The sequence below is a fragment of the Cupressus sempervirens genome, chromosome 3 (genome assembly GCF_028749045.1).
Source record: "Cupressus sempervirens isolate cs-2001-9-10 chromosome 3, ASM2874904v1, whole genome shotgun sequence".
NCBI classification, from domain to species: Eukaryota; Viridiplantae; Streptophyta; class Pinopsida; order Cupressales; family Cupressaceae; genus Cupressus; species Cupressus sempervirens.
The window spans coordinates 98,412,329-98,556,507 of record NC_143120.1 but is presented as its reverse complement, the minus strand read 5'-3'; the positions used below and the strand labels follow the sequence as shown (position 1 = coordinate 98,556,507).

The 144,179-nt window shown below is 35.9% G+C and overlaps 1 protein-coding gene across 5 annotated transcripts; it reads left to right on the top strand.

Annotated features, from left to right (window-relative positions):
- The first annotated feature begins 27,145 nt into the window (after window positions 1-27,145).
- LOC149564970 (putative E3 ubiquitin-protein ligase RING1b) lies at window positions 27,146-130,587 on the top strand. 5 transcript variants are annotated; one of them, XM_089818504.1, is made up of 11 exons: window positions 27,146-27,456; window positions 27,612-27,677; window positions 28,108-28,162; window positions 90,084-90,142; window positions 127,921-128,002; window positions 128,313-128,433; window positions 128,648-128,689; window positions 128,809-129,399; window positions 129,583-129,693; window positions 129,788-129,991; window positions 130,124-130,587. In XM_089818504.1, the coding sequence occupies exons 2-11, from the start codon at window positions 27,617-27,619 to the stop codon at window positions 130,148-130,150; spliced, it is 1,353 nt and encodes a 450-aa protein (XP_089674630.1). In that variant the 5' UTR covers window positions 27,146-27,456; window positions 27,612-27,616; the 3' UTR covers window positions 130,151-130,587. The 5 variants fall into 5 exon arrangements, with proteins under 5 accessions (XP_089674630.1, XP_089674632.1, XP_089674631.1 ...); XM_089818506.1 differs by having other exon boundaries at window positions 27,609-27,677; window positions 128,812-129,399; XM_089818505.1 differs by having other exon boundaries at window positions 27,576-27,677; window positions 128,812-129,399.
- The last annotated feature ends 13,592 nt before the right edge of the window (window positions 130,588-144,179 follow it).

Here is a 144,179-nt window from a genome sequence, read left to right as displayed (position 1 = left end):
TTTTGGGATACTCTTGCAAAAGTAAAGCATATAGATGTTTGAATTTGTCTACTCAAAAAGTCATAGAAAGTGCACATGTGAAAAGTTGATGAGTTTGCAGAAAGATCTGAAGAAGAAAGCAAAAGGGAACTTGAAGACTACAGGAGATTTGTTTACATTGAACCTGATACAATGCCAAATACACTTATTAATCAGGAATCTTCAACTCTAGAGTCTTCAGTAACCGAGTCAGAGGAAGTTCGAACTGAGCTAATACCTACTGAGTTGCAAGAACCCAAGTTGCAAATAGAAGCTACCGAATCAACATCTACCGAGCCTGAGCAACCAGAACCAAAACTAGAAGTTGAGACACAAAAGGATAACAATGCAAGTCATTCAAAAGGCAAGGAGCCTATGTTAACCAAGTATGTTAGGAAGCATCATGTACCAAATTAAATCATTGGAGATAAATTAGAAGGAACAATGACAAGAAGTAAGTTGAAAGGCACTTGTTTACTTGCTGATTTTGAACCTAGAAATGTCAAAGATGCATTAGAAAATGAAAGTTGGATTGAAGCTATGAATGAAGAGATAGAAAAAATAGAGAAAAACAAAACATGGACTCTTGTACCTTAACCTAAAGACAAAAATGTAATTGGAACTAAGTGGGTATTTAGAAACAAGTTAAATGAAGATGGTAAGGTGTCAAGGAACAAAGCTAGACTGATATGCAAAGGATACTCTCAAGAAGAAGGTGTAGACTATGGTGAGACTTTTGCTTCTATTGCAAGATTGGAAGGTGTCCGAACATTACTTGCATATGTTGCATAAAAAGGATTCAAAGTTTATCAAATGGATATCAAGAAAACTTTTCTCAATGGCATATTGGATGAAGAGGTTTACATTGAACATCCTGAAGGTTTTGTTGATCCAAACAAGAAGAACATGGTCTACAAACTGCATAAAGAATTATATGGTCTGAAACAAGCCCCTAGAGCATGCTATGAAAGATTGCATAACTATCTTATTCAGATTGGTTTTCAAAGAACTAATTATAACAATAGTTTGTACATAAAGGAAGGACCAGATAATAAGATTGTTTTAGCAGAGATATTTTTAGATGATACTTTGTTCATAGGATATGATGATCTTTGCAAAGAATTTTCAAAACAAATGAACAAGGAATTTGAAATGTCAATGTTTGGTGAAATCAAATTCTTTGTTGGTCTTCAAATTCAACAGAGTAAGAATGGCATCTACATCACTCAATCTAAATACATGAAGGAGATACTGAAAAAGTTTGGCATGGAAGACTGCAAACCAGTTGGAACTCCTATGTGTACTAGATTGAAACTTACCAAAGATGATGAATCAAAGGAAGTGGATCAGACAATTTATAGATCTATGATTGGAAAGTTGCAGTATGTAGTGCATACAAGACAAGACATTGCCCTTGTAGTAGGAATTGTGGCAAGATTCTCAGCAAAACTAAAAGAAAATCACATGATGGCAATCAAAAGGATCATGAGATATTTAAAAGGAACTAAAGATTATGGATTATGGTATAAACTTGGAGAAAATTTGGATTTAAAAGTGTTCACCGATGTAGATTGGGCAGGGAATGTTGATGACAGAAAGAGTACAAGTGGAGGAGCTTTCTTTCTTGGAAAAAGGTTGGTTTTTTGGACAAGTAAAAAGCAAAATTGTACATCCCAGTCCACAACAGAGGTTGAATATGTTGCAGTAGCAATAAACTCCTCAAACATTGTGTGGTTCAAACAATTATTGGAAGGTATGATGCAAGAAATCACAGAACCTGTTGTTATGTTTTGTGACAACACAAGTACAATCAACATATCCAAGAATTCAGTGATGCATTCAAAAACCAAGCATATTGCTATAAAGTATCACTTTGTCAGAGAATTGGTACAAGAAAAGGAAATCAGATTGGGATATGTCCATACAAAGGAACAAATTGCTAACATATTCACAAAACCTTTACCTAAGGATGCATTCTTGTATCTAAGAGGTAAGCTAGGGGTCACTCCCCCATCTGAAGCTCACTAAAATACAGTTTTAGTGATACATCAACAAGAATAGAATTGAAGATCTATCAATTGATGCAGCAAAGTAATGAAGACATTGCATATGAATCAGTACATCAGGTACAATTCTATTCATTTGATTTGTGTTGTCTTTAGCATGTGTTGTCAAAGAGGGAGAGTATATTGTCATATCTTTCTAAAATTTTCAAGAAAATGAGAACTTGTGTAAGAGGGAGTGATTATTATGAAAGAGGGAGATTTATGTAAAGTAAAGATCTTTTTAGACCCATTTTCAAATTTCATTCTACTATGACATGTTGTGTTGCCATCAATGCCAAAGAGGGAGATTGTTGGATACAATTATTCAATTGTGTGTTGTCTTTGATGTTACACAAATGTCATATCAGTTATCAGTCAGAGTCTACCAAGCTCAGATGGTTAGCAAGGCAAAAGACAAATTTTATTGAGTTCAAAAGGTTTACAGTGTCTATCGAGAATTCTCAGGCTTTACCTTACACAAGTAGTTGTAACCAAGCTTTCAAGGTTTAGTAAAGGAAATTTAGTTGCTACCGAGCTTCCAAGGTTTAGCAAAGGAAATTTAGTTGCTACCGAGCTTTCAAGGTTTAGCAAAGGAAATTTAGTTGCTACTAAGCTTTCAAGGTTTAGCAAAGGAAATTCAGTTGTTACCGAGCTCACTCGGCCATCAAGAGAAAATAGTGTAGGAAACAGTTCTAACCAAGCTTTCATGGACAATGAAGGAAACATAGGTCTTACCAAGTTCACTCGACAGCCAAAGGATTTTACAGAATTTGCAGTGTTAATTGAGTTGAGTCACTTAACTCAAGAAATTATTTCTGGATGCAGTATTTACCGAGCAAGGTTGACCAATGAAGGATTCCATTATCTTGTGAAATAAAGTTTATTTGTTTAATGTAATATTTGTAGCCAACTAATATATGGTTTATTGTTAAATGTAACTTGTGAATGAGTCGACCTGACAATCTGAATGGTATATATGTAAGGTCAAGCTATGAATTCTAAGAGTGTGATGGATGTGCATGAAAAGAAGGAATAAGAGCGAATTTTGAAGGATGATCAGAGATCATTGAGGAGAAGCAAAGTTATATTTGATCAAGAAGGGTCTAATAGTGCAGAATGGAGATATGTTATCAACAAATTTAGTTGCATCTTATTCAAGTCAAATCATTGTTACTTTCTAACCATTGTAGCAGTGATTTCAAATCTCCTTATAGAGTTGGTTTAACGACCATTTTTTAAATCCTCTAACAAGGTGATAGTTCAGTTGAATTTTTCTAAAGACCTCTAGTAAGGCCACTCCTAACAAGGTGATTAAATCCTCTAACAAGGTCACACCTAACAGTGTGTATTGTAACCTTTAACAGGGTTGGCTCCTTACAGGGCTCACTTCAAAAGAGTGAAAAATTGGTAGCTAGTTACTTGGTGGTTTTTCCCATATTGGGTTTCCATGTTAAATATGGTGTCTCTTGTGTTCATTTTATTTACTCTTGCATGCATATTAATAATTATAAATGCTAGATGATCAGTAACAAGTTAATCTACCGAGTTACAACATTCTTATAGTATTTACTGAGTATCAGTAGTAACTAGTTGTTTAAGACATCTAAGGGATCTGTGGATTTTTTTTTGTGGTAACTGATTCACCTACCCCCCCCCCCCCCACCCCGCCCCTCTCAGTTATTTCATCTATAATTCCAACACTATTTTCTTAGAACTTGTGTAAAGTTTCTCTAACTATTGTTTTGCTTGTGTCAACTCTACTTTCACAATGATGTTATATTTTTCCAACTCTACATGCTCTATCGTAATAGAATCTCATTTAGATGTCACTTAACTAGGACCTAAGGTCTACATTCTCATATTTTAGATCAGGTTCATTCTTATTGCCACTAATCTTAAGACTCAACTTTAGTTCAATAATTTTCAACTCATGTTTCAAGATCTTATTCTCTTTCTTGATATTTTATGTATCATCATTACCACTAACTTGTGTAAAAGGTTATTTTCTAGATTTAAGATTATCAACTTCATCTTTTAGTTCACTAATGTAAACTTTTGCATCTTTGTATCTATCTTTCAAGTTATCTCTCTCTTCAGTAAGAAGGTCAATCTGTTCAAGAGCTTCTTCAAGATTCTTCTTCAATTGTGCCATATTCACTGGGATCTTACTTAAGTTTGTAAGCCTCTTCAAAGTAACTATGCTCTGATACCAGTTGTTAGAAATAGATAATATTGGGGGGTTGGGGGTGAATCAGTATTTTACAAACTTTTTCCCACAACTAAATATTTATAACTTGCATATGAAAGTAAACCTACAATTTTGAATAGTAAATATAACCATGCACATAGAGATATCATAACACCATTATTTATTAACTAGGGAAACCCTAGCCAAGGGAAAACCCCGATGGGGATGATACCCACTAGATGATTCACTAAACAATAGGATCCTATTAAGGATATTGACCTTGTTAGGAGTCCATGAAGTACATATAGTGCCTCGAGTCCTTGTTAGAGGACTAGGCCTTGTTAGAATCCTCAACCCTATTAGGAGTTGGTAGAACAATTACAATGTGTGCAAGAAGAGCCCACTGCCCTAACATGCAATTATACAATTTAGTTCCTTCACGAGATAGGTATATATACAATACTTGTTCTGTTGTTATGACTCACACTTGCTCTAATATTACATTAGATTTCCCATAACATGAGGCTCACAAGTATTTCTCACAATAGTTCATATGTCACATCTAATCACGCAACTTCCCTATTATCTATGCAAGATAAGATCTTTACATATACCTTGCACAATCATAAAACTATGTACTATCAGCTTTCATGTCTTCACACACTTGACATAATATAAAATAACTTATGGAATAATTTCCACATAGTCGACTCAACATAACTTAGTAATTATTTTGTAACCAAAACAATTCCTAAAGTCATACAACTCTATTTACTATCATGCTCTATTATGCACTATTAAATGTTTGCATTGTTAATCTTAGTATAACTTGCATTGTACTATGTACACACATGTACAATAGTACATGTCATCATCACAATGTCACAAACCTTTCCTCAACTGCACATAAGCTAACTCTCTACTCATCATCTATACTCTTAAGATTTGTACTTTGTGTTGCTGCAAACTATCTAATACTTAGACAATTTTCTATCTCTAAATGGATAAATCAAATGTTGAATGTATGCTACCATAAATGAAAATCATCAAGACATCTAATTGACCATATTGCCAATAGCCCTGTGGTCCTATATGTCAAGTATGCATGCATGATCATAATATAACTGGGCCAAGATATTGTACCCCAAGTAGAAGATTTCTCCATCATCTTATAAGAGAGTGCTCAACAATCAAGTCCACCCGATGAGAAATCCATGATCGACATGATTTGATACCATCCTCCATATCAATGATGATAGATATAAGGTTTTTTGTGGCAACCCTTGGTCCATCACCTTCCTCCATGATAACCAAGTTTGTTGAATAGAAAGTTGATGTCTCTATCACCCAAAAGACTCTCACATATAGGGATATGCAAACTCCAACACATACTCTAGATATTTTCCCCTAGATCAAGACCTATAGTATCTTCTACACATCTATTAATGTCATAGTAGCCTCCCTCGTTGTTAGGTGGAAGCTAGAGGTTGGTGTGTGCCACCTCTCGATCAATTTTGATAATTGTGTTGAGTACACCCTCATTCTGACCACTCATGGACATGCTCAAGCCCATAAATCCAAACATTCCCCCACTCTTCCTCTATAAGATTCTTGGAAGGGCATGGGCATTGGATAGTGCTCCCACAATTGGAACATCACCATCATCTCCTGCAATACAGAAATGCAGTTGTCAGTCCATAATCAATTTGTAATGGTTCCCAAGTCTATGACATCTTTCTCCATCAACTCCTCCCATCCTAGCCCACATCAATAGTTGATGGGTCCACACCAATGGATACGTCTAAATTCTTGTGCCATGACCTTCCAAAGTTTGTGTGTGTTTTGAGTGTTCAATCACTTTTCTTTACTAGATTTATTTAATCTGAACTTTAGAAATTTAGTGTTTACCTTAATCTCTTATAAAATAGGAAATGTTTTTTTTATACTCTTGATCATAAGAAACGATTCATAACTAAATTTATATTTTGATTTTAAATTCAATGTCACAACAAGGTACAAAGGTAGAATCTATTGTGAGCTGGTTGATAGAATTTTATGGTAAGAAATTAGAAGTGACTATCTTGGAAAATGATTTTCTTTATATTAATTGTTGTAGCTCTAGTTTGAGAAAATAATCTTTATTTAAAAATATCCTAGTTTTATAGGAAAATCTTTTAGAGTCCTTGATTGGTAGCTTTTATTTAACCCAAATAACCTAGACTCCTTCATAATAGATCGTGTTGTTAGTTTTCCTAATCTCCCTATTGAACTAGTAAGAAGAGGGACTCTTAAATTGATAGGTAACAAGCTAGGGAAATATGTAGGTTTTGTAGAAACTAAATTGAGGCTCTCTAGTCCAATTATCAAAATCAATTTGGATGCCAACATCTATAAACCTAAGCCTTTAAATATTTTCATTAAGGTAAGGCCCATAATAGAACCGAGATTCATAGAAGGGTCTTTCATAGAGAAAACTGAATCAGCTACTTCAATCCTGAATTGGAGCCCTTTTTTTCCTTATCCTCCTCCGAATACACAAATTATCCTTAATAAGGAAAAATGATGCTTTGACATTGTGGAGTCTCTCGTAGGAGAAGATTTTAAAGAAGGGAAAATAATAGAAGTTATGTCATCTCTACCCTCGATTATCGTGGGAACCATTATCTCGACGGATCGAGGAGGGGAGTCTTCATGATTCATCATGAATGCCCCCTTTCAACCTAGCTAGAGTTAGAGATAGTTGGAGGCAAGAAAGGAGTGAGGGCAGTTCCAAGCAAGATCTTACCAAAAATGTGAGGCTAGAACCCACAAAGGTAGGGGGAGGTAATCCAAAATGGATAAGCCTTAGAAAGGCATAACAATAATAATTAATGAGGAAGAAGGAGACTTCAAAAGTGAAACAAGTTAAAGGAGAGACAAAAATGATTATAGAGGAGGGTATCGCCTCAACAATGACTTAGATATCCAAGAGTAAACATTATGTCCATCAAGCACTTCAAGTGAGGAATGCAATAGAAAGGTAGAGTGGAAGAAGAGGTTAGGATCATTTATGAGTATCTATGCAAGTTTATAGTTATTGAACTAATGAATGAATTTGTACATGAAATTTGTGATGAGGAAGAACTACTAAGATAGAAGGAATTGTTGATCAAGGAAATTCTGAAAGGTGATGATCAGATGGAGAAAGTGGAAGTAGAACAACTACTAACATAATTAGAAGAGCATGAACTAAATTATTAGGAATAGCTGAGGATAGCCATGACTTAGCCAAGTAAGAAAATTGTGATTGTGCCAAAAATAATAATAATAATAAAGAGGGAAATAAAATCCCTATAGGAACAAAGAATAAGGGATGCATGTGCTCATGGTCAATCCAAATTTACTAATATCTTTAATATAGGGAAGGGGAAGATCCTTCCTAAGTCACCATGAATGTCCAAACTTAGGATGTTAGGGGTTTAAATGCCCCTAACAAGCAATGGGTCTTAAAATGTTGCATATCAAAAATAAAATCAAAACTCACTTTATTACAATAAACAAAACTAGATAGAAATGATCTAGAGGATTCAAAAAAGAAGCTAGGATTTAAGGAGATATGAGGATCTAGCAAGGGGAGCCTTAAGATGTTCAACTTTCATATGGAACCTGAGGTTTCTGATTAGAACATCTCTAGAAGATCATGGTAATTTGAGTCATGACTTAGTAAGAAGATCCCAAATGAAGTTGAACTTTTTTATTTTTAATGTGTATGGGCCTATTCAAAATATGGATAAAATCAAAGTCTAGAATGAGATTGAAAAAAAAATTAATCATTTATAAGGGAGATATTTCAACCATATGAGGGGATTTCAATACTATAACTAAGGCATCAAAAATATGGGGCTAAACTCTGAAACTCCCTAAAGAAATAGTAGATTTTAATGAATGGATTAACATAAATGGACTAATAGATATTTCCACTTCCAGAGATAGCCACACTTGGAATAATAGGAGAGAAGGATTCAACTTTATTATAGAGAAACTAGACAAATTTTATTTAAATGAGGATATGACGGAACTACCCTTTACTCTGGAATCATAAGTGAAACCCATATCATGTTTAGGTCACTAACTAGTTTAATTATGGATCATAAAGGATAAAAAGATAGACAGTTATCCTTTCAAATTTGAACAAATGTGGTTTAAGTATGAGGGATATCTAAAGATGATAGAAAATTGGTGGAACAAAATTGTTTTATCTAGGTATAAACTTTACCAAGTGGTTAACAAACTAAAAAATATAAGTAAAGGCTTAAGGTATGAAATTCTAAATATTTTGCGAATATCTTTGAAAATAAGGAAGAATTAGAAGAAGAATTGGAGAATCTAAATAAGGAGGTTATAGTGAAAGGGGAAAATTTTGCCTTATATGAAAGAGAGAAGTGTCTAATGAAGGATTATGAAGACGTCTTAGCCAAAGAGGAACTATTTTGAAGACAAAAACCAAGATGAACATGACCAGTTACAAGGGATAGAAACACAAAATTCTTTCACAATAGTACAAAACAACATAGAATAGCTAATAGAATCACTTCCATTCAAAAGAAGGATGGGAAAAATTTGGAGGACCCAAATGATATCGCAAAAGAGGAAATAAAGTACTTTGAATAAATCTTCAATAATAATAGTAATCATAACATAAGGGCACAAGAAAGCATCATTAAGAACATCCCAAAGCTTATATACAAAGAAAAAAATACAACAATGTTTACAAAATTTACCTTTGAGGATGTAAGTACAGCCCTCAAGCAAATGAGTCTAGATAAATCTCTAGGGTCGAATGGGTTTCCAGTATGTTTCTTTCAAAAATGTTGGGAATTCATAAGGATGGAGGTAACTAAGGCTTTAAAAGGAGAAAAAATTTGGGAAAGCTCCTCAGGGAGGTGAATAATACCTTTATTGCCCTTATCCCAAAAAAGGAGAAATCAAAGACCTTTAATGATTATCGCCCAATATCTCTTTGCAATACTCTCTATAAACTATTTACTAATACTATGGAAATAAGAATCTAGAAACTTTTCCCAAACCCAATTAGCAAGGAACAAACAGGGTTTGTACATGGAAGATTTATCTACGATGGAGTAATTATTTCCATCATTCAAAACAATAGAGATCCTAGTATGTTAATTAAGATAGATATTAAAAAGACATATGATAAAATGGATTGGAGATTTTTGAGGAAATTCCTCAAAGCCTTTGGGTTCACAAAATAATGGGTAAGTTTTTTCTTTGAATGCATATCCTCCCCTAAGTTATCAATACTAGTAAATGGATCCCCAAAGGATTTTTTGGAGTAAGAAAGGGACTTAGAAAGGGGGATTTGATATCCTCTTTTCTTTTCATCTTAATGGAAGAAGCATTAGGAATATCAATAAACAAAGTTAGGTATGAGAATACTATTAAAGGAATAAGGATCACTATTGACCTAGATCTAACAACCCACCAATATTTTGTTGATGACATTATGCTTTATGGAAAAAGTACCATAAAGGAGGAAAAATCTATTAGAAGTAATGGTTCACCAATATAACTGAGAGGGTGGGGGGGTGTGAATAAATTATGTATCAATCTTAAACAATTCTTACTTTATCAACCAAAGTAAACAACAATCATAAAAGAAATGTGCATACACAAATACACTAGATATGTTGACTAGGGAAAACCTTGGTGGGAATGATGCCCACAGAATAATGTACTAATCTAAATAATCCTTGTTAGAGGATAGACCCTATTAGGATTTTGTTACAATACTTAGTACAGAGAGTCCCTGTTAGGAGACTTTGAATCCCTATTAGGAGATTCCAACCCTATTAGGAGTTGTAGAAGGCAGCTAAACCCACTGTCCAAACAACTTCGGGATTAGATCAATGAACCCACTATCCAAACAACTTCGGGATTAGATCAATGAACCCACTATCTAATTGATCTTGATACTATTCCTTTCAGAATAATAGATTTGGAACAATCTCTTTTCTCTTTCTCTATCTAGTAAGTCGGATTTCTTCACCTTCAAATCATGCAAACAGATCTAGAACTCATCAGTAACCCTTAAGGTCACTTATACGCATCAGTAGATTACTTTGCTCTTCTATTTCACAATTTGAAAGTCTTCTCTTCTTCTTGATCACAATGACGGTCTCTAGAACTTGAAAAACATCTTTCCTTATACCATACTCAATTATTAATCTTTTGAGTCGGCTCCATACACTTAACATTAATTTGAGTTGACTTCATATTTAATTAAATGAAATATACATTTAATTAATTTTTCAGCTCACAGTTGTTCCCAAACTTCCACACATGTGACTTCTGTACCTATGCACTTGTTGACATCATCAGTTGTCAGTGTACTTCCTCCAATTAACTACACAACCCTTCATTCCAAACATAATGCGTTATATTGATCATACAACAAAGACTATTTTCCCAATGCTCTATTTCCCTATGATTCTTCTATAAATCATTAATATCTTTTGTATGCTATCGAGTTCAAGTTCTGCACACTTGACCATATGTCAAATACATGCTATAGTATATGTTATTAACTATGCATGGGGAGATACACAATGTGATGTTCTCAATACATAAATCTCAGTCTGTTGCTCTATCAGTCTTACTATGTTGTCATCAATGACAAACAAAGTCATAACATTGTTCTGCAATGTTTTCTCATAGCATCAACATTCATGCTAACAATATCCCCCTTTGGCATTGATGGAAACATAGATGAAAACCATTTAGTTCCAAGAATACCAATAAGTTTTCTTCATCAATCGAATCCTGCTTCATGTAAGTCCTTCAACACTACTCCCCCAAAGTGCAAGTTCTCTCTAATTTTTTTCATATCACTCTCTCTCCCTTTCTAATGTAATGTTTTCTCATATAACTCTCTCCCATTCTAATGTTTTTCATGTTACTCTCTCTCTCCCATTGACATCAATGTTAAAGGTAGTACAAAAATTGAACATATAACAACCTATTAGCACAACCACAAGTTGATCTGTTGCTTAACAATCTTTGCATATAATTTTATAAATAACACAAGTATCTAAAAATACTATTATATACCAATTACCTATTACCAAGAGTCCTTAACTGACTCTGTTCATCATAGATACTTCCCCATTGAGGAAGCATCAGCATTGAGTCCAGTTTAACAATGGTGTTGTGTACCTTGGACTAATGCACTTTTGCATCTTCTACTCTGACCTAGGTAGGGGCATAACCCCAAGCATACCTCTCAGGTACTCAAATGTATCCTTTGGTAAGGCCTTTGTGAAAATGTCTACAATCTGTTCCTTAGTGTTGATGTATTCCAATTTGATTTCTTTCTCTGCAACTTTTTCTTTTAGCACATGATATTTTATAACAATGTGCTTAGTCTTAGAATGCAAAATAGGATTCTTAGACATGTTGATTGTACTTGTGTTATCATAGCAAATGATAACAGGTTTTATGAATGTGATTCCAATATCCTTCATCATCTGCTTCATCCATATGACTTGATTACAATTGTTAGCTGCTACAACATACTCTACCTCTGCAATACTTTGTGACGTACAATCTTGCTTCTTGTTAAGCCAAGAAACTAGTATTCCTCCAAGGAAAAATGCTCCTCCACTAGTGCTTTTTCTATCATCCCTATCTCCTGCCCAGTCAATAATTGTATAAGTGCAAAGAGTGAAATCATTTCTTTTGTCATACCAAATGCCATAATTTGATGTTTTTAGATATATGAATATTCTTTTTACTACTACATACTAACATTCTTTAGGATCAGCTTGAAATCTTGCTACAATTCCAACTGTGTTGGCTATATCTAGTCTGTTATGAGTTAGATATTGCAAACCACCAATCATAGATATGTACTTCTTTTGTTCAACAATATGTGTATCATCTTTGCTAGATAATTTATGACTAGTTACCATAGGAGTTCCAATAGTCTTACAACTTTCTAAACCAAATATTTTCAGTAAATCTTTTAAATACTTGGTTTGAGAAATAAAAATACCTTCTTTGTTCTGAACAATATGCAATCCCAAGAAAAATTTCATTTCACCTATCATGCTCATTTTGAACTCATTCTTCATGTCTTCTGAGAATTTGTTACTAGCTTCATCATTTCCACCAAAAATGATGTCATCAAAAAATACAATGATTATTACTAAACCATTTTCTATATTCCATCAAGTGCAAGTCACTATCTATTGTTCCTTAAGCTAATCCAAGCTTTGCTAAGTATTTGTCCAATCTTGCATACCAAGTTCTTGGTGCTTGTTTTAATCCATACGGTACTTTCTTTAGTGTGCAAACCATGTCCTTTTCTTCTGTTAAAGGAAAACCCTTTGGTTGTTCAATGTAAACTTCTTCTTCAAGTACTCCATTCAAGAATTTTGATTTGACATCCATCTAATATACCTTAAAAATTCTTGTCTGTTGCATATGCCAAGAACATTCTGATTGCTTCCATTGTTGCTACAGGTGTATATGTCTCTTCATAATCAATTCCTTCTTGCTGAGAATAACTTTTGATTACAAGTCTTTCTTTGTTTGTTATCACTTCTCCTTGTTCATTCATTTTATTTCTGAATACTCATTTCATGCCAATCACATTTTTGTCCTTTGGTCTAGGAACCAATTCCCATGTGTCATTCTTGATTATCTGTTGGAGTTCTTCCTCCATTGCTTTTATCCAGTGATCATCTTTGATTGCTTCATCTGCACTTCTTGGTTCTACTTGAGATATTAGACATAGTTCTTCATTAATTATGCTCCTTGTCATCACTCCTTTTTCTTTACTCCCTATTATCTAATCTGTAGGATGATTTCTTATCAAGTTCCTATTTGGAGTAGGAGTTGCTGCTTCAATTATTATTTTTGAGACTTCATTTTGTTCTTCTCTCACATCTTCAATTTGCACATTATTCTGCAAGTCATTGTTAGTCTTCAAAAATAACTTATTACTTTTGTTAGCCATTCCAGAGTAATCATCTTCATTAGAGTTATAGTCCATTATCTTTTCCTTGGTACCAATCTTTTCATCAATTTTAACATTTGCGCTCTCTACTATAGTTTTTGTTCTATAGTTGAAACATTTGTAGGCTTTACTTTTTAATGAATAGCCAAGAAACATACCTTCATCACTCCTTGGATCAAACTTACCAATATCATCATCTATTTTGATGTAACATTTGCTTCCAAATATCCTAAAGTACTTGACTAATGGTGAGTGACCGAACCATAATTCATAGGGTGTTTTGTCCATACATTTCCTAATCTGCACTTTGTTTAGTGTGTATACTGTTGTACTGACCACTTCTCTCCAAAAGGTCTTTGGTACATCATTCTCAAACAACATAGCTATTGCTGCTTCAGCAATTAATTTGTTTCTTCTTTCAGCAATCCCATTTTGCTCAGGTGTATGGGGTGAGGATAGTTGTCTCTTGATGCCATGTTCTTGACAATAGATATTGAATTCTCTAGAGGTGAATTCTCCTCCTCTGTTTGATCTTAAGCTTTTAATCTTAACTCTAGATTCATTCTCAACCTTGTTCTTGAATTTCCCAAATGCTTCTAATTTTTCTTTAAGAAAAGCTACCCACATCATTCTAGTGAAATCATCAACAAAAATCATAAAGTACCTTTCTCCATAGAATCCTCTCATTCTTGCAGGACCACTTAGATTTGTATGTACCAATTCCAACTTTTGTGTAGTACAAAATTGCTTGCTAGGAAATGAGACTCTTTTCTACTTAGCCAAAATGCATTCCTTACAAATAGTGTCAGTGGGCTTAGAGATCTTGGGCAAATCTCTCACAACAAGTGTATTACTGGCCTTCACAATGTTATCAAAGTTAAGTGACAAAATCTTTTGTGCCATAACCAGCTATTGTCAATCTTTGCTACTAAACATGTTATGTTTAGTTGAAATACATTACCTTTGGTTTTTGTGCCAATACCAAGTAGTTTCCCTTCCTTGTTCTTGATAATGCATGTATCATTACCAAATTGCAGTTGATAGCCTTTGTCCATAAGCTATCCAACACTCAACAAGTTATGCTTAAGTCCATCAACAAAATAAAAATCATCAGTATATGTTTTACCATCAAGTGTTATAGATCCAATTCCTATAATATGATAGGCTACATTATTCCCTGCTCTAACAATTCCTCCATCATAGCTTCTAAATTTGACAAACTTGCTCATATCACAAGTTGTGTGATGTGAATAACCACTATCAATGATCCAATCTTTCTTTTCAACTTGTGAAATCAGCACATGTTCTTCTCTTATTTCTCTACCAAGATCATCCTCTTTTATAGCTACAAAGCCTAATTCATCTTCACTTTTTCTTTGATTAGATTCTTCTTCATCTTCTTCTTCATTAGCATATAAACAATTTCTAAGCCTTCTAGATTTGAATCTACACTTAAACTTCCCTTCTCTTTTAGGACACTTAGATGCATAATTACCATATTCATTACAATTCCAACATTTAAAGATATTCTTACCATCTTTTCCTCTTTCCACAAGAAGAGCCACTCCTTCTTGGATCTTTTCTTCAATGGATTTGTTGCTGCTAGCAATGTCTCCCTATATTTTTGTGCTCCTTGCTAAACTTGGTTTGATGTTTAATGCACTAAATGCTATATTAACTTTTGCCAATTCTCTAGATTGTTTTAGATCAAATTCTACAGCTTCCAATCTACCGAGCAATGTCTCTTTGGTGAAATTGGTAGTGCAAGGTATCATCAGTTGAATCATTTGTGCTACTAACTTGAAAGATGGTGTTGGACTTTTCAAGATCTTCCATATCACTTCATCATCAAATTTCTTTCCATCATGAAATGTGATTCTTGCAAAAATTTCAGATATTCTCCCAACATAGCTTCTCACATATTCATCTTCCATCATTCTAGCATCTTGAAATGCGCAATACAAATTTTGTAATCTAACTCTTTTTGCACGTGTATCACCTTCATAATTAGCCTCTAAAGTTTTCCAAATTTCATGAGATGTTTTAAGTAGTTTTACTTGACAGTACTCACTTTCAGGTAATGTTGACAGTATTGCTTCTCTTGCCCTTATGTTGCACATAAACACTTATATGTTCTTCGGTGCAAGTTTCAAGATTGTCTTCTTTTGCAATGTTTTTGGATGTCTTGGTCACAAGCCAACATCCTAGACCCATGCACAAGAGATGAGTCTTCATTTTATCCTTCCAGCTATCATAGTTTATGTCATTGAATCTAGGGCTTTCCTTTCTGAACATATTCACCATGGATCTCCCATAGTTGTTAAACTTTCTTTCAAGGACCTGAGGCTCTGATACCAATTATTAGAAGTAATAGTTCACCAATATAACTAAGAGGGGGTGGTGAATTAGTTATGTATCAATCTTAAACAATTCTTACTTTATCAACCAAATTAAACATCAATCATAAAGAAATGCGCATACACAAATACACCAGATATGTTGACTAGGGAAACCCTAGTGGGAATGATGCCACCAGAATAATGTACTAATCTTAATATTCCTTGTTAGAGGATAGACCTTGTTAGGAGTCTATTACAATACTTAGTACAAAGAGTCCCTGTTAGGAGACTTTGAATCCCCGTTAGGAGATTCCAACCCTGTTAGGAATTGTGCCAACCCTGTTAGGAGTTGTAGAAGACAACTAAACCCACTATCCAAACAGCTTCAGGATCATATCAATGAACCCACTGTCCAATTGATCTCAGTACTATTCCTTTCAGAATAATAGATGTGGAACAATCTCTTTTCTCTTTCTCTATCTAGTATGTTGGATTTCTTCACCTTCAGATCATGCAAATAGATCTAGAACTCATTGGTAACCCTTAAGGTCACTTACATGCATCAATAGATTACTCTGCTCTTCTATTTCACAATTCACAAGTCTTCTCTGCTTCTTGATCACAATGATGGTCTCTATAACTCAAAAAACATCTTCCCTTTATACCATACTTAATTATTAATCTTTTGAGTCAGCTCCATACACTTAACAATAATTTGAGTCAGCTTCATATTTAATTAAATGAAATACACATTTAATTAATGTTGTCGGCTCACAGTTGTTCCCAAACTTCCACACGTGTGACCTTCATATCTGCGCACTTGCTAATGTCATCAATTGTCAGCGTACTTCCTCTAGTTAACTGCATAACCCTTCATTCCAAACTTAATGTGTTATATTGATCATACAACAGAGACTATTTTTCCAATACTTTGTTTCCCTATAGTTCTTCTGTAAATCATTAATATCTTTTGTACGTTGTCATTTTAAGTTTGGCACACTTGACCACATGTCAAATACATGTTGTAGTATATGTTGTTAACTACACATGGGCAGATACACAATGTGATGTCCTCAATACATAAATCTCGGTCTGTTACTCTGTCAATCTTACTATGTTGTCATCAATGACAAACAAAGTCATAACACTATTCTGTGATGTTTTCTCATAGCATCAAGATTCGTGCTAACAAAATCATATAAAAAGATATTAAGTCAATACACCAATGCATTAGGTCAAGAGTTAAACCCTAAGAAGTCAGGAATCTTCTTCTTTAATACCCATCCTAATTTGGAGCAACAAATTTCTCAAATTTTGGATTTCAAAAGAGGAAGTTTACCTTGTAAATACTAGAGTCTCCCTTTAGACAAATGGAAATGTTTGACAAAATTATGGGATCAAATAACATAAAAGATCAAAGAAAAAATGGATTCTTGGAAAAAAAATGGCTCTCTTCTATAGGTAGAGAAACAACGATACAATGTGTCCTTTTAGCACAACCTATTGATTAAAATCTTGTATTGATCTCCCCAAAACAATCAGGGACAAAATCTATAGATTCCTTAAGACTTTCTTTTGGTAGGGAATATAAGAAAAGAAAAAAGTTTTCCAGTTAGCTTGGGACATGGTATGTAGACCAAAAGATGAGGGAGGTATAGTGATTAGAGACATCCAAATCCAAGGTAAAGCTTTAGGAGCTAAACTACTATGGAGAATGTAAAAGAATTGACACCTCAAGTGGGAAAATATCTTACTAAAGAAATATATGAGAAATACTAATATGATCAACATATTTAGGGAGAAATCATCACCTAAAGGATCAAGAATTTGAAACTTCATGATGGATTGTAGATCCTCCATCTAGAATTGACTAACATGGAACTTGAGGAGAGCAGAAGAAGATCTCTTATGGAAAGACTCTTGGGGAGGATATGGTGCTTTGGAAAAGGATGGTAGACTAGCTCAATTAAGGTTGACACTTGAAACTTGATGGGGAAAAAGAGTTATATATTATGTGACCTTTGAGGATGAAAGAAAAGGCCAAAAATGGAAGAATTTAAGGAAATATATCTCCCACCTAAGGAATATGAAGATCTAAAAAGAACCTTATCAAATAGGAAATTAACTTTCACTTTTGGCAAGGAAAACATGATGTGGGATGGAAGCAAGAACAGAGGATACAACTCAAAGGAGGGGTATAAATTCCTTAGGTCTCCCAAGGTGAGCACGAAGGACTCCCTCCCTACAACATCATGTTGGAATAAAGCTTGTTTTCCCAAGGCAGACATCTAATGCATTTTAAATAGGAAGGTCATTACCTTAGAGAAATTTAAGAAAATGGGATATCAAGGACCAAGTAGATGTTGTCCTTTATGCAAAATTGAAGAAGAGTCCATTGAAAACCTTTATTGCAATGCCCTTATTCAAATCAATGTTGGAAATGGCTCTGCTCACAATTGGGGTAGGTATCAACATTTCAAAGAACTATAATGGATATGGTATGGGCTTGGCCCCTCCTTAGAAAATATAGTATTTATAGCTCTTATGGATATTTACACCTTCCACATTTTTTTATGAGAATTATGGAAGGAATACAACAAAATATTTTTTTAGGATAAGAAGATGAACATAGAACAAATCCTCAAAAAGATTTAATAAAATGGGATATCAAGGACCAAGTAGATGTCCTTTATGCAAACATGAGGAAGAATCCATTGACCACATTTTTTTTTTTCAATGCCCTTATTCAAATCAATGTTGGAAATGGTTCTTCTCATAACTGAGGTAGGCATCAACATCTCAAAGAACTATAACAGATCTATGGTATAAAGGCTTGGCCCCTCCTTGAAAAATATAATATTTATAGCTCTTTATGGATATCTACACCTTCCAGAGTCTTATGGGAATTATGGAAGGAATGCAACAAAAGAATTTTTTAGGATAAGAAGATATTGAATGTAGAACAAATACTAATTAAAATTGAAATGTCTATCATTGAAATTACTAACAATAAGGTTTTGAATAAACAAAAGGAGGCTAAATGTCTCATTGGGATAAGAAAATGACAGACAAATAGATAGGTCTAAAATTACCTACCTTTATAGGGGAGGGGGGTAACTCTATTGTGCCAATAGAAACCACTTAAGAAGGGATGGTTTAAATTCAATTTTACTGAACCTTCAAGAAGGAGTTTGGGAAGAGAAAAAACTGGTTGTAGTATCCATAACTCATAAGGCATATAAATAGCAAAGTTAAAAAGATATATAGGAATATAAACAAATAATTGGGTAGAATTGACAACTTTAGTTGAAGGACTATAAATGTGTAAAAATCTTGGTTGCAAGAATATAGAGAGTGAAGGAGATTAAATAATTGTAATAAATACTATAATGAAAGGATCCCTTATTAATTGGAGACTGGACTTAATTTATCTAAAGCACTATCACTATGTCAGACCTTTGACAAGATCATAATCAATCATACATACCAAGAGAGAAATAAAAGAATGAATGAATTAGCTAATATAGGTATAGAAGAAGGCCAAACATAAGAAGTCAATATTTCAATATAGGGACCCCATGTGAATTAAGGATGGTTTATATTTTTTAAGAATTTCAACCATAGTTTACATCTCATTATCTAGAGGAAGATTCAAGGGTCTTTCTTTAGCTTTTACCCATTGCCTACATCTTGCATCCCAAGATAATTTGGTTGGATAGAAAAATTTGTTGTGGAAGATGGTGTCAGAGCCTGGAAAAATGAGTTTGAGGTTCTAGAATCATCAAGTTTAAAGTTGATGGACATTTAGAACATAGATTTATTGCAGATGTATTTTTATGTAACTAAGCCAACAAAAAATCTTCGATGTAACAAACTGATAATTACAATACTTTAGATATGTTTTCTTCGCTAAATTTTATGATGATTCTAATGTATATTTTATTTTTGTTTAAGAAAACACTTGTATCACTTTACATTTCATTTCTATGCCATTTTGTATTCATGTTTTGTGACTTTTCAGAGCATTATCCTTAAAAAAAGTGCAAGTTGTAGTGCTTATTTTATATATAGATCTTGATTGGAGGCCGAAGAAGAAGGGAAGAATGAGGAATTCCCTACAAAGAAGGGAAAATGATGTAACTTGGGACTAAAAGTTAATTATTTGGATGTATCTAGGTACTCTATGATGCATCAAGGCTTAGGTTGTTTATCCATTAAAAAAAAACCTTTGAGAGTGAGAATAGGATTGTTGAAAATCATGGATTGAGCAACATTAACTTTATTAAGATCTTGCTTCTACATTGACTCATCAGTAGAAAGTAAAGCATTAAAGGGTTTTATGTGATCCATTTTTCCAAGGAGTCCTTAGAATAGGAATTTTCATCCCCTATTAAGGATACATCTCTACTAGGATAAATCAAATGAAGACAAAGTCATATTGATAAAAGAATTTATAATGCATTCCTCTTGCTTTAAAATATCCCTAAGATGATGGCATGTTTTACAAGATCAAGAAATATCAAGCTTGTCATGTTGAAAATAAATGGGAAAGGTATCAATCATTATGTTATCTTTTTCATGAGGAAGAGAATAGTGAACATTTTCATCTAAAGGTTCATCCCAAATAGTGAGATTATTATGAACTTTAGAAGAAGTACTAGTGTAATGCAACAAATCTTCATTCCTAAAAGGTAAGGTATCAAAAAGATAATGTTATAGTGTGGGCTCATTGGGAAGCACATATCAAGAGAAGAGTTAACATCAATCTTCAACACTTTTCTCAAAAGAGAGAGGTTAAAAGAAGAGTTAAAGACATCTTCTTGCATCAATATGACCTCATTAAGAGGGGGATATTTAGGGTAAGGATAAAGTGATAAAAGGAAAGATAAGCCACTACCACCTTGAAAAAATAGACGCACTACAAGATTAATCTAAAAGAAAAACATCTAATGAGATCTAACTATAATAATGCAAAAGAAGATCTAAATACCACTAATGCAAAAATAATATACAAAGTAGATCTTGATGCATACATAAGGAATAAAGCAATATAACTCCAAAAATAATAAGGGGCATAAGTTGGATTCACCAAAATGTTTAAGTGAAACCCTTACAAAATGTGATCTAACTCCAAAATCAATAGGAGAGATGTGTTGGGCTCACCAAAATGCGTAGGTTGAAAATGGAAGCACTCAATAAGATGTGTATGTCAAGTAAGATTTCCAATTCCCAAACATCCAAATATAAAGGGAAATAAAGGATTTCCAAGAATAACCCCCAATATGACTTGAGTTTGATTAGTGAGACCCAAAGATGAAAACCAATACAAAACTCAAATTAGCCTAAGGAAATATGGAAGCTAGTCTCTTTCACATAATGTAAATCAAACCTTAGATGTTTTATGTGAAAGTAAATTGAGTAAATTAAATTTAATGATAGATTGATTAACTTCCTTAGGGTTAATGGATTTAATTGCAAGAACACAAATAAAACCCTAATTATGCAATAAATTAGATTTGAAACATGAATGGATAAGAAAGAATGCAACTTACCTTGACAATATCATGAGGAAGACACTTTGAAGGTTTAAAAATAGTATTATAGAAACAAAAATGACATTAAAAAAACCAAATATAGAACCAAGAAATTGTGGGAAATAAAACCTAAAAAGTGATCTATCCCAAGAACATGCCACTTTGAGTCAATATATATGTCACAATAGTCAGCATCGGTCATTGTTTAGGTGATAATCACTTTTTGTCAATGATCTTATGACTAATTTTTTTGGAGATCTAGAAAATTCTACAAGAAGGATACTCAAATCTATATTTGAAACTTTGATCATGAACCTGCAAATAAAAGAAAAATGGTATTTTCTTGTTGGAGAATGACTTGCCTTGGTCAAATCCTAGGTGATGAATTGACCTTGAAATAAATTAAATGTATAGAAAATGAGGAAGAAATATAAACTATAAATAATTCACCTCGCTTGATGAAACCCTTGCTAGGAAGGATTTTGTAATGCTTGATGTTATTGATGTTGAATATTCAGTGTACATGTAGGAAATCTCTACAAATGCAAGGGATCTTGCCAATATCAACTCATGGAGCCACAAATGTAGATGTACTTGAAAAGGAGTGGATGAATGCAATGTAGTTCTCCTCATTTGATGGCCAACAATGGTTGCTAGAACTTGAAGGGGAAATACTCTCAATGAATCATTGAATGTGTTAAATGCTTGAAGATGCCAATGTGCTTGATTGTAGAAGTCTCATAAATTCCTTAGGCATCTTCTCATGCATGTATGAAAGTCTTAATGTCAAAATAAAATTCTCAATCTCTCTCATAAACTAGTGTTTAAGATTAAAAAAAGGGAGCTGACTGAGGCATTGGATAAACAAATTGAGGAACTCGAGAGGACACAAGATCCAAAATTCTTCTAGCCCCATGAATAGGTCCACCTAGTTTGACCTATACCAGGTATAGATTGACTTAAGTTAACCCATACCCAAGGAGATCTCAGTGTCCATATTTGTGGGGTCTCAAGGGTTGTACAAAAAGAATGAGAAATAAATACAATTAGAGTAGGAAAAAGAGCAAAAAATAGAGTTGTTCAAGTAAAAATAAATCCATGGACTATAACTTTACTAAATGGAGGGAGCTAAAGTCTTAAATGGTGGGTGCTTCCATTTCAAGATGGTACAATACATACATATTATGTTTGTGTGCATGTGTATTGCACTGTCACATTAATGTATATGCATTATATTTCATGAATAAAAAACTAGAGATTCTCAGTTATAATATATATTTAATATATTTCATGATGTAATTGCGATGGGGATAAAAAAATTGTAAGAATGTTATTTGTAAAATTGGACTACTATGATGTTTATTAATATCCGACTGAATAAATACATCAAACTCAAGCCCTCAATGACATATAGATAAATGATAGAAAAATACATCAAATTATAATGCAAACACATTTAATTTTATATTATATAGCCAAAAAATCAAATGATTCAAACCCTTGATGATATACAAAGAAATGATGAAAGAATACATCAAATCAAAATGATGAATAAATTGAAGTAAAGTTTACGACAAAAATGGAAAGGTTAAAATTTGGGTAGAGGCATTACCTAAATACATTTGTTCCTTACATGTTATGACAAATGAATATGTATCTATATACGTGTATATGATTAGAGGAGATAAATATGTAACTGTGATGAGATCAAACAAATGGTAATGACGCTCTTTCTAAAACTGGACTTTTTTGACGATTGTTACTATCTAACTAAAAATGCTACAATTTGTATTGATATAACTAATTCACATACATTAAATCATAACTAATCAGAGATCATGAGTGTTAACCAAGATCACCAGTTAATGAATGAAATGTTGGATGGAACTAGTGCTATCAAGCTCACTTGGTTACCAAAGGAATTTGTTAGTATGCAGTGTTGACCAAGCTTCACTTGGCTAACACAGGAAAATTGCTTTTGAGTTAGTGTCTATTGAGTTGGGCTAGCTACCAAAGGATTTTCTTATTTTGGCATATCGGGTTTAATTGATTTATCTATTGGTTCTAGCCGACTGAGGTAATGAATATTAATAATTCTAAATTGTATATGAGCTAACTTGACAATATGGATGATATAAGTATAAGGTCAAGTTGAGAATTTGATGTGTGAAAAAAGAGAGTGTGAATGAATGGAAGATTTTGAAGATCTAATAATACAGTAAGGAAGTGAATCAAAAGGATAAGAAAAATATCTTTGTGGAGATGAAAAGACACATTCGATTAAGAAGGATAAAGTATAAGCCAGAATAAAGATTTGTAATCAACAATTTAGTCGCATCCAAGTCATTTCAATGTTGCTCTTTAACCATTGTAGCAGTGATCTAAATCTCTTAACAGAGTTGGTTTAACAACCATTTGTAAATCCTCTAACAAGGTGACATTTCTATTGAATTGTCTAAAGACCTCTAACAAGGCCACTCCTAATAGCGTGATTAAATCCTCTATTAGGGTCAAACCTAATAGTGTGTTTTGTAACCTTTAACAGGGTTGACTCTTAACAAGGCTCACTTCAAAAGAGTGAAAATAGTAACTAGTTGCAATTGGTGGTTTTTCCCAAATTGGGTTTCCACGTTAAATCTTGGTGTCAAATGTGTTCACGCAATTTCTTTTCTATGCTTGCAATTAAGTTATAGTAATGATAATCATAGATGACATCTTTAGATCTACAAAGTTAATTCATTACTAAGTATATTCATTATTTACCGAGTTACAACATTTTATGTGTGTTTGCTAAGCATCAATAGCATTTAGTTTTCAGAGTTTATTTTGTATTGACATCTAAGGGATTTGGGATTTATTTTTGTAGTAATTGATTCACCCTCCCCTCTCAGTTACTCCTCTTGTATTTCCAACTGAATGTGTATATGATAATTAATATAAGTAGATTTTTTTTCCCATGGAAATGATGCCAGACATTGATGTCAAAATGAATGCATTGATTTGATTGAAGGGCCAGAGATTATTAACAACTAACCAAAAAATAGTATAAGTTGCTTGTTATAATTTACCACTATAGAGTTCAAAAGTGAATTTTGTCAAATCATTCAACATTTTTCAAATATTATTTAGCATCCCATTAGAATAATTTGAGACCCCATTCTAAATAATCTACATAATGAATCCATACGTATGTTCAGAGTAGTTTGATTTATGAAAACATGAATCAAATAGTATACTAAATCTACCCACCTAGACAAACACCTCAATCCCAAGAATGTGGAGACAATGCCTTAGCTCTAAAATATGCATAGGATTTTTAGTGTAAACAAAGGGTATTTCCAATGAAAATGATGTTGGAATGACCCTCTTATAAAAATATTTGGTGGAAATGAATGCATTGATTTGTGGTTATTCATTTTGAATTGGAAAATATAAAGGAAAATAATTGGTCATTTCATATTGCACTTGCTTGTGATTTATTCATCATTTCCATCAATTTCATTTTATATTTAATTTTTTACTCTGTTTATTTGTTTATTGGTGAGCCTTACATTATATACTATATTTGCAAGCATCACTAGTAGTTGGAGTAAATACATGAAGATGTCACAGGATGAGTGGAAGAATATGCTTATTAGAGCTCATACAATTTATCATTGTTCTAATTTGAACATATAATGCATCAAAAGGTGTAAGGATTTGTGGGATAATGTGCATATGAGAGAACATAAATTTTACCATTGTTTTTTATTGTGTCATACAATGCACCAATAGGTGTGCATATTTGCACCTAAATAGAATGTATTAACAGTTGTGTGCCATTGGTTTGTGGTGCTATTTGTAAACATTTAAGTTATTTTTGAAATTAAAAATTAACCCCTTTTTTTCCAAATCCATTTGTATTATAAACACAAATGTGCACATAGTTGTACACTTGCAGTGTTCAATTATAAATAATATAGTGAATGGTTATTGGTGTACAATGAAATCATGTGTTAGATTGTTTGTGTACGTAGTAACTATTAAATATCTATTGATTTTTGGGGGGTCAAGTGTACATTTATTAGAACATTATTAATTACCAATGCTCTTCCCCTAATGCTAATGAGTTTTATCAACAATAAGAATTTTTAATAAAGAACTTATCAACTACATTGCATTTCTTTTAGGCAAGAATTCTCCAAAAGGTTGATGGTTGGATTTTGCAATGTCCAAAAAGTATTAGAGACTACAAGTGCACTTCCAAAAAGTTGGAGGACCCTCGAGTTTAGTAATGTCAATTTATTATCTACTATATCTTATTTATTTGGCATCATGAAGTCCCTTATGTTGTATAGTAGGTTTGGAGAGCCTTGAATGCACTGTGATCCTTAAGCATATTCCATTATCTTTCCCCCCTCTCATTTAAGCTTTCCCATAGGGTGTTTATGTTGTAGTTGATTTTTTGTAGTTATAAATTGATTAAGATTCTTCAAGAAAGGCATCTCAACATTTTTTAAAGAGCTTTAAAATGCTCCAAAAGCTATGAAACCACAAAAATGAACCACCACATTAGTTTTAAGCAATAATGAACTTCTTGATAAAATAAATTCTCCTTATATGATACAACAAACTTTTAAGAAGTGACAACTAAAGCTTTTTAAACATTGTTTGTATCTTTTTTCTTTATAAATAACACATAATTATCTCCTCTAATTACTATTATGTGTCAATACATACATATTTTAAACTTTTTCAACTGGAATAACCCCCAAACAACAGGACTTTACAAACCTAGAAATAAACCCAATGACCTAAAACACTATAAAACCAAATGGAAAAATGATTCAACACAATATTGAGTGCCATGTGGATTTCATCCATACAAATTCACTTGATTATGAAAAATATTAAAATGATATATCTATACATTTTATAATGCCAAAGTAACCTTAAGTTCTTAGGATATTGAACTTAATAAGAATTGACACTTTCCAAAATAACAAACTTCTACAAGAAGTGTAGAGCGGTTCCAAAATATCCAAAATACATTCAAAAAGTATTTTTGAATCCATCTTTATTTTCTAAGGTCACCACCATTATGAGAATTTCATTTTCAATAAAGTTGGCATTCTCCAAGACTTTTAGAACTTTTCAAGAATGTTGTAATGAATAAAAAATAGAATATATTTTGAAGACACATAATGTGCTCGCATACTTGATATTGGAAGGCTCAAATGCTTGTATGATACACTAGATAAATGCCACATGACTTAACTTCAAATATGTCCTTTGAGTACTTATTGCAAAAGATTTTGTATATAAGACAATGGCCAAATATTTGTTTTGGTTGAAAGCTAGCTCACAAAATCTCATTTACAATTTTAATTAGGATAAAGTAACAAATAAATACAAACATAAGTTCATACAATAGTAACTACATTAAAACAATGCCGAAATAATAACTAGATTTTGAACTAAATCTATCCTTAAAAAAATCAAAGTAACACACCTCACAATAAAAATCATTTATCTTTAGAAATGTATACCATGTTCAAAGATAATAATAAATTTTATTTATTTATGTTGTTAATGAAGAAAATCAAAATGACAAGGACAAATGAGAGCCTTCAATAGACACTTTAAACCTTGTTAAAACATGAAGTAAATTGAAGATCCCAATCCTCCTCTTCCATAATGCTTGCTCTTAGTAAGAGAATTTTATTATTATAATAATATTCATTAGAATAATAACTTTGTTTGGAACTTAACAAAATTGACTATTTCTACCTAGTTTTATGTAAAATATATTTGTAAATAATAAACATATACCATTTATTACATAAATACTAATAAATTAAAAAAGTATTAAAAAAAAATGCCAGATCAATACTTAAGAAACGAGATCGCTAATATGCCCACCCTTTCTCATCTTCCATATTTTCGTTAATCTTCTAAATATATTAATAATAATAATAATAATGTGTTTGCAATCTATACTATCCTTTATTGTAAACCAACCCTTTATAGGAAAAAATTCAATTCCTTTGAACTTTTGAAACAAGACAGACACGATGAACAGCTGAGATAAAGAGATAGATTAGCAGAGAAGAAGAGAAGGAAGAGGAGCGAGCATGGGCAGAGGATTATCAGAGAAGAAGACATAGCTGTGAAGAAAGTAAACTATATTAATAAAGAAATGATTGTTATTTTTATCAATTTTTGTTGTTATTTTTGTCGTCATTGTACAGAGGAATAGTGTGAGAAGGGCCAGAGATCGTCACCAATTCCAACAACGTTCTCATCCCTCGCCATCATCATCAGCATCACACCTTTGGTTGGTTTCTCGATCCAGATTTCTGTATATTTCTCATGCATATTTTCACATGACGAATCTATTTCCATAAAGAGATGTAAAATATATACACACGTTTATCTGTATATTGTCATGACTAGTCAATTGACCGAACAAAATATATCGAGAAACAGCAGCTACAATGCCAACTCACGACCATTCAGAAACAGAGCCCTCTCCAACCCACAGCGAAAACGGCACAGGTAATTTCTCTCTGTTCTTCTAATTCCAAAAAGTATATACATTGTATATGTGTCCGAGTCTCAGTCTAACACAAGTGGGTAGAACTCCTCTGAATCCGAAACTTGCAATCCAAAACGTGCTGCCCTGGTCTGTAATTTGTCTTGAAAATCATCTTAATACTTACCTGTATGACTTGAACACATACCCAAGTCGTTTAAATGTCTCAGTCTCCCAGTCTAACACGAGCGGGTATGCCTTTGTCGAGTTTACAACGTTCTATTTTGCTCTGTATTTATCGGAGTACATTTCCTAACCATTTAAATACGCACCTGAATCAATGATGGACCTGTGGATTTTGTTCTCTTTGAACCCATGATGAGTTGGGTAGTATATTAATTTTGTGTATACTTGATCCGTAATTAATATGATGTTGTCCTTCTGACGTAGCAGACTCGAAAGGGGCGGTCCCATACGATGGCAGTGACAAGGAGGATGAAAATGACGAGTACGTTCCCTACCTTTTGCCTGGACTAAATTCAAATGGTGCTATTAGTATGCATACCCATGTAGATCTTAGCAATGCGTTTTATGGTATATATTTCACTTGAGTGAGAAAAAAGATGGTTAGCATTCAGATGTTTTTGGAGGTCTGGCTTGCATTGAACAAGTTTATAGATGGGTTAGCTGCCGTGGTTTTGGGATGTGTGGCCTCTGGTGACGTCCCCAAACATTAATGCTATTGGATAATTCAATAAGCCGCTTTCAATCCCGCCACTCCACCTCTGTGGACATAACCTGATGCAGTGAATATTAAGTGGGCCTTTTGAGCCTATGATTACATGGGTCATATTATGAGTGACTTGATTATTTAGTACAGATAATCATGATAATGGTATTAGATAATGTTCGTCTGTGAAAATCAGAATTGCTTAAATTTTAGAGATAGATAGAGTGCACTGAACACCGGCTATTTTTGTCAACAGTGTGAAGCATCCAGGAGGATATAGAAGCTAGCTGTAGTCGTTTCAGCAGAGCAGCTGAATCATAGTTGCTTGTTTAAAGAAATTACTTTCATTAAATTGAATCTTTTATTGGTAAAATTCTTGTTGTGGGTTAATTGTGAGCTTAGATGTCATGAGCAAGGGTATCTTCTCCATTGAAGTCTCCTTGAACTTGTACCTAGCCTAGTACTTTGGGGTACACAGCACCTATTGGTGGACGTGCAATTTTACCCAGTATTATCTCTTAACATGTTTTCTAGGGGTTTGGAACTCAGGCAATGCTAAGAAAGCCCCAATAATTTTACCATTTAATCTTGTTGCACCTCCTTTGGTTAGTTTATAGCATATTTTACCTTAGGTTCCCTTCTTCTTTTCCATCCTCACCAATTTTCAGAGTCCAAGACTCCAGTTTTGTCTTCGGGTTGCCTGTATCATAAGCTATCAGTCTCATATCCCTTGAATGATCTTTAACCTTTCAAGATCGTATTCCCCCAATTCTATACAACAATTCACTCGATGCCTGAGTAGGGTGAGTTTTTATGAGAACATTATATCATGCACAGTTAGCTTGAGCAGGGTAATGAAGTAGTTAACCCAGACTTCAAAATAGTCCACATCAATAGCATAAGTTTGATCCGTATCTGAAGACATGAAGGCCTTTATAGGCTGGCTAAGTTGCTTCCAGTCAGATATTCTTATCCATTCTCCCTGTCTGAGCTGGTTGTCACTTTGTGGGCACAATGTACTCAAAGAATTTGACATAGTTGCCTATAAGGCAGTTGTACCACTATAAATTTTATTCATTGTCTTTTGTTTTGTCCATTGTCATTTTCAATATTGGAAGATGCTTAACCTCCATTAGTAAACCCATCCCAGGGTTGTACTAGTGGATGGTACGAGAACAGTATTTCAATTCTTTCTTTTAACAAGTTTAACTCACTTAAATAGACCATCAGGGTAGAACATGACTCTTTGGAAGCATAATAGGAAGACAAGGGAGCTTCTAATTACCTTGAGCCTTTGTTTATTTCTACTACCTCACTTATTTCTTTCTTGGCATTATGATCTGTTTTTCCTTTGTCTATGGCAAGTTAGCAGATATGTTTACTCAATGGGGTTGTTATAAAATGTGTGTGGGTTTTGTGTTTGGGAGGGCAAATGAACCAGAAAACAAAGCCTTTATCTGCTTGTGGTGAATGGAGGTTTTGTGGTTAAATAATTTGTATATCTTTTTCAATCCTAATTTTCTTTCGTTCCTTGAATTTTTCTTCAGAATTCTGCATTTAAAGGGATTCTATTATTATTTTTTATCACAATGAGAGGTTGTGGTGAGAACTTGTAGAACTATAGTCAGTGCTAGCTAATCATGGATTTCTTCATGCTCATCATCCTTTTTGGTGTTAATAGAATTTTTGCGATTCCACTTTTATTTTTCTTTGAGTTGCAATGCTCAGTCATGTTTCAGTGGGATATTTCTAGCGTCTCTGCAAGATATCCATTATGTGATTGGTTTGCAATTAAGAATTTGGATGTATATCCTGCTGTTAATGTTTTGGATGTTAAGCCTATTTACCATTCATGCAACTATCCTATTTTTAATTCAAGCTCAAGATGAATCATTTATCTGGTTTGGCTTGAATTAGAGCTTCTTGTTCTTATGTTCTTTTGTCTTAAATTGTTCACCCTGAGAAGGATTTACTGGAGTTACAAGATATTCTATTAGAGGTTATAACTTATTTTACCGGGGTTGTCACTTCACCAACTTTTTTCTATTTACGGTATCTGACCTGTAGTGTGACCCATGTTACCAATAACTTGCCATGAAGATACAAATGAGTTGATCTTCAAAATTCAGTTTCCCTTTTCAACTTTATGGAAAATTAGTTCAGAAGAAGTTTTCAAGAAACATTATTCAATAAGGTTGAATGACATTAGGAAATCGGGAGCAAAATATCATATGGTAAGTAAGATGTTTCTGCCACAAATAAGGGGAAGAAAAACCAATGGACAAGCACAATTAGAGAATTCCAGTTGACAAACTACTTGTGCAAAGTGTAATAATATAATGGCAATAATGGAGATTCATGTTAGTATGACAAATTAATTTGCATACTCTTTACATATATTTCAATGCTTTTTTTGAAGACACAACAGATGATAAGCCTGAATGGCTGAATACTAAATAGCGAAGGCCAAATAAATATAAACCCTCTCTCCCAAGTTCATGTTTTTGTTATATACTTATTAATGTTACAGAAAATAAAGTTGTGATTATTATATTCACTGGCTCGAGAGCATGTAGGGGAAACTGATCCTTTTTGATATCATATAATAAATTATAGCAGCTGATATAACAATCTTAATTTACAGAATATGGCACATGATCAGTAAGCATCCGTCCACCCATCTAAACAGTAATACTGTCCGTTGCCAGACATACAATGTTTGGTTACATTTAAGTTTTATACCAACTGTAATGTAGATCAAGCCTTATCTGTCGGCTGAACAACACTAATTCTGTCATCATCCCTTAGCAACAAGTTTTGACATGTCAAAAATGTGTCTGCATGGTACCATGCAACAGCAACAGTTACAGATTCTTGTAACCAAAGAAAGGAGACTTAGTGAGGATCTGTGAGCACTTGCAGGCTTTCATGCCAAACAATGTTGATGAGTCAGGCTGCACTACATCAGAGGCTTGGATGAGCCTCCCTGTTAGGACCTGTGAGTCTTTTAGGCAGATTCATTGGTTTTTGCAAAAACAAATATTAAAAACACTTTAAAAAAGAATTGTTAATAAAACAGTATGAAAAATGATTAAATTAATTGCCAAGATTTGCAAAACCTTTTTCTTCTGGGTCCAAGACTGATACCAAAATCAGCTTATTGAGAATCTCACTCGTAAGCTTTAAGTGGTTTGAGTTGAGTTATTCCAACTCCTTGCATTGTATGTTATGTATCTTGTCTACCCATCTGGATGGCTAGTTTGAAATTCTCCTACGTTCAGATTTGCTATTCTTAGTTCATCTTATCTCTTTGCAGAACTTTCATTATACGTAGATATTATTTATAAGGATGAATGAATGTTGATAGATTTCTATGTTCTTTCTCATTATATTTCCCACTTATTATGCTCTTTTAGTTCTGTAGATCAGATTATTTCTCTTTTCTTGTATGATTACCTAAAAAATAATATGCTGATTTAGCAATCAGTATGTTTTGGATGCATCTTGGGATATGCATCAGAAGTGATAAGAGCGAAATATAAAAGATAGCAAGTATTTGGTTCATTTTCACAATCCCTTTGTTATTCCTTCCTACATGCACCTTTGATTGATTTATCTATATTCAAACACTCTTGATCCTGTTGTTCATTAGGTGATCAAAACCACATCACAGGGATAGAATTAAGAACTCCAATCATTTTGCACCAAATTCAAAGTGCCTAAGCCTCTTGTGAAATGAGATCAAACTCAAGAAAACTTGTGTTTGGTGGACATATGTCTCTAAAGTGGAGGTTAACCCCCTTGGCCTCTAGAACTTGTCCACAACATACATAGACCCATGCAAAAGCTCAAACTTCTAGGAGCCAGGTGCTTCTCATCTTCATTGATGAGCATTCTTGAACCGTTCAATCTATCAGATCACATGAAAGGATGAATCATGCCCCAATTTTAAAGAGCTTAAACTCTTGTGGAGAATCAGCTTGAGAGGAATATCAAGCAACTTCAGACAGATAGAGGAGGGATGGGGGAGTATGTTATTAGAGATTTTAAATGATTTCTTATCAACTAATGTATTACATGTCAGTGTATAGTTAATCATGCCATTATGGAAACAGCCAGATATATTGTTCATTCTAAGCGTATGGATAATAAGGATAAGTCCATCTTGGAGAATAATGATATTTTATGCTGAATCAAGGAACTTGAGAAAGAAAATACTAGACCTGTTGCATTGTCATATAAAACTTCCTTATTTTTACACCAAAGAAGAATGACACATGGATGTTTTTCGTGAATTTGATGATAAGTCCATCTTCGAAGGTTTACCATTTGCATACTTCGTGTGAAGGTTTACCATGGGGAAAACACACATTCCTAATCTTTGAATATTTAGATCTAATGCTTAGGCCCACATGCCAGATGAGATTTGTAACAAACTAGAACCCAAGAGTCATAAGCATTCTCCAGTTAGTTATGAGGAGTTCAATGCCTACTGCCTATATGGCCCATCAACGAAGAATTTAGTTGTGAAGAGAGATTTAATCTTCCACTAAAAACATCTCTCTTCTCCATCCACCTAGCTACCTCTAGATTTGCTTCACCCTCGAGGATTTTCATTCCCCCCCCCCAAATCCAGCTGTTGCTAATGAAGACGAGACATAGTGCTCTGCATATGATTGACTTGCTCTCTACTCCAGAATGTGTAGAGGATATCTCCACTTCTCTGAACACCCTTCTTGATACTGTTGAGTATAGAGGAGACCATGGCTTCTCATGTGTCAATAGGTTAAGTGATTTATGAATCTCTGACTATAGTTTTTGTCAGTAAACTTAAGTAGAACATTGCCACACTAAAGGACGCTGCCCTGATGCTATAGAAACTTGGAGATAATCATGGCAGGATACAATCATGGATGCATCAAGCTTGTGGAGTACAATATATCAATCCTACTACCTAAAAACAAGCCACGAGTTAACCCTACTAAGAAGATGCTGTCCAAGAAGAATATGACATCCTGATGCAAGATGACACTTGTGAGCATGTCCCTCAACCAAAGCATGCAAATACTGTAGGATTCAAGTGGGTCCACAAAACAAAATATAATGCTGATGGTGATTTTGACAAACATAATGCACGTCTTGTTGCTGGAGTCTTGTCAAGGGAGATTGTAGAGTGCAATGAAATCTCTGCATCCATTGCTCTACAACGTCTACATAGTACTTTCTCCCGTTGCCTCCTTCAATTGGGCGGTTTATTTGATGCGCGTGAAAATCAAAAGTATGTTTCTTCATGGTGATTTACATGAAGAGATCTAGGTGGATTAGCCTTCCAATTTTCAACAAGACAATGACACTCCTCTGGTTTGAAAATTGTGAAATCTCTTGATAGGCTCGAGTAAGCTTTGTGCAACATGGTAAAAAAAATTCACATTTCTTTTCTTTTCTTCTGGTTTTCTTCGTTGTGAGAGGGATTATGATCTTTATGTGTGCCACAAACATGGTCACATCATCATTATTGTAGTGTAAGTTTATGATCCAATCATTATTCAAAACTGTTCTTTCTCATTTCTGAGGTAAAGGTTAAACTCCATGGTTCATTTGAGATGACAATTATGGCCTTCTGCATTATTTGCTTTCTCAACCTCCAGCAGGCACCAGACTCCTATAGCCATAATATGCATGATATCTTTAGATATGCGGTCTTTTGGATTGCTATAAATTTTATGCCTCTTCCTATGTGGAGTTTTCTTTGTGGATCCTACTCTCATAGGTCTTTGATTGTTAGTCTTATCTATCTGACCTACACTTGACCTGATATATTAGTGTTGTATATAGATTCATTTAAATTCCCTGTGATTCTTTACATGGTAGGTAGCCACTTTACAATGCCGATAATTTAAATAGCTAGAAGAGTGCATCACATTGCATCTTTCTTGGATCAGGGTTTATTTATTGGAAGGCAAAGAAACAATAGTTAATTTCTCTTTCAATAGCAAATGTAGAATATTATAGTGCAAAAGAAGCAAAATAGTGAATTTCTCTCTCAATAGCAAATGTAGAATATTATAGTGCAAAAGAAGCATTCTCTCAATTCATGTTCTAGTGGACTATTTTTTCAGCGTGGGTTGGACTCTGATATCATTCACTATGAGAATATGAGTTTCATATAGATGATTCATAACCTTGTTCATCATGGGTGCATCAAACATGTTGAGATTCACATGCCTAATGTCAAGAGGCTCCTTTAAGAATAAAATGTTGACTTTTGGCATGTTCTATCACTGTCTTAACTAGCATATATTTTTATATCACTCTTCCCAAGGATGCATTCTTTAGTGTTTGAAATTCCATTGGTTGTTGGGAGTCACACTCAAGATGGGTTGGAAACAAATATTTATTACAAAATTTTGACATGTGTATTTGTCCTTTCCTTTTCATTGTTGTTGGCAACCTTAAGGTCAATTATAATGCTTTGTAATAGTATTTTCAATCAAGTGAGCTCCATCATCATGTCGTGTGGCAATGACTTCGATGTGTATATGTACTCATGCCAATCATATTGCTTTTCATTTTTTTTTTCATTCATGTTTTTGTGAGTTGTTTGCTTGAGGGGTCTTCCACATTTGGTGTATTCGTTGTGTATGCTTATCTTTGTGTTTGATTCAAGTTTATGTCATTTTGATTGTGTGGCAGTATTCAACTTCGACAATTAAGAGGTTCAACCATTGAGTTCATTAGGTTAAAAAATATAAATCACTCAAAATTAACTCTATCATGCAATCAATATTACGAAGAATGAAGTCAGAGTAACATTGTATGCCTTGATTTTTTTACTGTCATGTTGAAAACCATTTATGTTGGAGGGTTGTGACTTGTACAAGTTATGGTGAGGTGCCATGACATTCGTAAATCATCACAAAGACGAAGTTGCCTTCGGTTAGCAGTTCATACTTCTTATGATTTGATTGCTTGAGCAGCCCAAGACTATTTCTTTGATGCAAATATCTTTTTCCGTTTAATTAGACAACAACAAATTGATGCTTCTGTGGGCGAGTTTATGGGATTTTTGTAGTCATCCTCTAGATATTAACTTCATTATGTAATGAAGTCCTCTATTGATTCATTCCATAATCATCTCTTTGAAATGGTTTTCTCTATGAAAAGTCCATCTTGAAGAATATTGATATTTTATGCTGAATCGAGGAACTTGAGAAAGAAAATACTAGACTTTGTCATATAAAACTTCCTTATTTTTGCACCAAAGAAGGATGACACATGTATTTTTTTCATGAATTTGAATTTAATGAAAATCATTGATGTTTTTCTCTTTTGCACCAAAGAAGGATGAAAGATAAATGTGAACCAATAATCCATTTTCTTACACTAATGATCTTCTTGGCAACATTTTGGATGCCAAATGCTTCACAATATTAATGCAAAGTTTTCTTATCACCATATCCTTATCATATTTGGAAGGAGCATCTTAACTTAAAGGTCATGTTGTGACTTATGAAATTCAAGGTTCATACTTTCCTTGTTCTATTTGTCATCAAAATTTATCATCATTTTATGTTATCCAATTTATTTTGTGGCCTCTTTGGTCATTTATGAGGTTGTTATGTCTTACTCTTTGTTCCTTGCCCAATAATATTTGTAGAATGATAGAGGGTGAAATTGCTTAATATGGAATAATGATGACATTTTAGATGATGTTGACGACATCAACAGAAATAAGAAATGGAATGATGGCTACATTGTGTTTTCTATCTTAATAATGTTTGTAGAATGGTCGAGGTTGCAATTGCTTGATATGAAATAATGACAACATTTGAGATGATGTCAATGGCATTGACAAAATGAAGGAATGGAGTAATGGCTAAGTTGTTTTTCCATCTTTGAAAGTGTGTTTCAAATTTCTTCTTGGCAATGGTTGGAAAAGTGACATGATGGTTTTAAACTTCACCTTGGGCTAGATGAGAAAGACTTTTGCTTAGCAATCATAATGAAAAGTGTAGACATATCCTAGGCATGCACCTAGATTGTCCTAAGTTATTGACCACTCAAATTGTCTACCCAAAAGAGGAAAAGTGGTGTGAGTGACACACTTATGCTTTCAATGAATGAATTTCCACAAACATAGCTTGAATGTGTGCTTTTACTTAGCTCAACTTTTTAACCATGTTTGCAAAATTGTCAAAAATGGAGAAGAATTTAATTTGAACACAAAATTGTTATGGTAAATTGATGTTGGTGTAATTTTATCAAACAAAGGAGATGAAAGCTTCTTACATAGATTTACAAAGACGATGTTTGTAAAGGAAACAATCATGAACTAAAGGTGGAAATAAAAACTACCTAATAAACTAAAGAGTAAGTAAGATAACCATTAAAGAAACATTATAATACTCTAATACCCTCCCTTAATGGTGATTGTCTAAACTGCAACTGATGTCTTTTGGTCACAAATTCCTCAAAACATTTTCCTACTACTGAGACCCTCCCTGGATTTGGAAAATGTAAATGACCATGAAGCCAAAAACCGCTCAAAAAGGAATAGATAGGGGTGCCCCCTTCTTCAGAATGCTTTGCAACAAAATACAAGACCTTTCCACCGAGATAAGTCTGCTACTAATCCTCCCAGAATCAGCAAAACATCTGATTAGAATTCATCACAAAAACATCCAACCTGATGTTGGATAACGAAGCTACTCTTACCTGGAGACAGTGACAAACCCCAAGAACAACTAGCACGATTTTGAGGCAAAATTGTGAAACCTTCCAAATTTTGCAAGTGAGCATTACACTCCAAAACAGACTGCAAAAAGCCACGATTTTTTAGGAGAAAAATAGTGGATAACCAAACACAATTTTTTAGATGAAAAATTGATCATAACCCAACATTATATTTGGGGTGAAAAATCAATCAAAACCAAATAAAGTCCAAGACATGAATAATAGAATACAAAACTTCGTTTTTGAGGAAAAACAGTAAAACCCAAGAAATAATTTTTGAGAATTTTTTTATAAACTAACCAGATAATTTTTGAGCAAAAAATTATAAACCCACAAAGGAATCCCATGCAACTTTGCAAATTATAGAATTAATTAATTTTTTTTTTTGTGAGGGAATAAATTATGAAAGCCCATCAGAAAAATCTTCATGCCTTAAAACATGAGGCTTTGCGTGATAAAATAGCACATGCAACCCTAAAAAATTGGAGAATTTTGCTGCAACTAGGAAATCATGGGATCAAAACCTTCAACCAAGCTTGCGATTTCCAGCAAAAATCTTCAAAAATGAATCACGAAAGTTTCATAAAATACCTCTAACGATTTTTATTTCAAAAAATCGAAAAACAAATTTTTGGAAAAAATTACAGATCAAGAGAGGCTCGATTTTTTTAAAAAAATCGCCAAATTTAATGAAATCTCATCAACTTGCTTTGATACCATGTTGTCGTAAATCAATGTTGCTGTAGTTGTATTAAACAAAGGAAAAGAAAGCTTCTTATATAGATTTACAAAGGCGATGCTTCTAAAAGAACCAATTGTGAACTAAAGGCGGAAATAAAAAGTACCTTATAAACTAAAGACTAAGTAAGATGACCATTAAAGAAGATTGTAATATTCTAATAAAAATACACTCAAATGAATGATTTCTTCATCATGGATTGCTTAATGAAATGCTCCACTTAAGTGGCATATAAGTTCTGCTTGCATTGAAAAGTAGAAGAATGGAAAAATTCTCCATATGGGATGAAAAATAATCACATTTGAACATAGGTGCACTTTTGGAATGGTTGAGCCATTATACTTATCTATCCAACTTGAAATATGGTTGTAAGCGATCATACTTTTTTGCCAAACATTGAATAGGTGGCAAGAACATTGAAAAGTTCTGCTTAAGTCATATAAAAAAGTGGTTCATATGTATTTAGCATGTTTTTGGTCTAACCATCACAAACTTCCTCCCAAGTTTCAAAGTCATCAAAGACACTTAAAAACGCTGCCCAAATTATGATGGGTGGCATGCATTCTTGGAAGGTGTGGCTTGATCTATTGTGATAAGGTTTTTGGGGCCAATTTAGTCATGTTAAGCACTTACAACGTGTTATGCTTATAACATCCAGTTTTCTCGGGTCTTAATTAACAACAAACATATCAAAGAAATACAGTTATTACTTCATTTTCATAAGAAGACAGTTATATCAGTTATGTTCATGTGAATGAGATTAACAGTTACAATTACTTAAATGGAAAACTCATAATTAACATCTGAAAACACCATCAAAAAATTTACTATAGAAATTAAAATCTACATACCATGGAATTTGAACCGAAAATCAATGTAGGGATGCTTCTGCAATCACCTAGATTAGTCCACAAATATCACTTAGGATCAATTGAGGATTACCATCAAATACCACTATATCAAAAATCAAATGACGGTTTCCATCAAATACCACTATATTAATATCAAATGACAATTACCTTCAAATACCACTATATCATTTAGGGTATCACATACCACTGTATCAATTAGGGCATCAATTACCATTGGATCATTTAGGGCATCAGATACCGTTGTATCAGTTAGGACATCAATTACCATTGGATCATTTAGGGTCCATTTGGTTCATGGAATTTAAGAAACCTAGATTTCTATGAACCTTGGTTTAGCCAAATCAAGGTTTTGCATATCTTCATTCCGATTTTTGGGATTTTACTGAAACTGTTTGTTTCACTTGGAAGATGCGTGTGAAGTGCATAAGCTTGAAGTTGAAGGCAAATTTCAAAAAGTAGTCCAATCTATTGTTTTTGCACTCCTTAGAAAAACAAAACCAGGTTTTGATTTTCAATTTCTACTTGCTAGTAGGAAGTTGGAAAACCTGGTTTTGAGGCAAAATTCGAAGTCTTGTATGCTAATTCCATTTTGCAATTTTTGAAACAAATTCACAAATTTTCAAATCCGGGTTTTGAAAAAGCCAATTCCTATCATCTTCTAGGAACTAAACAGACCCTTAGGGCATCGGATACCACTGTATCATTTAGGGCGTTAGATACCACTGTATCACTTGGGGCATCAGATACCACTGTATCATTTCTTTTCTTCCCATTTATAATTGTAGCAATAACATAAGATTAGAAGATATGCTCATAATCATTAATCTTATAAATAAAAGATTGAAATAACAATCCATCAGATAAATCTATCTCTTGCAAATAAATATATTCCACGTTCAGTTAGAAGATCAACCGATCTAACTGATTGCGAATTATATTGATGATAAGAGTTGCTTTCATTAAAAGAAATAACTATAACGATGATACAACTCAATTAATCTTACCTTCTACTTGAACATACATCATAAAAGTAAAAATACTTGTTTCTGACAAACGTTTGAATGCATAGCTTATCTTTGTTTGATGCACGTTTGACATCTTGTGGAGAGAGGAAACATTGTCAGGGGCTTAACCACCCAACTTCGGACCATAACTTATCCCCACACAATCTCTAATGAGAAAGGCCCTCCCTACCTGAAATAGACATGGAACACCTTGTCAACCACTGAGCATCCTGGTATCTAATCACACCACTCGACTTGACAACAGTAGAATACAATAAACATGATCATGCATGAGTTGTTAAATGATTCCTTTTAAAAATAATAAACATTGTGATATCACATCTGATCCAATTTTTTGTTATTGCAAATTCATTTCTCTCACCTCATCACTCTTTTCCTTGGCTATACAACCGGATGAGTCCTAGGTGTTTGAATCTCAGAACAACCAGTTCTTTTTGTTGATTCTCAGCTGTTTCATGATTAATATATGTTCCAGCTTATCACAATCTGTGATTTGATGAAAGTGTTCTTTGAGACTTGCAAAAAATATCATTTGAATTTTAATCTCCAATGACATAATAAATCATGATTTCATAACATGGTTACTTGACATTTATTTGCCATAAACAACTCTAATTTATAGAAGGTCCAACCTATGCTATCAAGCTAGATATTTTGCATCATGATATAAGCTGTAGCTTACTGCTATGTAATTTGGATTTATTGTAACAAATGAAAGGAAAATCATATTTCAATGTTTGGATTTTGGATCTCCATATAACCTGGAATAATCTAAAAAGGAAAAGGGGTCTTGCTAAACACTCAGCAACCTGCCTCACTTTCAATTGTGAAGTTCTTGAATGCTAAACCCAGTATGAAAATAGCTCACGATTTCAGTAGAATAAAAGAAATCATGGAAATGAACAATGCAATGATTACAATTGATGACAACAAAGTTATTGGTGCCGTGAAATATGTGGTCCATAATATGAAAGAAGATGGGTGATGAATACAGAAGTCAGATGTTATATCAAGGAAGTATATTCCTAGCTGGCCGCTATGATTCAGCCTCCCATAAACATTCTTCAGGCGCTAATATCCAATTTATGAAATGTATCACGTATTTTGAAATCAAGATTATAAAATAAAACTTGGATTGCTATGGGCGGCAGTGATTTGAATGGTATGTGGAAGCTAGAAAGTGAGCACGAAAGAGTGGAAATAAGGAAGGAAGTCGGGAATGATATTAGGTCCTCTGTCTTTCTCGACTCATGATATATTAAGGATTAAAAGGACTCTTTGGCTTCCAAGAAGCTGTAACATAAGGAAATGTATTGGCTCTTGGATGCCAAATAAATGTGCCAAGTGTCAATCGGTTTCAAACAAGAAAAGAATAAAAAAATGGAAGAAGATTGAAGGTTATAATTCGGAAAATATTATGGTTTATATCTATCTTCATATACGTAGATATATTAATGAGGTGGCATCATTTTATTATAAAGAAAATAATTTTATAGTGTCACTTTATTTATATCTATGTGTACATACATAGGTATTTATTATAATAATAATATAGTGAAAGATCATTTAAACTCTTTAGAGGTACGTATTATATTTTAATTAAATTATTTTATGTTTTAAATTGTTTATTTAATAGCTCACATGGTTCCATCGATTGTATCTTGATGTTCATGTCGCTAGGTCCTCAACCATGGTGATTCACGATTCATACCCATTTTCCCAGTGATGGTGATGCTCCTGTGCCCAATTCTTTTGTGACAATACTTCCACCCCTTCGATGTGCTTCCTACAAGGAAATTCTTTGTAGTTAAATCATATTACCATAACAAGTTATTTAATCATAAATAATTATAACGGCTAACCGCTTTTTCAATTCCATGAATTCATGATAAATAATCAACTAACATGTTATCTTCATATGTAATTATAACGACTAACCATCTTACTATTTCACAGGATTATAACAAATTTAGCTGTCAACTAACTTCATGTGAACCTCAACGACTATAATGAACATTTTAAATTAGGTCAAAATTTGGGATGTAACAATGCTAAAATCAGGGTAAAGTATGTAAATGGTAATCATGTGAACCCTAAGTTTACATCAATACTTCCCCACAACATGAATAACTTTAAAATATGTAAAAACAGTCCTTAGGAATCCTAGACTATAAAAATGCTTACACAGATATCAAGACTCAAAATTAACCTTCATACTTCATTAGCCAGCTCTAAAAGAATAAAATCTAGTCTACTCTGTCCGACCTAAGCAAAAACAAAAGTTCCTTGCTTTAATTGCATAACCCGCAAAGGAAGGTAAATTGCATTGCATTTATGTTAAATAGTCTGGAATGTTTATAGAATGTTACTATTGGAGCTATAACAAGTTAAAATACACCCATTGCAAGAATAATAGCCCACAATTGCGCAACCACACAACAAACTTAAGGGTACAACCGTTACAAGAAATCTAGACTACTTATCTTAAAATGTTACAATATTTTGCTATAGTAGCTAAGGCATTGCTTACAATTGGGACAATTGAAAGTGTCATGCAAGCTTGATATCATTGATATATATTGCTATTAATGCTCAAATATGACATCTGTGTGAGACTACTTTCTAGTTGAAAGGCTTTTTATCCTTAATGTGATATATGTAGGGTTTTCATCCCTTGATCTCCACAAATCCGTGGGTTTTTGTCTTCAAATCTCGACTCTTGAATATGTGTGCTGATGACAATTTTTGGTTAGATTTTGTTTTGGGTTGGTCAAAGATACCCTTTTGCTAGTCCTAAATTGTTTTATGATTTTTTCTGTACTTTTCTAATTTTTTTTTGTGGTTTTGCAATATCCTGATTTGTTTTGGTATTTTGGAGGGTTTTCTTGTTTTTTTCTAATTTGATGTTTATGCAATGAACAAATGAAGGGAAATTGAAGCTACTACTGTTTTAATCACTAAATTACTAAAAACACTTGGTTTGGGCTAAACATGACATACCCATTTTGTTACATGACTTGTAAATGAAATATTACATTACTAATATGAATTCCACAAGTCTGATATGAGCAGTGTAACGAGACTCGGTGAGTCTGATTAGGACTCTGCGAGTCCGACCCAAAGTTGCCCTTTCCGAGGCAATTTGCCTCTGGACTCGGACTCGGCCAAGTCTTGGCAGAGTCCACGTGAACTCGCCGAGTCCAGGAACTACCGAGTCCTGAGCCTAGGACTCTCCAAAAAAAAAAAAAAACTTTTAAATTTTTTTTAAAAAATTAATTTAAAAAAAAAAAGAAAAGGTAGAGATATCTGAAAGGTGTTGTTTTTTTCAGTGTATTAATTTTGAAGATGATATTGTGGTATGCCACAAATTTATTAAGGATTGAATCTTAAATCTTAAATCTTCAACTTTGTATTATGTTATTCAATTTTTTTCCTTTAGAAATTCGCTGCTATACTTATGTGATCTATGAAAAATTGTGTATGAGTGTTAAGTAGCTTCTATTTATCTCAATTATTGTGTATATGATGTTAATTGACTAAATGATGCATGAAAAAATCGTCAAATCCTTAAAAATCTTTGAATTTCATGGGTTTTTCGATTTTTAGAGTCCGTGCCGAGTCCTGGCCGAATTCGGTCGCCAAGTTCAAGGCCAAGTTGGATTTTGACTTTTCGAGTCATAGGCGAGTCCGAGTCTCGTAACTATGAATATGACTACTGAGACTGCATAAGATAGCTGTTACATGTCCGATATGCAATTTCCAGCCACTGGGGTAACTTCCATGCTCTCTCCTTGCTATTCCAACCATCCCTAAACCTGGTATGGATCTGGTCTGAGAATTCAGACTTATTTATGACGGATCTGTGGTCTGATTATGGCTCCAAAACCTAATGCCCAGATGTAGCAGTTTGGTTTTTTACCGAATAGATGGTACAACAGCTCTGATTTGCTACTAAAGATGGATACATAGCCCAAAACAACCTGGATCTGAATTCTAATCCTTAAATCTGCTCTTCAAGATGACTTAACCACCAATTTCTGCTCAATAATGAATTCACGTTCCAAGAACTGTTGCATTTTCATCCAACCCTTCCAATCTCAAGGGGTTTTTTATCCCAGAAGTCCTGGTCTGCTGTAGAAACTCTTCCTCAGAGCTCACTCTAATTCGCTGCTGTAAAGATGACTGATTGTATCCTGAAATGAGGCCTCCAAACAGTCCTTTCTTGGCCTCCACCAAGCCACACACCCTATCCATCTTTTCTATTTACCCAAATTTTAATAAATAAATGTCTCCTCAAGGTGGGCATTGGAAATTGAGCTCAAAATGCATTTGATAATTCATTTTTTATTCATGTGTTAATACCCTTCAATGACCCCTTTTTAAAACAACATTACCTCACGAGGACATGGGTTCCATTTATTACTTTAATAATTTATTATAAAGCGACATTATTAATCACTTTATGTTGTTTTATTAAATATCAAACTCCATACTTTACTACTTAATTTTACTCGAACATCATTACCTAGCCATCCCAAATTGAAATGGTGATGCATGTGCCACCCCGGTGATATCTAAATATAGTAGGTGAACTGAGAGTTCCCTCCTAAAAATTAGGGATTTCTCCTTAAAAAATAAGAATCACAACCAAAGCCTCCAAAATGATCCTTGAGGTCTTGTGATGCATCTTGGTCAACTCCCAGTCAATCCCAAAAAATAGGAACCCCTTCTAAAAACTAGGTGTCCCAAACTGTCCAAAATGACATGTAAAGTTCCTTGCTAAGCTCCACAACTAATCAGTCTGCTGACCTACAGGAACCCTTGACTATAGGCGAACCTCTGCTCTAGTCTGAACTACCTAAGGAAGGGACATTACATCCCCTACTTGTTGATTTTTGTTTCCCTTCACATTGAGTTGAAATGGTGTCCTCTTGTGTGGAAACAATATTGGAAAATTTCATGTTCACTCTTTCTTAATTGTTTCCTTCCAAGTATTTTCATATTTAGCACTACTGGCTTCTTTGATGTGTTAATTGTCAATAATACTTGTTTATCCTCCAGGGGTAACAAAGACTAATTGCATACAGAAAGTAAAGTACTCAATACAGAATAGAAAGAGAGATAGTAATTATATTCATTCATTGACCATCATATACAAATGTACCTCCTACCAACGTGTCTTAATTAAAGGAAATGGTGCATACATATAGTGTCTAAGGGGTCGCGAGGCAAATGGTTGCAACTGTGTAACTCCCTTGGATGTGACAACTGTCTAACTACCCAATAACCTGACATCATCCCCCCCAAAAGAAAAGTCATCTCGTGGCGACTTACAACTGATAAAATAGAAGACAACTATCTAAATACATCAAGAAAAAAAAGACTAAGGGGAGGTTGCGTCCCTGGAGTGTTTAGCAACCGATTCAACTTGTATACTTGATTCGTGTAGATGCCCAAATCCTTCTGTGTCCTCGTGTTGACATCCACAACATCCTTCAATGAAAGTGCTGCCTCCATGGCCTGTGCTTCCTTCTGTACATAGGCTGCTTTAACCTCCTCTAGCCCCTTTTCAACCTTTTCCTTGTCCTTTTAGAGCGCGGCTCGCTTTGCCACCCAAGCTGCCTATTGGCTAGCTCCTCCCAAGCCTTCGCCTCCACCTCTCTGGACCTCTCAACTACAACTCTATCTTCCTCCGCACGCTGCTGAGCATAGTAGGCATCTTTATATGCCGCTACTATCTCATGTGCAAGCCTCTCCATGGTGTTGGTGATTGGTCCCAATTCCGGTATTGCAGCCTAGTGTGCCAGCATCTCTGGCGTCTCTACTGCTGGCCACCTTCTTGCTTTAAAGCGGGAGCAGAGCCATTCAAGGCATGTTCGTCGTATGTAGGCTAGGATCAACTGCAATTCCCTTGTTCTGGTCAAGGCATTATGTCCAAGTACTTGACCTCTTTCTAGCACATCCTCCAGAGTCCTAATGTATGCCATGGATCTCTCTTCATCCGACCTATGGGAGAACCTCTCCTTTTCCTCCTGCTCAACTTGCTGGTCTATATCTATCTCCATTCCTCCTGTGGCAGCTACTTCCACCTCCGGTGCGGCCCTCTCATCTCCTAGCGCATCCTCGAACATTGGAATCCCTATTTCCTGTGGTGTTGTTGGTACTCTAACCAAAACCTCCTCTCGTCTTGGGGATTGAATGGAGGGACTGACGTCTACAGGAGTGAGTCAGAACTAATGTCGTACAAACATACTCGCCCTGTCCATCATGTGGACCTCCTCAACCTCTGGTTGTGCTGACTGCACCATGCTCATTGGTTTAGCCAACAAGTTAGAAGCAATGGCGATGACAACCTCCATGCCAATTACCTCTAATCCGACTTGAGGCTCTGGTGCTCTGCTCTTGTCTGCCTTTGTCTTTTGGTGCATCTCCATCACACCTTCTGCTGGAACTACAACCATGACATTTGGACTAGTCTGATTTGGGGAAACTTCAGCTATTTGACTCTCAGCAGTCATATCTAGAAAGACTACTTTCCTCTCCCCTGTCACATGCTTATTTACCACTGCTGTGGTCTCAATCATTACCTGGGGTGGTGTTATAACAATAGGTGGTCTTCTTTGGACAAATGGTGGGATCGAAGGATTGGAAGTGGTGGGTATGTGCTCGGGATTATATTGTTCGCTGACCGCTTAGGGGCCGTGGTGTTGTCTTAAGCCTCCTCTTCGTCACCACGACCATTGCTTGAATGTTTTCGCACAAGATCTTGTTTTTTCGCGGCGAACCTGTCAAGAACGAATTGCTTTCACCACACTCACAGTCACAAACCACTAAATCTTGATGGTCATGGTTCGAACCCATAAACACCTCCAACACTTGAAACTTCAGATTTGGTTGTCAACCTACATCGCAGGATCCCTTAGCCCAATCACAATTGCCAAAAGTATTTGCAGATTCGAAAACAAAACCCTGTTCTTGGTCAAATTGCGATAGTGTTTTCTCCATCTATGACCCGTCATGTGACTGTGGCGTTGTATTCCGTGGGGGTGGCCTTATAGTTCTGCGGCACCAGGCCTGTGGGGCATGACATGTCTGCTATACCATGTCCGCGGGGCTAGTTTGATTTCTTAAAAAATCTTCTCCTAGCTCATTTACTTTGTGTCACTTTGTCCTTCCTACCGTTGGTGATAAATTTTGAGTTTTGAGCCATTCACGGAGTTTGCTATCTCCCATCCATCGAGAGTCCATAACTTAATGGCTCTGTTGTCCCCCACTTCCCATATTCTGTAGGGTCCCAACCATCTCACCTTAAAGTTTCTAGGCTTAATCTTGTTACACCCATTGTACTTTAACACCAATTGTCTAGGTTGGAACCTTGTCCTCTTTGGATGCTTATCGTGCCACGCTTTTTGAGTAGTTTGTGCTACCTCAGTTGCCCATTGCGCCATTAGCTGTCGTTCGTCTAGCTTGTTTAGCCTATACAATCTCTCCCTAAGACTTTCCATATCGCCGAGTCTATTGTCAATTGCTATTCAGAGGCTTGAGACCATAAATTATGCCGGCACAACCGCTTCTTGTCCGAACGTTAGTTGGAATGACGTTTGTCCTATTGTGACTTTGTATGTTGTGCGGTACGCCCAAAGTGTTGATGGTAGCTTCTCTTTTCAATCGGTTTGCTCCACCTTGCATAACTTATACATGACCGACACTAGAATTTTGTTCATCGCTTCTACTTGGTCGTTGGCTCTTGGATAGTACAGGCTTGATAGGGAGTGAAATGTTTTGAACTTGGTTGTGAGTAGTCGGATCACATGATTGACGAAGTGATCTCCCCTGTCGCTAGTCAATTGGGTATGGATGCCATAATGCATGATTATCTGCTCATAAATGAATTTCGTTGTACTTATTGCCAAGTTGTCAGGTAACGAGCATGCCTCCACCCACTTTGTGAGATACTCTGTTGCTACCATGATGTAGCGGCATCTACAAGCTTGACTTGGCTTTAGGGTTCCCATGAAATCTAAACCCTATCGTTCGAACAACTCTTGGGCATGTGACAGATTGAGCGACATGAAATCTTGATTCAAGGTTTACTCGCACTCTGACAAGTGTTGTAGCTAACCACCCACTCTCTAGCATCATTGTATAGCGTAGGCCCCCATAGCCTCACCAAAAGTACTTTCCTTGCCATCATGTCAAGTCCCATATGCCCTTCCTGTCAGGCCTTCGTGGGCTTTGCGAAGGATGCTTTGTACTTCCTCCTCCATGATGCATCTTCTCAATACTTGTTCTTGCCCTGTTTTATACAACAAACCATTGATTAGGGAAAAGGTCTTGCTCCTTAATGCCAACTTCTGTCGTTTGCCTGTGGCATCTCCCTTTGGAATTGTGAAGTGGTTAGATATTTGCCAATGCTTTTGTACCAATTCGGAAGGATAGCTATGCAAAATAAATGCGCATTTGGGAAGCCATCATTAACTCTTTCTGGCGGCTCCCCCGACCTGATCAGAGATAGTTGATCGGCTATAACGTGCCTCTTCCCCAGTTGCACCACAATGGTGAATGTAAACTCTTGGAGAAACAACCACCATTTGTTCACCTTCCCCTAAATGATGAGTTTGTTTACCAAGTACATTAACACTTGGTGGTCTACGTAGAGTGTGAAGGGCATTGTCAACAGATAGTATTTGAACTTTTGTACAACATACACCACTCCTAGAGCCTCCCACGCTGTCGTGTTGTAGTTCTTCTCCGCCTTTGACAACAATCTGCTAGCAAACTAGATAGGATGATCTAGGCCATAATCACCCATTTGTGCAAGTATTGCACCAATTGCAAAAATAGACGTGTCCACATGCACGTGAAACTCTTTATCCTAATTCAGGTATGCTAGAATTGCTGCCCCTAGAAATCTCCTCTTAAATTCCTTATAGGAGGTTTCTTGCTCCATACTCCAAACATAGGGTTCCCCTTTTCTTGTCAGCCTATCAAGGGGGCATGAAACTTGAGCAAAGTTCTTCATGAACCTGCTGTAATATCTAGTATGCCCTAATAATGATTTGACTCCACTGACATCAGTCGACGCTTCCATCTCCACAATCACACGTATCTTGTTGAGATCAGTTTTGAGTTCCATCTTACATACAATGTGCCCCACTAGCTTACCCCGGGGTACCATGAATTTGCATTTCTTTGGGCTTAGCGCCAGCCTGACTCGATGACACCTTTCCATGCTTTTCTCGAGTGCTGTCAAATGCGTGTCTTGTCCACTGAAGATAGACCCATCATCCAAGAATGCACAAAAGTTCCCTACGGACATTTTATCAAAGATATTGAGGATTATTCTCTGGAAGGTTGTTGGTGCATTGCACAACACGAAGAGCATCCGGTTATATAGATAGACGCCAAGTTCGACCACGAAAGTGGTCTTCAACTTATCGTCATCCGCTATCAATATTTGGTTATAACTGGAGAATCTGTCCATAAATGAGCACGTGTTATGCCCAACAACTTCTTCAAGTATTGTATTCATGAATGTATAGGGAAGGGGTCTTTTATAGTGACAACATTCAAGCAGTAGAAATCAACACAGATCCTAATCTGGTTTGCCTCCTTTTTGAATGATATCAGAATGGGCGAGACCCATTCACTTGTTTCAACTTGAAATATGATTCCTGCTTCCAACATGGGTTGGATCTCTTCATCAACTCTAGTTGCGTAATTCTTGTTCATTCTGTACAGTCTCTTCTTCACGGGTACCGTGCCAGGCACTAGGGGTATTCGGTTACGATGCACACACAACTCTGGTGGTACACCCTTCAGGTCCTTGTAATTCCAAGCAAACACACCTTTGTACTCCATAAAGATTTTGAATGTTGCCACCTTCAACACAGGGTTCTAATCATCGTCAACTAGGATGTTGTGTGGACTCTCTTCATCCCTGAGATTTGTGACATGTATGAGTGGTTCTTCGTACTTAATTGGTTTCCTTGCGTCAAAGTTGTGTGAAGGACTTTCATTCACCTTGGCTTCTCCTTCTTTGTACTCCCTGAACTCCGATGGAAAACCTCCTCTTTTGCATCCGTTCCTTTCACTTCTATCATATTGCAATTCCGAAATAACTTGTAGTCTTCCATTTGCTAATGGAAGAGTTTGTTCAAGGAAGCCAAGTCATCATTTGAACATCTTTCAAGTTCTAGCACGCCTTCATCATTAGGCTCCATTCGATCTCTTCCCTCGTCCTTTCCCCTAGACTTTTCATCAGATTTAGATTCTGATGCCATCTCCTTATTCACCATTAGTGTCCGAAGGTTGATAACGAACTTCCTTCCACCGCTCTTCAATGAAACTGTATTTCTCTTCCAATTGTGATTTGCCCTTGTTATTACTAGCCATCCCCTTCCGAGAATGGCATCATATCCCTTCTTCTTCAATGGGATCACGGCGAAATCTAGTACGAATGGTTGGGTTCCATTGGTGACTGGCTAAGCCATCAATGTTCCTAGAGGTTTGATTCCATGCTGGTTTGCACCGAGTAATTTGAAGGTGGGGGGCCACAGGGCAGGTTTCCCAAGTTTCTTCCATATCTCCTCTGGAAGAACATTTGCCCCCGACCCACCATCAACTATGGTATCGGTGAGGATTGTCTCAAGGATGCCCATCTCCACTACCGCGGGGTACCGTCCACTATTCAATGTGAGTATCATAGGGTCTACCACTGATCCTCCTGAAATGATTGCCTGTTGTATGGTACTGGCACTTGGTTGTGTGGTGCAGGTGTTTAGTAATGTCGTCTTCAACTGGGGTAAGGGGTGGAGGAGGTCTTGTACTTTAATTGGAACCTCCATTTGCAATATTGGCCCTATTATGCTATTCTTAGCCTCTGTTTGTCCAGAGGTACTTGTAGCCATAGTTGTATCCCCCTTCGCTTTCATTGCCTTCTCTATTTCCTCTTTTGCCTCCCGTACTCTCTACTTCTCTGTACGGGGATCAGGGTACATAACTTGTTTCACTTGATTACGAGTGACTGCCAGTACTTCTTCTTCAATGTTGAGTAAGTTCACTTGAGGCTTTGGGTAATTGGCTTCTTTGTGATATCTGGTACCACACCATCGACACAATTTTTGGAACGTGTCATTCTTTTTGTAGTCTCGGGCAAAGTGGCCCCACTAAATGCACGCTTGACACTGAATCATCGGCTGGCCCTTCGAATCGTATTGTATTTGGCTTTTGTTCTCATTGCTTCCTCTTCCTCCTTGGCGGTTATTTCAGAACCCGCCAAATGATGCATTTTTCGTTTGATGGTTGGCCGACCCGGAAGTAGATGGTTGTTCCTAAGTGAAAAGCACTTGCAACCTTCTTTTTTTATACTTATATAGGCAATCCTTGGTAGAATGGCTCATCACCTGGCAGATGTCACATAATGACTTTTGAGGACACACTCCTTTTGTGTGTCTGCTTTCTTTTGCACTCCGTGCACCACATTTCTCCTTCATCATTCCGCCCTGTGCCTTCTTTCATTGTCTTAAACTCCTGCATCATGTATTCCATATCCTTTTGTAGTGCTTGTACCTTTTTATTAGATTCATCATTATTGCTACTATCCTCGTCTAAGGATTCGTTGCTCTTGTATGATGATTTTCTTTCTTTTTCATTCAAGTTTTGCTTTTACTTTCCAAATTCATCGCTCTGTCGAATGCATCATTATACGATGTCGGCGGTACAATCCTCATTTTTCTGATGAGGGATGTGTTAATCCATCAACAAAGCATCTCTTCTTTAGCTCATCTACTGGTTGGGTTTCCATCTTCAAGAGCAATTCCTTCAACCTTCTATTGTATGCTTGGACAGTTTCCTTCTTTCCTTGCTTAGCACTGTAAATCTCTGTGATGATCTCATTGTCATCTCGAAGCAGTTTAAATTCTGCTTGGAGTTCTTTCTTGAGATTGTCCCACGAACCTATTTTCATTTTGTCCATGTCCGAATACTAGTCGATAGCAACACCTCATAGGGTTGCAAGAAACTGTTAAACCCATTCATCTTTATCGGAAACACCATTTGCTGCCCAAAGAGTTTCACACGTACGACAATGTCTCACAAAATCTTCCTTCCTGTCACTCGTAAACTTGGGGTAATTTTTGTTTTGGCCCTGCCATAACTAGTGGCCGCTGTGGTGCTATAGGTGGCCGCTGTGTTTGTAACGACTATTGTTGTGTGCACACTTGTGCCTGTGTGCACTGCAGTGTAATAAATTATGAGAAGAGGTGTGGTCTACTATAGGACTATACTTGCTCAAACGGTGTATCCGAGAGAAAGTAATCACCGTGTGCTCATGCTTCTTCGACACCTTGAGCCATACTGGTTCCCTCTTTACTCTTGTTCGAGTTCTCCACTCGTGGCATATGTAAGTTCACAAATTCCTCCCTCGTCTCCTCAACCAAATTCAACCTTTGCAACATCTCTTTGAGTAAGTCCTTGGTACTTCTTAGTCAAAGATGGTTAGGAAAACCCTGTTCTCCATTTAGTGCACCTCCTGCAGCATAGAAGTCACCCTCCGTTACCCCAGTGTTGTACCCGTTAGCGAGTGGCCTGAGCCTTTGCTGTCGCTCAACTTGTTGTGCAAGGATCAAAGCTCTTTGTGCAGTGTGAATATCATAATTATTTTGTTCATTTCTATATTTTATTTTTGTTCAACTGATTTGGTATTAATCCTCAAAAAACATTATATTTAACAAGAACACTTTTATTTATGTAAGTCTTTGTACATCATTATGGTTGTCTATATGACCGTTATAGAGGTTAGTGCTCTTTTTCACTCACGCTCTACTCACATTCCTGTAGCCTAGGGCTCATGGGTGGGACCTTCGGCTGTTTTCATCACGCTTTTCTGTTTCCTGACGGTTGCATTCCTGGAAGTTTCGAAGGGTCTGCTGCCTTCGCTGCTCTCGCTCGATCTCCTCGCGTTGCCATTTTTGTGCCAAAAAGGCTTGTGCAAATAGTTTGGGAAACTGATGCAACAGTCGGTTGGTGGTGGGGCGCATGTTCAGTGAGTCCCAGATAGTGTCCTCCAGAACTTCTTCCCATATGACTTCTTTTTGTACGAAGGTTTCAATACTCAAGTAGAACAAGATGGAAGTTCTCCGTTAGTTCGTGCTCCCCTTCGAACAACTCAGGTATTTCGTTTTTGTTAACCCTCACGTTCTCCTTCAAAGTTATTCCCATATACTCTATTTTGGTATGCCATTGGTCTCATCGCTTTCCCCATATTCAAATCGACAATGTCGCCAAATGTTTACCCTCATGGGGTAACAAAGACTAATTGCATACATAATGTACTCAACACAGAATAGAAAGAGAGATAGTAATTATATTCATTCATTGATCATCGTATACAAGTGTACCTCCTACCAACATGTCTTAATTAAAGGAAATGGTGCATAGATGTAGTATTTGAGGGGTTGTGAGGCGAACCGTCATGACCGTGTAACTCGCTCGGATGTGCCAACCATCTAACTACCCAATAACCCGACAACAACACCAAATTAGTCACTTGTTTGCCTAACAATAGAGGTTTGGTTAGTGGATCTTCACTATTACCAGATTTCAAGAGACCCATTACATGGACCATCAATCACTTTTTAAAATTTAGGAACACTTTGTAATTAAGTTACTACTCTAATTAGCATGGTTGTTTGAAGTACTTGCCTTGTAATTTTTTTCTTGTATTGTAATGGACTCTTTATTGTATTTGCATTTACATTTGAGTGATGGCATTCATCATCCATTGTAATGTTCTTGACCTTCGGATGCTAGTTGGATGCAATCCAAACAATTATGTGCAGTATGCAATATGTACACGACAATGGATGTAGGGCAGAAGAGTGAAACTGGCACTGTACGGTGACCCAAGCCGTATAGTATGCTCAACAGTCATACGGTAGGAGGAATGGAAGAGGCCGTATGGTATATGGAGAGCCGTTCGATCTGAAGTTGGAGGCCGTACGACAGATGTATGGGAGGCTGTATAGTCAGTAAATGAATGCTGTACAATTGGATGGAGGGCAATTTGATTGAGTTTTGTGGCTGTACAGGGGAGGCAGCAGGCCGTACAACACAAGGAAGTGCAGTATGGTGATGAATATTTGATGGCCGTACCTAATACTAGCCGTACGGTATCAGAGGGAGACAATGTCATGTGGAATGTAGACCAAGTGAGTAGCAAGAAGTGTATGGATGGAGGGGAAAGTCCAATGATGTTACTGTAAACTTAAAAATCACAATTCCTCAGATTGAATCAGACAACAATGGAGTTTAGAACACAAATAACCTTCAAATAGTATTTGCCAAAGGATGGTGCTCCAATTTGCCAAATCCGAGCGAAGTATTACATGCAACAATGGAATAGGGTGAGGGTTGAATCCCACCGAAACCGCACGAGCCAAATAGGGGAGATTTTTCACTTCCAAAATGATGACAATCCAGAACTCCAATAGGAATTTTCAGTGCATAGAAAAATCCAAAAGCATGCCTAAAGACTACCTACAAGCCGTGCTTAAATACCCTTCGGGAAAAACTTTCCAAGGGTGTACAAAGATAGCCAACGGCGACATGAACTAAGGAAACAAAATAAAAATGGGTCCGAGATATATTAAATCAATCGGCCCATTAACAATAGTTTGATTAATGATTTATTTTATAATGGGAATATTACATCCATAGCATTCTCCACTTAAACCTCCTTGCTTCACAAAACCTTTCTTTTACGTACACGGGTTTAGGTACGTAGCCTTCTTTGCATGGGCATGAGTATGTTAGCATGAATGTTAATGGTATTCCTATGGGGGAGTATGTCAACAATGATGTAGTCATAGTTCCGAACTTATGTATTGCATTCATGATAGAGTTTGGCATTGATGTCAACATATACTTTATTTTTTGAAGAGTTCCAGAGTTACAGAGGAAGAATTGTTTGGTGTGGTCAACGATCAATGACTTATACTATGCGCACTTGAAGGTAGATTTAGGAAACTGTCCTGATGCTATGTCTATGTTCGCAAAAAGGGATTTTTAGTTTTCCCATAGTTATGTGAAGTTTTCTAGAGGTTGCTTTCAGAGAGTTTCTAGAAAGCAGGTACTGGTAAAATGATTATTCTTTTGGCAAAGATGGAATCTGGTTAAGCGTGTTTGAAGGATAGTCAGAGACATACTGAAGATGCTATGTTCCAAAAGGCGAAATCAAATATGAAGTTTGAATCGACCTGTTAAAGACTATTCAGAGTACTTTTTCCTATGAAATGACTGTTGGAAAAATCGTTGTGAAAAGAGTATAATTGTAATATAATGTGTAATGCAATATCTTAAAGATATCTTATATTATTATTGTAAATTGGGCAAGCCTCAAGGCCGACTCAATACTTGCTTTAGGACTTGGTATAAAGGAAAGGTTGTTTCCTTGGTTGTAATCATCAGTGAGATCATTTTTTTGTTATACAAACTTGAAAGTGAGCTGCAATGAGGATAGTTATTGTGTATGCAAGCCTGAATGCAAATATCAATTTGATCAGAGCAGAGATTTATGTTGTGGATGTACTATGAGTTTCAAAGGAACTGTATTGGCAAAGGAGTTGTTGTTTAGTTAGTTCAGAGATCTTGGATGTGCTTATTTGGCAGATTGTCTAGTGAAGACTATTTCTGAGGCTTTTTGGACAGCAAGTTCAGTTGTCCTCCTTTCAACTCCTAATAGGGTTGGCACAACTCCTAACAAGGTTGGAATCTCCGAACAGGGATTCAAAGTCTTCTAATAAGGACTCATGTACTGACTGTATTTCATAGACTTCTAACAGGGTCTATCCTTTCACAAAGAACTTTTATATTAGTACACCATCTTGTGGGCATGCTTCCCACTAGGGTTTTCCCTCTGATCAAGGGTTCCCTAGTTAACATATATGGTGTTATTGTGTATGATTATCTTTCCATGGTTGTTGCATCTATTGTTTACATGTTTTCAATATTAATAAAGATAGTGAGAGTTGTTTTAAGCAGTTAATGGATTCACCCTCCCAGTTATCTTAATGGACTTTGCTTTTGAACAATTGGTATCAGAGCATCAGGTCCTTGAAAGAGAAGTTTAACAGCTTGGGGAGATCTATTGCTTTTTATTTCAGAAAAGAAAGTCCGAAGTTTGATGAAATCAATTGTGACAGTTGGAAAGAAAAGATGAAGACTCACTTCTTGTGCATGGGTTTGGAATATTGGCTAGTTACATGAAATGCAAAAGAGGTGATAAAAGAAGAGAAGCCTACTAATGACGAAGAACATGAAAAAGACCTATTCATGCAAAATATGCTTGCTAAAGAAGCACTATTATCAATTCTTCCTAAAACAATATATGGAGAAGTAAAATCTTTAAGACTTGCAAATGAGATTTGGAATGCTTTACAGAAAATATTTGAAGGTGATGAACATGCTAAGAAGGCTAGATAGAAAGTTAGATATGTATGTTTCAAGATGCAAAGATGCATGAAGATGAAACTATAAGAGGCTATTTTTCTATAATATTAGAGATTGTTGTTGGAATTAGAAGTTGTGGTGGATCTAAAACATATGAGATTGTGTGGAAATTTCTTAAGACCTTGACACATGCTTATCATTAGAGAGCACAAATGATCAAACAAGTTATTCCCTAGACACCTAACTTACAGAGGAGACTCTTCTTGCAAGATTACAATCATATGAATTAGGGATAAAACAAAATGAAGAACTGCCTATAGTGGAGACAGCTTTTAGCGTACAAAAGGATAAACCTATATTCAGAAAGAGAGCGAGTGCAAGTGGAGATTATGCTAGTAGTAGTCGAGCAAAGGAGGTTGAAGACAAGAAGATTAAAGGACTTGCCCTGATTACATTTGATGGAAAGATTAACACTGAGGATGTCTATTTTGTGGATGGTTTGAAACATAATCTTTTGAGTTGGATAGCTTGTTGACAAGGGATATTAGTTGTAGTTTACAGAGAAGACTTGATTTATCAAGGATAAAGATGGTAAATTGATTGGAACTAGTACAAGGACAAGAGGTAATGTATCTCAATTGAATCCTACTGAAATTACATGTTTACTTGCTAAAGTGGATGACTGTTGGCTATGGCATAAGAGATTTTTCCATATCAACTTTGATAACATTGTGAAAATCAATAGTACATTTGCAATTAGAAATTTGCCTAAGATTGTGAAACCTACTAACATGATGCGCAAAGAATGTATAATGGCAAAGTAGAAGAAAAGTTCATTTCCAAGGAAGACGTTTACTGCTTAAGCAAATTTGGAGATTGTATAGATAGATCTGAGTGGTCCTACAACAACAAGAGCATTTTATGGTGAATGGTATTTCATGCTTCTTATTGATGATTTCACAAGAATGATGTCGGTTCCATTTCTAGGAGATAAATTTGAAGCTCTTGAGAAATTCAACATATTTAAGAATAAAGTTGAGAATGAATTTGGTTTGAAAATTAAATGCTTGAGATTTGATAGAGGAAAATAATTTATTTCAAATGAGTAACAATTTTTGTGAGGATAAAGGTATAAAGAGACAACTTTCAGCCCCTAAAACTCCGTAGCAGAAAGAACAGGTCAGTGACAGAAGCAGTTAGAGCAATGATGTTTGAGAATAATATATTACATATATTTGGAGTGAAGCAATGAACACAACAATATACACAATGAACAGAGTACAAATTAGACAAGGCATTGGTAAGGCACCTTGTGAACTTTGGTTTGGACATGCACCTACTGTGAAATATTTTAGAATCTTTGGAAGTAAATGCCACATCAAAAGAGATGACGATATTGGAATGTTTGATTCTAGAAGCGATGAGGGAATGTTTCTTGGATATTCGTTGAAAAGTAGAGCATACAAATGCTTTAATCAAAGATTGAAGACTCTTTTTGAAAGTGCAAATGTGAAGGTTGATGTAAAGTTCAGAATACAAGAAAGAATCCTTAACTACGATAATGATGGAGAGAATAATCAAAGGACTAACAATAAGAATGTTGAGAAAGAATTATTTTATGAAATTGACATTGATTTGTAGATTGAATTATAAGGAGAAATATAGAGAGAAGAACCTAGAGTAGAAATCAGAGTCGAACAAGTGACAAAACTAACAGAAATGTGGCAAAGAATCACCATGCTGAACAAATCATTGGAAGTGTGAACAAATGAGTTATGACAAGAAACAAGGTAAGTGAAGAATTGTGTTTGATTCCTCAAATTGAGCCTAAGAATGCTGATGAAGCTTGTAAAGATGATTGTTGGATTAAAGTTATGAAAGAAGAATTAGAACAAATTGAAAAGAACAAGACTTGGGAATTGGTTACTAGACCTAAAGATAAGAATATTATTGGAATTGAATGGGTATTTAGAAACAAGATGATTGAACAAGGTGAAATTGTGAGAAACAAATAAAGACTAATTTGTAAAGCTTATTCACAGCAAGAAGGAATTGATTTTGAAGAAACATTTGCACCTGTTTCTAGATTAGAAGCTGTGAGAATGTTTTTGGCATATGCAACTAACAAAAACTTTAAAGTTTATCAAATGGATGTCAAGTCAGCTTTTCTGAATGGAGAACTTGAAGAAGAGGTGTACATTGAACAACTTGATGGCTTCATTTTGACATATGAGAAGGATATGGTTTGCAGTTTGAAGAAGGCATTATATGGACTAAAACAAGCACCTAGAGCTTGATATGCAAGATAGGATAAACATTTGACAGGTTTGGGATTTGTGAAAGGTAATGCTGATAGTAACTTGTATCTGAAAAAGAATGATGATGGTTTGCTGATTGTTGTAGTATTTGTGGATGACATTATTTTTGAAGGTAATGATGAAGCTAGTAAGATATTTTTAGAAGAAATGAAGAAGAAATTTGAGATGAGTATGATTGGAGAGATGAAATACTTCTTGGGATTGCAGATTGTATAGAGCAAAAGTGGAATCTTCATATCACAAGCTAAGTATTTTACAGATTTGTTGAAGAAATTTGGTCTGGAAAACCATAAACCTATTGGAACACCTATGGTAATTGGTTGTAAATTATCTAGCAAAGATGAATCCCCTAGTATAGAGCAAACAAAGTACAGATATATGATTGGTGGATTGTAGTATTGGACACATACTAGACCTGATATAGCTAATGTAGATGGAATTGAGGCAAGATTTCAGGCAGATCCTAAGAGACACACCTTGCAGTAGTAAAACTAATTTTCAGATATTTGAAAGGCACGCTCGATTATGGTTTATGGTATGATAGATCACAAGATTTTACATTATGTGCATACATAAATGCTAATTGGGCAAGAAGTGTAGATGACAGAAAGAGCACCAGTGATGGAGCATTCTTCTTGGGAGGAAGATTAGTTTCTTGGTTAAGAAAGAAACATGATTGCATTTCACAGAGTACAACAGAAGCAGAGTATGTAACAACAACAAATAATTGTAATCAGATTATTTGGATGAAGCAAATGCTGAAAGACATTGGATTAGAGTTTATTGAAACGATTATTATACATTGTGATAACACAAGTACAGTATGTCAAAGGATCGAGTTTTACATTCAAAGACAAAGCATATATCTATTAAGTATCACTTTTTGAGAGAGAAAGTTGTAGAGAAAGAAATCAGATTGGAATATGTTAGCACAAAGGAGCAGATAGCATACATATTTACAAAACCTTTGGCTAAGGACTCGTTTGAATACTTGAGAGGTATGCTTGGGGTTATGCCTCAACCTACTACAAAGTAGTTAATGCAGAGGTTGCATCAATCTAGTTGGTAGCAGAGCACTATTTCTTTATTTGGATTGGTAGCTTGATGCTTCTCCTATGGGGGAGTATCTGTGTTCGAGATGTATCATTGAAGACTCTTGGTATTTGTTTTTAATAGTGTCTTTGGACACTTGAGCTCTAACTGATTGTTTTGGAAATGATTGAACTTAGAGAATTGACATATTGATACCTTTGTCATTGATGTTAATGGGGGAGAGAGTAACACTTGAAAAACATCCTTTGGGGGAGAGATGAGTACATGAATTATTTTTTTCTTATGGGAGACTGTAGTGCATTGATGTATGGGGGAGATTAACACCTTACTTATGCATACTGGTTACGTATGCCTGTGATTTGAACATGAAAAACTCTTTACAACTTGTTTGAGTCTGAGCTTGAGATGTTTACATTCATGGGCAACATGAATGGGGGATTAAGACGAGGAAGAGATATATTTGGTATTCATAGAACTTAGATGTTTTTCCTCTATGTTGCTATCAATGCCAAAGGGGGAGATTGTTAGCATGAATGCTGATGGTATTCCTATGAGGGAGTATGTTAGCAATGCTAGAGACATAATTCAAAGCTATGTGTTGCATTCATGATAGGGTTTGTCATTGATGTCAACATACACTTTATTCTATGAAGAGTTTCAGAGTTATAGAGGAAGAATTGTTTGGTGCAGTCAACAATCAACAACTTATGTTATGTGCACTTGAAGGTAGCTTTAGGAGATTGTCTTGATGCTATGTCTATGTTCGCGAAAAAGAGATTTTTAGTTTTGGTAGAGTTATGTGAAGTTTTCTAGAGGTTGCTTTCAAAGAGAGTATCTGGAAAGTGGATACTGGTAAAATGACTATATTTTTGATAGAGATGGAATCTGGTTAAGCGCGTTGGAAGGATGGTTAGAGACATACTAAATATGCTATGTTCCAGAAGGCAAAATTAGATATGAAGTTTGAGCCGACATATTGAAGTCTACTCAAAACTTCAAAGTACTATTTCATGTGAGCCGACTATTGTAAAAATCATTGTGAAAAGAGTATAATTGTAATGTAATAACTCAAAAGATGTCTTATATTATTATTGTAAATTGGGAAAGCCTCAAGGCTGACTCAATACTTGCTTTAGGAGTCGGTATAAATGAAAGGTTATTTCCTTGGTTGTAATCATTAGTGAGATCCTTTTTTTGTTATGCGAGCTTGAAAGTGAGATCCAGTATAGATAGTTATTGTGAATGTGAACTAGAACGCAAATATCTATTTAATCAGAGCAAAGATTTATGTTTTGGATGTGTTGTGAGCTTCAAAAGAATTGTATTGGGAAAGGAGTTGTTGTTTAGTCAATTTAGAGATCTTGGATATGCTTATTCGGAAAATTGTCTAGTGAAGACTGTTTCTGAGGCTATGTGGACAGTATGTTAAGTTGTCCTCCTTTCAACTCCAAACAGGGTTGGCACAACTCCTAATAGGGTTGGAATCTTCTAATAGGGATTCAAAGTCTTGTAACATGGACTCTCATGTACTGATTGTATTTCATTGACTCCTAGCAGGGTCTATCATTTCACAAGGAATTTTTATATTAGTACATCATCTTGTGGGAATCATTCCCACCGGGGTTCTCCTTCTGGTTAAGGGTTTCTCTAGTTAACATATGTGGTGTTATTGTGCATGATTATCTTTCTATGATCGTTGCATCTACAGTTTACATGTTCTAGAATTAATAAAGATAGTGAGAGTTGTTTTAAGAACATAATTTATTTCCCCCCGTTATCTTGGTGGACTTTACTTCCTAATAGAGTAATGGCAAGTACTTAATTTTTTTGTGTCAACACCACTTAGGTTGATGCTAACCTTTTGCTTTAAACGTTCAACGTCTTTGTGGCCTCTAGGTCCACTTCATTTGCACAATAATATAAATATTTCCTTCTTGTTTTAGCAATCTCTAATGCAATGTGCCCATTTGCTACATTGTTGACATTGTATGACCAGAAATCTTTTGAAGTCGTATTGTATTTGATTCGGCTCTCATCGGGTTCAGTAGCAGGCTACATTTGCATTTCTGTGGCTTCAATGGAGTGGACACTTTTTGTCGAAGAGTACTTGTTTACTTCTCTTCAAATTGCATGGGAATTCCCTAATTGAATGACCCATAACTTGGTAAATTTCACAAAACATCTGTCTAGGACAGTTGCCTTTTGTTTGCTCCATAATGTTGCGCTTAGTACACTAAAGTTCATTAGTTTTTTGTTTTCTCATTTCTTTGCCTTCAATTCTTTCATCATTTGGAGCATATCCGTTTAAAGTACTTTTACCATTCCAAATTCATCGCTACTGATGTCATCTGAACTTCCATCTTCCCAATTTTTTCTTTTATTATGCGAGGACATTATATATTCATTTTCTATGTCCATCACCCAATTTTAGGTTTCAGTAGGATGAGGGTTGTACTGCCTTCATTTTTTTCATTATTTACAAAAGTAAACCATTGATAACCACTGCTTTTTTAGGCTGTCTATCGGTTCTATTTCTTATTTTACATGCAATTCTTTGTGTCTATTCTCTGATTATAAGCTTTTTCCTTTTCATGCTTACCTTGTTTTGTATTTTTTGCTACTATTTTGTTATTATCACAAAGCAATGTTAACTCTTCTTCAAAGGCATTCTTTAATCTTTCATATTAATGGAGGCTTGGTGAATATCTGTATACCAATCAAGCAGTACACCTTGCTAGAGGTTTGGAAAAGATTGTGGCCAAATTGTTTTATCATCTTGCTCATTTGCTGTCCAGATTGTTTCACAAGTCTTATAGTGCCTAACAAGATCCTCTGATCCATTTCCTGTAAATTTGGGCAACTTTTTATTTCTCTGCTAGGGCTTGCCATGGTTCTATTCTAATGCAAACCTAGTGCCTGGAATCTTCTTGCTTGAGATTTTTGATTCAGACATTCGAGATTCTGGTGCTTTCTTGCACTCTTGGCCATGTAGAAAGCCTCAATGCATTTACCTTGTGCCTTGTAGCATTTTCTGCATCTGAATGTTTTGCATTCACATGCTTGAAGGACTTTTCTATGCTATATGCACCTCATTCCCATTAGAATTGTCAAACAACACCAATTCCTGTTTTCCATGTATTCTTTCAAAAGCCAAATCATTTGTCATTTAAAAAACCTCTCATTTTAATTAGTCATATTTTATGTGTTTCTTTTTGTCTGGGGGATGTCTAATGTCAATATAAAGGGGTGCATCTGACAGAAAGAAGATAATAAATAGGAAAGTAACCAAAGATTTGTGTATGGTAAATATTGATGCAATAGAAAAGAACATGGCAGCGAGATCTGTTTCAGGTCACTGCAAAAAGCTTTAACTGAAAAATTTATTATTAAAATGGATACAGATTTATGTATGAGTGTGAATTATCTTTACAACTTGTTACAAAAAAAAGAGCTTTGAGTTGGGACAAGACAGTAGTGTTCCATCTAATGATTCCATGCTTGTTCATAGTTTTTCCTCATTCTAGAAAAAACTTTCCAACTAAATGAACTGTAAGTTAAGCAAGGTCTTTAATGTAATAACTAAAACATGTATGTATACATTAGAGAAAAATTGTGGACAAGGGAATAGAAGAAAGTAATCTTAGGTCCATGTAATCAAGCAATTGACATGGGAAGTTAACTTTGGATCATTGCCAGAATTTATAATCTAGCAGATTACAGTGCATCCTATTCCTTACAGAAGGTATCCGTTTTATTAGCAAGTTTCCAATCTCCAAACTAGTAGTGTACGAGTGGTACTACCACTTCTGTGAGGATTATCCTTAACTGTTTGTACAGGGCAGATAGGGCAGGCACTAGAAAAATGTCAGATTATCATCATTTGATTAAGAGAGCACTTCATAGCTGGCATTTAAGATAAACTTTCCTTAAAAAAAGAAATAGCTGCATACAGTAGAGAGAAAGAAAAAATTTCTGGAGTGGGATTAAATGTCTCATCATACAGAATAATCTGCCAGTAAAGTAATTGTTCATGGCCAATGAGTTGATATTAGATCCATATACAGTGATAGGCACATCATTACTTGACATGTGTGCACCCCTACAAAAATCATCTTTGGAAAGGCATTTTCTTGTCACTCCATGTAGCTTATCGCATTTGTTGTAGATTGAAGCTAGTTTTCATGATTCATCTTTAAGGTTTGTCCTGGTCTAAAGATTGCCCTCCTTCAAAATTTCTTTTGTCTGCTGATGAGGCTATGCACAGAAGTTTAAGGTTAGACAAAAAGGGAACTGTTGGGAGGTTAAGTATCGGTCAGCCTCAAGATTGATAGATGTCCAAAAGATTGAAGAGTGCTGACCTAGAACTGTGGAGGCTGATTTGGGCCAACCGATTTCAATTTTGAGTACAAAAAATGACATATCCAAGGTTAAAACTCTCTATTTTCTCATTCAGTTTGCAGCACTCTTCTATTCAAAGATGAAGGCAGAAGAGAGTCGGGGAATGAAGGCAGATTGCAACATTTAGGGAACAGAAACATGCGATCAAAGGATAGAAGACAATAACTTTCATGGGGCATGCTTGGACTGGCAGAATCACTTAAATATTCTTCTTTGAGCTTAAGTTGAACAGATTTCAGCTTGATCTTTAAGGTTGGCCGAGGCTTGAGAAACTTCCACCTCTTGGCCACAAGAAGTTGCAGCAGTAACCAAGAGGTCTACCCAACAGCATTTATACAAGATGGCACACTTTATAGGTGGTCTAACCATAGACGTCTTAAAAGAGGGTTTAGATGAGTCTTGTACCCACCTAGATTGGTTTACCATTTAACTACTAAAAATCTTTACCAAACTCGAAAAAACATGTTTTAAAATGTCATAGATTTCTGTTGAGCCTTATAGAAAATGGGCATAAGTGAACATTGTGCATGCCAATGATGGCTGGACCAGTTTGGATTTCTACCAAAGACTTAGAAGTTGACATTGAGTGATAGTGGTAAAACTTTATGGTGGCAGAACTACCAAACTTGTCTACTTGGGGTGGTGAAAATGGGAACATTACTGACTTCTCCGCCTAATGTTCTGAAAGGGCACCATTTTTTCTTTTGTTTAAGCTGTTTAAATAATTAAAAATTCTGCATTGAATAAAGTGGCAAAGGCAGAGCAATACACGCTAGCATAGAGTTTGCCATGATCTCAAAAGTGGAAAAGTGGTAGCAAGTGAATATTTGCCTGCCTAGGTGTCAAACAAGCTGGTTATTGAGTCTTGAGTGCATGTCCATTTGGTCAGGCCACCATAAAGTTCTGCATTCATCACAAACATGGCCAACAGATATGGAAGCTATGCGAAGTCTTTGTTAAGGGGTGTAGAAGTGGTAAATAAATGAGTAAAGTGCGCCTGGACAGAGCTGAAGCCTTTTGGTGACAGAAACACACAGAGTAGGAAACTTATAGAACTAATTGTGTTCGACAAATGAAACTGACAATGCTAACAAGCATTTTGTGTGGCTGACACATTCGTAAACACAAGACCCGATTGGGTTAATGTCTGATAAAATAGGATCAAAATAGATTCGTTTTATCTTTTCTATAATTTGTAATAACACTTATAGATTTTTATGTGTGTTTCAAATTACCTTCTCAAAACATATGTATATGATTTTAAGAGGCATGTCTCTTTAACTCTCATTAGTTATCAATAACATTTTGCATATTGTCAAGATTAAGAGTAAGATAATAACTGTATATATATATATATATATATATATATATATATATATATATATATATATATATATATATATATATATATAAAATATCTAATATATTTATATATTAAATAATTAAGTATATATCTCATATATGTACACAGTATTTATATATATACAAATATCTTCAGTGCAATATTATTCGACTGAAACTACACTAACATCAACACTCCCTCTTAGTTAGGGAGGATAAACATATAGGTAAAATATTACACCATTGGTAATATTTAGAAATCACATCAAGGAAATCTTTGATCAGAAGACTTCCATTATATGATATCATATTGGCATTGGCCTAACAGAATATCAACACATGATATTCACCAAATACTCTTTTGATATCATATTAGGTAACATAAGTATTGGCCTATCAGAAGATCAATCAAATGATATTCACCAAGTACTCAGAGTAATGGCCTATCAGAACATTGACTAATGATGTTCACCAAGTACTTAATGCAGTAATGGCCTATCAGAATATCAAGGCAAGATATTCACCAGATACCTAACATGTATCTATACAAACAACTTATAGACAATCAATTTAATGGCATTTAACACTTAGTTGTTGATTTACAAGATAAAGCCTTTCATGATCTATTTCAACTTTTACATAAAATGTATATCATGATTTAAGTTATTGTAAGGTCGTCACCTTCCAATAACTTCTGCAAATACAAGTGGTAATCATTTGGAAGCCATCACTTCCTCATGATGTACATAGGGGGCAGGTCCATACTCACAAGACATCAAAAGTTCACATGAAGTCACCATAGATACTCAAACTTATCTCTCATAGACAAGAATGTATTACAAGGGATTGCACTTGGAAATTCTTCTTCACGCAGAAATACTAACCTTTTGACCTCCTCGTCAAGGTTACTATTAAAGTGTCAAAACTCCCTTTGAGTCTGATATCAACTTTTCTAACTGTTTAGTACAAGGATCTCTTCGATGAAGTGTTAGACTCCCTTTGAATCTATTATCATCCTTCTATCGTCCTGGCAGCAAGTTATGCCAATGCTTCCCTAGTTCAATAGGCATCCTGATAGCATAAGGCCTTCTAGCCTACATACATGAAACTTTATCCCATGAATTATAGTTCTTTAACTGCTATAGTTTCTGATTATTGGAGAATCCATCTCGACATGATTTGCTCCCTCTGAATTGATACAACCAAGATCAAGGCCAATAGCTCTTATAGTACAAATAAAAATACACATAAGAGAGACTATAATGAGTATATAAATGTGAAAGATAATGAATACTTATCTGTGTATTAGAAAATTCCTTCTTAGATTGTTTGAGAGACACTTCCTCTTTTGAATCATCTCCCTCTAAAGATGGTTCAAGTGGGAATGAATCATTTCGTTATTATTCTCCCTCACAATGTAAAATTCCTACTTTAATATTATTTGAACAGATCTTTTAAACTCCCTTGAAATGTTAATTTCATGACATCGGAAAAAAATGATCACAATTTGTATAGACTCTTTTCCTTGGAGAGATGTCTCAACTCAGTCCTTAAGAACAACAGGGACAAGCCCCTTTCTAATCATCCCGTCAATATCCCCAATTATTAAGGCCCTTAGGAAGATCGCTATGTTCTTGTACAACGGTATAATAAGGTGCTGAAATTATCACAATATGATCATATATCATATCAAGTAGATATCTTTTGAGATCATGGCATGCTGACAATCACAGATCAACATCTTTGTATTATCGGCGACCCATAGTTTGCCTGAGCATTCATTTGATTCCAATACAGGTTCCACATATCAATTTCAAAGTAGTCACATTCAGAGCAATACTCATAGCAGTGCCACACCATTTCAAGAACATACATAGCTATCAAATCTCAGCATAATTTAATGCCTTTACTACTTGGAAATCACCATTAGATGCATGCTGCAGTTCCAATATTGCTAAGAGTGACATCCATTTACAATCATATCAGGGGCAGAAAAAATGGTGATTTACATGATTGACACATGTAGACTAGGTTAGAAGGATCTAGCATATTCAACTCCTCATTGTTGGTGATTAAAGGTATTCACACCTTGTGGCATCATTAAAGTCAGCGACAGCCATACTTTCTTATTGCTACTTATTGAGCATCCCTCTATCCAATGATGATACATTTTCATTATTGTCACTACACTTCTGTTCACAATCCCTTTACTGTATAGTCTTTTCTAATTCTCATTGCACACACCACTTGGTGATGTGCAATAGCGTTGTGGAGGGCATTTTAATAAATCAGTTGTAGGCATGTTCATTCCCACACAAATACAGTTATGTAAATTGCAATCAGTCAATGACTCTGATCAAGATCAATCAAATAAGTCTTCAGCCAAAATAAGGAGATCTAGTCAAAATACATGGGCTGCAGACTTATGCCATCATATCCATTTAAATGCATTGTATAAGCTATCACTAATGAACAGACTTTTCCAACAAGGATATCAGGTATGAAGTTGACCCAAGTTATCCAACATTTGCATGAACATGGGCTGCTGATGGTGAGTGCACAGACCCAAATAAGAGCGAATCACTATGTACGCTGGTCTGAGACTCTTCAAGTTCTCTGACAAATTCCTAAGCCTTATTATCTTCCTTATTACTCACTGATGCTATCACCTCTTCACATTGCTGAAATGTTGGTTCATATCATTCACTAATTACCTCATACATTTTAGGTTGTCTGAGGGATTGTTCATCAATCTTATTATGTCCAAACCTGCAATAAAGAACAATATCCACCACAACATCAGACTGAAATGTTTGATGCCATTCTGCAGTGAATTCACATATATGCACCATAGTTTCCACATCATCACCATTCACATGGAAGATGGGAGTATTCATAGCTTTTGCAACATCTGTACGGTTTTGTGAAGATCTCCCTGATGTAAGTGCAACCTGATTACTGACAACAATAGTCCCTTGAGTTGTGTCATTTGAAATCAGTTTGGGTTCTCTCATGTACCTTCTCAACTATGTAAGGAATGGTCTGAAACCCACCATTGCTTGAGCAGTTTATAAGTAATTGGCTCACTGGAACAATCATACTTGTCTGGCTTCTATGTAATTGTATTGGTTTTCATTCTCCAACTTTCAGAATTAATATCTATCATTTAATATCACTTCAAATTGCTATATCTTAGCAATACATAATTCACTGTCTTAACTTGATAGTAATCAATCGGTGTTGCCAGTAACTTCTGGGTCATCTTCAACTTCAAGTGAGAAATAGGAATAGAGGCCGGGACTCGTATCTTTTCAACATTGATTGTCTTTGGCATCACTTTCTTTTTCCAAATTGATATCAAACATATCAATACGGTATTCATGATAATAGCTGATAATATTGATCTCTAATACCTCATGGATATATTCACGGCATGGTAGAAGTAATGATGGCCAGGCCAATTTAATAGAAAGGTTGAGTTTATAGTAATAAAATGTTGACTGGAATTTGGTCGTTAACATTGACCATTATATCGTTTGTTGCGTGATTTAACAAACACAGTATAAACTTTGCACGCCTTTATAGAGGTCCATGAATTCCTGATTATCTGATTGTGAGGATATGGATCGATGATTTGATTAAATGAATTTCTCTCTATTTTGTTCTCTAACTGTGGTGAGATACCAGGCTGTTCAAGTAAACTGGATTGCCATGATAATACTGTGTGAAACAAGCAACACAATACGAAATCAAATCTCTAGTCAAAAAAACAAGCTTGAAAATTCCAAAACCTATTTCAAGCTTATCCACTTGCTGAGTCAGCACAAATTTTCTTGGGCTTTCCCACTTACGTGCATAGCATGGCATTATCGTTATTTGGGAGAACTTGTATTCCTTGAGTGCCCACCACGTGGACACGATATTTTTGAGGCATTCTGACTATTCGTATTAGTTATCTCATCTCTGATTTGTGGCTCACAATTCTATCAAGTTTTTCCATGTCTTTTATCCTTCGTTCGAATCTATCCTGACTTTTGCAAGAAATCACATCTGGTGGTATAACACCAGAATATACATATGGAAGTATTTCTACTGACAATATTCTATATGTTGATTTTATTTCAAATCAATTTCTATCTCTTTTTATGCTCATGAAATATTTTAAAACACTCACAGGCCTGGTAAAGAACCTGCTCTGATACCATGATTGTCTGATACTCGAGATTTCTGTATTCATCAGTTTAGTTTTCCTACAGCAGCAAATAGCCTGCATCAGTTGCATATAACATAGTTTCCACATTTGCTCATAATGACAGTTTTCATAATCCTCTGTACATGCATAAATCAATGAGGTCTCATCCTCTCCAAAACAATGAAGGTGATTTCAGCTATTTCTATTAGTGCCATCTTCATTTGGCACAATAGCAGTCACCATATCCCCGTTTCATACAAATATCAGTGGCTTGACAGTCAGCATACTGAGAAATGAAAGCTGTTCTGAGTGGAAATCCTGTGTTCTTTTAATGAACTGTTTGGATAGGGTTTTGATTGATTAAAAACTGAACTTCTAGCCTAAAGGGTTTTCAACCTTTCAATACAGATTTGCTAATTTAACTACAGAGTTTTTCTGTTTTGAATTTGGTTTCATTGTTTCAGTCATCATATTGTGCTTAATTATTGCAGACTTACAGTGATAGTCACTGGTTTGTGTCATTCGTTTAATTAAAGCCCTAGGGCTTTAAAGTTTTGGCTTATTACCAGTGGTCATTGAATGAAATATCGAACATGTTCCAGATTTGAGAATTTCAGTCATAACATCAGGCTAGGGTTTGCATCTTCAGTTTTCAGCCCTTTCTCTACCCTCGATTCAAGTTGTCCAAATTGGATTGGACTGTCGAAGTCTCATGGTGGATAGTTTTGATTTTCTTTAGAAGATTCATCAATTTTAGAGAAGTTGCTTCCAATCTTAGAGGCAACTTGTGCGAATTGTTAAATTCAGTAGTGGCCGTAATCAGTAACTCTATTTCTAGTGATCTATCAACAGGCAATAGATGAGGCCTATTTTGAGGGATTTAGTTGAGGTAGTTTTGTCTTAAGGTTCTTTCTTTCAACTTTTTTTGTAGCTTTTGGAGAGAGTCGCTTTAAAACATTTTCTATAATTATCCACAAACCCCTTAGTGCAATTCATTGTATCCTATAAATAAGTGCCTTGGTCACAAGACAATCATAATGATGGTTGAAATTGTGCTTATGCTGCAGAAATTTTGTTCACGCTGACGTTATTATTGAACTTGTGTTTATAATTTCATGAATTTAATTGAATGGAGATTGTCACTTAGGTGTTGTATTGGCAATATCATCTACCTATGTTGTCACTTTTGTATACAACTTAATAATCCAATTCTTGTAATCACATTTTGTTGATTTAATTGTTGTTTTTCGTCAATCCTTGTTTGCACCAAATAATTGGTCAATTTTTATCTAGTTTGAAGGCATTGTCTATACATGTACATTCTTAGATAGTTTTCTTTCCATCCAATATCTAAACATATCATTTGTATGGCATTATTGTTAATATTTCAGTACATGTATTCAAGGCAAAAATGTAGGGAGTTTACCATTTTCATCTATATAAACCCCTTCAAATGAAATCTTGTATAGTATGCATATTTGCATATCATATCTATAGTTTTAGTCTAGGGTTAATTTAGTCTTAGGCTTAGTTGGATCTCAAGTAGTTTTACCCTCTAATTTGAGTATAGTTATATCCTAGTGTATTGTTCCATTTAGTGTTGTCTCACAAGAGACAAATTAAAATGCCAACAAAAGAATATTCAATATGAGATTGATCCTATATGTCCTCAACAAAAGAATATCTAATATGAGATTGATCCTATATGTCTTAAGTACGTAGTGATGGATGCAAGTAAAGTCGATTAATTCTTGTGGCTTTTAGTAGGTCCACTAATATAGATCTACTCATTTTAAAGGAATACCAATTGGGTAAATAAATATACTTTTTTGTAAAACAAGGTGACAATTTAGCACAGTGAGGAGTTTGTGAATTAAGAATATGTTTGATGATAAGAATTATCATATAATTAAATATGATTGTAATATTCCAATGCTTAACAAAATGTTGTAAGTGGAGACTATACAATGCTTGACACAGTGGGAAGAAGTCTCCATTTTCTAGCTCAATAGTTCAAGTACCATACAAAATTGCTGATAATAATCCAAAATGATCATGTACAACTTGGTGAGTGAAATTGTGTTAGGCAAATGAAAAAGAGGTACATGTGTGATGGGATAAAACCTAGTTATAAGATGAGAGGTGTACACCCAAGTTTGTTTTTGACACTTCTGGTTTTAACATGAGAAGTGCAAGCTTGGGAGGAACTACAAGCTAGTGAAATTTTTGCTCATGACTTGAGAATTGTGCACTTGGATGTATTTTGCCACTTTCGCCTTAGTCACTTTTGTAAAATGTACATTTGGAGGTGGCATGCCAAGCCGGAGTGGAGGCTTTAGGGTATTTACGACCTAAATTTTGAATTGAATGAGTAAAGTAGGCTTTTTTTTGCATTGGGGGGGGGGGGGGGGGGGGGGTGTGGTGCATTTTCTGAGTGAATTTAACTTATTTTTGGCCCTAATGTCATCGGTAAATATTGTGTAGCCGACAAGGTGTGTGTTTGGATGTATGTCGTTAGTATCGGGAAGGTTCTTGTTATGTAGCCGACATGTTTTATGTAGTCGATGGACCCCTTCGGGAAGGTTCCTCTGGTGTATGTCGTCCTCCGGTTGATCATTGTAATGATCTGATCCAAGCATAATGTAATATCTTTGGCATATGTGAAAAATATAAGGAGTTCTACTATTCTTATCTAGTCTGTATGTGTTGATTTCTTATTTCTTTACCCAATATGGTAAACATTTGGCGCCGCTGCTCGATGGACCTGGTACGAAGGCAGACGGATGAAGACTAAATGCCGAATCAGCTAAACAAGAATAAGAATAAGTTGAAGGAAAAGGATGAAATACGCGCCGCATAGGAAAATTTAATTTTGGCACAACAGGCTGAACACAGATGAAGGTTTCAGCAAATTACCAACGGACACAAAAGCACTGAAAAATTGTTGGAAGAGATTTGACAGCGGCTCGATTTGGTGGAAGAAGCAAGGGAGGAGTTTCTAAACTTGTATACGCTGAGGGAAGAGAATCCAAACGGAAGGGGATTGACTCACACAGCTCAGAGTGCTGAGGGAGCATGAGCGTGGAGTGAACTCTTCATTCGAGATACACTTCTGGAACAGACAACTTCGGTTGACGAAAACCCTTCTTCACCAAATAACGCGATTGTTGGAAGCAGCGTAGGTGTGTAGAACATCGTGGGTGCGCAGAATAGTGCGGGCGTGCAGAACAATGCGGGGGTACAAAACAACGCGGGAGTGCAAAATAGTGCAGGTACACAGCAAAACTCACAACATCCGGTAATAATGACAGGACCAAAAGAAAAGTTACCAAAATTTGATGGTGATGGAGCAGTCGATCCAATTTGACATCGTAAAACATGCAAAACGATCTGGAGGGAAAATGGCATAATAGATACGAATGAATGGGTTCGGCAATTTTCAGCCACCCTACAGGGTGTCGCAATTAATTGGTTCACAGATACAAATCCGCAAAGGTTAAACAATTGGGACAACATCAAGAAGGAGTTCATTACAGAGTTTCAACTGTTGCGTGATGACAACGAAATTGTAGCGGAGATATACAATACAAAATAGGGGAAGTATGAAACAGTCCGAGTCTACACCAGGAAGTTGAAGGACTTGATCAATAAAATGGAGAATAAGGCGGTTGATGGGCTGCAGAAAAGATGGTTCATTGAAGGCCTACATCCGAAATTGCAAAAAAAGATGAAGATCGTGTTGCCATCGTCATACACTAAAGTGTACAATCGGGCAATGAACCTGGAAAGTGAGTAGAAGACAAAAAAGAAAAAGAAGAGTAGCTCGTCTGATTTAGATGACGAAGCATCTTCGGAAGAAGAGAGCAGTGAGGACGAAAAGGGAAGCAAGAAGGTTTGCGCCCTCCAGAAGGATATGATTCGAATGATGAGAGAGTTCAAGAACATGCAGAAGGAGACTAAGGGAAACGGGCTATGGTGCACCGAGTGCAAGAAAGAAGGCCATACGAAGGGATCCTACCCGAAAGACCAATTTTGCAAGATTTTCCAGATCATGGGACATTCGACAAAGGAATGCCCTTTCAACCTGAAAATAAGAGCACCGCAACAAGTATTCCTGACACAGGAGGCTTTCGCGTTAGGAGGGAGCGGGAACACCAGTATGGAGGGAGCCACGTCGGGAGGATACAAAAATAATCGACGAGGTCAAAACAACAACAACAGCAGCAACAACAATAATGGCAGTAGGAGCCGAATTTAGTACAATGCGAACGGCCGACCCATAGTTCAATGCAGGGCCTATAATTTGTGGGGCCACTTTGCTCGTGACTATACAACGGTGAACACACCGAAATTGTTATGCAGATGGTGCGGACCCGGCGATCATGAAGATGCTAAGTGCCTGAAGTTAAGAGTAAATTTGATCACCATTGGGACGGATGAAGAGGAAGTTCTGGCCATCACACGGAAGCAAGCGAAAGTATACCCCGACTTGAAGGAGGAGAAGAAGCGACTGGAGGAAGCGTGGGCAGAGATCCAGAAAGCAACGCAGGCAGAGAAAGCACACCTAAAGGACACTACTGGTACCTCCGCACAAAATTGCGCAGAACAGAACATTGTACGACAAATATTACAAACCGAGGTACCTATCAAAATAAATGATCTGCTGCTCACTATGCCTCAACTCTGTATGGCACTCACGAACATAGCTCCAATTGCTAAGTTACCAGCAGAACAAGGAAGGGAGAAAGGTGGTGGCGCAAGTGTAGAAGATCCGATGCTATTAGCCTCTCATCTAGACGACATCCAACAGTCGTCGAAATGGGAATTCTTAGGACTGTTTTGACAGACACGATTGTGAAAGGAGGGTCCGATGTCAATGCGTTACCAGAAGATACCTGGAAGAGGTTGGGACAATCTTCATTTTGGCCACCTACATTCTAGTTGCTAACAACAGACCAGCACAAAATCAAACCGTTGGGAGTCTTGATGGCACAACTCATGACTATTGGAACACAGCTGTTCCTGTTGGATTTCGTTGTCATCTTGCTCAAGAGGAAAGGATACGATGCCATTCTGGGCCGAGGTTGGCTCATACAAGCTAAAGTTAAACATGACTGGAAGAAGAATACCCTATCAATGGAGCACGGAGGTAGAAGATTCATAATTGACCTGCACACACAAATGGTAGGTGAGGAGGTAGCGTCGTCAGATTCTGAAGGCGAAGATGGAGGGGATGACGAGGGGAAGAAGAGAATGGAACCTGATAAAGAGAGAGTATTGAGACTGGAAGAAGGGTCGAGTGAGGACGATCTGGACTCGTTGAACAACCTTCACTGCTAGATGGAGGATTACGAGCTCTTCTCGAGCTGTAATATGTTAAGGGTCGACGAAGGTGACAAAGAAGAGAGAAATGAATGTCCGAAGGAATACAAAGAAGCAGAAGAAGGAAAGGCGGGTACGACTAAAGCTGAAGGGAAGAACATACAGTACAAACCCAAAAAAAGGAAAGATTCCACCGTACGACTGCGCAGAAAGAAAATGTTACGGCGAACCAAGGATATAGTAGCAAGGTGTCGGCAGCAAGGAAAACACATCATACGGTTTGCACAGGAAACAAAGAGGAAGGGTTTAATAAAAGCTTCAACATTACGGAGTGAAGGTTCTAAAATCAATAATACAGTTATTGACGGCAAGGAGTGGCAGCCGATGGAATTCATGGTATCGAGTGTCGGGAACAAACTGGGCGATATGGAATGCCTGAGGGAGAGATTGTATAACTTAAATAAACTTGAGGAGCGACAAGTGCAGGCACAATGGGCTACGAAGGTGATGCTGAACAGGCGCAAAGCGTGGTATGATAAACACCTGAAATTGAATAAGTTTCAACCGGGCCAATTATTGTTGAAGTATAACGGGCGGGATGAAATCAACCCTGGAAAGTTCTGAGTCAAATGGGTAGGACCATACAAGATACAGGAAGTTGGTGATAACGGAGCGATGAAGTTATGGACGCTCGGCGGGAAGGAAGTACCGGGCATGGTGAATGTGTCAAAGTTAAAAATCTATCATGAAGGGAATAGTCCCCCTCGATGAATAATTGATTTAGGAAAAAAAAGAAAGAAAGAAAAAAAAGAAAAGGAAAAAAAAAAGAAAAAGAAAAAGAAAAAAAGAAAGCAAAAAAAAAAAAGAAAAGAAAAAAGAAAAATCAAAAAAAGAAAAATGGAAATTTTTGAAGAGAAAAAAAAGGAGAAAATTGAAAAAACCATCGTACGGCAATTGCAAGGCACCGTATGACTTTTTAAAAGTTCATTCATTGATGTAGTGTACGGATTATGAAGGAGTAATTGATATTGCTACTGCAATTGGAAATTGTTCAGTTTGCTGGCATACGGATTTGGGGGGTTGAGCTTTCAGTTGCCATCGTACTGATTTTGAAGATTAAACCATACGGATTTTGGAGATGGCAGATTAAATTTCAGTTTGGCGTACGGATTCCCCATTTTGGCGTATGGATTTTGCATGTTTTGGCGTACGGATTTGGGATAAGTTGTAATTTGCAATACAGAATTCAAGCACAGTGGTTGTATGGATTTAATTTGGAGGTTGACTTCTCTGTTGGCACCATACGGATTTGGAGATTAAGTTGCAATTGTCACCGTACGGATTTCATAGAATAAGTTCTCAGTTGAGCATGCACAAATTTTGAAGATTCTTTGTTAGGCTCGTACAGACTTTGAAGGTTAACTGGACACTGTATGGATTTTGAAGAATTAGTTGCCGCTTGCTACCGTACGACTTTGTTTCAGTATGGATTCGAAGGTTAAAGTTTTATGTTGCTGCTGTACGGATTCGAAGGTTAAATCCTTTGTGGGCACCGTACAATCTTTTTAAAAGACCCCCTTACCCGTACGGGAAGGCATCAATTATTTTTGCTATGTTTTATATGCATTTTTTCTTGTACTGTACGGCATTTGAGAAGTCTTGCAGCCATACGACTAATCACATCAAAAGATTGTCTTGCATCCGTATGGCAACTGATTGAAGGGATGTTTGATGCATGGCTTCTTCAGTAGTCTTGTATCCGTACGGACCTTGCAGTCAGATGGCTATGGCAGAAGCAATCCATGGTGTAGCTGTACATTGGCAGTGCAAAAGAAGGGTGATAGGAGGTTTTCTAAAAAAAAAAAAATGACGACAGATTGAAATAGCTCGGAATGAGTAACGCATGATGCCAAAGGGAAAACATAAGTAGTTGCTAGAAAGAGTGTGGAATTGGAAGAAAATCACAAAAAAGGTGTGTTAGATGCAATTTTGTGTGGATTTCAGAGTGCTAATTTGGTCTTGGCGGCGAGGGCGCTGCCCCTTGACCCCACTGGGGGCATTACCCCCTAGACCCCCAGTCGTTGCGATTATCAGTTGTTGGAAGTGTGACCAGTTGATGAGACTTGGAGCTGCTGCAGGCATAGTGTGCCAGAGGTGGAAAGATCAACAGAGCAAGCCTTTCGAGAGGGGTGATACACTTTGAGGCACTTGGAGTAGGTGTTGGACGTAAAGCTATCTTAGTGGATGCATAGAGAGCTCAGGAGGAGTTGATCATCCAATTGAAGGCAGTACAATGACACTTGGCTCAGTGGACCCAGAGTTGGAAGTAGAGAAAGCGGCACAGGTGGTTATCAAGGTCAGCTTGACTACGGAGACAGTATTGTGTTAGCAGAGGCTACAGATGCAACGTGGTTAGGAGATCAGTTTGGTGCAGACATAAAACGAATGTGAGAGTTAGATGACAGAAACAGATCTATCTTGTTATTCAATTAATGTATTTTGTTTTGTTAATCTGTCTCGGATATTTTGTAATTGTCGTCTGGAGACGAATTTTTCTTTTGGGGGGGATGATGTCGTCGGTAAATATTGTGTAGCCGATAGGGTGTGTGTCAGGATGTATGTCGTCGGTATCGAGAAGGTTCTTGTTACGTAGCCGACATGTTGTATGTAGCCAATGGACCCCTTCGGGAAGGTTCCTCGGGTGTATGTGTTAGGATCTATGTCGTCGGCATCGGGAAGGTTCTTGTTATGTAGCCGACGGACCCCTTCGGGAAGGTTCTTCGGGATGTATATATACACCCTTTGGCTGATCATTGTAATGATCTGATCCAAGCATAATGTAATATCTTTGGCATATGCGAATAATATAAGGAGTTTTGCTATTCTTATCTATTGTCTGTATGCATTGATTTCTTATTTCTTTACCCAGTACGGTAAACACCTAATTCACGAAGTGCACACAAAGGGATCAGCTATAGTTTGTAGGACACCCAAAACACATGCTTTTGAGTTTCAACCATTTTTATATTTTAGCTGATTTTTAGGCTTGACAAAGTGCAACTTAAGGATCATTTTTCCATCTTTTTATACTTAGACAATACAATTACTTGACAGTTTTTCTTTATGGATGAAGGTTTCTAGAGTTGACATCCATCAACTTTCGGACTCTTGAGTCTTGATATCCATCCATTGAATCAACATAGGCAATTAGTGTCTTCCTAAAATGATAGATTTTACTAATGACATGAAAACAAAGAAGGGCAAATCATGATATAACAAGTTTTTATGTTAAACTAGTAATAGTTTTAAATACATAAAGTTTCATAGCGGTACAAGTTACGATGATTGGTTTTGTTGAGGACCAAGACATGCTCTTAGGCAATACGAGAACCTCAATTTTTTGGCATTGAAGTAGATCGGCATATACCTATTGGGCCATACCTAAACTCGTAAAAAATTGGACAAAAACAAACATACAACACATTACAAGGAAAGGAAAAACATTATGATGCGACAAAAACAAAAATGCTCACTTATAAGTGTGGTTGGGTAAAATGCATCTGGTTGCATATAATCATGTATAGGTTGATAAATGTAGCAACTCCTACTAACCAATAATCCACACATGTTAAGCTTGGATTCCATTACAAATATTTGATGTTACCCAAGGTTCAGGATGACATTAAAGCTCATGCATGAAAGCGAATGTGAAAATTGGTCATTACTTTGCTTCTCAAGATGAAATAGGAAGTCTTCAACATGAGCACAATTGATCCATGTCTACTGGATGTATTTTGTGGAAGCTTGATGCTCTTGTTGGACAGGGACGACTTTTGGTTCCTAATAACCCCCGATTACTTTACAGTTTTTAATATTAGCCTCTAGCATATGTTCACAGTCTAAAGCTGAAACATCCCCAAGGAGTAAATTGTATTTGCCATTTGGTCATGATTTCTTAGCGTTAATTTGAAGGAAACATTATCCTCTTACATTTTAGTTTCCCTCTTCGAAGATGATATCAACTAAGAAGCTTGAGCACACTGAATTTATTTAGACATGTTAGAGAAAGTTCATCAAACAATCCCTTGGATGAATAGAAGTGACATAATTTGTTGTCTTTTGTTACGCAGTTAGGGTCTTCTAGGAACTGGAACAGAATATTGATCCTCAATAAGACCTCACCTTCTTTAGAGAAAATAACATTTTAGTGTAATAATATGCTCATCTTCAATCAGTCCTCAATCTACGTTGAAGAATTGAGCAAAGCTTGTAGAGTAGTGGAAGTCTCTTGACTCTTTTACAAAAGTGAAGAACGCATGGGAAGAGACGCTTCCTCCAGAATACTACCATACTGGTGGTTCCATCCATACTTTTTTTCTTGATTTCTTTCTTCTTTTCTTTTTCATGTTCTTTCTCAACTTGTTTCTGCAAACATGTGAAGACAATAACTGTAGTATTATCCAAGTCATTTCCTATGTTATCAATGATAAATTTATATTGAATATAAATCCCATCACAAAATTACCTCTAGGTTCCTTTATTTGACATTGAGGGTCACTTGAAATCCCTTTGTTTGCATTGGGAATCACTGGTAGATGTATGGACTTTTATCTTTTTTGGATAACTTCTTCCCGCATGCCTATTAGTTTCATGAAATCTGCGATAAGCATAAACTAAAGGAGTTTCTTCCGAAGTTGGTATTGCTGATGCTATTGACTAATGTGACCTATCACTATCGATGAAAAGAATATAGTTGTTCTTTCGTGGAGATGGACCTTGATACTGTTGGATTGGAAACCTATGGGGTATCTTCTCCTCCATGATTGTAACATTGTTACACCTTTTGGGTTCATAGTATCATTATGGGCACTTAGCACAACATTTCAGAAATGGATTCATGGAATCACATATACAATACAAGAGAAATTTTACAGAAACCAAACAGAAAGGGCCTATCCTTGTATAGAGAAAGAAATTTGGCAAAAACAATGAATCCTTATGGACTTCAAGAAAAATTATCATAAGGGAAGAACTATAAAGGTTTGGAGATGGAAGATAACTAAAAGTGAAGAGGAAATCATTGCAACTGCAAGTTGCAATTCATACAACTCTGAAATATTTTTGCAGAGGTGAATGTAGAGCAGACATAAATATCAGTTTAAAGAAAAGAAGTGCTAAAAATTGTCCATCATCAGTTGAAAATAGCAACACTGTCAAGGTGGAAGAACAGTTTGTGAGGAGTGGGTTGGTGCTCACAAAGATAAAAGTTAGGGTCGGTGGTTGGAGCTCCAATAGGTTGGAGCTTGCGAAGTGTGGGAGTTGGAGCCCCCACTGAGTCGGTGCTCATAAACATAGGGGTAGGAGCCTCTAGTAGGTTGAAGCCTAAAAAACATTGTAAAAGAACAATTTATATAGAAGTATTTATTTGTTGTGGTTTTCTCCCACATTGGGTTTCCATGTAAAATCTGTGTCATTGTGATCATGTGCAAAATTGTTGATTTCATTATTTAAAGTTATTAAGGCAATTGTTTAGATAAAAAGTTTTAAATTGCAAAAGTTGTTATATTGATTCATCCCCCCTTTTAGTATAACCGTGTGCTCTTTAATTATTATCGGAGCTGCTTCCTTCTATAAAGCCTAACAACTTGAAGGTAGATCTATTGAGCACACATGGCAAAAAGGAAAGGAAATAAGAGAAAAGGGAACTCAAAGAAAAATATATATAGTAATGCACCAACTACTAAAGATAAAGTGATCGATAATGAATTCTTCGAAAAAGGAGCAGACTCTATATGCAAAGATGATTGTATTGACATCATAGAATAAAATATATGTGATGAGATGGTACATGAAATATGCATGGAAATATAAAATGATGAAGTGATGAATTCAAATAACCTTGCGAATGATGGAAATGAGATGATAGAAGATGAAGATAATAAATCAGATGCAAAAGAAGTTACGGATGATAGAAAACTCAAAGAAGTATCTACTACATATACAAAAGATGAAGAAGAGCCCTACAATGAGGAAGAGAATGTTGATATTATGGAAGAACTTCATTATGATTTCAATGAAAATGGTAAGCTTAAAAATAAGAATGTAAAATTGAAAACACAAATTCAAGGATTATATGAAGCCCACAAAGAATCAAGCAAGGTAATTGAAAATTTGAAAGCACAACTACAAGAAACCAAACACTTTTAGGATGAGATGATGAGGAAGTTAAATGCAAAATAAGTGGATTATGCCAAATTAGAAGAAGTCACCATGTTGAAAATTGATTTAAAGAAAACCATTGTTAAAATAAACACTAGTCTAAAGTTTGAAAAGATCTTTGAGATTCTAATATCATTGATAGCCAAAGGCCATCTTCTAGAAAAACAAGGGTAGGATATGAAAGAGGTTCAAAGCATTATGATTGTACATTCAAAGGCTTCATCAAAGAAGGGAGTAGTATGACAAATTCATCTAAGAATGAGGAAGAACTTGTAAGATATGTTGGAAGTGTTGATAAATCCTATCAGAGATGATGATAGAAAGAAGGGCCGAATCCGAAAAGCGTTTCCCTCAAGACGAGAGCATACAACTAAACTTCGACATGAATTCTATGGATATTGTCACTCATGCAATTACTTTGGTCATGGGCGAGAGAACGCAAAACACAAAATAGATGGAGAAATGGAAATCGTTATGGGCACTTAGCACAACATTTCAAATATAGGTTCATGGAATCACATAAAGAATACAAGAGAAGTTTTATAGAAAACAAACAGAACGAACCTATCCTTGTATGGAGGAAGAAACTTGGGCAAAAACAATGATTCCTTATGGACTCCAAGAAACAATAATCATAAGGGGAGAATTATAAAAGTTTGGAGAAGGAAGATAACTAAAAGTGAAGAGGAAATTATTACAAGTGCAACTTGCAATTCATACAACTCCTAGTTGAAAGGAGAAGCAAAATTTCAGGGGGAGATACCTTTAAGAGTATTAACTAGACCCTTGAAGAAAAGAGTGAGATGGTTCAAGAATGAGACAATTGATTTTTTGAAGATTACATTCAAGAGGATGAAAAGCTGATTTTATTGATGTTAAAGTCTTGAGAAGGATCTTCAAAGGAGTAGATGCATGAAATGAACAGCCTAGAGTAAGCAGGAGAATTATAAAGAATTCTTCTGGTGGGAGTACTAGAGAACCTTCATAGGGGGAGCATTTGATGACTAGTTTTAATAAATATCCCTTTGCCATTGATGTCAAAGTGGGAGAGGAAGAGAAAGGACGAGATTCAAAAGTTTTGGTATTGCGATCAATGACGAAGGGGGAGATTGATGGAAGTATATTGTCATTGATGTCAGAGATGGACAAACTGTAAGTGTAGACACCATCAATGTCAAGGGTATGCATATGAAGCAAATTAATATCAGGGACAACATATACATTACTTGACACTTAGCATTGCAAATATGTATGAATATGCCAATCATAACTGAGCTTGTAAGGAAAAACTGGTCCAGCAATAAAAGAATAATGATAGATATATGGAGTTCCTCATACTGACTAAGAAGAAATAGAATCTGCAGTTGTATATTTGAGATTGAATTCTACAACTAATACAAGGAAGAATAAATATGTAAATAACAATTATATATGCAAGAGACATCGATAATCCATCACAGTTTGAGTCTGTGATGAAGCTGGAAAAAGATTAGAAATGTATGGTCAGCGTTTTAAAACATGAGTGCGATGGAGATTATGCATAAATACAAAGATAAACCTCAACCAGTAAGCCAGAAATTGTGCATCCAATTCTTGAAGATCAATGGCTGTGATAATCAGTATTGAAGGATATGTCCGGAGAGAAGAATTGTTGCCACTAAAATAAAGACATCGTGCATTGAAAAGAACACCAATTGATGCATATACAACATTTGGTAATAAGTTTATAAATTTTGATGTCTTCAGTAGGGAAGAATAAAATACATCCAGTTATTGTGAGAAATACATTAACGGCAATATAGAAGCCCCATCACTTTTTGAACAACTGTTTGAAGCAGCGATACTGGTATGATCGAGCAAACCTTGCAGAGATGCACGTGCAGAATACAGCAGATAGCAGTTTCGCACAGTTTGAGTAAGATAGCGATGACGTTGAAGGTGGAGTTAAAATACAAGGCATCCATAACAAACGATAACCATGTGAAATAATATCAGCGTTGGAAATGGAAGTCGGGGTGAAAGGTGTGGCGGGAGGTTTGTTAGTGCCGCAAGTCAAACACAGATTGTCAGCATAATTGCAGCAGAGATATATATTTGACTATCGTAAGGTATCAATGATTCAAAGGCAGGTGTATCCTTTAGATGCGATGGAGTTTATTTATCACTGATGTCAGTAAAGAAGCAATCACCGATAAAATAAGATACCGATCATTGTCATGTAGTGTGTAATACAAAGAATGAAACATCCTAAAGTTGAGTTATAAAAATTGATTTGGATGGTAATTTGTTAAAAAGATTGAAGCGGTGTGTTTAAGGGATATGACTTTTTAATGTTGAATAGTCAAAAACTTTCTATAGATATGATATAACTAATAATAAATGTTTTACTGAAAAAGAAAGTAAGTGAGCAGTTTATGAAAATATAAGAGAAGAAAATTCAGAAGAGTAGAGTGTGTGCAGATAAGAAGAAAGCAGATAAGTGACTGGAGATTAAAGAATATATTTTCAGATTTATTAAATCTGATATATAATATATATCAGAATAAATTAGAGAAGAGTGAATAGAGCAAATTGATGGAAGGAGTATAATAGAACAATGTTCAGATTTAAATCTGAAATATCTACATACACTTTATAAGTGTGTTAGAATTATAAAAAGAAAGTTGGGAAGGATTGCTGCTCCATTGAAGACAGTATAAAAGGAGTACTTTCGTAGAAGTGAATGTAGAGCATACATAAATATCAGTTTAAAGAAAAGAAATTGTGCTAAAAATTGTCCATCATCAGTTGAAAATAGCAACACTCTCAAGATGGAAGAATAGTTTGTGAGGAGTGGGTTGGTGCTCACAAAGACAAAAGTGGGGGTTAGTGCTTCCAGAAGGTTGGAGCCTGCAAACTGTGGGAGTTGGAGTTTCGAATGAGTTAGTGCTCATAAACATAGGGGTAGGAGCCTCTAGTAGGTTGAAGCCTACAAAACATTGTAAAAGAACAATTTATATAAGAGCATGCATTAGCCGTGGTTTCTCCCACATTGGATTTCCACGAAAAATCTGTGTCATTGTGTTCATGTGCAAAATTGTTGATTTCATTATTTCAAAATTATTAAGGCAATTGTTTAGATAAAAAGTTTTAAATTGCAAAAGTTGTCCTTATACTAATTCACCCCCTCCCACCCCCCACTCTCAATATAACTGTGTGCTCTTTAATCTTCACTCTTATAAAATCTTACTATGAAGTAGAAGATTCTAACTAGTCTAAATGAAGATGATTAGGCAATTTTATAGCATTTTTTGAGTATGTAGGATGTGGGTGAGGTCCATTAGATATTATGATTAGGGTTAGTGGTCCAAATTTTAATTCACTTCTTGGAGTATATTTTTAAAAGTCAAATGTGGAGAACAACTACAAGATTCAATTGTCAAGAGATGTTGTTCAGTTTATTGATGGACTTAGGGATGTCTTGTAACATCCCCTTTTTTTGGCCTTAGCTAACGACTAGCATATCATTGAAATGCAATTACTACTTTACATTCAAGAGAAGGAAGTTATAACAATTATCTTCCATGTTCACATGAAAGAGATTGACAGTTACAATTAGTTTAACTGAAATATCATAACTAACAATTGAAAGCATAATCAAATAAAACTAAATTGAGGATTTTAAGTTTGGAATACCCTAAATTCCAAAATTAGAATCCTCCTAGGGAAACACCTGCAAAACCCAGTTAGTCCCCATATATTGCTTAGCGCACAAAAAGTTATACCAATGTATCGTAATAACCAATACCATTTAGGGCAACAAAACCGTTGTATCAAAGCTATTTTCCAATTGCTAATTATGTAAATAAAAGATATGTTCAAATTTATATTCACTTGAATAAAGGATAGTTATAACAACCATCAAGTAAGCCTATCTCATGCAAGCAATTACTTTCTAGGTTCATCTCAACTAATTTCCTAATACATTGAAAAGAAAAACCGATTTCTAAGCATTGAAGGGAATAAATGATTAAACGATATTAATCATCTAATGTAACTTCAACTTGAAATTCCAAATTCATAAAGTAAAATACCCATCAGTGGGAAATATTTGATGTAGATCGTAACTATGTTTTGTGCAAGTCTTGGCCCCTGGTAGAGAGGAGAAGCATTGTCAGGGGCCTAACCTCCCAACTGTGGACCTTTAAGTATCCCCACACAATCTCAATCGAGAAAGGCCCTCTCTACTTAAGAGTAGACATGGGACACCCTGACCAACTACTAAGCATCTTGGTATTAGAGTATCAACTCATCGCTCGACTAGATAATAAGATCTAAACATTGGGCTACCATGACCTAACATAGTTATTTAGATGTGATTATTTGTTACTGATTTATGTGTACTTTATCATGTAGGAGTATTTCAACAATTCAACAATTTTCAAAACGCACCCTTCATCTCGACTTTGTTGGTCTTCTTGGATGAATTTCTGGGTGGGTACATAAGCATAAAAGATCACTAAATATAGTTGCAGCCATTATACTTTGCCAGATCTGGCCTATGGCATCACAAAAAGGAAAAGACAAATTCTTGCAAGTTTGATTGAACATCAAAAGGGTGTTGTCAATTATCTCAGGGTGTATATTTCAAACACCCGTGTGTAAGTCTTGCACTTCTTGGCTTTACTCTAATAAATTGAAATTCTAGGATTGAATGTCACTATGCACATGCCGTAATTCTTGGCTCGATCTAGAGCATATGGACATTCTATGCAAGAGATGAAGAGGGAAGAAAAATAAACAAAACTTGATATCATTTTCTAATCATGGATTCCAAAGAGATAGCGCTGCCTTCTTATTATAGGCTAAGGACTTCAACCAACGCATTAATGTAAAAGGCATAAAAAGAAACAAAGAGGTGTTCATGACCTGATTGCGTGCTCCCTCTGTAAAAGCTTCTAACAAACTTGAGCACCACTAGTACACAACCCCAAATGATAGGTTACAAAGAAAGGCTGATGCTAGGTGCGGCAATCTGGCACTGTCCAATGGATGATTTAAGGATGGCCGACCAAATGGAGAATTTATTTGATATCGAATACAAATGTGTAGCTGAAATGTAGAAAGCAATTACAATGGCGGATGATGTATAGCATAGCTATCATGGAAGGAAAATAAATGTTTCTGAGAAGGCATGTAGCAAGCGTCAACAAAAGAAACTAGCATAGGCCGTAACGATTGCAATCTTTGAAAGGAAGATATATAACACAATGACCCATTGTGTATATGAGCCTTGCTTCACCGTTGTATACCTAGTTACGCAAGAAAATGAAATGGTGGCAGAGAATTACAAATAAGGCCATCGATTCATATGGCAATAATATTTTAAAATGGCCATCTCATAATAATAATGCCCAATGGGGAAGTAAAAGAAATACAGGAGAGAGGCCGCTCAAGGCAAAAGACTTTGGCCCAAGGATGAAAGAAATAATAATATTATCTTACCATATAACATCATGGTATCTATAAATACCCATGTATATATATATATATATACACACACATGTGCATGCGTAAGCCCCAACCATATATTTCTTACGTGTACGTCAAATATCAAATATGCGTATACATTCTCATATATATAATTGGTTTACATATACACACACATACATGTATAGATATTTAGGTATCATAGTGTTGATATGTTAGGACATACTTTAAACACTAGGAGGCTTCAACCAACATAATACAGTTATAAAGGTACTAACTTGTTCAAAGTTCAATTTATGCTTAGTGACTTCTTTTATTATTAAGTGATGTAATTTAACTGGTTAGCTCATATTTGTCCAACGTACACTCTTGTTTGCCTAACCGTTTACCCTTAGCCATAGTGGTTCAGGAGTCGTACCTATTGGCCCAATTATAGGTGGTGCCCCGTGCCCCATTCTTTTCTGACAATGCTTCCCCCCCTTTGATATGCTCCTACAAGGAAAGGAAGTTCTCCACGATAATATCATATTCCTTAATATAATCACAATTACTATAACAATTTATTATTCATGAGCCATTACGACTAACCACCATATTACTTCAAGTTTTCAAGATTTCAACATAACAATATAATAACATCCTAATGATTAACTAACATGTCATCTTCATATGAAATTATAACGATGAACCATCTTACCATTTCACATGATCATAACTAATTTTACCAGTCAACTGACTTCACATGAAATCTCAATGGCTATATGAACATTTTTAAATTAAGCCAAAAATTGGGATGTAACATATCCTCCCCCTTGTGTTTCATCGTCCTCGATGAACTTTGAAATTCTAACAAAGACTATAAATGACATTTAAAGTTGGGCCGAAATTTGGGATGTAACATGCCTTAAGTCTTAACATCCCCTTAACAAACCCATTAGGCAGAATGAACTAGAAACATTTCCTCTTTGAGGGATACATCCTTGTGACATCTTCTCTCATCTCCTCCCCTCAAGACAGGAGTTAAATGAGCATGTCAGACTAGATATTTACAGACAATACATTGTCACTACCTGGACTAACCCGCCTGGTGGCTTACGTCTGAGGATGACCTTCTATATGGAGCACTTTTTGGAGATCTATGATGGGATTATTGTTTGTCCAAGTTACCCATCTCGATGGTGGTCTCATGCCCTGTGTATCTCCCTAGGGTCCTTTAGAGTTGGTTCTCGGGCTCAGATTGATCATCATATTGATAGTGGAGAATGGATCTATAAGCTGTGTACTTTAGTTGAGGTCGAGGTGGAGACTCACTTTATTTTCTGTTGCCCTATCTATTATGAGGTCAGAGGGAGATTTCACTGTTTGTTTCGGGATTGTTTTTCTCTTTCAGATTTTTTCAGTTATTGTGTCTAGTGGTGTCTCGCACTCTATCTTCAGGAGGCCACCCTGCTCCGTGATAGTACTTTATAGTCACTACTTCCTCATCTGCATACTTCTACTCAACTCATTACTGCCTTTTTCACACACTTATCTCCTTTGTGTGGTGTGAAAAGGTCGGCTAGTTATACCAGTTCTTTTGGTCATTCCAGGTCTGTCAGACCCCGTACTGACTTCTTGCATCAGCGACACTCCTCTATGAGCTCACAAAGATAGATCAAAGCTTCTATCCATTCGCAATCGTACCTTTCTGTGACTGATTTCTTTTTGCCAAGAAAGAACTCCTAGTCTTTGTCTTGGCCTCTTTTTGTCTCCTTTCTTCTTCTTAGTTTTGTTGTATGGTTTTTTCGGACACCATTTGTTGCTCCTATTGTTATCAACTTTCTTGTTGTAATCCTTCAGTCCCATAGACCTTTTGGTGGTCTTTCGTTGGACATTAATATTATTATCTTATCTTATCTACTTGGTAGCAGCGACAATGGCATGGTGGAGGGACTGTTGGACTTAAGATAACATGTTTAAGACTATATAGAGTTTAATGAATCAATATTATATAGGTTAGTCAATATTTAATTTAATAAATAAATAAATTTTTAGTTGTAATTTTTTGCGAAGTTATTCCTATAGGAGGTTATACACAGGAAATTAATGGCATTATATGCCATCAGAAATCAATATAATAAGTTAATAACCATCCGTAAACTAACATATTCTTCTGTGATATTTTACTGTGCAATAATGAATAATTGTTTGATTTGGTTTCCTTTCTGTTTGCTCTACTCTTTTCAATATGGTATCATAGCGCATTTGATATTGTGCTGTAAAATAAACAATATCCAAGCATGTGAAAGAGATTCGATGCTGCATCTAAGGTGTCAACTATTTTCTGCTTAGTGCTCATATCCAGAGTTATAGTCTCATTAAAACATGACAAATTTCTCATTTCTTTATGAAATATAGAAATTCAAGCTGTTCTGGATAGGTGAAGAGAAAAACTTAATAATTAAGCAGTAGTTCATTGCAGAAAACAGAGTAGAAAAACAATGATGTGAAGATAAAGATCTTTTGTTTCTGATTGAGATTGATTTAGGTGATATGAAAATTTGAAGGAGGTTTGGGCCATTTTGTTTGAAATGATAACTGATTCTTTATCACAAAAGAGAGGAATACTCCTTAAGTAAGAGATTCTGAAGGATCTTTCCATAATAGAAACAATTGAAAACTACAGACATAAAAGGAAGTTACCAAAAATTAAGTAAACGACACAGATAACTATTTTCTTTTATTTCTAAGCTATATATAACAATAATACTTTAATACCTTCCCTCAATGGCCATTCTACTAACTACACCAAGTTTGTCCTGAAATTTTACAAATTTGACTGGACTCAAAGACTTGGTAAGAATGTCTGCAGTCTGATCCTTAATTGCAACATACTGCAAAATCATAGATCCATCTTCTACAAGTTCTCACATGAAATGAAAATGAAGCTCTAACATGTTTTGTTTTTTGGTCAGTAATAGGTTTATTTTATTAATAAATAAAAAAGGTTACATCAACATCTGTACTTCAATACAGCTGAAAAGACTCAAACAAGAATGGAAACAAAGGTTCCACCATCCCAAGAACCAATACAGAAACACAGTAGAAACCATACAAAGAAAGAGATCGCATAAGAAAGAAACAGGCTAACCCCCACATTTTTTTGTGGGACCAAAGTACTATATCAAGTTTCTTTGAAAACTTCACCTTTTTCGTTTAACCACCTGCCATCCCTCTTCCTCTCTATATACCCAAAAAGCATACTATTTGGAAGCAATATGTAAATGGCCTTAATTATTTAGTCATTTGTATTGTCTTCTCACTCTCTCATTTCCATCTAATATAGGAAATTTATAATGAATATTGCCATATATGTTTGTAGTGTTATTCTTGAAAATCAGTTATTCAGTCGATTTTTTTTTCTTGTGCTAAAGTATGGTGATTTTTACTAAGGCTTTGTAGGTAAAAAGTTCAAAGCACTAGTTGATGATTCTATTAGAAATATTATTGTGTTGTCTAATAAATATGGCAATTGCTATCTTTAAATGCAGTTTTCGTTGTTTACTGACCATATTCTGATTGTTGACTAGGTATGTTCTTGTCAATTTGTCAGCAATTCGAGAAGAGATGCAATGCCCCATTTGTTTGGGTATGCTAATTCCATTCTTAAAAAAAAATAGTGATAATGCTTTATTCATTCTTTTGGTTTTGAAAGTCGAACTTGATTAGAATAAGTCTACCATTGAGGTTGTGGGTTACAAGTTGATTTCATTGAATTATAGAGCATCAAAGTTGTGTGGCTTTAAGCTTACATCCTGTTTTTCCAAATAAATGTTTGGGATTGGTGCTCAAGCATCCCAACTAATTTGCAGAAAACAATTATTTTGCATTTGGTTTGGGTTTTGGGGCTAAGCCTATATGTTTTCTATAAATGGTTTACAAGGTGTGATGATTCAACTATTTATGAAAGGCATTCTAATTAGTTATTCTTTTTTCTTATGTCAAAACCTTTTACGAACATATAATGTAAAGGAAGACAGCTTTATATGCTTCCACAATCACAATAATTCACAATAATTTGTTACAGTAAGTAGTGCATTTACATCTTTATTGCTCAGATATCTTTGTCTCACTTGAACTGGAATCACATTATACCATATAGTATATAAAACAGAGTGAATATAGTATCTACACCATAATGAATATGGCATGTAGAACCCACGAGAGCCTCTGCATTCCCTTGAATTGGAGTCACATCATACCAAGACTACATGAATAGTTATATAATGATTGATAATATTACTCTATATTATTTTCATTTGTCCATACACAATAAGCAGTTTAGGAGTATTTCTTACAGAACTTCTTTGCATATAGATTGTTTGTCACTTCAAAAGAGAGATGCTTTCCTCTAGTGTTAGGCCAGTAAAGGATTCATTTATGCCATCTCTTCCTTGTCTGTTTTTTTCCTAACTTCTTAACGTAACATGAGATCTTGTTGCCAATGTAATTGTATATTATCATGCACACAACTTACTTTACCTGGAAGACAAACACGTAAAACATGGTTGCAGGAAAACTAATGGTTGTTAATTCAGTCTAGCATAGAATATCATCTTCCGATTTACATAGTATAAATGTCGTAGCCTATTGTGTTAGGACTCTGCGGTGGTTGTTACTATTGTTAGTTGCTTCCCAAACCAGACTTTCCTTTCACCGTTTCTTTACCAAGAAAATATCTGTCATCAAACTTGCTCCATGTCACTCTTCAACTTAGGGCCAATGATATTCATGGCCATTTGTTCCTTTATAATGGAGTTGGTGTATGTTTTTTGTCGGGATGCATATAATCTTCTAGTCACATCACAAATCAATTCTTGGTTTACTGTGCAAGTTTTGATTGTTTTTATCTATTGGTTGTCCCTCTCGCTAAATTGGCTTTACCTTGACTCTAGATGCCCAAAATGTGAGGAAACAAAAGGATTTTACCAACAAATGAGTCAGTATATGTGTTATATCACCACCCCTTGAATTGTAAGGTACAACTCCCTTATATGCAATATATGCAACAAATTGTGTTTTTAATAGAATATTGGAATATGGGGTATGCTCTTAACCTGAGAGCAGAAGAGGATAAACCAGGATGTTCATAACTACAAACACCCCAGGCAGAAATAGATTTGGGCAACCTATAACAACCAGTGGAATGGACATCTCAAACTACCTTGAAGTTCTTCTAACATCTACTCCTAAGTGCAGAATTACCATCTAAATGCAAAAGAGGAATGAAGAGATATGCACATGAGGGAAAATGGAATTGCTTTCACTATCAGCCTTGAATGAAATGGAATCCAACCAATAACTAATAGATTCATATATATTTATCTTTCATTTCCCAATGAAACTATCTAACATGATATGAAATGAACAAGAGAGGAAGCAGAATCATATATGAGGAAAGTAAATGGAATCACTTCTATTGCAACTATCAAAATGAAATGGAATCCACCTGATTATTATAGGATCACATATAATTCTCTTTCAAATCTTAATGCAGAACTAATCTTATCTATGGACAACAAAACATGACAAGCAAATAGGGTAAATGGAATTACAGGTCAATTCACCGTCAAGTTTGCCGACCTTTCTATTCTCAAATGAGGTTACATTTATAGCTAGTTGTTATCCTTTCTAATTCTGGCAGAGCAACAGTCATAAATAGAAAATAAAATGAGAATGAAATATGACGTTATCCAATAATATTAACAAGTGGCATCTTCTCCATCGATGATTCTGAATCAAAGATATTCTTGAAAACACTCCATGACTTTTCAGCTTCTTGCAATCTTCAGAAAACCTTGTGATAACACTATATTCTTCATCTTCTATCGTTTCGCAACAAATATGCATGATTCATATTCTAATGTTCACTGTTAGTTTAAACTTCCATTGTTGATCTTAGAACCTACGATCAAGATTATATCATGAGAAACCTCTTTATGTCTTTCCTTTATATTTCCTTAGTGGGGCCTCTGTGTACATGAGTCTTCATGTCGCTTTGTCACTATAATTAACGATTGAGCAACTTTACATAGCGGCAAAGCAGACGTGCATAGATCTTATTCCAATCTCACAGTGGTAACAAAACGATGTTAGTCTCTTTGTTTTATGGCACGGGTCTACTTTCTCCAGCTAGGCGCATCGTGGTTCACAGGTGACGTCATTTCATTGTGTGAAGTATCTAACATGGACTTGTTTTGGCTTGCGGCTAAGTTCTGACTGTACCTTATGAAAGGTGATGGTCCACTGGACATGTGTTGATCCATCACTATGTCACTATAAATAATGATCGAGCAACTTTACATAGTGACATAATGATGATTGTGGATCTTATTTCAATTTGATAGTCAACAAGATGCTTTATTAGACAATTTATAATTTCATCTTAAAACATTATCTATCGATCTCAAAACGTCCGACGGTCGTGACTTATTTCCAAGGTGACTTGACTATTTGACTTGACGATGTGGACGTTCAGTTGTTTTGATTCATTGATTTGATTTTCAACTTCAGTCTTCACCACTTTTGACCGCGTTCTTTCACCATTTCTGTATTTTTGAACATTCATTTTGCATCAAATTCAATTGATTTCACTTGTATCTCATTCTCACGATCTGCATTTTGTCTTTAAGCCTCAGTCTTCAATGTTTCTGTACTGTATTTGCTCTGTATATGCCTGTAATTTCTTCATTCCACATGTGTTATGTCTTTAATGGAACACTTGATCATAGAGTTAGGTTTCTCAGAGATTTTAGGAATGCTTTGATGAAGAACTACTTCACAACATGAATCTTTGTCTTCAACATCATTAAGAACAAGAAAATATGAATAAATAGAATATCCAAACCTTCTTCTCATCGGGATAAAACATAAAAAAAACCCTCCAAAACCCTAATCACCTAGCTTTGGACTGATGCATGCTCAAATAATTCCCGCATTCATTAAATCAAAGGAATGATGCGAAACAAGATCATCCTATAGGCAATCTAGACTCAGACTCATTACTTTGACACTTGATTTGACTCAAAACCTTAAGACAAAAGATATGAACTAAAACTTGGGAAACAACTAGCTCTTCTGGGTATTTAAGCATGCTAATGCTTGAAAGAATCCAAGCAATCTCTGATTCCACACAAGGCTGACAACTTGGAAACAAAAAGAATAGTCTAAACTAAGAAAGTAGCAAGGAACTACCTAAGGAAAACAAGCAACTAAACTAAGCAAAATGCATGAAAAGGAAAACCTACCTAGCTATCTACTATACAAGGGTTACTTGTTGTCAATTTTGCATTTGATACAACTTCAAATCCTGCCCATTATAAGGACATGGCAGGGTTTCCCCTGTGGGGTATGCCAACTTGACAGAATTATTTTGATTCATTTGAATAATCTGAAAAGGCCCTTTCCAAAAGGATTGAAACTTGGAATGCATACCTCTTGGCTCATGTCTCTTATCCCATAACAACACCAAATCACCTTCCATAAACTTTCTAGACCTTGCCCTTTTATCAAACAATTTCGTTATCCTTCCTTGATTATCATCCCACAGCTAAGACATTAGCTGTGGAGATTGCAAGTTGCCCAGACATTAGCCTATGTTTATCATTTTGGGTTGACTTCCGTCCCTATGTTGATTCCATCATATTCACCATAGGTCTTTCCTTTCTTATGTCTTTCTTTCTTTATAGATGCATCATGCCTATCGAAGAAACTTTCTAAAGAGATTAAATGAGGTGGAATCTTATTACCTTTCAACTGAAACACATCGTATCCTATCTTCTTTTCATCTCCTACCACTGAATCATTACCTTTTGCATTAGTGCTTTCTTTAAAATACAAACATTCAAAAGGATCTTCCCCTTCAATGAATTTGAGTATCTGTTTATCATCTTCAAATACTTGCCATGACTCCTCATTATCAGGGACATTAGGTCTGAATAAAACTTCTACTTTATAGGTTTGATTTTTGAAATCAGGGTGTGGTAAGAGCAATGATGCAGAGACTACCAAAGAATCAGCTCTTCTCTAAGTAATGATGTAATTGAGAAGGCATCAAAACCCTCAATTTCATCCCACACCTCACTACGGTAGTTTCTCAATCTTGAATTCTTCACTGCATATTGATTTCTGACTTGTCTTACTACCAACTTTGCATCTCCTTGTGCTTTAAGCATCTTGACTCCTTTTTTTTTTGCTGCCATTATACCAAGAAGGAGAGCTTCATATTCTGAAGTATTATTAGTGTTTTTGAAATCCAAATTATAAGCAAAACAAGTTGTTTCTCCATTAGGTGATATCAACACCATTCCTGCACCTGAGCCAACATTTGCACAACTGCCATCAAATTCCAGAGTCCACAATATTTGGTTCTGATTCTTCTAAGATCTCAGGGGTACCAGAGAACAACATATTATTGCCAAACTGCATTTCATGATACAAGATTTGAGATCTAGGATCATCTAATTTCAAAACAGAGAATTTTGCTTTCTCTTTTGGTTCTGGCTTCACCTTTTTGTCTCTGACTTGTATAGTGACACTAGACCAATCTAATTTTATTTCTCCCCCCATGTCTTTGCAAAAACTTCTACTCGAGAGCATTCCATAGCTTGCAGGGATGTCTACTACTAGAATGGTAAGTTTCAATCTCTTAGAGGGGTAAGCAGCAAGGAAAATTTGAGCATCTTCAATCTGTCCTAGCAATGACACTTGGTTAGCATCCAGTGAGGAGCATCTACCAAAAGTTTTAGTCAATGGAAGACCTAAAGCTTTGGCTACAGAGGCAGGCATTACATTGTTAGAGGTTCTTAAATCTATGATGCAATTACTCAATCTATTTCCATTGATGAACAAAGAAATATAAAAAGAATCTGGCTTTTGCTTTGGGCATGTGGCTAAGACAATGGATTCCACTTCTTGAAACAACTTAGGGAGTGCAAAATCTTCATCAGTTAAAGAAGATCCAATAGTACTAGCTTTACTGAGATAATCAATATTAGCATTAATACTAACTTGTTCTTTATCTTTATTGCAATGTTCAACTAACCTTTTCAACTGATCAGGATTAGCTTTCAAGTAATCAAATGGAGATACCTGAATTCTTGTCTCTTCATAGTATTGAATTATGTCAAAAGAATTAGATGATTTACCTTTGTGTTCCTTCTGTGAAGCTGAAGTTACCCTGCCTTTATCTTTATCAGTTTTTTTTTGATGATGCATTATTCTTGACAAGGACTGAATTGTTATTCTAATTTCTATTTTTCTGACCTCTGGTCATTACTGTTAACTGAGGTCCTTCTAGAGTAGCAAATCAGTCACCTTTTGTTTCTAAATCTAATTCATACCCCAAGAAAATAATTTTCAGAGTTGCCACAAGGAGCATGATCATCCTCACTTTCAGGATATTCAATTGTTTGTTCTTTGTTATCCACCATCTGTCTATATCTGATCATATCAACACATGTATCTCCATCATGATCTCTTAGGTGAAAAACACACATATTTTGTCTTTTTGGAGCAGGTTCAATTACTAGTCTTTGTTGAATAGGTGGGATTTGCAATGCTTTACCTCCATTTGTATTTCTATAACCTTCCTGATGAGTTTGATAAGCAGGTCTATTGATTTGTTTCTTCAATGAGATGAGCTCATTAGACAATTTTTGAAGCATGGCTTTTGTAGTATTGGAAGTGCGCTGTATTGCTCATAGTTCGAGATTGAAACTCTCTTTTCCACTTACCAGAGCCTATCATGTCATCCTCCATCTCCACAGCTAATGTCTGGGCAACCTGCAAGTTTGCTACATTGGCTCTTCGATATCCCAAATCAGGAGGCATAGAACTAATGTAGAAAGTCTTCTTATTGTCATTTGTAGGTGCACTTGCAGCAAGTATTCTTTTGATGAGCTCATTAAATCTTGCATTAAAATCTCTCATGAATACTAATGATTCTTTCTTAATTTGTGCTAACTGCAACAACAATACTTGTGCATCCTTTGTACTTTTATAACGTTCCTCAAACCTTTGTTTCATAGTGTCCCAATTTTCGATGCATCCTGTAGGTAGTTCTTGGAACCAATCAGCAGCATTCTCCACCAATGTATCCATAAACATCCTGACTGCCACATCCTCATGTTGAGGATTTACTACACCACAAGCCTTATGGAAAGCACTCAAGTGCTGTTCTGCAGAAGTAGAGCCATCTCCATTGAATCTGGGTAAGTTTTTCCTTGATGCTCTTAGCAGATCATTATTAGCCCCAAGGGCAAGAGGACCAATAGCATTTCCCCATGGTTGTGCCATAGCTGCTGGTACAGTGATTTCATTTGTTTGAAAAGTAATAGAAATAGGAAGAGCAGTATCAATCAACAACAAGGCATAAAAAATAGAAGGAATAGAATTTTTGACAATAGGAGGAGCAGAGGATTGACTTCTCTGTGTTCTATTTGGGAGAACAATTGCAAACAATAGAGTATCTTGAAGTTGTTTGGTTACAGATTCCCTTGCACATGTTCTTCCTCTTCTTCAAAGGTCTTCTAGGATAGGAAAATTAGCCTTCTTGAGCTCTTCGTATATTGGGTCAATCTTTCCTTTCTCCTTGGCACTCCTGATATATTTGGAATCCAGAGTGTATCAAATGTTCAAATAAATGGTGTTTTTCAAATTTATCTTACTAGTCTTCAACTTTGAATTTGCTCCATTTCTTCAGCAGGTTGAGGCTGTAAACTGGTATCAAGTCCTTATGGAAAACACCTGAATACCACAAGTCTTTTCTTGCAACTCAAATCTATATTTTAAATGTATCCGATTATGAAGGGAAATTCATCAGAACTTTCATTTGAATTCTCCCCAGCATTATCATACTTATTTAACATTATCTCAGAATTTTAACCATGTGTTACAATACATGGAAGAGTCTCTTAGGCTTTGATGTTGCCATGCAAATTCTCGAGCACTACTTGACTGAAACTCATAGTTAACTCGTATATGCTTTCAAATGTAATTTATATATACATCTTGTAGGCTGTGATGTGTACGCCTGTGAATGCCCTATGCAGACATTAATATCATGATATATTCAGAAATACATCTTGCCTGTCTACTAGAGAATATAATAACGTTTGCACCGATCCATTTTCACATTGCAACAGGATGTGAGAACTGCTTCAACTGCAACTTTTCTTGTTGAGGGGACCATTCCTGTAGAAGTGTCTAGATGCTACTGCAAAAGCAATGTTCTACATAAAGAGCATTTCTCCATCCAAAATTTTAAATAACACAATATAAAAATATCTTTCACAGAAGAAAAGTGTTTAAATTCAACAAAATAAACATAAATATTATAATATATCTTTGCAAGTTGTGGGTTCTGTGTGCATTGACTTATTTTGTGAACTTTGTATACATGTTTGTAAATTCAACAAAATAAACATAAATATTATAATATATCTTCGCAAATTGTGGGTTCTGTATGCACTGACTTATTTTGTGAACTTTGTATATAAGTTTGTACTATTCAGTTTTCTCCAAATTATATCTCCTGTCACACCAATCAAATCTTCCATGTTACTTATATTTATGTACATGTATAACAAATCTAAAAAATATATTATAATATGGGCATATGTAGCTGAAATAAATCAAAGTTATCAAACTATTTTTAAAAATCTCAATTTGCTACCATCTTGGAAAAGTTTGATCTATAATGGTGCTTGCATCTATTATATTTATTGATTATTATTATTTTTTAATAATTATTGATTTACAAATCTGTTAATACATCAGCTAGATTTTACCTCTTGGTCTAAACCATTTAAGATTGGTCACCTTGGCAAATATAATATGATGTCATCTAATAATAAAATATTATTTGATTTAAAATTATTTTTTAGTGTGAAGATAATATGTAGCTATCTATGCTATTTTTTGAAGAATAATTCTTGTTCAGATTGAATAGATTATCATGGGATCTTGTTGTGACATTATCACACATCGCCCCATTGCAAGTGAGGACCCTCAGTTTTTTTGCTTTTTAAGGTTTTGTTTAAGTGTTCTTGTTCAGTCTTCGGTCTCTTTCCAGTTCAAGGTTTAGGAGTTAAATTCAAATTCAGGGATGTAAAAAAATAAAAGGGAGAAGGCTTGACAAATTGAGTATTTTGATGTCATAGAGGTGTTCAAAAAAGCCAAGAGGTGAAGATCCATATTGCTTGAGGTCAATTCTAATAACTCCTATTCTTTAGGAAAAATAGTTTTTTTCTGCTTTTTGCTTTCCAAATGGTTTCATTTTTGGTATTGGCCCACTCCAGGAACTTACTTTTTTGTTTGCTTTTTTAAATTAGAAAGTTGCATTTTTTCTTTTTTTGAAAATTTTATTTTTAGAAGTTTCTATTTTGAGAAGGCCAAAAGTTGTGAAATCATCCATGTAAAATTCTTGTTTTCAACTTCAAGTTCGTTTGGGATTTCATTAGAAAGTATGAAAAGTGGTGAAATGTTATGGATTTCAAAGTAAGGAAAAACATTCAAAATTGTGGAAATTCTTGGAAAATCTTTGTTTCAATATCAAATTATTTCGGAAAAGTCAAGAAAAGCTACGAAAAAGAACACTGATGGAGGTATGCTAATTAATCAAATTTGGCTAAGTCAGAAATTTTTTAGGATCTTCCAAAATCCAAAATCTCCATTATAACTTGTAGATATATGAAACCACTCTCAGTTATCTTGATAGTATTCATATAAAATATAACTTAAAGTATAAGAAAGGAAATTAATGTGACGAGAAATTCCGCAAAGTCTATTCATGCATCAAAATTCTAGAATAAAGAAAAGGACTGACTTAGAATGATAAGTTCTAGATAAGATAAGATAAATTTATTAATGTCCAACAAGAGACCACAAGGGTGTAATGGACTGGAAGCATACAACAAGGGCAACAACTACAAGGAGCGCCAAATAGTGTCCAAAAAGAAATAGAAAGGAAAAAAAGGCAACCCAACTAGAAGGACTAGGGCTCCTTTTTGGGTGGAAAGAAGTTTAGCACCGAGGGGTGAGGATGAGCCTTGGTCCGTTGCAAAGTACCACTGGAAGTGTGTCGCTGACGACTATAGCCATTGCGAGGCCTCATTTGCTTGGTATGACTAGAAGTAAGGGGGTTGAGCAACTGCTCTGAACCTTGGGTCGGTAGTGTTGACAAGAAAAAGGAAGAGATAAGTTGTTTAGAAGCCTTCCTTGAAGGAAAAAGGCTTGTAAGGTGTGGTCCTGGAGTTGCGCAATCTCTTGAAAGTAAAGAGCAAGGCACTGTTGGTCGCTGTAGCCAAAAAAAGGCACAAGGGACTTGCACTCGCAGAGAAACCAGTGATACCTTCCTCTGATCTTGTAGAAGATGGGGCACTTGAAGATAAAATGAAACTCACTCTCGGCCTCAACCAAAACACAAAGGCAAAAAATCCGATTGACTTTGCGATGTGGTGATCAGTTTGGATGCAGAGCCAGTGGGAATCAACATGGAAAGAACCCAAGGAGATGCAGAGGGCATGGTTCCAACAACGAGATAGGCATTGGGGGTGCACAATTACGTCATGGATATCCAGAAAGTGCTCAACATAGAAGGCAATCCTCGACCGAAGACCACTGGAGGGATTACACCAGGTTGTGGTAATTTACTATCTCTAGATGTCAAGACGAACATGGTCATTCAACTTTGGCCTAGATGAAAGGAGGTGGGCGGGGGTATCCATAGAATATTGAAAGGGAGGGAGGCTATCAATCTTAGTTCTTGTTGAGCTCAACAAGGCTAAGGCCTGCACCAACCAAAAATGGGCTGTGCTACTAGGATCAGAGCTGGCAATGGAAATTGACAAGCAATAGGCCAAGTAGGAGTATATGTGATGCCTGTTAGTAGAGTCTGCAAAGCCACAAAGACGGTGAAGAATCCAGACTAAGTCAAAGATAGCTTTGAGCCTGAAAGAATGAGCCTCAAACTCCGCCAAGATAATGCTCTGAGGAGTGGATTGGTGGCATCTAATGGTGCACTAGAGGAGGAGAATCTGAGCCCTCTCAATGGAGATCCAATCAAGGTCGAGAAGGGAGGGGCCCTAAACAACAGAACTGTAAAGTACAGTTAGTCTGACCAAGGAGTCTAGGAGGGACAACTTGGACGTAGTGTCTTGAAAGTGATGCCTAAAGAATTGTCTCTCAAGCATGGCAAGGGATCTAAGTCCTTTGTTGACTCTAGGCTGCATGACAAGTCTCAAATTGAAGCAGGGACCAAAGAACTTGACCCCAAGGTACGTGTATGAAGAAGCAATCTCAATCTCGTGACCCTGGATATAGAAGTGAAGGTAAAAGTCTTCAAGCAATTGAAGACCGTCACTAAGTCTTCCCCACGTACACCACAAGTTGTCTCAAGTCATAGAAGGAGGCTAAACCATCAAGAAGCCGTTGAAGACCCTCTGGGAAGGAAGCCAAAAGAACCACATCATCCGCAAAAAGGAGAATGTAAATTAGGATCTAGTGCAAGTAATAACCATTGCTGGGGAGTGAACAATCATGAAGGAACGCCTCAATCTCATCAATATAGATATCAAATTAAGTGGGGGAGAGAGGGCACCCTTGCTTCACCTGGATGGTGCTCAAAATCGGATCACAAAAACTGCACGGGGTCCTAAATCTGCCCAATGTTGAATACATTGGTGTTTCCTAGCTCTTCAACAACTCCTATTCTCACAGTTGAGCAATGCAAGAACTTGGGGAATATGTTTGAAGATTTCCTAGCATTCATTGAAGGTCAAGTTTCCCAACTTGATATTTCAATAACCAGTTTTGAAGCATTCATATGAGAGTCTTCTCAATAGACACCTCTTGGTACAACAGTACAAACAAAGCCTGCCCAATCACTACAAAAATACAATTAGGATCAACGTCAATGGTTGTTATTGCTCCTAAATCAATAGATAAGGGTTTTAGTTTGCCTGCTTGGTTGGGCAAGATTACTATGAAGAGAAGGAAGGTTGTGTTGCCCCCAGATAATCTTCCTATTAAGAAAACCAAGTCTAAATCTTCAAAAGATAAAATTGTTTCAAGGATTGTAGTTGATTCAGACAAGACTAAGTTTGTGGAGGTTGCTAAACCGCTGGTGGACAAACTGGTTGAAGAACTTAACCATTCGGATTACAAGTTCACCAAAATCAAACTTGGTAAGTTATCACGATTAAATTGTCTACAAGATGCTCATGATGCACTTGCTAATGTGCCTAAGAGTAATTAGAAGTTGTGGGAGAAAAGGAATCAGCTCAAGCAGGAGGTTGCTCACCTAAACGAGATTATTCAACAATAGTCTTCGCAACATGTAGTCACTATATCTCAGACACCTCAAGAGAAGTGGATCATGGCAGCAACAAAACCTTGGTTTGGAGAAGTTGTTTCTGAAGGAGTTCAAGCCATCATAGATGCGGTCAGAATTCTTGAATGTATCAGAGGTATTGAAGAAATGTTGCATGACTTAATTGCATCTTTGAGTCAGGAATCTAATACCGTGAAAGAAATTCTGAGCGATTGGGATGAGATCGCCAAATCTGATTTGGATGCCATGGTCACATGTGATATTGTTCCATCTTGTGAAATGTTAAACAGATGCCACAGATTCATGGGCTATAAAGAAGAAACACTAAGAAAATTTGTAACAAAGTTGGAGGCAGCCTTAGAAGATTGTTAGGCAATAGAAAATGGGATCGTGTGCGACTAGGAACAAATGGGATGTCAAGTTCTTGATGAGCATGATAACTTGGCTGCAATTGAAAAAAGGACTTCAAAATATACAGTCAGAGTTAATGCTGATTTAGATTTTGAAGATTTTGGTTCTTATACAATGAATAAGCTTGATTTGTACAAATCCTTAGCAAAGCACTTATAGGATTCTCTCACAGAAAATTGCAAAGTTGTGAAATCAGCATATGCCGATGGTGTGAGAATAGAAGCTATATCAATGACAATGGAGATTTCAGATCTTCCTACGGTGCGTGATATCATCATCAAGTTCACGGCACTTCAAAATAATCATTAGGATTGTTTCACTTCTTTTTTTTTGTCTTATTTCTTCTCTATTTCATGTTTGTAGATTGAAGCGGATGTATTGCATGAAGTTGTGTAATTACATGTAATATGATTTGCACGTCCTCATGGGATGTAATTCAATAATTTCTCTTGTTAGTTAGATTGGGTCAAAGTTGGTTGAGTTGCTCCCACTTTTCCCTCCTTTTTCTCAACTCCTTTGCCTATATAAAGGTGTGCTCTCTCATTGTAAAAATAATCTTTTATTGTATGCAAGGAAGCTTTGGAGAAATTGTGCAAGCATAACTTTGATTATATAGTGCTATTTTGAAAGAAAAGTGAATACAAAGAAACATTTGAAGTTGAACTTTGATTGAGTGCAATTGTGATTAGTGCAAGTTGGAAGCTTTGACTGTGATTTGCATTTGTTATCTTTGATTCTTATGTTTCTGCATTTGTGATAGTTGAGTATAAAGAGTTAGGAAGCAATTGGAGCCGAAGCTTTGACTGGGAGTGGTTGTGGAGATATATAGGCTAGGAGCTTTGACTGTAGCTTATATCTCTTTCTTAATTCACAAAATAGTAAGAATTCTTTACTTGTAGAAGTCTTTGTGCCCCAATAGTAAAAGTTATTTTTATAGCGTAGATTAAGACTGGACTTAGAGCCAAATTGTACGCTTTCAGCTAGCCTTTGAGTTAGTGTTAGTTTATCAGTATCACTATTTCCATCTTTAGATAGAAGTGTGGTTAGAGATTTTATCTTGCCCATTACTCGCTCTGCGGTAAGTGGATTCTTTTTTAAAGGCTAAGAGGAAAGAATATTGGTAATACCCTTTCAAATCTGTCAACTTCTTGCTTACCTTGAGTTGATCCAAGGAACAGTGAGAAGGGGGCGCCTTCCCTTTAAGGTAAGAGAGACTCTGTCTCACACGTTGTGGCTGGTCATCCCATTTTGTGACTAGATTTTACTCAAAATTGTTAGTTTCAAAATATCCACCCAACAACTCCAATTACATCTTACTTCACATCGAACAGTTATCTATAAATCTTAATAGAAAACAAAAGACTAAAGCAAGGCACCATACGAGAACATCTAAACTCCGATCAAGAAGTTGTCTAGAACCAATTCTTGTACAGTAGATAAAGACCAAAAACATAATCTGAGCATACCTTTAGTCATCTCCTCTTCTCTCTACCCATGCCACCTAGCCCAAGTATCCTTCCATCTATCTGAGCTCCTTGTCATCTTGAATCTGCTGGGTATATGGGTGCATGATTTGCACAGCAACTGGGATTTGCATAGGGGCTGCTGGTATAGCTGCTAGAGGTACCACCACCTGTGGTGCCTCCTCTGTCCTAGCATTTCCTCGCATCTGCTGGTTCAGATCTGCCATAATGTTAGCCAATGCAATCTCAAACTGTGCCCATATTGCTGATGAATTTATATTCTAAATTTCTATTTCTTTCAGGATTAGAGGCGATTTTCAAGAGTTCTTGAGAAATTTCAAAGGGTTTTCTAATCTGATTGATAGGTTCTAACAATTTTTTGCAGATTTGAAGGGTATTTACTATTTTCATTCCATATTCAGGATCCCAATCTGCAAAATCTCAGAATTGGGACATATTCAATGTTTTCATCCTTGCTTTTTCATACTTTCAGTCCTAATTCTTGATTGAAAATTCAAATTTTGAAGGATTGGAGATGAATTTTGGACATAGGAATGCCGAGTGAAATTAGTATAAGATTTAATTACTCTTAAAATTCCATACTTTGCATGTGTAAATTTCATATCCTCTCTTAACTTAAATTTTTAAAATCTTTTTAGGAGGTATATGTCAATACAATGAGAAAATACAACAAAGAAATTTCTCTAAACGAGATTAAGTTTGTCTTGGAAAGAATGGGGAATTCGTTTAAGGCATGGAAAAATCCTCACGCTCAAGAATTTATGGAAATTCCTGTTTATAGATGAAGACCACACATGGAAATTTTTTGTTTCAAAGCCAAGTTCACCCTGCCTATAGGATGATTACAAGATTGGCTAAGTGTTGAGGAAATTCCTCATCCCAAGAGAGGTATGGTGATGAAGAATGTGAAGAATCTTCAAAGCATAATGAAGTCTTTCTATGGAGTGTGTTGGAAATTCCTCAAGTATCATCAAAAGTTCACTACGTAAAGAGAACTTTCAAGGGAGAAAATTTGGTTAAGGAAATTGCTTGATTTATAGTGAATCCTGCCTAAGCAGAAGGAAATTCTTAAAGTTGTGTAAAATTGTTAAAGATGTAACAAAGTTCCAATCCATGAGAAGTTGTGAAAATCCTGATTTCAAACAAGGAAAGTTGTTGGAAATCCACAAGCACAAGCAAAGTCCACCCTCTCATGATGGAAAAATTGGCCAAGTGTTGAAAACCTAGGCAAAGAATGCAAACAAAGAGATGAAATTCACTTTCTAGAGCTAGAGAAAAGTTGGAAAATTGTGAAGTCAAACCATTTGAGGTTGAAATCACAAGTATCCAAAAGAACATTCCAAAAGGAAAAGTGGAGAAGGCCAAGTTTGAAAGGGAAAATATTAAGTTTATGCATGGAAAAGGAGTATAAGTCTCTCGAGGAAGAAGGTGTGAATTTTGGAGAGAGGATTTGCAAAGGGTGTTACTAAGGAAGCAATTGTGAAAATTGCCAAAGTATGGGAAATTTCCTGAAAATCAGAAGTGAGTGCATTTCTAAGGATGGGGCTTCATCATTTCCAGAATTCATGAGGCCATTTCTAGATTAAAGACAAAGATGAAGGAGATGCTATAACAACCTTGGATTTCCAAAGATCAAGATAAAAGGGAAAAATTCAAATGGTATAAGAAAAGATGACATTCATAGATGAGGAAAACAAACACAACCAAGGACTTCATCACTTACAAAGAATCTCAAGATAGAAAGAAGGATGGATGAGCGAGGGAAGACTTCAAAGACATCCTTCAAATTTTAAAGTTCACACTAGGAAGTCCAAAATCCTAGATCGAGGAACATTCAATAAGGAGAAAATTCCAAGTTCAAGATGGTTTAAAGGTGATACAGTTTCGGAAAATTTTCCAAAATCTCAAGTTCTCAAAATTGAAGAAGAATTGTTTAAGGCCAAAGAGATAAACATGCTAAAGTGGCAACCACTTGTCTCCACAAGTTCAATGAACTTGATCTTTTCTTCCATTAGGATTAAAGTGTTAGAAAGGACAAGGTTGCCGTTGCACCAAAAGATCGACTTTTCAATGCCCGATACAACCAATAGTCTTATAGAACCATAGGGGGTGGTTAAGCCATGTTGTGAATCTTGTGAGGGACACTGGCCCACTGCCAACAATCCCCCTCCCAGCGTCACTCTTCGTGGCCTGTGAGATTCAAACCTATGACCAAGCTCTATACCAATTGTTAGAAAGGATAGGGTTGTCGTTGCACCAAAAGACAGACCTGTCAATGCCCAATACAACCAATAGTCTTATAGAACCACAGGAGGCGGTTAAGCCAGGTCGTAAATCCTACGAGAGACGCTGGCCCATTGCCAACAAAAAGATGCTTTCTTCTAGAATAAAGCATCTGCTAAGTTTTTTTATTGGTTCTTATTAGATAAGCATTGCAAACCCTAATTAGAGCATAGTTGTCTTAATCTTGGTCCTCAATCTTAACTTGATCTGGGCCCTTCATGTTTTTTAACTTATATATAAACCCTACTCTTATTTTGAAATAATGATTCAAAGATCGTTGCATAGGAATTGTGTAAGTAAATTTCACTGTTTAGTTGGTGGTGAATTTAAATTTCTTTTGCAAGTTGCATTATTTATGTCTCTCACTTAATGTAGGTTTCATTTTCAAGTTGTTAGGTTGAATGAAGGGCTTGATAACTGTTGTCTAGCAGGTTTATCTTAAATTGAAGAATTGGTTTCCTTTATTGAAGGAATTTATTAGTATCAAGGATGACAACCAACTTGCTTATTCAAGCCCAATAAGAATCATCTTCCTTTAAAACAAACAAAAACACATTTTTTAGTTATATGCATGAAGATATGATGAAAGATCTTTTGAAAATGTTTGAGATCATGACAATGATGAAGGGTGGATAATTTCTGTATAATGATTTATGCCTAGCTAACCTATTGGATAATGGTCTAAGGCAAGCTTTTAATCACTTTTTATAAAATGAACACGAGCAATAAATAAAACAACATTAAATAAAGTGCTCTATTTTACACTACAATCACAAAATACAAATTTTTGATATGGATGCATACAATTAGAGCATAGTATATTTTTTTACTATAGACAAATGCAACATTTGACAATGTGAATTAGACCTATATATTAATTTCTTTAAATTTTCAAACATACGTTTTGAATTTTAATTTGTCTCTTTCAAGACAACTCTGAATGTGAAACCAAAAACATTGGGTTGGAATGGAGTGGAGGAGTAGGAAGCAAGGGTTTCTATGAATTTAGAACTATAGTGGACATGGATTGCGTGGAGGACAACAAAACTGGTGGGGTTTTCAACCAAGTGTCTAGAGACCACCCTGATGGATGTGGGAGGACCAGAGGCAAATTGGATATAAGAAAAATCTCGCTAGAGATTGGGCGAATGGTATTAGTCAATAACAAAGATAACCGTCCAAGAAAGCCATGGACGAGCACAAACTATCCTAGCTTCCTCACTAGTAGATTATTGGACTTAAAACACACTGAAAAAGATATAGGTTTCGAAGGAAGAGTCACCTAAAGAAGGATCATCCAAGGTATGTCCACAACCTACAAGTAGTAGGAAGATCTCCGTGTCTATTGATCACCCAGGTTGGAATGATGTTGAATGTTGACTAGGGAAAGAGGCTTTTTATGAAATGGATTGGGTTACAGAGTGGTGCATACAAGCCTGGCCATGCTTTGAACTGAAAACCCTATCCAATGCTTTTCTTTTGGTCATTTGTGAGATGATGGAGGATAAGAAATGGATCTTCAACAATGGGCCATATATGATGGTCATATAGAGCTAGAATGCATAAAGTACTACACATGAAAGACGAGGGTAAATGAAGCCTACATCATTAGTTTCATTCAAATGTCTATTTGTGAAAAAGAAAAGGGTAGTTAGAACGAGCCATATGTTTTGAATGCATCTATACTTTAAGTATGTTTATGTTTGGTAGCTTCTGTCGGATAAATCTATATATAATTATATATGAGATATAATTTATATATATGTTCTCATCATATACGACATAATAATATAATAATATAATAATATATATATAGTACAATGGTTTAGTTTTATTATATTAATTATCTATTTAATGAATGGACATGTCCCTGTAAAGGGACATGTCTCTTGATCACTTATTCTCAATTTAAATAAGAGGTTGCTGCCTTTTGGAAAACTCATACCAGACATTGTGGCAGTGCCTATTACACTTGCAGCGATCCTCCAAAACCAACATGGTATCAGAGCCAGGTTTGAGAGACAATCCGATCAGATTTATTGACATAATCTATATACATATTATTTGGAAATATTTAGATCTACCAGAATGGTGAATGGTATTAATTTGGAATGCAAATAGTGCTGATATAAAACAGAGAAAACATATCCTTATTTTAGATTGAGCATTTGAAGATTACAGGTTAGGTATACACTTAAGCAACCGTGACTCATTGGAATTGGCATGTCAGACATCCATTATTACAATGGGAGGAACGATAAATGCTCAGTCAGCACCTTGGGATTGTTTCCCCACACTGGATATTCAAATATTCAGCCGAGCAAAGGGAGAATATATTTGTTTAGAAGCTCAGTTATCGTATTGTTAAGAATAGACTCATCTATAAGAAGACAGGACTATTCAGTTAGACAGTAACTATCTGAGTATATAAGAAATCTCAAACTCTACACTAAGGAAGAGCAACGACAATAGAAACAAATGTATACTAATTGTAGTCGGTAAATAATTGTAAATGAGTTGACGGATAGGTTAGTATGCATTATTTTTTATGTAGCCGACTTGTGCCCGACGGGTTCCTTCAGGTACCTTTCGAAAGGCCCTTCGGTGAGTATATATACCCCCTTCGGGAAGCATTGTATTCATCTTGTCAAGCATAATGTAATGTTTTGGCATATGTGAATAAAGGAAGAAGTTTTGTTGTTCTCATCTATTGTCTGTACGCATTGATTTCTTTACCCAGTACGGTAAACACTAATCACCACACATGTATATCTAATGTTATAATACAGGGGATTGAAGAAGTTTTTGACCCTTACCTCTGGGTAGTTATTCGTGAAGGAGCCTTGTATTGGTGATTATAAAAGAGAAAGATTTGATGTATCTGGTAAATCTGTAGTAGAAATGAGTTGTAAATAAAAGGCCTGATTGAAGCAGCCCGAGTGTGTAATTTACTAACACAGTGTGATTGCTGGGCATAAGCGGATTGGGCAGTCATGAAAATTTAAAAAATAAAGTAATCAGACAATGATGTGTTTATACCAAATCAATGGTAGAAATTTTATTATGTTGGGTATATTGTGAATTCAACTTTACTTCAGTTGAAAAGAATTTGTTCTGAATACCAATAAATAGTTGAGAAGAAACTTGAATAATGGAAAAATTACATGGCGACCGAGTCATGGTGTTTAAACATTGTTAATTGTCGAAAAGTCTATGAAGACTGAGACGTTCAAGATAAGGAGACAACAATAAAATTTAATTAGGCAACTTTGGACAAAGAGCTATTTGCATACATAACAAAGAAGACTGTGGTTTGATGTGTGTTCGATGTTTTAGGTTTGGTTGTTGATCTGGTCTGAACCACTCTCGATGAATAATTTAAGATATTAATAGACTCACCAACCAAATATAATGGAGTTTATATAAATAGGAAAGCAAAAGGAATTGAATCAGAGAAACGAAAGGAAAGGAGTGGAAGTTTAGAAAGGGAAAGCCTCGCACGTGGGACGAGACGAGACTGCCCAACAAAGACAGTATTGCCAAATAAGGTGACAGGGATGTCACAAGAATAGTAGGACGATTCTAAAGGTAATCACGTAGGTAATGGGTACAAAAGGGACTTGCCTACTAATATAGTATTTTATTATTATGGTTTATATATATAAAATTCATGTTTATGATTATTTTATATGGATAGATATAAATGTACAGCTATGGAAAATAATTAAGAGACTAATGTAAATGGTTATCTAAATTTGATATTATTCTAACTATAGAATATTTCACAAGGGAAATAATCGATGGGGTTAGTATTGGAGGAGATTGATGATCTCCAACTAAAACGACCATATAATCTCTTGTAATAAATAAATGAATAATTGTTTTCGGCTACAATAAAGTCTAATGGAATGAAATATTAAATATTGATGTGTAGACAAGTATTTAATTGTATTTCTATAAGAGCTATTTGCCTTGATCTTTTCCCTCGAGAATGTCATTTCAAGAAAAGGGAGATTGATATTAGATTCAGAGGGAGTCTAAGACTTTTTCAAAGGCAACTTTGGATGAGGAGCTCAGAAGATTGAGATTTAGAGGGAGCCAGAAATTACATTAGTGACAACCTTGAAAGTGAGGGAGCAGATAGAGGATATGATTTAGTCAACCTTTGGTGATCTCAGTCAAACCTGATTTAGACGGAGTAAACCATGTTGAGATGGATTCTCCAGTATTCTATAAATTGTAGCAGTCAAGATTGTGATTCATGAATATGCCTCATGACTATGTGATGTTAATGGGCCTACCCCTTGTGTACCTCATGAGGAAGTGACGACTTCCAAATGACATCACCTTTATTTCCAAAAGTTATTGAAAGGTGACGATCTTACAATAACTTAATTTTCTATTATCATGGATATCTTACGACATCTATGCAGATCATGATAGATTACACTTTGCATGGTTCATGTTTAGATGGTAGTATTATGAGAATGCGTGTTTAAATACCTTATAAACATTTTGAGTACATGGTGAATGTTATGCAAATTGATGTTCTAGAGATCATGACACAGAGTACGTGGTGAATATCATATGACTTGATGTTTTGGAGGCCATTACTCACTTGGTAAATATCTTGCATCTCATTCTGGGGGCCATTACTCAGAGTATTTGGTGAATATCATATGTTGATATTGTGCAGATCATTACCTTATTGGGTACATGGTGAAGTGTTGATATTCTAAAGTCCATTACTTAGAGTATTCAGTGAATATCATATATTCTGAAGGTCAATACTCATGATATCAAATGTGATATCAAAATGGTGGATATCTTTTGATCAAAGATATCCTTAAAATTTGTCATGCCTAATATTACTAATGGTGTAATATTTGTCTTCTGTTTATCCTCCCTAGCTAAGAGGGAGTGTTGATGTTTCGTAAGTTCTATCGGATAAATCTATATAATTATATATGAGATATAATTTTTGTATACATTTTCATCATATATGATATATAAGTTTATACGATATATATATATATATATATATATATATATATATATATATATATATATAACACAATTGATTAAGTTTTATTATATTAATTATCTAATTAATGAATGGAGATGTCTCGTAAAGGGACATGTCTCTTCATCACTTATTCCTAATTTAAATAAGAGGTTGCTGCCATTTGAAAGACTCATACTAAACATTACGGCAGTGCCTATTACATTTGCAGCAATCCTATTTAATAGGATTGTAGGGAAATGGATGACAAGTATGTCTTGCCTTGTCATGTTCCATTGAATATAAATCCTAATGGTCAATGTTCGAATAGTCTGAATGCTGCTCTTCCTTTTTTAAATTTCTAGAAGATAGATAATCCTGTTGGTAAGTGACCAGATATAAGGACATAATTGTTGTCATTGATGGCAACATAATCATCTAGTAAGTTTGATTGAACTAATGATCAGTTTTGGTTGATCATGAAAAATGACTAAGTATATCACAGGAAAACTGTCAACAATTAGATTATTTTGATCAACGAGATTGGCTACAAGATGCAAAATCAAATACTTAATGTTTTAAGGAGAAACACCAAACACTCAACCCTCTGTTGATATAAGGTCATCTCTCATGCTAAGCAAGAAACAACTTCAAGGTTCCTTTATAATCATGGACTTCACTCAATTTTATGATGTGATATGCTCGTTATCACAAAGGGACTTACGCTATTCATTCAATGGATATCTACTCTTGCACTTCTAAAGATTTGGCTCTACAATGTGCAATGAAAATATGAGTTCTAACTTCCACTTAAACTTCTAATCTCTATTTCTACTCCTATTTTTACTATGACTGCAAGGTATTATGGATGAACTTGGACTCTACTAGATGTAATCTCACCAATGGCTCCACCCACCTAATGTAAGCTTCTACGAAACACCCAAATGATTTTCAAATCAATATCTACTCTCCAATCCCATCAAATGGATGTGAATTAAAAATTCAACATCGGTTGAAGTTAAGTGCATTTATTGGCTTACCACACAAGGCACCTTACCATCGGCAAGAGGCTAGGGGCCTGGATTTTTTTGAGTCAAACAAGAAAACATCCACAATAACTTCTATTCAACTAAACTACTTCAACATGAAAAGATATCTATTCCAAGTGAAAGATTGAGGAAACCATGCAACAATCCAAAGTAGTAACAAGTAGTTCACCATGAAGAACCAACAATGAATTATAAATTACTTTGACAAGTACTATAGAAACAACTTAATCAAGTCTCTCCCTTAGCTATCCTACTTTACTCTAGGTCTCTAATACCTCCAATCTCTAAGCTAATCTCTTCTCCAATCTCTAAAACTAATGAATTACAAATGAGAAGGCCTTGGCCTTTATAGTAGTTCCAGTACAACGAAGGGCCAAGATTGATTCAAGATTAAGGGCCGAGGTTTCTTCCCACGAACCCTAATTAGGGTTGCCCAATTTCCAACTAATTACATGAAGGCACCAATTCATGGGCCAATAAGAAAATTACAATGATTTTGATAGCCAATGAGAAAATGGGACACTTGGCATGATTTTATCGATTGTGCTTGAAATTGAATTTTTCTAATTGGAGGCAAGCAATTTCCATGTCATCCTCCTTTGGAATTTCCTCATGGAATTGACTTGAATCACTTGCATCTCCGCGATCATGTAAATTTGATCTCTCTTGATTTTCCTTGAATATGTCCTTATGTAGCTGGATCCTTTGTGCTTTCCTAAATTTCCTATTGTGCTTTCTTGAATTTCCTCTTGATTCCGACTTGAGTTTGCGGGTAGATAGCTTGACCATGAATCCTTCCTTCTTACTTGAGTCCTTGGGCTTGAGCCATCTCCTTGTAGTATCCACTTGAAGTTTTGAGGCCTTGATCATCTAGAGGCGAATTTTAATCTCATCACAATCCAAAATCAATTATTAATATTATTTTTATTTTTCATTTCTAATTTTTCACTCTTTAACGCCTTTTTTTCTTTTTCTTTTTTACGAAGAGGAAGGATGGTTTTGGTGATTAACAAAGAAACAAGGAACGATAGTTAGTTGGGGAGATTTTTCGAAGATGCGAAATTTCCCCAGGACATGGTGCTCTTAAAAGTTCTCATTTGAACATTCCTTGGTGATCCCTTGCTCTATTCTTGTTGATGGTATTGCCTTCATGCCATAAATCAATCTTATAATGCCTTAAGAGAATGGAAAAACTTGGTAGACACAATGTGTGGAAATTTTGGAAGGAGGTGGAATTTCCCCAAGAGGGAAATTCTGGAAGCAAGTGGAATTCTTGGGGAAATTTCGGAAGGAGGTGGAAGGGAAATTTCAAAAAGAGGTGGGATTTCCCCGTGAGGGAAATTTCGGAAGGAGAAATTTCCCCAGGAGGGAAATTTTGGAAGAAGGAATTTCCCCAAAAGTTGGTTTAGTCACAAACTTCATCCCCCCTCTCAAACTTAGAAACCCATCTCCCTTGGACTAAAATTTCACTCTCCATTTGGACTCAAACCACGCAAAATTCCTCTAAGTGGCACCTAAGTACCCACACATACCCCAGGAAAAAATCGCTTCCTGATGAGCCAAAATTGCTCAAACTCACCTTGGACTTGGCGACTTGGAAAAATGTTGCCAATCAAAACCACCTAAGACAACTACAACCACTAGCTAAAGCAAAAAGAGAGGGGGTTCCCATTTGCAATGGGGCAATGGTGTGAAAACCGCACAACACTTAGCAGAGTAAGTTTTTTTGGCCACAATTTTGGATATGGTGAATATGGTGTCTAGATATGATGTTAACATGTTCCCCCATATTAATATGTCAATTAGCACATGTTTTAGTTCAAGAATATGAAGAAAGGTTTATATCACAAAGTACAGGGCAAGTGGCAGAGATAGGGTATTTTGGCCTAAGGAATTGAATTGCTTTGTCAATTCAATTACTTGGCAATGTAGGGACAACATCCTAGATGTCAACTCTCACTTAGCAAGTCTTAATAATCAGTTTTTGAAATATGCCACCCATTTCATCATTAAGGCCAATTGGATAAAATAATTGGAAAGGTATATTAAAGGATCAATTTTCACATGCAAAGTATGGCTTGGTATGCTTATAATTTGTGAGCTTTGTAGATGACGCTATGATGTCATTTTCATGATTTGATGCAAGCTATTGATGTATGGCTACAATCGGATTCAAGATATTCAAAGGACTAATCAGATATTGAGATATTGGTTCAATCACTTTTGGTATTGTATCTATTACTCTTTGTATAAATTAAATATCATTATTGAGTAGTGAGCTCCCATTGTAATACAATCCCAAACAAGGTTGAGATCTCTAACAAGGTCTAGTCCTCTCACAAGGAGTAATGTACTAAATGTATGGAAGGACTCGTAACAAGGTTAGAACTCTTAACAGAGTGTTTTTAGATTAGTCTACCCATAGAGGATAACACTTGGGAGGGTGAATCCATTTTGCAACATCCATCATTGCAGTTGCTTGTGGGCAAGCATCTCCGAGAAGGGAGGACTGTCATGTCCCCTCTTTAGTCTGACTAGCAAAGTTATGTAAGATAGCCTATCATGGGGGTCTCGTAGGCTAGTAGTTGTGGATAGAGACTCATACAGGATATTTAATGACCGAGCTTGACTTTATAGGCAATTGAGAGCCAGTTGGGTGCAATTCCTTGATTTTAGGGGGTATCCCTATATTTTAGGAGGATGTGTTAGTTTCTAGATGTGAGTTTCCACAGGGCCATTCTATGGTTTCAATTTTAGGATGACAGGGTGTGTTCCCTAGTTTCTAGGAGTATCTCTAGATTATGGGGAAGGGATTGCTAGTTGACCCATCTCGTCTGGTATTAGTCACAGACAGGTGGCATGGTCAGTTTCACGTTTATTTGGTTGGTTTGGGCTTTCAGAGGCAAAACGGGGAATATTTTAATATATTTAAATATTTCCTAAGTTATCATTTAAATAATTTATAACAAGGCTATTTGTATAGCCATTATGGAGTAATAAGGGGAATATGGCTTTGTTTGGTTAGATGTGCCTATGTTATAGCTCATTGGAAAGGTCTTGAATTATTATAAACTATTTTCAGTATTCGTAGACTTTTTGGCACTTTGAGTTATGACATTTTAATAAAGTAATGTTTTTCCTATAGCTTGGACACCTTTATTTGGGAATTTTTTTTATAAAGTGTAAAGTGTAATTCTCATTTAGGGTTTGATTTGCACTTGGGAGGAGTTATAAGGAGATGAAGACCTAATTGTTGATTATCTTTGGACATTTTGAAACTTGTGAGATTGGAAATTGCTCTAGTGGAGCAATTCAATGGTTTGGGACGAAAATCTTAAGTCTGAATTGTTGGGACGCAAACCTTGACAAGGATTTGGTGATTCAGTATTAGAGTTGGAAAGTACTATTCTCTGTGGCAAGGATCGACATTCTTCATAGCACCATTTATTAGAAGGAAACATCACATTCAGCTAGGCGGCCAACCTATTCCAGGTTGGGCGTTTCTTCTAGAGGCAGCTCAGGCTTGTATTGTGGGAGCCATTCCTTAGTAGCAGCCATGTTTTGCAGTTTGGAGATCATACAGGGGTTTGTGACAGCAAGCTCTCCATCTTTTGTGATTGTAAAACCCTTCTACAACTGTTGTCAGGTTCATTGTAGACAACAACAAATCCATTTGATATATTTATTTCTTTGACTGCAAAAATCTGAATATTCTGCCTGGTACAATTTGAATCATTTTCAGATTGTTAAGCGTTTTCAGTAAATGAATGCTGCTCATCATTCTAGTTCAAAGTTATTTGTTATTTGTCATGTACTTGCATATATCTTCAAAAACACCTAAAAACTTGAAAACAAGAAAAAACCAAAAATGAATCAAAATTCTATAATGTCTATTCAGATGTACAAAATTCTAGTCAAAGTCTTGAATTTTGAAACAAACGTCATTTTCCAAATTCACCGGGATTGGGGATCTTTCAATTACTGTCTACTTTTTGGAATTCAAGACAATCTTCATTGCATTTCCCTTTCGTTCTCTGTATAAGTAGTAGCGGAACAAATAATGATAGAACTTATGGTGCATTCTAGGACCTCTCCATAGGATGCCCATCTCAAGCCAGTGCCAAACACTTCTTAAAAAACCTAACCATTAGGAATATATTAGATAGCCACTTCGATACCAAATGACAGAGAGAAGGTGAACTTTTGATGAGTTTATTCATAAGAGATGAGGGGAATATATACACTTGAAGGCGCTTACAACCAAATACAACCACAAGCAGTTTGGACCTGAAGTTAACGGTATGTACTAAGCGAATTACGCCAACAATAGGTACACATTTCCAAGCTAAGTCGCAATGTTTGAATTCAAATTCGAGTTTGGAGGTCATCAAATTTGGATGAAATTCAACAAGGGTAAATTTAAAAAAAAAATCAACATTAAATCTACTTTATATAAATTTATTTATTTATAAATATAAGTAATGTCCACAAGATTGTCAAAATAGATTGACATTGCTAAATAATTAAACTAAATAACTCTATTATTTTAAAATTGTAATGTTCTTGACGACTCCCAGATGGTAGAGACTACCTTTCTTGTAGTATCCACACGAAACTAGTTTGCATAATTAAAGGGGTGTCCATACAATGGCAGGAGGTGGTTGTACAATGCCATAGTTGTCTGTATGGTACCGGCAGTAGGGTGTCATGGTACGGTGTTGGTAGGTCGTACAACGGGTAGGATTATCATCGTATGGTGACAGGTAGATGCAGTATGGTGGGTATGGAGGGGGGGGGGGGGGAACATACGAAGTGTGTTGGGAAAGATAGGCCATATGGTATGGAAGTTGGGGAGGAACGAAATGACCGACTGGATCGACCATACGATGGTGTTGGAGGGTGTACAAAGGGGTGAAGGCCGTTGGGGTATAGAGGATGATGGAAGATTGTGTGATCCGATAGACTTCAATCCATTGTTAACCACAGGATCTCAATATAATCACCAAACATGCACAAGTGCACCCAAACAAGATTAGCAAACAAGATTAATGCTTCGATTCGCCAAATCTAAGCCAAGTAGTACATAGATGGAATAGGGTGAATGTTAAATCCCACCGAAACCGGAATAGCCAAATAGTGAAGATCTTTCACTTCTGAAATGATAAACAATCAAGAACACCAATAAGAATTCGCAGTGCAAAGAAATAATCCAAATCGCCTGAGAACTACTACCTACATGTCGTGCTTAAGTACCCTTCGGACAAACTCCTGAGGGTTTACAAAGACAACCGACGGCAACACCTATGGAAACAATTAAAATAAAAATGGGTCCGAGATATATTAAATCAATCGGCCCATAAACAATGCCTTGATTATTTATTTAGTTAATGATAGAAACATTACAAAAATAAAACAATATTATATTAAATAGCAATATTATGTTAAATATCATAAAATTCGATTGAAGTTTGAAAAGGGTAAAAATTCGATGAAATTCAAATTTTATAGATGAAATTCGATGTATCCTATGACTTAGTCTCCAAGTGTAGGTCATATATATGTACGTCAAACTACAAAATGAATTGCTCTTGCATATTAGTTAATTGCTAAACAATCTTAGTAACCATGTGAAAGCATTTAAATCACGTTTGACATCATTTCAAACAATTATTATCAGACAGAAACATAGAAACAAGTAAAGAGATTGATGCAAAATGTTTGACAATATATCTTGAGCATATAATCAGCATTTTGAGAATAGAATTGGAAAGGGATATTATAGTGGTATTAGAGTTTGCATGCAAAGTGTTTGACAAAATGTCAAACATCCAAAACAGATTTCAGACAATATCCTAGTTTGGGATATTACACCTGCAGTAAATATTGATCATAACAACATGAAGTCCTTGCTTGACTGATTTGACTTAAATGATTCAAAATGAAAATGGACGAGTAAGCTTCAAACTTATGATTTTGATAGACTACAGGAAGGGTAAAATGAATATAGTTATAGTTGTTGATGCTCTCTCTCTCTCTCTCTCTCTCTCTCTCTCTCTCTAATACCTTGTTTACACTCCATTTCTACTATTTCTACTAGGTGGGAGGTGACAAAATATGCCAAGATCACATTTCCTTCTAGCATTCTAGGTAAAAGTAAGGATGATAGATACTAGCTACTGATCTTGTTTTGTACAAGAACATATTTATTTTGTTTCTCAAATCTAAGGTTAAGAAGAATATTTTGAGGGCTTTACATGATGCACTCATGGAGAGGCATTAGGGGTTCAACAAGACTTATAGATAGATAAGAGAGATGTTCCTGGAAATGCCTTAAAGAAGATTTTCTTGAACATTTTAGGGAGTGCATAACATTACAACAAAATAAAGTAGAGCATGTTATTCCTGTATGATTTAAACAACCTTTGCCTATTCCCAAATAGAGATAAGAAAGTGTATCCTTGGATTTCATCATAGGTGTCCTTAGGGTAATGCAAAGAATTGCATTATGTTGTATTAGATGGGTTACTAACTACAAAGAGTTATTTGTCATCCCTATAGGATTTAGAGCACCTTAGGTAGCTGATCTATCTTTTAGAGAAGTGTTCAAGTTACATGGTCTCCTTAAAAACATTGTTAGTGACATGGATGGTAGATTCCCTAGCTTCCTTTGATGGTAATTGTTTCACATGATTACTATTGAAGTCACTCTTTATATTAGTTCTGTCTCTTAGATGGATGGACAACAAATAGTGAGTTGAAGGATATTTGAGAAACTATGTCATATATAACAAGAAGCATAAGTGAAGTGCTTACATCATGGAGAGTATTGTGACAAGACCAACCATCACACACCCCGCAACATGATTGGATTTTTGGCATTATATGGATATGATGCCCCAAGCTTCCCTAACTGGGTGTTTACTGACAATAGGGTACCAACAGCTAGTGACTTGGCGGAACATAGACAAGACATTTTAAGGTCACAAGTCATTTTCTCTAGGCCTAAAATCAACAGAACCTATACACAAATCAACAGTTCCAAGAAATCAATTGAGATGTGAGCTATGGTCTTTTTCCGTCCATGGTTGTATAGGCAAACTTCCATCAAGCCAAGAAGAGTTGAATAGCTCAAATGTGAGTTTTATAGAGCACAGAGTTTTGTTAAAGGTTGGTGAAGAGGCTTATGAGTTAGACTTGCAAGCAGGAAGCCATAGTCACAATGTTTCCTGATCTCAAGAAGGCACGTGGTCAATGTGCCACACCCTCATTTTATTTGCTATCCCTGAATGGCAATTGGAATCTTAAATTGGTTCTATAGCCATCATGGATATACAAAGGAAGAAATTGAGGGATAGGAATGCCACAAAATACTTTGTTTGGTATAGGAACTAATTACAAAGGACAACATCTAGCTTTGCATTGCATTGCATTTCTTCTGGACAAGCAATTATGAGAATCCTAGATTGTAATGTCTGCTTTTACTTAAAATTGATGTGTGTGGACCCAATCCTTATTTACTTAGTAAGGATAGAGAAAAATAAACAAATTTAATAGTGTGGGACATGAGCTGGGACTTTGGTGCAATAGTCAATAATTAAAGTAATATTAGTCCCAGCATAAGGGGGCATAGATTTCCATAAAGGATTTTTCATTGATAACAAGTTACAAGTTGAGTTTCAAGACACTGCGGGAGCTATTTGAGAAGGAACTTGCCTAAATTAATATATACTAGTTAAATATTTTACTGGCTACAGCCACAGGGCATTGAGTTTTGAGCACACAAGTGAGCCCTCCTGTTATAAAGTGCTTGGTTGTCACTATTCATAATTTCATATAATTTATGGTACAGCTTGAGCCATGCTTTGAACTAACAGTTCAAGGACAAAAACTCTTAGATTTGTGAGAGATTGGAGGACAAAATGTTCCTTTGATTTTCTAATGACAATCTCATCCAGAAGTTGTACTTAGTGCTGGATGTTATGTTGTCATTCTAGCAAGTATTTTGTAATAACCCTCCTCAAATCTGCCCTCAAAAATGCTAATGAAAGTTCAAGGAATTTCATCAAACAATTCACATGCAAGGGACGTATGACTGATATAGTATTTCAGCTAGCTTCAAATGACCTTTTTACAATTTGCATCAATGAAAATCTTGTGCTAGAAGACTACGATGGACTACACAAATGACCTAACATAAGTGTGCTACTAATTTTGACAATATTCAGTGCATATATATGATCTAAGCATGAGAAATGAACACCTACAGCCAGCTAGCATTTTTACAAACAATTGGTATGCAAACTAACTAGCTGATAAATAATGATATTAAATTGCTTAAATGATATCAGCAACTATTATCTTCTTAATTGCAATGAAAATTACAATGCTCATGAAATATGGCCAAGACTTTGGCATTTACATGGATTACAAAATGATAATGCTGGTATAATGCACACTTACAGCTGAAAGCTTATAACACCCTAAAAACAATATTAACAAAAGAACCTGGTTGTAGATGGCTGAAATAATTTCCTTCTATGCTGCCCCTTCTGCTTTGCTTTTTTCGAACTGCTTTTTCGGCCTGCTTTTTTCGGTTCCGCTTTTTTCGGGCTGCTTTTTCGGTTCTTCTTTTTTCAGACTGCTACCATGTTGAATCTCAAGACCATATCTTTCAATGGTGTCAAGATTTCCAGCTTGAAGGGATTTCGTCCTTCAAACTATTGAAATATAATCTCCAGAAAATTTTCCAATTTCTTTGATATTTCCAAGCATGAATAAATGAGAGCTATCCTCTTCCTTTTAATCCCTTCCTCACTTGCTCCACGCTTCCGTCTTGCCAATGTGGGATAATACATGACTTTTTAATATTGCTTCTTTTTTTCTTTTTACAAAGTCCATGTATGTACTCAAAAGGGGGACTTTTGATTTTTATAAAGTGACTTTATGAAACATTATAATATTTAATTTAAATAGTCACTTTACCGTTGTAACTTCAAACATTAAAATAATATACCAATTAAACTCGAAATCCCACATATAATAGCTCATTAGAAAGAGCCCAACAAAACGCATCTCATCCTGTCACTGAAAATTGAAGGCACTGCATCCCCCTACTGGCTTACTAAAAATAGTAAGTCTTCCTGACAGCCCAACAAATGAACTCCGTTTGGCCTATAATTAAATTTGACTAGGCCAAATAACCTCAGGATCCCTTTTGAAGTCCTGGTTAGCCCTCGGGACCATACAAGAATGGGCTAACGACAACATACCTCCAAACTGGCTAAGTGGGGGACATTACAGTCCGCCCCTCTTGAAATTGCTTGTCTCCAAGCAATCTCAACTCAGGATGCTGAATAATCTCCTTTGCCTCCCATGTCGCATCCTCAACTGGTAGGTTCCTCCACTTTACTAGGTACTCCTTGATAGTCCGCCTGCGAAGCACCCTCTCCCTGGAGTCAAGTATAGCCTCAGGAATCAAGATAAGTTTTCCCTCATCATCGAGAGGTGGCAATACTACTGAAGGCACCACATTATGCCCCAATGCCTTCTTAAGGCGTGACACATGGAACACGTTATGTACTTTACTGTCTACAGGCAGCTCCAACTCATAAGCTACCTCACCCACTCTCCTGATTACTTTGAATGGTCCATAGTAGCGTGGTTTCAATTTCTCAACCCTGTGCTGATCAGCATATTGCTTCTGCTGATTTTGTGCCCTTTGCAAATTTTCCTTCAAGGATCGCATAATGTCCTGACACTCCTGCAATATATCCTTGGCCTTAGGCACTCTACTGTCCCCAAATAACAAATCCAGAAAATTAGGAGCATCATACCCGTACAGTGCCATGAAAGGGGACATTTGAATAGACATATGGAAAGAGGTATTATAACAGTACTCCCCTAGATGTAGCCACTTCACCCAAGCCTTTTGCTCTCCTACAATGTAATTTCGAAGGTACCCCTCAACCCATTTATTCACTATCTCTGTCTGCCCATTAGTTTGGGGGTGGTAATTGGTACTCGGAGTTAGCTCTGTTCCACACAACTTGAACAACTCCTGCCAAAAGTGGCTCAGAAACCTACTATCCCTGTCGCTGACCATGTTCTGTGGCATCCCATGTAATCTAAATACCTCTCGAAAGAATAGCTCTGCTATCTGTACTGTTGAATATGTGGATGAAATCGCAAAGAAATGTGCAAATTTCGTCAATCTGTCTACCACAACAAAAATACAATCCTGACCCTGTACCTTGGGGAGGCCTGTAATGAAATCCATGGAAATGCTATCCCACTTCTTCTCTGGTATGGGTAGGGGCTGTAGTAAACCACCTGGAAAGGAATGTTCCTGTTTGTTCTGCTGACATACTGGGCACTCCCTAACAAACTGAAGCACCTCTGTTTTGAGTCCTTTCCAAGTGAAGCGCTCTCTCACCTGCCGATATGTCTTAAAGAATCCGGGATTTCTTGCCAATGGTGAATCATGAAATGCCCTCAGAATCTTCTGCTTCATAGCAGACCCGGGTACTAAATAAATCCTTTCCTTGTAGATGATCAAATCATTTACAACAATGTATCGACTATCCTGAATAGTTCCTTCAATAACACTAGATGCCCAACTATCCTTGGCATACTCTGCCAAGATCAACTCTCTCCAATCGTCCATGACTATCCCAACAGCAAGCAAATGAGGCCTTTTGGATAAAGCATCTGCGACGATATTTTTCTTCCCTTTGACATAGACTATGTCAAAATCATAAGCTTGTAACTTACTCACCCATTTCTGTTGCCTGTCATTGAGATCCTTCTGTCCAAGGAAATGTTTCAAGCTGTTATGATCTGTTTTTACTTTGAATCGGCTCCCTGCTAAGTATTGCCTGAACTTAGCTAGCGCGTGCATGATTGCTAGCATTTCTTTGTCATAGATGCTGTAAGTTCTCTCAACACCTCGTAATTTCCTGCTCTCATATGCAATGGGATGTTTGTCCTGCATGAGGACAGCTCCTACGCCCTCTCCTGAGGCATCACATTGCAGCTCAAAAGGCCTGGTGAAATCTGGAATGGCTAAAACAGGGCATGTACTCATCAGATCCTTGAACCTGTCAAAACAATCCTGAGCTTTCTCTGACCACTTAAAACTGTCTCTCCGTGTCAAATCTGTAAGTGGTGCTGCTATCTATGAAAATCCCTTCACAAATTTGCGGTAGAACCCGCAAAGCCCAAGAAATCCCTTGAGTTGCGAAGTGTTCCTCGGCGGTGGCCAATCCAGAATGGCCCTGATCTTGTCTGGGTCAACCCGAACACTTCCTGCACTAATAATATGCCCTAGATAGAGCAACTTTGTCATCCCAAACTCGCATTTACTCATCTTGGCATATAATGACTCCCTCTTTAGAATGCTGAGCACTGCATCAATATGCTTCAAATGTTCCTCCCAAGTACGGCTGTATATCAGTATATCATCAAAAAAAATCAACACAAACTTCCTCAACTGATCTCTGAATACTCTATTCATACAGGACTAGAAAGTGGCGAGGGCATTAGTCAACCCAAAGGGCATGACTAAGAACTCAAAATGTCCATAGTGGCATCTAAAAGCTGTCTTCTCCACATCCACCTCTCTAACCCGTATTTGGTGGTAGCCAGATCTCAAATCAATCTTAGAGAAGTAGCAAGCACCGTGCAAGTCATCAATAAGCTCATCAATGCGCGGAATAGGGTATTGGTTCTTGATTGTCTTCTTGTTTAGTTCCCTATAATCAATGCACATCCTCATTGTACCATCCTTCTTCTTCACCAATACTACTGAAGAAGCGAAAGGACTCTTGCTTGGTCGTATGTGCCCCATGTCAATCAACTCCTTGATTGCCTTTTCTATTTCATCTTTATATCTCTTTGGACGGCGGTAGGGTGTGATGATGACTAGCTTAGCCCCTTCCTCTAACTCAATAACATGCTCAATTCCCCTATCCGGGGGTCTCCCTGGAGGTATCTCACCAAACACCTTAGTATGTTTGGTTATTATTTTTTGTACATCAGGGGGATACTCTTGTTTATGTTGCTCTGTCACCTCAGGCATTACTCTGAACTCTGCTGTCCACTGCACCTGGTCGTGTCTGAAGAAACTCTGCATCCGCTTGAGTGACACCACTCGTAGTCTCCCATTTGACAAACCTCTGAGTACTATCTTCTTACCATTTGCCTCAAACCTCATTTCCATTTTCTGGAGGTTAAATGTAAACTCTTCCAGAGATTTCATCCAATTCATCCCAAGCACCATATCCTGATCACCAATGTTGACAACAAAGAAATCTCCCACCATGTCATAATCTCCCAAACGAAGCTGCAAGTTGGAGATTTTCTTGGTACAGTCGATTTTGAAGCCGTCGGCAACCATCACCTTAAATCCCCTATGCTCTTCTGTATGTAGCCCTCTATGTGTCACAAACTTTTCATCAACGAAGTTATGTGTTGCCCTTGTATCAATGAGTGCCACAAATCTTTGTCCATCCAAAGTTCCCCTAACTCTGAAAGTGACGGCCTCCTGTATACTGGACAACTGAGCTATCGTGCTATCACTGTGTGCTTCCTCATGTGAAGAATTATCATCTCCATCTGATTCTGATGACTGCTCTAAATCTCCATCCATTGACTCTTCGGCTGAAAAGTACTCCATCTGCTTGGCTTTTGCTTTCAATGGACACTTATGTGACAAATCCCAAGGCTCCCTGCAATGAAAACAAAGCTTCTTCTTCCTGAGATCATTAAGTGTCTCATTGTCCAACCTCTTACTTTCCTCCTTAGGTGGCTGACCCTCTCTACGAAAAGGTTTACTGTCCTTATCTTTCCTCGAAGGGAAACTCTTTGCCTGGAATTTATTTTTAGAAGCTGAAGAGGAATCCATGTCACGAGCTTTCTTAATGGCTTCCTGCAAAGTGGGAGGGTTGAGAGCTTTAATCCACCCTCTCAACGGATCAGCTAACCCAACCATAAATAGAACCAGTATCCTCCGTTCAGATACATCTGTTACTAACACTGCAAGTTTTTGAAATTCTGAAATGTATGTTTCCAATGATCCCCATTGTTTAAGCTGAGCTAACTCCTTGAAATGTAGTTCTGGATCCTTCCTGTCAAAACGTTCAATCAGTCTCTCCGTAAACTCCACATATGAGGTAATCTGTGCATGACCCATAGTGATCATACCATGATGCCACCACTCGTGTGCTAACCCATCCAGATGAATTGCTGCATACTTAATAGCTTCTTCCTCAGGCATAGGGTTCAACTGAAAGTATGTATCAAGCTTTTGAACCCAAGCTCTTGCTGTAGACTTCCCCGAGCCATCATAGTATGGTAACTGAAGTTTCCCTACTTTCTTCCGTAGCTCATAGCTCTGGTTCCTGTCATGTCCACGTGGCATATGTTTCATCCGCACATCCATATACTCCCTAAAGGTAATTGCAACAGTAAAATCTGGACCTCTGGCTTCCCAATCTCTCCTCAACTGGTCCTGTATATCACTGATCTGGGGCTCTGGTACGGGCTGCTCTGGAGCTCTAAGAGGAAATGTGGGAATCATGGGCCTCGAACTCACTGTCCTAGCTTGCTGGGGTGCATGACCGAAATTGTTCCCGACTTGTTCACCTCCATTATGTGTCCCATCCTGATTATTCTCATTCTGATTGTTACCATTCTGATTATTACCATTCTGATTATTTCCTCCACCTATGTTAGCGTTCAACCCCATTTGACGAGCCATCATCTGCATCATAACCTCCATTCTCTGATTTTGTTCCTGTGCCCTCTGTTCTGCTAATTGCTGTCCCTGTGCCAAGGTCTCTAATAACTGTAAGAATCTTTCCTCCCCAGGATCCCGAGCATTCTTGTCATCTCGGTCACCCATATTGATGTCTTGATGAAAGAATACCTCCTCTGTGTCTGTATGACTGGATTCTATGTCCACCTGCACGAATGAACTAGACTGTTTTCTCTGCAGGTTTGAAGTCCTATTTTGTCTTGCTCTGGTATTGCGGAAATTATAAGGCCCCTGTCGCATGCTCAAACAAAAAATGCTCTGATTTTAGTGTTTTGACATTTCCTCAAACATTTTCCCCTCTATCTGGCTGTTCCAAATTCCCTATAAGACCTCCACAGGATGGCAGGACTTATAGCTCTGATACCACTGTAATAACTCTCCTCAAATCTGCCCTCAAAAATGCTGATGAAAGCTCAAGGAATTTCATCAAACAATTCACATGCAAGGGACGTATGACTGATATAGTATTTCAAGTAGCTTCAAATGACCTTTTTACAATTTGCATCAATGAAAATCTTGTGCTAGAAGATTACGATGGACTACACAAATGACCTAACATGAGTGTGCTACTAATTTTGACAATATTCAGTGCATATATATGATCTAAGCATGAGAAATGAACACCTACAACCAACTGGCATTTTTACAAACAGTTGGTATGCAAACTAACTAGCTGATGAATAATGATATTAAATTGCTTAAATGACACCAGCAACTATTATCTTCTTAATTGCAATGAAAATTACAATGCTCATGAAATATGGCCAAGACTTTGGCATTTACATGGATTACAAAATGATAATGCTGGTATAATGCACACTTACAGCTGAAAGCTTATAACACCCTAAAAACAATATTAACAAAAGAACCTGGTTGTAGATGGCTGAAATAATTTCCTTCTATGCTGCCCCTTCTGCTTTGCTTTTTTTGAACTGCTTTTTTGGCCTGCTTTTTCGTACCTGCTTTTTCAGCCTGCTTTTTTCGGTTCTGCTTTTTTCGGGCTGCTTTTTCGTATCTACTTCTTTCAGACTGCTACCATGTTGAATCTCAAGACCATATCTTTCAATGGCGTCAAGATTTCCAGCTTGAAGGGATTTCGTCCTTCAAACTATTGAGATATAATCTTCAAAATTTTTTCCAATTTTTTTGATATTTCCAAGCATGAATAAATGAGAGCTATCCTCTTCCTTTTAATCCCTTCCTCACTTGCTCCACGCTTCCGTCTTGCCAACGTGGGATAATACATGACTTTTTAATATTACTTCTTTTTTTCTTTTTACAAAGTCCATGTATGTACTCAAAAGGGGGACTTTTGATTTTTATAAAGTGACTTTATGAAACATTATAATATTTAATTTAAATAGTCACTTTACCGTTGTAACTTCAAACATTAAAATAATATACCAAATAAATTCGAAATCCCACATATAATAGCTCATTAGAAAGAGCCCAACAAAACGCATCTCATCCTGTCACTGAAAATTGAAGGCACTGCATCCCCCTATTGGCTTACTAAAAATAGTAAGTCTTCCTAACAACCCAACAAACGAACTCCGTTTGGCCTGTAATTAAATTTGACTAGGCCAAATAACCTCAGGATCCCTTTTGAAGTCTTGGTTAGCCCTCGGGACCATACAAGAATGGGCTAATGACAACATACCTCCAAACTAGCTAAGTGGGGGACATTACATATTTGTAAGCTGTTTATTTGAAATATTCCAGTATTTTTAATAAATGAAATTCAATTCCAGGCTATTTGTTAATATTTTTCTGTTTATGCAATCTAATTCCAAATTATTTACCTACAGGTCAAAATGTCAAAATGCTGCCCATGTCAAAATGTGCTATGGAATATGATTATTATTTCAGCTGTTGCTCTGTAAAATTAACAAAATAATACGTGCAGGATGGTGCTACATATTTTTTTTTGGATGTAGACTTTATTAATGATTCTGAAATTTGGAAAGGAGATTAAATATTGTTTTCTCTGGCAGGCATTATCCGGAAAACTAGGACAGTTATGGAATGTCTACACCGATTTTGCAGAGATTGTATTGACAAGTCAATGCGCTTGGGGTATGACTATGGAATAGGTTTTTCACGATGTTTTTTTTGTCTCTATTTATCTCTTGCATACTTTATTGGCTTCACAAATTCTAAATCACTAGTTCAACTGTTCAGCATTCAAGCTTTCCTGCTATTTTGCCTTCATTTGATATAAAATGTTGTGAATTGCAAATCAGAGTTAGAACACAATCCAATAACACTTAGAGGCATAGTGATCATCAGAGATACAAAACATTACGAAAGACCAAGAAATAATATATTTTATTTCTATTAAACTACTTTTGCCGAGCATTAAATGCTGGACTTTTTGTGACCTCAGGAACAATGAGTGCCCTGCATGCCGTACACATTGCGCTAGCCGGCGATCGTTGCGAGATGATCCAAACTATGATGCATTAATTGCCGCAATATACCCTGATCTGGACAAGTATGAGGAAGAGGTGAGGTATTACTTGTCCTATTACTGTGTCTTTGACTGTTGTTTTCATTTACAGGAGTTGGAGATTGTCCAATATTAATGGTAAGTTCCTGTTGTTTTTGGACAAACACCTGAATGTCAATCAACTTTTTAGTGCCTATTTTCTTTGTTGTAATGTGCTTTCGCAATCTTGAGGATGCGTAGTTCTCCTAATACCTTCTCTGTTCATCCATTAGGAGATGGCATTGCATGAAGAAGAAGAGCATAGAAATAGACAGGTAGGGTTGTTCTGTTGTACTTCTGACTGCTCTAAAGTCTAAACCAATTAATTGATTGCAATTAATGTCTGTCTTTCCTTTAATTTTAAATTTTAGCTATTGTCAAATAAATTTTCTAGCAGATCCAAGCTAGCATTGCTGATACATTTCGGAGGCAGTCAGAAGCAATGACACGACGACGCAGGACTGCAAAGGCCACTGCAGCAGCATTTGTCAGAAAGGCTCATGGTAAATTTTCCGGTGTTCAGGGTCAGAGCAAGCGTAACAATAAAGGCAAACGACCAAGAGGGAGCTTAGGTTCTGATGGTGAGGAAGGTGAGGACATGAAGCAGTTTTTTTCTGATGACGAAGAACCTCTGCAGCGCAGGTGGCCACGGAAGAAAAGGAGAGCTCCAAGCTCTTTACCTGAAACCTCTGCTGACATGGATGTTGGCAATGGAGAAGAACAAGATGACATTGATGATGAGGAAGCTGGCGAAGATATTCAATCAGCTGAATATAGTCAAGCAGAAGCTAGCAGAGAAAGTACAGATGCTTCTCCTGGAAATGCAAGAAATGCAGAAGGTTTGGCTTGGGGCAAGGGTGGTGCGAGAAGTCATACAAAGAATGGAAGTGTGAGAAATGCTCATGCGAGGACTTCTCGTACTGCATATGCAGCTAAGATGGTCGAGTATCTTAGGTCTAAATCTCAACAAGAAAAGGAGACTGAGGTAAAAATATTATTTTATAAATTCAAACGTAACTTTTAACTGTAATATTTGTTCCCTCTGATAAATGTAGCTATTCAAGCTTTATGAATCATCCTGACTGCTCTTTACAAGCTTGTTCTTTTTGCGAAAAATGCTTCCATTAAAAATTGAACTCTAATGCACAGGTTGTTTATTTGTTCATAGTTGGAGATACACTTCACATTGTTACCATTTGAGGACGAGGAAACGTTTCCCAATCTGAAGAGGCCATATCTTTCTTGTCAACCAACCGTGACTGTGAAGCATATTTGTAAAGTATAATTCATTTCTATACAACTATGTTCATTAGGACCAGCAGTCGCATTATGATTTAATATACTGATTTGAATTTGCTCTTGTGATGTCCTAGTTCCTGTCAGGCATCATTTCTGTGGCCCCTGAAGATCTAGAAATTATAATTGAGAAGCAAACTAGTCCATTGAACTTGGCAAAGTTTGGAAAGGGAAAAGCTTTGGTTGGAGCTTCAAATGGTGAAAAAGTTATAGAGGTCTTGGATCAAGAACAAACATTGGAAGGAATCTTTGCAAGTTGTACAGAATTTAGGGGTAACCTGGTACAATGAGAGCCTTTGCCTTAAAATTCATTTGGTTAATTTATTGGGTACAATTTTTTCTTTTCAAACTACAATGATACTGCTTTCCTATTATTCTTGCTTCGGGATAAATGTTTTGGGCTTGTGTGATAGGTTCTGATGTATCGCTACAAGGACTGAGCTTAGAGATTTGACAGAAGATTCAAAATTTGGGTGGGCTTGTTCCAACTAGAGTCTTCAGAGATTAATCAGATCTACACATTTCACCTTGCCACAAGACATTCGGTAGTTATAACTGAATTCCCTGTGCAGTGTAAGCTTTCAAGAGAATTGTTTCTGCCGGAAGCTCTAAATACACTAATCGCTAAAGGTAGCATTCATTTGTCGACCTTCCCCAACACATGTACAGATACAGCTTGGAGTAATGAAATTACAGTATTTATATTGTAATACATTATGGTTCAAATAGATGAGAAGCCTTATCAATGTTATCATTTCTTGAAATCAAAATGTATTGATTTTATATGAGTTTGGTTCATTTCTCTAAATAATGAATCAAGACGAACAGAATTCATTATACACGTCATTTAATTCATTTTTTCACTTATTTTCATAAACACATTATTTTATTATTTCAGCAATATTTAACCATGTTGCACAAATTAACAGTTTGAGAGGTGTACCAATCAAGAAAAATAATAATTTAATTGTTTTGTACTGTACAATTAAGTTAATGCATTTCATTGGGTGCATAAAGAAATATATAGTTTTAACCCAAAAGAGCAATTCAATTTGAATGCATTGTGGAAATCTCCAATCTGTTATCAAATTCCCATTTAAAAACCTAAAAAGTTTGGTTGATAGCTACACAAGCTCCTTGTAACATACTCGGCGAGGTATGTTACACCACAAACCAATATGACATTAATGTCATGGGAAACAATAGCACGTTGAGATGACAGCATATTTATAGTATACATAGATAATTTTTCTTTTCAGCTTCCAACTGTGATAATGTACACAAATTCAATTGGAGATGGTTGGATTCCATACTGAGCATTTTAGTACAATGATGTCTCTACATGACATTCAATTTGTGCATGCACATTGTACAGAAGAACATGAGGTATTGCAAATTAATAAAATTTACAAACATGTCATAAAGTTCAGGGTATACTCTATACAGTGAAGTTTTATATAACGTGGACACTAGAAAACACAATGAAACTATTAACAACATGTCGTCTCACATTTTCATGGCTTACAATATTTAAGTATTGTGTGGCACTTTGGCTTATGACCTGATAAATAAACTGAGTGCTTTAGTTCAAATGGGTTATGCTGCATCCAGACCCTCAAAATCAGTGCAATATGATTGCATACATTTCCCCATGCAGTTGACTTCAGATAGGTTGACACACTTATTTCTTTGATTGGTAATCCACACATCAAGTGTTCATTATAAAATTGCAGACAATGCACCCAGGTTTACAAAAGATGCCACTTAAATGTTTCATGTTTTGAGCTTGTACACCCTTGGAACCCAAGTGTTATTGCATTTAATTGTGTAAGGTGTTATAAGTTGCCAGCATAGTGGGGCAACCATTGGAGAAAATGACATTGACCTTGCTAAGGATTTTGCCATCACAGAAGGGTAGTTATCGACTTGAGTTACATGCAAGAGGATTTTATCAAATTGATTTTTAATGGGAGTAGTTCAAGGGAACCTTGGGCTGTTTGGAGTTGGGATCGTGTTGCATTCTTCTTTGGTGCAATAAAATAGAAGTGTAGCAACCACTTTTTCTTGGGTGTTAACTAACAACTAACATATCAAAGCAATACAGTTATTACTTCATTTTCATAGGAATACAATTATATCAATTACATTCGAGTGAATGAGATTAACGGTTACAATTAGTTAAGTAGAAATTTCAAAACTAATCATTGAAAACACTTTCAATGAATTTACTATAGAAATTAAAATCTACATACCATGGAATTCGAAATTGAAATCGATCTAGGGATGCTTCTACAAACACCTAGGTTAGTCCAATACCATTATATCAAAATTAAATGACGATTACAATCAAATACCACTATGTCAATTAGGGCATCAATTACCATTGGATCATTTACGGCATCACATACGATTGTATCAATTAGAGCATCTATTATCTATGGGTCATTTAGGGCATCAATTACCATTGGATCATTTAAGATATCGGATACCACTGTATCATTTGGAGTGTCAAATACCTTTGTTTTATTCATTTTCTTAGAAGATATGCTCATAAGATTAAAAGATATGCTCATAATCATTATTCTTATAAATAAAGATTGAAATAACAAACTTATAGATCTATTTCATAGTCAGTTGGAAGGTCAATTGATCTAAATGGTTACTAATTATATTGACAAAAAAGTTTGCTTTCATCAAAGGAAATAACCAAATACAACAATATGAATTAATCCATCATATCTTCTACTTGTATAAATATCATGAAATTAAAAAAATCTGTTATCAATAAATGTTTGAATGCTCAACTTATCTTTATTAGATGGACACCCTGACATCTCGTGGAGAGGGGAAACATTGCCAGGGGCTTAACCTCCCAACCTCGGACCATAACTTATCCCCATGCAATCTCTAACGAGAAAGACTCTCCCTATTCGAAAATGGACATGGAGCAACTCAATCGGCCATTGAGCATTTTGGTACTAGAGTGTCATCCCACCATTCAATTGGGCATCAATAACTAAACAATGGACTACCATGAGCTGACTTCGATATTTAGATGTGATTATTCATTTTTTATTTATGTTTACTTTATTGTGCATGAGTTTTTATTTTCTCACCCTTCATCTTGACCATGCTGGTCCTCTTGGATGAATTCTTGGGTGGTTCCTCAAATGGAATTTGATCATTGTTTATAAAATACAGTCATCTCAATTATGCCCGAATCCAGTTTGAAGCATCACAAATGAAACTTATATTACTTTACAATAGCAGTCTGCTAATGACAGTGTTTTGAAAGGTAGTGGAGTGGGATCATGACATTCATGCACCATAACAATATGATAGAGAAAAGAATAGAGATTAAATGTTATAATAATGAAGATGGGAACCACAATTTATATTTTAGAAACAAATGGTAGCAGTTAATGGCCGCATATATTTCTCATAACAAACCATAGTGTCACTTATTTACTCTTCATCAAAGTGACAATGTTGTGACAGGAAAACAATCTAGGTTACCAGCATAAAATGGGATAAAGAAAACTAGGTTAAGAGGGGAGAAGACTAAGTGAATCACCATTTGTCAATGAAAGTTTGCATATACAACCAACATAAAAGAAAGCTTTTGCATACAAATACAAATGACGCAAACCACAGAGGTACATAACTCAAACGTATCGATACCCATCTAATTCCATGCCGATTTTATATATGAATTTAACAGATAAGAATCCCAATCCGACATACAAGTTCACATATGCTAGTATTGACAACAAATTTAACATGTGATCTAGGAAATATATGAAGTAGTGACAAATATTGAGGCTCAACAAAACAATGAACAAGTAAATAAATTGTCATACCCAAGAACCATAAATGATGTCATCAAGAGATGAACCAGTATCGTGGGTCAAGCTTGGCTCATTACTAGGTATTTGATTTGGGGTCCACTCCAGCATACGAGACGAGGATGCCTCGTCACTCTACCACTTGAGAGAAGAATTTGAGTCCATTTCAAAGATCACAAATGCTTTCACAGGTTTGCAATCTGATTTCATGCATAAACAAAATAAGAGATTTGAATTGATCAATTTCTCGATTGGGAGCAGGTTGAGGTATATCTTTTCCTTTTTTTTTCATTGACAACAAGTCTCCCACTAAATAAGCAATCCATGCTCGGTTATAGAAAAGAACAAGAAGGTGGCGGTGCAAGAGTTACAATACCAACAAGGAGTCATCGACATAAATAATTTAAAATGGTCGTCTCAACTTATAAGCCCCAATGGAAATAAAAATAGAATATGAAAGGTTGACATATGAAATAATATTAGACCACCGCCAAGGTGAAAGAAATAATAATGTCTTAGTATATAGCATCATGGTATATATAGATACCTATATATGTATGTATGCATATATGTGTACATGTGTAAACCCAAACTATATATTTCTTACATATACGCCAAATATCAAGTATGTGTATATGTCTTTATATATATAAAGTTGGTTTACATATGTACACATATACATGTATGTACATGTATATATATGTAAGTATCATGATGTCGACACGATAAGACATGATTATACATTAGAAGGCTCCAATCAACAACACAATTAAATGACATGCTTTGAAATCTCTTTTGCTATTAAATGACATGTTATTTAACAAGTTAACTTATGGTCGTCCAACGTACACTCTTGCTTGCCTAGTCATTATCCTTAGCCCTGGTGGTTCAGGGCTTGTACCTATTTGCTCAGTGATGGTGGTGCCCCTCCATGCCCAATGCCCAATTCCTTTCTGACAATGCTTCCACCCCTTTGATGTGCTCCTTACAAGGAAATTCTTCGCAGTTACATCATGTTACCATAACAAGTTATTAATCATAAATAATCATAGTGACTAATCGCCTTTTCAATTTCACAAATTCATGATAAATAATCAACTAGCATGTTTTCATATGAAATCATAACGACTAACCATCTTACCATTTCGTAGGATTATAACAAATTTAATTGTCAATTGACTTCATGTGATCCTCAACGGCTATATGAACATTTTAAATTGGGTAAAAAATTGGGATGTAACAAGAATCATGACCTGCCTTAAATTTCAAGAGTAATAATGAAGTGCAAGCATTGATTTTTCTTGAAGATGTTAATATGGATAAAGCTTTGGGTGACAATCTCTTAGGTAAAAGGGGTTCTTGGTTATACATGATTACCAAAGAAAAAGGAACAAAATATTAGAAAATGAGAACTATTTTAGAAAAAGTGGAATTGCTTACTGACATATTTTATGATGAATTAGTGTCTTATATAGTGTAAAGAAATATCTTACGCCATATTCACAAGGAAAAAATTGGATGGAATGGCATCACACCCTAAAGTCTAGACAAGGAAAAGCCCTAAATGAACACATGTAAACATAAGACAAAAGGTCAAGTGGTTAAACTACTAATCAATTTGAGTTATATATCTAACAAGAGGTGAAGGTGGATCATAGTCATTATGCTTGCTCTAGTCATCAAGGTCTTATTTGTCAAAAACTATCTCCCAAACTATAAATGAACTTTTTTCCATTAATTTGTTCTCAATTTGGTAGTTGAGTTCCACCATTGGTAAGAGAAGAGGGTCGAACTAAAGTGAGGGAACCTAATGGTCCAAACAAAGAGGAGTTTCCCTGTCATGGATAAGAGACCAACTTTAAGCATTCATATCTTGAGCTATGTGTTGAGGTTAGGAACAAATATGCAACTATACAACCATATCTATAATATTATGACTGTGGCATAGTTGATTCCTTTGAGAAGGGAGGCTTTGGCAATTATATAAGATACATGATCCCAATGGTCAACAAGGGCATGTAGGTGAGAAACTTTATTAAATTGCACTCATATTCACATCATAAAATTAGATCAATCACAAATTTAGTATACAAAGAGAAATGAATACCAACAAAATTTCTAGAGAAATAAATCTCAACCTCCACTAATGTCAAACACGATTTCCACTCTAAATATAAGCATGCCATATCTAAGTAAATTATTAAGAATTTTTGGCCAATTCTCCAAAAGAAATATTTGTGAAGAAAACGGCTTTGGTTTGTGTCACATATCATAGTAGATTGACTTAGTGTAAATCTAGGAAATAAGGGATTGGTGAATTATACGAGGATCAATTTAGGTCTAATGGTACGATCCTGTTAAAGAGTGCACACAAAGTGGGCAAATTTTAATTCGAGAATTGCTGAACAAATATTTTGGAATCTATATTACCATGAGCTAGCTGATGGTTGTAAGGCCTATTTTTCATTGATTTTTTTGCACCATATGAAGATGTGGAGAGGAACACAAATATCCTTTGTGAGTTTTATAATTATGAATTACGATATTACGATACCATTCCAATCTTTCAATCATGGGTTATTACACACAAACCCTAAATTTGTGGCACATTTCTACATGGATAAAATCAACAATAGTATGAATAGATTCAAAATTTTATTGGAGAATCTAAATTTCATTTTGACCTCAGACAAAGATAAAATGTAAATTTTGTAGTATTTCAAAAAGTATATGTGAGTTCTAATGCCTTCACATGTAACTCCAAGGCATGAACCTAATGAGCTTTAGCATGAGGTCCGACTTGCAATTCTCACAAGAGATCACTTACTACATTGTCGGTTAATTTATGCTATAGAAAGTATATAATGCAACTTAAACTTGAGTTACTCAATTTGAAAGAAATTAACAATAAAACATGATAAAACCTCTAACATTAAACTCTAAAAAATGTCTCATGTTTCTCTAACCAAGAAGGCTAAGGATGCTCTCAGATTTACAAGGACTCCTAAATGACTATTCCTAAAATTAGATGGAAAGCAAAGGTAAATGATGAAGAATTAATAATTAAATTATTTGATTTAATTTATCCATGTGTATCCCTTGAATGGGTTGGAAAAATTAATTACATGGTTAAATTTCTCCTTAAGGTTCAATTTTGATCTAAATGGCTTAGATTCAATTGAGCAAAGACTTTAATATTCAAGTTGATAGCTTTTACTTGATTTGACCAGTTTGATTTAGCTTGACTAATTTAGGGTGTCTACAGTTAATAGATAGCTTGTTACAAAAATATTTCCTTTCCATAGAACCATCACTTAATAACTTCCAAATCCTTCCATACAGTTTGATCACAAAGTCCCTAAGTGTTAGGATTAATCGAGACATAAATAACAATTATATGCAAATATAACCAATATCAGAAAATAATAAAGCAACCAAAAGAGAACACAAGACACATATTTAATGCGGTTCATCTAGTCCCTAGGCTATGTACACCAACATCGAGTCCAATATTCTTATTATTTGGTGATTACAACCTGATTACAATTTGTAACCCCTTACAACTCAATACTGCTGCTTACAAAATTAGGGCTAGTTTATTTTGTCTTAACAAGTTAACCTAAAAAACACTTGATGAGTCAACCTTGGGAATTGGTTAATGAGTCAACTAAAAAATTCTTGATAGTACTTTGCTGATCAATCACCACATATCAAGAATCTCCCACTCGAGGACTAATCGGGCTCAACACTAAACAACAATCTCTCATTTGGAGATTGATCCTTGTTTTCTTGCATTTTGTCACCACAAAATGTTGGTAGCAACACCAAACTTTTTCAAGCTAGTTTCACATTTCTCTAAGCTTGAATTTGGTATTTAATTACTTAATGTTGATCGATTGATCAATTTCAATTTGTATATCAAATTATTTTACTGAAGGCCTTTGTCAAGTCTTTTTCATTTTTCTTTCTGTCGAGCCTTTGCTTGACTTTTGAAGCCTTCATCATTCATTCTTTGCTTTTGAATTTGTGTTTGTTTGTTTTTAGTCCTTTGGTTTTGCTCATGTCATGCCTTTCAATTTCTCCTTCAATTCGGTCTAACCTAGAGCTCAATCAGAGTTGTTAGTCAACGGATATGTCCATTTTAGTGCTTCAAAAGTGGACCTTTTGGGTGCAACAACACGAATTAAAAATATGATGTTATATTTTCAATTTGACTTTCACTTTTTGATAAATATAACTTATATTCACTTTTTGTTATGTTTTTAAGTTACTTTAACTTTAGATTCTTAACTTAAAGTGACTATAGTGCAATTTATGTTATAATTTTAAGTTGAGTTACTTTTTAATTTTTCACTTAAAGTAACTATATAATTATATAGTTTTAGTTTAATTTTTGGTTTTAAAAATTAAATGTTTATTTAAATGTTACTTTTTAAATGATATTTATATGTTATATTTCTAAATATGATAAATAAATATTGTTTATGACCCATTTTGTAACATTTTTATAAATTTAAGTGAATTAAATGACTTAAAAGTCTTCATAAGTGGACATTTTATATGCAATAACATGTAAAATCCATCAAAAGTGGAGATTTTACATGTCACAGTATATAACGTTTACATTGGTGGACCTTTTTAATGTCATTACATCAAAAGTCTATCATAAGTGGACCTTTTTGATGCTGTTGCATCAAAAGTGAAGTTTTCATGCTTTAACCTCTAAAAGGTGAGATGCATTTTAAAACATGCTCCCCCCCCCCCCCAAAAGATCTGATTTTGCCTATGAGCATATTTTAAAACATGTAATGACACCTAGAAAGTGTGATTTTGATGAGATGCACATTTTAAAATATATACGTGATCCAAAAAGGCCCGATTTTGATCAAAAAACATGTTTTAATATATGTAATGACACTCCAAAAGTCTATTTTTGAAGAACATGTTTTTGTCCTCCAAGAACCCGATTTTGATCATAAGCTGAGATTTTCTCAATGGATTTGCAGGCGATTTCTTCTATTGGAGGCATTTTTGGTTGGTAATGATTTAGCTTGCATTTAAAATGAATTTATTAAGCTCAAAAACATTTTTGAAAGCTTCATTTTAGGGCACGTTTTTGGAGAAAACAACAAATAAATCATTTTTAATAAATGTTCTAGCTCCCAAGCAAATCAATTCGGTATATTTTGGAAATTGCATTGCATTTTGATGCATGTTTTGACCTTTGATGATCAAAATGTTTTGATCTTGCTTCATGGAGTGTAAGAATTTGGCTTAGGCAAAAATTAACCCAAGAACTAAAGAACTCAACACAAGCACATAGTAGACCAAAATAGAGAGAGTATGATCAGAATGATGATATTCATTCAATATGCCAGCTTGAGAGTACACTAGGAGTGCTTGTATATAAAGGCCTCAGGAGAGCTTCTAAAATGCATAAAAGTTAGCATCATGAAAAATCATACAACCAGGCACATGTCCACCAAATATGGGTTATCCTCCATTAAGCACGGGATTAAGTGCGATGATGTGAGGATAAGCCTACAATGGTGTAGCACACAAATTAATGGTGTAGACAACATGTGCTAAATGAGGAGTGCGAATAACTATGTTGTTATCATGACAACTCAGTGATTGATTCGAACTCTTGTGTTGTAGATACCATGTGCATAATTAGAGTGGCGTACATCAATGAGAGTACACAAACTCCTAAGTGCCTCACCTAAATAAATAATAAAATAATGCAAAATAATTAAATAATGCATTAACCTAAGTAAAGTAAGTGTAATAAGTAGATACTTATTTACACCAACACCCCCTCTTAAGCACAACTTAGGGGAATGCCCTTAAGCTTACGAAATCTAGGATGATATGCAAGATGGGTCCCGACTACTAGGCCATGTTAGGTACCCATGTACATAATGATATGCAATCTCTCATAAAGCAGAGAAAGAGGGAAAAAATCATGGGAAAAAACCCTCCCCCCAAAAGAGAGATAAATAGGGATGCATGGATGGATGGAGTAATCAAGACCTCCCATTACGAAATACATCCAGTATACACATAAGAGAATGATGAGAAGAGGAAGAGAGATATGATAGGCTCCCTCCCCAAAGAAGAATGCTGAATAGTGACTGCTCCAATGAAGAAGTTGATCGAAGATTGCAAAATGGTATTCCTCCCCTTAGGAAGAAACAATGCCAAAGGTACAAATGAGACACTTATGCTGTGTGTGGAAAGAATCCCATGAATAAGCGATGTCTCTGAAACCTGCTCAATTGACTGAAGAACATGTCCCAAAGAATTGTTTGTCTCTGCAATTGATGAAGAACCTTGCTGCAACTGCTGATCATAAGTATCCACAATCACTTCAACCTATAAGGATCAATCACGTAGAGAATGAACAAGAGAGTTGAATGGAACCTTCGTGACAACTGAGGAAGGTACTTCTGCATCAAGAAGAAGGGGCAGATCATCAATACTATCCCTCAAATCTATCATTGAACCTGTACCTAGAAGATTGGATGTACCTTGCTATTTTGGACCTATCACTATGGCGATGTATGCATGTGGACTGAACTGATGGAGTGACCTCTCATTGTAACTGTTGATAGAACTCCATGTGTCTGAATCTGTTGAAGCACTATCACTAGAATCACTATCAATTTCCACATAGTATGATGTGCGAAGAGGAGTAGAGGATAAGCTTGGTGAACTTTCCTCAAAGTATACATCCTTATCCACAAAAAATTGATGTGTCTTAGGATCTAGAAGTCTATATGCGTTCACACTATCTTCATAACCAATGAAGGTACAAGGCCGAGATGATTGTGCCTTGCATCCCCTAGAAGATATCTTTGCTCATGCAGGACAACTGAAGACTCTAAAGTGTGTCACAATAGGTTTTCTACCACACCATGCCTCAAAAGGAGTTTTTCTATCTAAGGTTGGATGAGGAGAATGATTAAGAATGTGAGTGGTAGTAAAGACTACTTCAACTTTTAATGATGGATCTAGAGACTTGGCTTTGATCATGCAACTTACCATAGACTTAAGAGTTCAAATCCTCAATGCTGCAACATCTATCTTATGCAGACTGAATACTAGTGGAGTCTGAAGATCAATTCCCTTGAGTCTACAAAAGTCCATAAGTCTTCTATTCACATACATGCTTCCATTGTCCATTCAGAGAATTTTGATGGCCTTTCTGGATTTTTGTTCTACATGAGTCTTAAAGGCTAGAAATTTTTTCAACACTTTATTCTTACTATGAAGAAAGTAAACCCAAGTGAATCTTGAAAAGTCATCAACAAAAGTCAATATGTAGTGACCTTGGTTGAATGCAAAAGGACTTGCTAATATACCATGTGAACCATCTAAAGAACACTTGGTGCTCTTGAAGACTTTCCTCTTTGTAACTTCCCCTCTGGATGCATATCCACTGAATTTGTTGAACATTCACCTTTGGAAAATTTGATTTGAGGTAGACCTTTGACCATTCTATTTGTGCAAAGTTGTTGAAGGTAACAGAAGTCAAGATGACCATACCGCTAGTGCCATAATTGCATGTTTGAATTTTTTTGATATAAAAAGGCCTTTGAAGGAGACTTGGGTAAAAAATGAGAGAAAGAGTACAACCTCTTGTTATGATTCACTTTCTCCATTGCAACCAAGGAATTGTCTTTAAGACTGCGCACCTTTACTGAGTCTGGAAAGAACTCAACTCTATGTCCATCTCCAAGGTGAGTGATTTGGTATATTGAGAGGATATTTGAACTTAGGTTTGGAACATAGAGAACATCTTAAAACTCTCAATTTTCCATCTCCACGTTTCCTTTCCCTTCAACTTCTATTTTTCTATCATTCCCTATGAAGATGTGCAGTACCTTGGATTGCTTCATTGAAGAAAAATCCTCCTTTGAAGAACCCATATGATATGAGGCACTTGAGTCAAATATCCATTCCTTTGAAGAGTTCAAATTTTCCATGAGTGCTTGCCCTTTGCCCTTGGAATCTAAAGAAGACCCTTTATCCTCATAAGCATTAGGTAATGAAACATTATGTTTCTTCATGATGTTGGTCAACTCATCAATCTTCTTAAGATAACACTCATGCTCTTCATGACCTGATTTCTTGCAATAAGCACACTTCTTCTTCTCCTTATTGTTGTCCCCCTTCTTGTTGGAATTTGAGGACTTTCCTTGTTAATTAGATTGTGGTGTTGTCTTTTTTGCATCCTCAGATTTGTTCTTCCATTTCTTCTTACCCTTTCCTTTATTTGAAGACTATCCAGATGAATTTTGAGAACTCTGATTGTTGGCCACCAATACTTTAGACTGAGGTGATTTGAGAATCCCCATTGATTTCAACTTCTTTTCTTCATCATCCAACAGTTTAGCATATTCATCAAAAGTGACTTTCTTGTAGGCAGACCCTAAGGTAGTCTTAGAGGTGTTAAAAGAAGATACGTGGAATATTCTTATGGCAGCTTGTTATGGATGAGATAGATCAGTCTGTCATCTTTGATAGAACTCCCATAATCAATAAGCTTTATCCTTAGTTCATTCACCTTGATGATGAAATCCTATATTGAGTCATATGACTTAGGATCTAAGGAGACAAGCTCATCTTCAATCTTGAACACATCTTCTTCAGACACTTTTCCATAAAGGTTTTTGAGGGTATCCCAAGCTTCCTTGGATGTAGAACACTTCTTGATTTGATACATGATCTTATCAGCTACCCCCAAACATATATCACCTAGGGCTTTCCTATCCATTGCTACCCAACCTGAAATATCACTTTCTAATACTTTATCACCTGTTGGTTTAGGAAGAGTAGCATCTACATATTGTGAAACTCCATTATGCATTAAGTGATACCACATTTTGATTGACCATGTAGCATAGTTATGAGGAGTTAATTTAGGAAACTTAAAGTTTCCCATAATACAAAAAAATGAAAGAGAAGTGCAGAAAAGAGAGAACACAACACCAAGAACACCCCCCCTTTTAACTAAATCAAGAAACCCCCCCCAAAAATAGATGCTTTGGGAACTTTATCAGTAGTGCAATTACAATGGGCCACTTGCCAATTTTGGCCTTTGTGGACTTCTAATTTTTCTTGTTACAACTTCTTAATGGATTATCAATTCTAGAACTTTACAATGTGCTACAATTCTAAAGCATTACAAAGCAAAGAAAGACCTTATTGCTGAAAGTGACACTTTTGTCAACACACCCCTACAATATAATAGTAGATTTGGAAAGTAGAAAAAAAATAACGCACTTTAAAAAAAAAAGGAACCTATTTTCGACTCCAGATGTGCCTGTACAGAGCGTTTAAAGTTGTAAAATGCAGGATTATGCAGGTATAGTCACCAAAAAATGCAATTTCTAAACAATACATACGCCAAAACTAGAAAAGAGCTACACCACTAAAAAGTTTAGAAAATTCTACCTAATTTGGAGGATGGATGTCCAAGTTATGGCCTCCCAAAGTTAGACTACAAAAACTAAAATCAATCTAGAGAGGGGTTGCATTAGCGAATGATGGGGTTAAATTTGACAGTAATATGACCATCACAGAAGTTCAAATTTGGCCTAGAATGACGGTCAAATGGTCATCAATTTTAGGCTCATGGTTTGAGACATCAGTACACCCAAGCCTTAGATGACATCAACATGCATCGATGATGACATCACTGTATGATTGTGTACATCCGTACTGTACAGAATGTATGAAAAATGGACACAAAAAATGACGTGTCCTATCGAGTTGGTTGCTGACTGGATTCTGAGTAGGCACTAATATGGATGCCACGTGGGCTAACTGGGACTATGTGTTGGATGGTGACGTGTATAGTTGACTATGCGCATGACTCACTGCTGGCTATAATAACAGTTGGGCAAATTAAAGTTTTCCACGCATCCTCCACATGTCAACTGCATGGGCAATTTAAATATCACTGCATGGTTGGTTCTCTTCCATCCACATGTGTTAATAATTCATGGGGTGGGATTAACGCAAGCATCACCACATGGATTTCTGTTGAGTGGGAAGTTTCACAAGTGCCAAAAAACACAATGCAGCGGTCATTGAAATCTCACTTTGTGAACACCGAGTTTATTTTGAGTGGCCAAATTCTAATTATGCATGTTGGAGTTTTGATTATTGTCCCACATGCATGGGAACAATATGCACTATGCACTTTGAATACCTGCTACCGCAATAAACAAAATGAATTGGCCACTGAATGTGTGGAGGGTCTTGGTCGGGGGGAAATGTTGAAGATGTTCTTGTTAGATTCAGCTGTGTTGCAGGTATGGCCGTGGGTTATATGTGCAAGTACAGTCAGTTGAAATGATAAGGATGATTAAACAATAAGTCTTGCAATTAATTGCAAAAATTTTTGCCAAAAATATAGACTATACCACCACACCAAATATAGAGCTGAGCTGGGGTGTCACTGCTTGGTTCGGCCAAAAAAATTTCTCTGCCTCGAATTAAATTTTGAAAAATAATTTTAAAAATAAAATAAAAAATGCAAAGAATTAAAATAATTATAGATCTAAAATACAAATTCACAGATCAAATAAAATGACCATACCCAATTGCAAATCGG

Coding starts and splice junctions, on each gene's coding strand:
- LOC149564970 (XM_089818504.1), top strand. CDS start 27,617: ATGCCAACTCACGACCATTCAGAAACAGAGCCCTCTCCAACCCACAGC. Junction 90,143..127,920: donor GCAATGCCCCATTTGTTTGG/GTATGCTAATTC, acceptor TTTCTCTGGCAG/GCATTATCCGGAAAACTAGG. Junction 129,694..129,787: donor CTGTGAAGCATATTTGTAAA/GTATAATTCATT, acceptor GTGATGTCCTAG/TTCCTGTCAGGCATCATTTC.